The following is a 134,559-nucleotide window of genomic DNA, read 5'->3' on the forward strand; positions in this document are numbered from 1 at the left end:
GACAGAAAAATTAATTCAAAACGAATTTAGTCTGCTACAACTATTGATGAAAGGATTAATTCGTCGTAGAATATAATTCTAACGAACGCCTAAGTGCGGGCTGAGAGTTAGGAAATCGATGATAAATCGGAAACTTATTGAACCGATCCAGCAGAGCAGAAACGTTTCACTGGAAGCGGAACGATGGCCGCCCCGTGGCTCGAACCTCGAGGAGACCTGATTGTTTGGAGTCTTCTATTTGTCGCTTAAAACGAATCATTTGAGAGTCCACCTCTCCTGGAGAAGTGACCCTCGAGAAACTCGCAAAGGATCACCGGGGCGTATCAAATCTTCAGAAAATGCTGAATGAATTGCCACTACAAAGTCACTCGACGGTGTACAGCATTTTACTCTGTTCAAAATGGTCTTCACAGGAACCATTGATACCCATTCCCAGGATTCTGAATGAATTTCGCATTCCTCGAGCTTCACTTTCTGTGACGAGAGACTTGCGAAGATGCCGCAATGGCGGACGACTGACAATTGTGACGGCCAGATGCAGAAGATTTTTTTAAAACTGTGTAGAAACTCGTGAGAAAAGAAATTGAAAGCCTCCACTTCCTAAACCAGATATGGTTACAGAAATGATCTTTGAATTTACTTTAGCCATTTTGTTTCATACTTTACCACTGATGTTGCAGAAAAAAAGTCTTAATTTTATGTAATTTATCTTGTTCACTATGAATTAATGGTGCACCAATTTTATTCCTATGTAGTTTCGAAACGATCAAGATAATATTAACGAAACAGAGGCATGTTTTCACATTTCTGTGGTAAAATTTCGGCACAAAATTGATTCCACAAAATTATGTGGAGAACATGGCGGAAGCTGCACAGAAGGGCCAGCTTCTAGCTCGCCGACGATTTCTAAACGCAGAAGCACTTTCAAAAGAGGGTATCTCGACTTACCAATAGGTTTTTCAAAAGATGTCAATGAAAACAGCAATAACCTTCGCCCATTTCCCGAAAAGCCGCAGAATGGAAGAGGCCAATTCTCCGGCACTGGGCTTGACAATTACTTAGCGTAATAAAAGAACGATGGGAGTCGATTCACTTGGCATCGTTCGACAATATGATCGTCACGGCTAAACGTATTGCTGGTCGCGACGAGGACGCAACAAAGTGACTCGGTGCAGATGGACCATCCGTCAAAAATGAACTTCGAGCATCAATGAACTCGAAAACCGGAGGCAAGTCCGAACCTGAATGACTTTCATTCAGAGTGCGACGAGTATTCTGTCCAAAACGATTCTCAATTTCGCCAGAAACGCAAAGCACCAATGTATTTTGTATAAATAGCAACAATGATTTCGAAACGTTCGCTATTACACGTTAAAGAGAAATGAATATAAAAATGCTCCACAAAAAACATTGAAAGAACATTAGGATATTATTTTTGTGATTCATTCAATTAAATTTAATTTCTATTTTATCCCAGGTCCATGCAGAAAATTGAGTACAATTGTCGAAAGTGTAATGGGAACACTGTTTTTGTAGTGTGTAAGGGTTGTTGCCTTCTGATCATCATTTTCCCAGAGCTTTGTGAATCTGTATTGATCTTTCGTAGTTGTTGGAAACGTCAGCAGTGATTTGCATTTAAATTGGACTTTATGAGGCTCGAAGGAGAACCACTGGTTCTAAAAGGTGTAGGGTGAAGATCGAGGAGCATAATGTCCCATGGAGCGGCGAGCAATTTGAAAGTGCGACAATGGGAGGAACCGGAACGCCTTCTCGACTCCGCTGAAATTCGAGTGCACTCAACTTCAAGCTCCGTGACAATGCGAAGGTTATATGACCCTGCTGAAATCGTCATTTAGTATACAGATAGCGAGGGAGGATTCTTCGAAGATAATCCGCGATTCCGTTACATTTTATGTTCTTTCAAATATAGCTATCGGTGCTGCCTTTTGATCCTCTTACTAGGACGCCGAAATTAGATGCAAATCTTTGAAATATGTTGGCATTCGTTCTAGGCTTCACTCTGCCCTAAGTTGCAGTATATTGGCTAGACTCTCTTATACTTAGCTTCCCAATTTCTTCTTACTTTCTCATACATTTAGAAACATGATCTAGTCTACATACTGTTCCTAATTTTTGCGTGGTTTAATTGTAACTTAACAGTGTGCTCATAATTCTTGAAAGTCTATTGAATGTGCAGCAATTTATTAAACACAATGACTTTTAGTAACGTAAAGATTTGTTTTGAATTATACTGTAGTAATTTTTGGTGATATCTCAGAGGGGAAGTCGAGCGCAAGTTTTTAATTTAATTTAAAATGAATTCCTTTGGAGGGTGACGATTTTTTAAAAATGTGGGAAAGTTTTTGATCACCCAGTATATCCGGGGTCTAGGTACAGAGGCATGTCGGCGAAACTATAAAATTTCTAACTGCGTCCGTAAACCTTCCTTAGGGCAGATGAAAGCGATCTGGAAGGGCGGTTCGCGGCGAAGACAATGGCTCGGATTTCTGCGGGCGAGCGGCGTGGTTCGGCGAGAAAAGGGAAACGACGAAAAAGAGTATTGTATCCCCCCTCGTTCACGGATCTCTCCCCTAGCTAAGATGTTTGGCATATTTGTCACATTCGAGTAATTCCACGGTGGTGTGCACCTGCCGCGGCACGAAAACAAGAGGACACCAAGAGGATTCATGGTGAACGTAGAGAATAGAGGTAGGTAGCCGGGCGCGCACCGTCTTGTTCTTATTTGTTTGTTTCGGCCGCGTATCTTCGGGCCTAATCGCTCGGAACCAAAAACTCGCTGAATCTCGCCGGAATTTTTGGGGCAGAAGCGGATCTTGATAAAAATCGTCCCACCAGAAACATCGTCTCGGTCTCTGCTCTACGGTCTAAAACGGAACGAGAACTGATGAAACCGCTCGACCGAGATGAATGACCGCGATCCCATCACCTGTGGAAAAGTATTCCACAAACACGCTGTATAATTTAACGGTCTGCGATCGGGCGTTCAATGATTAAATCATTTGTACAAATTGCCAACAGTCTGTTAATCATTTATAAAAAATAATTAGTTGGTTGTTGGCCAAACTCGGCAACGGTACGTTTTTTTGACAGCTCCTCAATAAATAGAGTGTACAATTCTTACGCATTCGTAATCACGTTTATTTAATAATCCAGCCCATTTTGGTTCTAATTGTACACGTATCTCCTACTTTGGGAGTAAAAAAGATTTTACTCTTTGGCATTAACAGCAGATATCCATCAGTAACAGGACGTTTCAAAAACAGCGAACAACTCCGCCATTTTGTAACATTGTCTCCTGAAAAAAATGGAGAATGTAGTTAAGAGTTCTGTTAATATCACTGTAAAAACCCGGAATTTTGCACTTATTAATTATGCTTGAAAAAAATTCCCGAAAATATACATTTTTAGATAGTCAAGATGGTCTACCTCCTCTAAGCACTTCATCAAGATTGAAGATTCTTCATTAAGGTTGAACTACGCACTACCAGTTCGAACAAAATCAATTTCAAGCAAACCAAAGAAGGAATACCAGCATCGCAGAGATCCGAAATTCGCATTCCACCCCCGCAGCACGCAAATTCGCAGGGAGACGGTATCTCAGTGCGAAGGGACTTTCTCCTCGGGCTGAATCACGGCACCTCCTCGGCAAAGCAGCCGCATCACGTATGCGTACTATGTTATCGCACAATGCGACTGCAAATGCATTTATCGGGCTGGTCGAACGCGCGGCTCTCGGCGCGGCTCTTGTATATCTTCGCGGGCATCTCCGCCGAGGGAATTCCGAATAATTTGCTTCGGTCGTTGCCGAGAATTTAGGCCCGGTAATACCGGGTGTCTCGGTAGTCATTCGTGGTAATTCGCGATCCAGGTCGGTCGGCGAGTCTCACGAGGCCGTTTTGTCGCGGTAAATCCGGGCCAATCAGGGGTGACAACGTTGAAGACCGGGCGAGGATTCCACGCGGTCGCTTCGCATTCATCAACCGGCAATTATTTTACTTCTGCGCATGTCGGGACCTATTAGGACAACGAGACTAATCGTCCTCCTTAAACGGCCGGCCTGCGGATTCCTGCGGCGCTTCGGAACCGACCGAAGCATCTCGCTGCGAGAAAGAAACCGAGGCGAAATGTCACCGACGACCCGCCGAGCGTGAATTGCGATAAGAAGCGGCGTCGAGTTAGGTCGGGATCGTTCTGGAATAGATTCCTTTCGGTTAATTCCGTTTTTCAGACGCAGGCTTGTTTGTGGCATCGGGGAACCGTGTTGGATTGCTCGGGGAAATTTTGTTTGGAGCATTGTTAGGAGGAAGAATCCTTCTTTCTTAGTATCATTCGTTTTCTGTACTTGTTGCGTTTTTTCTTTGCTGTTGGTATCTGAAAATCTTCTTCTTATTTTCTTCATTGGATCTCCAAGTTAAAAATTTTAAGGAAGAACAGTACTCGCTCCACGCAATGCATCATCAGAACCAGTTCATCAAATTACCATAAGTGCTCGAAACTTTCAAATAATAATAACGTTAACAGCCTCGTTTACGAAGATCCTTTTCTGCTTTCCGTAGCGAAGCCATAAAGTCAGAGCGGACCTATTCACACAGCATCCTCGCAGACGGCGCAACCCTTCCAAGCCATGAATATAAATCTAAAACGGTTTGAAAGCTGAGCGTACAATTACGTCAGCCGAAAGAACAACACACTCTCATCAAGCCAATATATTCCGAAAGCACAATAGGTACGAAGTCCGTGGCACGGACTCCAATTAGACCAGGGGTTATTCGATCCCCGAATAAATTTCTATGGAGTAATTTAACGGAGCCGGGCGTTTCGGGAGGCATTTAAAAGTGTTATTTCATCCCTTTTCTCGGGGAAAGGACGTACGGATTCGTCTCCTTTCGAAATAAAAAAAATGCACCGTTCACCTCCTACGTGGGGGCCGATGGTATGGCTCTCGAGTGTCAAAGGGAGCAAAACGAGAAGAACCCCGAGAGGGTCCGAGTTCGATCTTCGTCGTCCTACCCCCGGTAGGTCCTTAATGACTTGTACAAATGAAGTTTCGGTAAAAAGGAAGACGAACAGTCTTCTGGCGCCCACCGGTGCAAACGGCAGCCACTTATCACGAGGCCCGTGACGGAGCCTCGGGGGAGCCCGGAATGGAAAGAGGACTGAAATCCAACATCGTTTTCATCTACGGGAGACTCCATTTCACGGTATAACGTCGAGCATCCCCGGTAAGATAAAAGCTCCCCGTCGAAACACGGCTAACGAGATACCGGCCTTTGTTTATTTTTCACATGGGTTGTTGTTGCACAGGCGCGTCGGCCATCGCGCCCAACCTGTCCGTATCGATACGGAAAAAATTGGACGAGTCTCGGTGATGAAGACCTTAATGCTGACGAGACGGATAACGTCTCGAGCTGTGAATAAGCCGAAGGTGCTCTCTAAGGGCTCATCAATCTTCACACCGATAAATAGTCGCGCGTGCGACCGCACCATTGGAATTCTTAGGCAATTTTCAGGTCTGGGGGAGTCTAATTGGAAAGTGTACAGGGTGGCCCTCGAAGAAATCATCGGAGTTTCTTGTATGGGGCAAGTCATTGCTGGACTTGCTTTGTTGCAGGGAACAAGAGATGAATTGAAATGTCTACTCTTCGCTGAAAGCCAATATAGTGAAGTAAACGGGTCACTTCGACCTGGGATCAACCTCCAACCACGTCATGAAGATCCACATTACAATCATCGTTTCATGAACTCGAAGCTTCTTTTCATGAGGAACACGACGTCAGAAAGCCATCCTGCTACTTCAAAAACAGGACAACTTCGGTTCGGGAAGAGGAAGATCAAAGGGGAAGATTTTCGGAGCAGCATGGATTGACGTACTGTGACATGTGTCTCTACATGATCCGGACATCTTCATAAACTTCAATCTCTTCTTCGCGACTGGTCTGGTTTGCCGAAAAACTCGCGGCCTCCCTTCGCGCGTTAATCCAATTCTACTTTTTACAGAGAGCCAGCTTCCAGCTACACGGACGGATCCGGCTCATTGTAAATCGATAGATTCCACGTCGATGAGTCCGCGGACCGCGGCAAAAACCGTATTCCGGCCCGTTCCGTCCCGAGAACCAGATCGTCCGACGAATAAATATTTCCCAGGGTTCCGCGGATATTACGGAATCCGGGAGGACATCATCATCGAGCAGCTGCTCGATCGAGGACCGAGGATGCGAACAAATTTTACTCGGGGTTGGGCACAGCGATGGCATCGATTCGATGTTAGAGCTGCTTCGTAGAAGACGTAAAGTATCAGGCGTTTTTATAGAATTCGAATCATTCAGCCTATCAAAGATTCATTAATAGACTGCGAATTTTTGTGCAAGATCAAAATTGCCCGCATTAATTGCGAGATATAGGAGCTACGAAGACAATTTAATTTATTTCCTGAAAAATTTCAATCAGTTGAAAGTAATACAACAGTACGTTTGAATATGTATGTATTCGACCTACCATTTTTGTTGTAAACGCATAACGTCCGCAGTCGGCATTATTTATAAGATTTTTCAGAATAATCGTAACTTAGCTACACCAGTGATTAATTCACAACTCGCAGTCCGCTCGGGCCCATCGCTACGTTCGGAGCCGTGCTTTCCTCTCTCGATTTATAATCGTTCCGCCAAATTTAACGACCGCCATGATGGACGCAACGTCGTGCCTCGATTATTACTGCTAACGATTACGATGGAAGAAGCGTATCCCCGTTATGCGATCCCCGAAAAATTGGAACGATCTGTTTTGCAGAGCTCCGCGACCCTCCCCCGAGTTCTTTCGTTTCCGCTTCTGGTTAAAAACAGCCATGGCTGTTGCGCCCGTTTTCTCCCCCTTTTTCGCATGTCAACCTAAACGACGACATAATGTACTTCGAGCTTGAAGGATACCGAGGCAGGAGGGGAGTACGCAGCCTGATCCAGAACCGCAACCGAGCAATTCGTATACAAATGAGATACTTAAGTGGCGACACTTCATAACAAGGCGATCCGAAAACTGGTCCGGAAGCGAGAGACACCAACAGAGATCCCCTGCCTCGTTTCTTCACCCCAAGTGGCGCATCCACCGTCGAAGAGGGGACAACGAGGTGTCTCTTTGTCATCAACGGCAAGTGTAACGGATTCTGGGGGGTTGGAAAGCGAGTTTTATTGAGAGGTACACACGCAAACTGGTACACTTCAAACCACTCTTTCATCTCACCCCGGAAACCACTGGATACTATGGGAGTACTCCAAAAATTGAAATTTATTTTCTTTGTTGACGTATATAGTACATTTTCCATTGTCCTGTGTGTCGATTTTTATTTTTATATCAACTTCCGTATTCACCCCTCTCTTTCGCGAGGTTTCTTATTTATGAATGACGTAATTTTATTTTTTCTCATCTGACCATAATTTTTATTTAAAGAAGAAATTCACAGATTAAATTCCTTATATGCATTTCTAGCATTGTGTCCACTTGACACAAAAATAATTAAGCTAGCACTACAGTCAGAGGGTTCAATATATTATATTTATTAATTGCGCCAATTTTGTCATTAACTGAGTTACACAATTTTTTACAATAACTCCGCAAAGTGTTTGTGCAATACTCAAAAATCTGTCATTAAACAAAACTCTCCGCGCCGGAGATTTCACCGGAGAATATACGTAAGTCAAAAAAGTTTCAGTCCCCTTTATTCTCGCACACATGCGCGCCATTTATCTTCGAATTTAATAAATTTCAATCTCAAAGCCCGACGAAAGGCATAAACTACGGCATATCCCGTTTCAAAAGGGAACTAACTCCGAGTTTTGTATTTCATTGTGCACTGGTCACAACACGTGTGTGTGTGTGCGTGTGTGTGTCGTGACGGAAGAATATTGTCACGTGCTCGGTGAAAAGAAGATTACCCCACTCGAAGAACGAGTTCCGTCCAGGCAATTTCACGTTTGATAAATGATTCGTGTATTCAAATAATTTCAACCCCAATTGAACCAGCTGGCTGCTGTTTACAGCCACCTTTTCTTTTTACATTTTTTGACAAGTGTAACGGACACGCTGGAGTCGTTCATTATCATCGCGGTGAATGAATAAAAGAATTGCGCCATCGGTTTCACTCCATTTACAGATAACATTATGTCAGCTCTCCACCGCTCCATTGTTTATCATTTCAAAAATTAAAACGATTCCGGACTTTCTAACATTAAAATGCATCGAAGCTTGATGTTCGTAATTTCAACAAAGGCGTTGAAGGAAGAATCGAGTTCCTGTTTCGCTTTTATTTGAAATAAAGATGACTAATCTTTAACATTTTATGAAGAAAGCTGGAAAACTTGAAAGCTCTGTAGAAATTACAAGAATTGAAGTTTCCATTAAAATAAAATAAAATGTAGGCCCATAGAAATTACAGAAGTTGAAGGCACAATTAAAAATTCCATTATAATGAAGGGAATTGAAGATTCGGCAAAAACGAAGGTCCCATATAAAAGTCTAGCAAAAATTCTCGTTCTCATTTTGATTACTAAAAAAGGAGCAGTGTCCGAGGGAAATGATCTGGCCGCCGTTGCATCCGAAACGCATAAGGTGTGCCGGCTGGCCACGCACCGGGAATGCGAATATTAAATACATAAACCTATCCCGTATATTAATCGCGACAGCGCCAGGGCGAGCTCATTCCGACGAGGACACCGTCCCCGGCTTTACGGGCGAATCGCTGAAAAATGACCTTGCGGCGTCGGCATCATTAAGCTTCATTTACAATCCACACCTCATTATAATACAGCGGCACGAACACTGGGTGGGGATACACCCTTCGAGATTAGTTAGGAAAAAGCAGCTAACGACTGGCGGCGTCGACGACACCGAGAAAAAATTGCTTTGCAGCAAGCGCACCGCGGCGAAAGGAGAGACGCGCGGCTGCCGCTCAAGCCCGAGCAATCGGTCATGATTTCGTTGGTTTTTGCTCATCAATTCAAGCCACGCCGCTCCTTTTCCAACCCGTGTCCTCGAAAGATAGTTGGTAGCAACGCTAACCAAGATTCGAAACTCTTCCAGCATTACCACTACAAGCAAATATATCGCAGTACAGCAATGCCCCGATATATGGAGAAGACAGATGGAGATTAGAAAAAATGTTGAAAAACTCCTCTGTTTTTATTTATTTATTTATGAAACTTTGAGCAGCACGTTGGTGACAGTTTTCTGATTAAAATGAGACCCAACATGATATTATTCTCTTTCCTATTGTCTATTCATACATACTCGTTGACTATTTTAGCCCAAGTCACGTGTCCTATACGTTTTTAACCAGGATTGTACATTTAACCGACTTTGAAAAAGGAAGAGGTTACTCAATTCGATCTCTATGTGCCTTTTCTTTATGTATGTTCACCGATTACGCCGAGATGGATGAACCAATCGGAACGAAACCTTCTGCATTTTGTAGGGTGTCTCCCGATTGGTCCTTTGAAAATAAATTTTGCATTTCTTTCATTCTTTACGGTTTTATTGCAAATAACTAATAAAACTGAAAAATCATTCTACGGTGTTCTACAAACTCTGCTCGTCCCACTAAAAAGAGTGAAATAAAAAAAATTTTTTCGAAGTCGGTTTAATTTTTTTCATAAAACTTTTTTGCATCAACTTCTTCCAATAATTTAAACAAAATCGAGCCAATTGTATCGTCCTAAACATTTTGTAATCATCTTCACTATAGAATCATAAGTAGCTTCAGGCATTTATGAACACCTGATCGCACAAACTCCTTGCACCCCAAGGATCTCCACCGAATGCACTGCGTAACGAAGAACGGACAGCAACCCCCCGAAGCCAAAGACTCAGGTTGAAGTCGTCAGTCGCAGCATTCACACCCCGAAGGATCCATCATATTCATAAGTCCTCTCGGACATGTGTCCTTTCTCACGACACTCGCATCCTGATTTCTTATTCAGATTCACCGTTGTCCCTATGCGTGCACCGGTTCAAGCCCCCCGTCGATTCGGATAAACCCGTTTAATTGAGATCATCCTTACGCGTCAAAGAGTCGATGCTGAAGCGGATTGAACGCCGGGTAAAAGGGGTGGAAATAAAATGGCCGACTCGACGCTCTTCCACAGGGAAATGAAAAATCTCTTCGCGCGTGAAGCCATTGATGAACGCTTCCATCGTTGCTGGGAACTTTTATTACACTCTGAACGTGTCTAATGGAGACTTTTATTAAACGCAGCTATGGGGCTCCGATGTATCGATTTTTATGGGGAAGTATTTAGGAATTATTCCGTTCCGTTGAAAGTGGGGGTTGAAAATCTTCCTCCTCCCCTCCCCCTTCCAACTTTTTTAATTTTACTTACTCCTTTTTGGAGCTTGAAAGAGTAAAATTGAACTGATGTGTATTTTGTGGAGAACAGAAATTGAATGAAAATATAGCTTCTCGTTTAATCATTTTATAGACCAGTATTTAAAATAAATTATTTGTGAACTAGTTGATTTTTTTTTAATTTCTTAGATGGACGTAGCCAACTACCAATCAGTCAATTGTCGAACAAGAATATAGATGATTCTATAAGTTGTTAAAGCTTCTAACATGTACCTAGTGCAAGAAACAAAACCAAAGTCTTCGAATAATTGACTCGTGCAACTTGCGAGGACGTTAAACGAGCATGAAAGAGGCTGCACCGTCGAGTGAAATTATTTTAACCGGTGATCAAGAGTTGGAGGGGATCCTGACAGGATCGAATCCGCAATAATTTCTGCGGGTAGATCGGCAGGATCGCGGCAGCTCGATCGTTCGCATCGATCTTCCTCCTTTCACGAGGCTGACACGGTCTCTCCGCAGCGACGAGCCGAAATAAACATATCGGAGCGTATGAACGTCACGTCACGTAGGATCGTATCATCCTTAAACGACGTAGTGAAAGAGTCAGCGAAATTGAAGATGCCAGCCACGTCTAGACGCTGTCTCGTCAAACTACCCGCGTCGACACTTTATCCAATTGACAATAATAAGCGCCATTGCCGCTGTCAGCGACGGAAATGCATATTATCCTACAACAAACCTTTCATACGTTTAACCGGCGAAGGAGGACCACGTGATTCTCGATGGAATTCGCAATCCGTTGCTCAATTGCTGCTCCAAATTGTCAAACATTTTTACTAATTTACTTAAATTTTGGGTAAACTTTACTTTACCGGACTCAAAATTTGTACCTTTCTCCTATAAATTATGATATATTTTGTATGCAATCCCGTCGATTTGTACCCGGATCGGCGACAGATCGAAGTTTCAATTCTGTAGGATCAATGGTTCGGGAGTTATGCTTGCTTAAAGTTGAGCAATCTGCAGCGTTTTTGACAGGTAACGGCGCCGCCATAGAGCAAAACCGCCGGTCCTTGCCCCCCCCCCCCGACCTAATCACCAACCAAATAATTAGATTAGATTAAAACTAGTTAGGTTAAAACACTGCAAATTGCTCAACTTTAAGCAAGCATAACTCCTGAACCACTGGTCCTACAGGATCGAAACTTCGATCTGCAGCCGCCTCGGATACAAATTTAATGGATTACATGCCAAGTACATAATAATTTATAGGAGAAAGGCACAAATTTTGAGTCCGGTAAAGTAAAGAGCAGCCGAAATTCTTGTGAATTGAATAATTTCTAATAGATGATACTTTGTGCAATGTCAACAATTGTAAATTAAGTGTTAAAAACTTACTAGTGTTAAAAATTGATTTAATTGTTAAGTATTAATTTCCCCTACGAGGTATGAACATATTGCAGCTGGTCATAAATTTGCACGTGCATCTTTAGCATCGGAAGAACAATAAACATGATCCTTATTAGCTCCTCGAGCAACCAACAGTGCGGGTTGCACTTCCTCGAGCAACAAAAATTAATTTCCCAGGTAGTTAATTTATCCCCGTCAAAATACTTATTCGAGGTTCGATAAAGCGAGAGTGGAAAGTAACACATGCGCGAGTAGTATGTTGAAAAAAGGGGAAATTAGCGGGGGACACCTTCCGGCTTGAATTACAGGGTTCTAAAGACTCGGGCACCTGTCGTGATTTACAGTCACGAAATTATGGTTACACGATCGGCAACGATACCGCTCGAACGCGCTCGCCGAGTCATTATCTGCTATGGTCCCCCACGAAACCGCGAGATATACGATCGTGATACCGGATCATGAATTACCAGCGTGAATCACGCGGAAGGCGCTTTAACCCTCGCAGCAACAGAAAAGAAAGTTACGTAAAGAATTGAAATACATACTTCATATCTTACATTCATTAAAAATTATCAAGAATCATCATTTCTTTTTGTTTTAGTCCACCCTGAGAATTTTATGTATTTATTTATCACAAAAATGAATAGGTGATATAAAAAGAATTTTTTAAAATTGTGAAGCTATTCTCGACTTATTCAAACTTTTATTTTAAAAAATTGTTATAAGATATTATTTTACATAAAAATCTGATGTCTACCAATTATCTGCGTCACACAATTCCCACCAAGAAACAAATAATTAAAACTATTTGAAAAATTGTTCTGCATGACAAAAGGGTACAACAATAATTACCGTTCTGAAAAAATTCATGAAAATTCTTAAAGTTTGCAGATCACACGAGCAAATGTCGACCAGCATTTGTCAGAAGTGGCAAGAAGAAAGCAGTCGACAAACGGGTAGAAAACGAGCAACCAGTATCGCGCAGGTATCTATTATTATTTGTTTCGCTGTGTCAACAGTTGTCTGAACTTATTACAGGGTCCGTGCGCTAACCGCTAATGTGCTATGAGAATGCAGTTTACTCGACGCTTTCCTAAACCATCAATCCTCCACGCATGAAAAGCGAAGCGACTGCAGAAAAGACAGCGAAAGTTAAGCAAATTTTTTTCGGTGGAGACGTAATGGAAAAATAACGATTGCTGGCGAGACACGTGATCGCGGGCCTAATAAATAATGCCTGTAACAGGCTCGCGAGGCGATCTTCCGCACGCGAGCGGGAATTTAGGAAGGCGAGTGATGCGTCTTGGGTAACGCGATTCTAAAAAATTCTTTTTAGAAGACCTGCGGCTTCTTTAACTCTTTCAGTATTTTGCCACATATGTTTGCGAGTGGAGAACATTTTTTTTTGTTGAAAAAAAGTGAGCTCTATTTTTTATGGATTAACGTTAAAGTGTTAAAAAGTGGTTCGTATGATTTGTAATTTCCTTAGAGTATTTCGTGATGGTTAACTGAAAAAAATCATGAAAAGGTCGCGCAGCTCACTGGCTGACTCGATACTTCCGGTTTCCCCAAAAACAAAAATTCGCTGTTTCCAACCGGTTACACGAATGGCCCCTCTTAACACGCATCGGAACACCGTGTAACCCGTGAAAAAAAAGGACGAATCCTGAAGAGGGATTGCTAAAAAAAAACGAAACCAACAACCATACGAGGAAGATTCTCGCGCAGGGACGAACGGGGGATCGCAGGAGCAGCGTGCGCGCGCGCGAAAGAGCGAAAAGAAACGCAAAAGAGTGACGATTTTATCTGGCCGGTGTTTGGACCGGCTCTCTCGCAAGCGTACGAATACTGACATTTTTTCAATGATATCTTCTTACTCCTCCCAATTTGTAATGCAAGTCTTAATAAATAAAGTCCTCCTGGTGGAGCCGGGGTCCACGGGCTTGTAAGCCGAGAAGATACGCGGGCCGAGATTAACGGAAGCAGAAGAGGGGCGCGCGCTGAAAGAGGAGAAGATACCCTGGGCCCTGGGAGAACGCGAAGAAGAAGACGAAGACGAAGATGCCAACGAGGAAGAGAAGAGTAAGGAGAACGGCCGCGTAATCTATGTTTCCATCTCGTGGCGCGCGCGTGTCCGTCGTGATTCTCATCCTCATCCTCATCGCCGGGGCCCACGGGCCCCGTGAGACGTGGCCACCTGCCGGCTAGGGCCCCCGTCACTTTTCCCCTCCTTTACCCCCCTCCACACACACACGCCTGCCCCCAACTTGATACGGGGCCTTACTGCCTCTACCTTCTTCCGAGGCTCGTTCGGTGGGGGACACTAGGGAACCGCCTCGACCCTCCCCACCCCTCTCTTCACAAGCGAACGCACCGCTACAGCATTCTCGCGTTATGCTTCTAGACCCCGCTGGTGATCCTCGCGAATGATTACGCAGTCTGAATTTTTTCCAAACCGGGGGGAATGCCGGATACGTCTCCCGGGAACGCGTGTCTGACCGTCGAATGGCGATGCGCTGACCGGCAGATCGTGGGAATCGCTGGCGTTTCGGATCGGTTATTTATGGCTCCAGGGTATGGTGATAGCGCCAGCCATTGGGGATAGGTTGGGATTTCATGTGGGAGTTGGCTGGGTGAAGTTTCGGGCTTGTTTTCGGGATTAGTACAAGTCTTTTTTAGATATTCCTAGTTTGTTAACTCCGTCTGGGTACCCATCACTTTTAAGACGATTTGAAGATCAAGAAATTGTAAATGCACAAAATCAGCATTACAATCATTGTCAACATAAACATAAATAGACTGTCTAACTAAGCATAAAAATACAAAAATTCTTATACAAAAATTCATGAACCATATCCACAATGTTTATGCATTACAGGACCTGTAAATTCATGAACCACCAGGAAACATGTGCATTAACAAAAATACTCCACTTGTTCCATGTTCAACAAAAGAAATCTCATCAAGAAAAACATGTGTGCTAACAAAAAATACTCCACTTGTTCCATGTTCACTATAAAAAACCTTCCCCTCGCATAACAAAAGAAATGTTCACCAGAATTCATGTGCACTAACAAAAATACTCTACATGTTCCATGTTCACTTTAAGAAACCTTCCCCTCGCACAACAAAAGAAATGTTCACCAGAATTCATGTGTACTAACAAAAATACTCCACATGTTCCATGTTCAGCATAAGATACCTTCCCCTAGCACACCAAAAGAAATCTCATTTGTACTTTCCCAGCCCAAAAACCCACCCACAGAAATAAAAAGCGAACAAAGGACCGCCGCAGTATAATAAAGTATAACTAAAAAATTACAACCGAGACAGTTCCAGCAGACGAAAGGGAAGATCACCGGGCAGGAATATTCCCCGTTTCATTACAGCGATGTCCCGCCTCTCAAGCACGATATTCCCGTTTCGTTCCGGGTTTCACCGTGCGCCGCGAGGGCGTTTCGCAGAAACGGCGAGATCTCAGCAAATAAAGCGGTCGACTACGAGCAGGTTCGGTAGCATGATTTCACAGGATGCTGTGCCAAGGTGCCGGCCGGTATCCTGCTTTAGATAGGCTCAGGAGTAACGATCAATTTACTAATACCTAACCGGAGAAGACAGGTTGAACGAGGTCGAGGCATTCGTTTCAGTGAATCGATTACAGCCGACGGTAATGCCCCGATAATTTCCCCGAGCAATTTCCTGGCACAGGTGATAATCCAGGGCGATAGTCAGCGGACGTGACAAAGCTTATCATCTTAATTCTTTCAATCTTGGACCCTCTAAACAATTTATACATATTAAGTATAATCTAATAGATTAGAAGTTGATTGACAGAAGACATTGACAAAATCTTCCTGTAAATCCATAGCCACAGGAACATAACAAATCCTGTGTCAAATCTGACGTCATTCTGGCTACGGAGGCTTGCATGGCCAAAATTTGGAATTGCAGATCTGGCACACTGGGTGTTTCTTTCGATGTTGGAGCTTCTAAACAATTTATACATATTAAGTATAATCTAATAGATTAGAAGTTGATTGACAGCAGACATTGACAAGGTCTTCCTGTAAATCCATAGCCACAGGAATAGAACAAATCCTGTGTCAAATCTGACGTCATTCTGGCTACAGAGGCTTGCATGGCCAAAATTTGGAATTGCAGATCTGGCACACTGGGTGTTTCTTTCGATGTTGGATCTTCTAAACAATTTATACATATTAAGTATAATCTAATAGATTAGAAGTTGATTGACAGCAGACATTGACAAGGTCTTCCTGTAAATCCATAGCACAGGAATAGAACAAATCCTGTGTCAAATCTGACGTCATTCTGGCTACAGAGGCTTGCATGGCCAAAATTTGGAATTGCAGATCTGGCACACTGGGTGTTTCTTTCGATGTTGGAGCCTCTCGGTTTCGAATCCCCGCTGAAAATAAAGGGAGTACGAAGGGCGAGGGGCCCATATGGAGCCCCATAAGCAGCAGGGGAACCCCCGCTAGGGTGACCTCAGGCACCCAACGCAGTAAATCCCTGTAGTGGTTCAAGAAACGCGAGACCCGTAAATTACGTACTTTTCTCATGCAGAAAGGATCGCGTTCAGGTGCAGAGGTCAGCAGAAATAATGACGGCATGCCAGCGGAGATGATCTATCCCGTAATATCTTATGGCGGAGCTTGTGGCCATCACGTGGCCGCGACTCGCTGTCTCGCGAGCTCCAAATGAGCTCCCTGTCTTTTCCGAAGCCCCCTATCACTGTCTATTGTGCGATCCTTGAGGAGCTGCTTGATTGGAGTTGGCAGGAATGTGGTAGAAAGGACCTTGTATCGTAGACAGTGTCGGAGATGGTACGGCTTAGGAAATGTCCTAGGAATTTTTTGAAGGATCAGAAACGTGAATTTTGTAAGTCTGATTAACTAATTATTTAATCATTTTGATTGGGGAATATCCAAGGAATTTTTTGAAGCATCAAAAAGATGAATTTAATATTGATTCGTCGACATTTTGACAACTTTTTGAGGATCATAGTAGTCGCCTGATGTATGTGGATCAGCTGCCTGACAAAAATTGTATTTCCAATATTTCAATGCTTTTTCTCACAGTTAAAATGAAGAACGCAGACGGGTTAAACTCGTTTCGCGTTAGGGCGCTAACAACATTGGACCTCCGTTATCCCCTACTCCAAGACGAACCAGAATTTCCGTGCGACGAATACGAAATCAGTCTATTTCTCCAGTTTTTCACGGCGTTCACGGCACACGTCCTTCGCTAAACGACGCTACTTCCCGTCGCGTGGGTCTGCAATACTCTGCAACCGCCGCGATGCACCACGAGGAACCGAGTGCATTCGCATGCGTGTCCCTCTTCGACGCGGCACGAATGAATGAAATCGCGTAAATATTTATAGAACGTCGAGCCACGGCCAGAGAGAGAAAGCGAGAGGAGAGAGAGAGCTGGTAACAGCGGATGCCGTGCGAATTGCTCGTTTTGTCGGCTGTTTACAATTCGATTACAATCGTGTCGGTGTACGCTGAACGGGCGCCATGGATCCGCTAATGAGATTTCGGACGTTTTTCGAGACCGGCGGGTGCATAACAATTTTTCGCGGTAACGCGACAAATCGAATTTATTCGCGCGCACGTGAGCGAATTCCGTTCCAGGTTGTGCAAAATGATTGTGTAGAACGAAAAACGGCGCCGTTTTTAATATTCGTCGCTTGTAAAAATGTTGAAACCGTAAGATTTAATAATAGCAAAAATAATTACAATTTGCTATTTTATATTGGCAGATTTCAGTCATTTTAAAATGTCTTAACTTGTCTTAAAATAAAAGCTTAACTTGAAAAAAACTGTATACAGAGATCGATAAAATATACAATGAAAATATTCGCAAATTTTTGCAATCCAATCACTTTGAAATCGTGTTGCACAGCCGAAAGGTTAATAGTTCCGAAGAGGGTAATTCTGCCGGGGTCTGCCACGAGGGAATTTTTCTACAATTGGAATAATATTAAGGATGGTCTGCGGCTCTGTGGTGCCATGAGAAATGGCCTTTCGTGATCACCAATGGTGCCCTTCTTCCCATGTAATCGCGATGTCACGTCATAGGATGAGGCACGAGGCAGGCACGAGGAAAAAAAATGTTCACGCGAACGAACTCTTAGCCGGCACGGTAACCAGAGAGATACACGCTGAAAGAAACTGGCCTCAAACTGCCAGTTCATTTCTGCCTTATTATTAAACGTCCAGTTTCATAGCTGTGGAAAGCGTGGTTGTCACGCGCTGAGTGATGATACACCTTTCCTTTCGGCGCAAAAACCACGTATGAGATTTCGGGCTTCCTTTTTACGCGGGCAACCTTAATTTAATCCCTTCTCGCCACTTCGAACGCTATTATCGTCCGATCATCGAGATATCGATGTTCCTTTGGCGGTCGTGATGGAAACTATTATAAAAATCCAGAAAATTATCTCTATTACGTTCTATTATGTACAATTAGCAACAAGAAATTTAACTTCTGTTCCGTACAATGGATGTAGGCAATTTTTATGCTCCATAAATAAAGATTTGAATTATCAAATGAAAATATTGTTAAATTAATTTATCCAGCAAAGAAACTCTTTAAAAAAACCTCCAGCACAGTGATAACGACCTGTCCTATGAACAAAGCATCAGGAAAAAAGATTGTTTGCGCCAGGATGAAGAGGATCCTACGTTCGAGTATTTACCCCTTGACACTAGCTATGAAAAGACTGGTGGAGACCGTATGGCAACTTGCCATTGGCAAGGGATACCGTATGTAAATCCTTTTTTCGAAAAAAAAGGCAACCATACAGCCGTCCTAATCCTTACGCCACTGACTGATTGGCGTATGCAAATTTCTTAATGACGGATCAGCTGGAATACCGCTGAGGCGTGTGACGTCATGCTGCGCGGAGTAGGTATCAAAATGATTTTGATAAATTCGAACGTTAGATCCCCCTTTTCCGTGGCGGTGAGGAGGCTGAGGCTCATCTATCAATATTATACGAGCCGTGGGAAGAGGAGACGGTTTGCTCCTTTATTTGTATCCTCTAATCGATTCCAATCGGATGCTGCTTCAGTCGAGAGACAGCGAGCCTGTGGTAGCTGAATGCGAAAAATCGTAAACTATGAATTTGGTTGAATATTTCAAAGATTTCTCGATTCCTCGTGATCCTCCGATTCTTGTAACATTTACGAACACCTTCCTGTGTTTGTTTGTGTTTTTGTCGACCATTTAGGTAAGCTGAGACGATCTCCAATCACTTTGTTACGTGACATAGAAATTCAGTTGAATATTTCAGGCTTTAGACCAAAATAATTTTATGAGATGAAAAAGTTGTAAAGAGACAACCCGTAGTATTTTTCCCAGAATTTTGACCAATTGAAATTTTTACAAAATTACTTTCTCACGTGTTCTAGTAAACTGATGCTTCGAACAAAACAATCCAAGTTGTTTGATTCATTTCTGAAAAAGTCGTTCATAATATAGTGGCCGGATGCAGCTCATTGCATATTAATTCTGAGCAGTTACATAAATCCCGATTTGAGACGAGTGTTCGAGGAGTGCAACAAGAGAAGCAAGCAACGGAGTTGCGTCGTGTCCCAAGCTGCACAATATCAGCGATCTTCGACGAGCACCTAAATCGATCAAAGACAAATTCGAGGAGCTCGGTGTCAGAACGGGATCTACGAAGCCGATCGAGAGGAGATCGGTTAGGAAAGCGAGAGCGTCGGACGTCGCCACGTGGACCGACGATTCGTCTCCCATTTTTATCCCCCCACCCCCCGGAGTAGTATAAATACCGTTCTCGTTTGCATGTGGAGGGAGCGTCGATCGTGAAGGATCGACACGATATTCTAGGGGCCCTCGTAGGTGACAGTGATTTACATTTGAATGAACCGGCTCGACCCGATGGCGAGAGGCTTCCAAAGGAAAACGAGGAGAACGGAACGGGGTAAATAAAGGACTCGCAGGGTGCGCAAGGTAGAGAAAGACCGAAACCCACGGCCACGGGTCCGAGTCATCGCAAACTAATAGACGTCTGATTGCGGGTTACCGCGAGTTTTGACTCGTCAGTTCAAATATTTATCTTCATCCCTGCGAGCATTCACGCACAGCGTGCGCCTCTCTAAGGCGCCGATCGCGCTATCGATGCATATAAATGCATTAATCTTGATCGAGTCGAGGCTCACGTGCTCGGGTCGAGACTAGCACACGCGCGAGTACGCGCCGGGGGTTGAGTCAATATTTAAATTATTGGTATTGATCGGACGTGATTAATGGTCGCGGTCCCATTGCCGCGGAAAATGTAGAGTTCCTATGAATAGCAAGTCGACGATTGTGAAAAAGAACTTGCTCCAAAGGCTTGTTCAAACCTTTTGATGGTTGGAGTGGAATTTTTGGTGGATGTGGATTGTAGGGGTTCTGAATGCTTTGGGCCTGTTGATGACTTACCAGTAGACTGCGGAGTTTTATGGAAAATAAAAATGGTTTGCCTCAATTGTAATGAACAGGAGCAAAACAGAAATTTGCTCCTTAAAAATTGCTGTACCATTATTCATATAATATCGTTTAGATTATTAAATATGTTGGTATCTAATCAATTTCTAAACATTTAAGTATTGTATGAGGTATTGTATCAATTGCATATCCATAAAATGAAAAAATGAAAATTCTAGGTCGGAAGAAATGTTTAATTTTCGAGTTAAAATAGCTCCGAGTGCAAAGCTGGGCCTATCACATTGAAGCTGTTAAACTCTTCTAATTTATCCCCTGTTTTAAATTACACCCGCTCAGTTTTACCATAAATGCATAAAATTCGCAGTCTACTTCTGAGCAGATAAAAATATTTAGTTATAATTAGACTGCTGATTTTATGCATTTATAACAAAAATCGGTACGTACAATTTAAAGCAGTGGAGATATTTAAAAAATTTGACAACATCAACGTTTCAGTTCAATAAAATAATTAAAACAAGAAAAGAATTTTTACGTAACCTCTGTGTCTTGTAATCGACGTAGGCGACGGTTATAATAAAGTTCCTAAAGTTTCCTAATTTTTTGAATTTCTGGATTTCCGCTGTCCGAAAACTACCGCACCTTTTCAAACACATTCTGAACAGTGTAAACGTATCCACGGCACGAGCTTATGGGTCGGACCTAATAATATTCCGGGATAGGGTGCACGGTGACAGGGATCCCGAGCGTTTCGTGCTCGTATATCTGCAACCGTTCCGTACAGAGCTTCTCCATGGTGAACACGGAACTTTATCGTGCCGGTGCAGCGAACCGCCCTCGCCAGTATGCTTATAGATGTATAGCAGTCGCGTTTTTATTTTTCAACGGACCAGCACACCGACCGCATTCGAGAGCCACGTATGCATGCACCGGGCATGTTACGCGGTAGCTACCAAGGGCCATGTCCGGGTCAATGTTGCATACGTACCGGGATGCACGTCGATGCACATGTATGCACCACCGGTTTGCCCTCTCGCGTCTTCTCGCTTGCTGCATAGAAGAGTAGAATCGCCTAGGCGCATGAGAAATTTGCCCATCTAGAGGCTATGGTGGTTTTATTCCGTCTTCGTTTGCCGAAGAATGTCGGAGAGGGATGCGTCTTTTGTGCGCGTACCTCTTTTTATTTTTATCCCCATTGTGCCGGAAGAGATAGTGTCGGCATTGGCTTAATGGCGAAGTATTGTTGGCTTTTTGAACGTGCTCGGATCCTAACGGCTTGGCCATCTTTCTGGGAATATGGCGGTGGGAATCATGGAAGATTGCTGATTCGTCGGTGCCCGTTAGTTTCTACAATTCTGTGCTTCATACTTATTGCTCTGTGCTGTTATTCTCTACGATGGACATCGTGCAACTGAATAAATTAATGTTTAATAAATTCTTATTAATCATTCTACATCATTAATTAAACTGAAATAGGTCCACGAGCTTCTAAGAGATCAAAAGAAGTGCTACTTGTTGACTCCAATTCTAGTATTAAAGACTCGAGAAATACAATTCTAACTATACTGCAAGTAGATAATGCACGCATGATCAAAATTCTACTTTCTCCTACAAACTGGTCCCGACAAAAAGGCTTCCGTCGGAGAGAATCCCCGAGAGGAAACATTTATGCTCAAAGAAAAGACACCGCGTCGGGGCGGACTTGGAATTGGAAACGGGTTGGTTCGATGCAGGGATGCGCGCGTGTGCACCGTGGCATCAGTGCATCAGGTCGGCGTCCCTTGAGGATTCAACGAGATCTTTGAAAATCAGCTCGCGGAGAGGAGACGGCAGGTTCTCTGTCGCTCGGGAGTAGCGTCGACGACGCGACGGCGAAGTGCAGAAAAAGCATGCATTGTCGATGCGCTCGGGACCGTGGACCCTGTCAGCCATAACAAATTGTGAGTCCGGTAGCCGGACGCGGTGTTGCGGCTGCGGCGCGGTCACGTGATTAATTGTAACGTCGTGGACGCACGGCCGGTCGATTTTTTCCAGGAATTATTTGCATGTCAAGGCGGATTGATGGAAACGTGTTCGCGAACGGATGCGATCCGATCCGATCCGATCGCCGATGCAACGGCGATGCGAACCGATGCGTCCGAATGCAACGACCACGGCTCCGTGTACACATCGAACCAGAGAGATTCCCGTTCCGGCTCGGAATTTAACTTTCAAATGTGCCGCCCGATCAAACGCGCCACGACGACGCGCGCCGCCCGGCTCCGACACCGGGCATTTTCGAGAGCGCATAATTTTCGCTTGAAATGCGAATTTCCGCGATGTCGGTGCTCGATAACCGGTGAACTGCCTTGCTCTCCCTCTCTGTCTCTTTCTCTCTCCCTCCTCCCCCTCGGAATTGCGAATTATTCGACAGGAAATGCCGCGAGCATCGAAACCCTTTCTCTCTCTCTACGGATCGTCCCACGGCTTTTACCGTGGCACCGATACCTCCACTCTATTGAAACGATCCCGATAAGGCGATGCTCGAAATCGATCGATCGGCCCAGCAACTTTTAATATCGAGCATTCACGGAATCGGGTTTGTCGGTTTTTAGAAAGGAAACACGCCCAGCTCCTTTTATCAAGAAAGTATTCGAACACTAAATGTCCCAGCCGCTTTCCATTTTTGGACTTCACTTAAACGATTCAATCTTCTGTTTTTTAAAAATATGTTCTTTATACAGCCAACTTTACAGCGACATCAGGTATATCGTGAAGGCTTTACACCACCGAACTTGGTCCTCCCTTTTATTCCATAAAACAGTGGAAATAAATCATAAATTGCAAAATGAAGCCTATTCTAGAGAATGAAACCTTCTTTTTGTAAATCCGTCAATATTCTGACAAAACAAGTATTGTTTTGCAACGGAGATGCTAGGCAAAAATCCTATAAAATCGCACGGAACGAAGGAGTCGCAGAAAACAACGATCCCCGGCGACTCTGGGGCAGAGAAAGAAGCTGCCCTTCGATTTCTTGCGCTATTGGCGCACAGCCGAAGATTCGGGGCCCATAAAGAACGGCCGGAAGACAATGCAACGACACAACTCACAAAGAGACAAAGCCCCCAACTGGCGGTCGACCACGAAGATGATATCACATGCTTTACGATCGTTCCACGGATACTTTATACCCCACTCCAGGAACGGTTCGACGTGTGTGCGTTTTCTTTGGTTTTCGAGTCGCCACTCGGCGCTTGATATAGGAAGAATATGCAGATGTCGTCGTGATGAAATATCTTCGGCGTTGCCTCTTTCTTTCTTCTCTCCTTCGTCGCCGTGACTTCGCCCGTAGAGGACCCGTGTGTGTCCTCTACCCCCATCTTGTTTTTCCCTTGGTTCGGCGATCTCCAGAGAGAGAGAAGTTACGCGGCCGTTTTACTTCGAGCTGCTCCACCAGAACCTGATGATATATCTCTTCATAAAGAACGATCGACGCCGCCTACCGTATATGAAATCTCATTGCATGATATACACCGGCCACGGGAAATACATGTGATCGCTCGCTATCCTCGGAGTTCGCAGAAGAACATAATAGAGGAGACCTGCGCGGTCTGTTGCAGCATCATTGCTGCTTTTTTATGTCGCGTTTAATGTGTACTGGAAATACCGACAGTTATACAATTTTCTAATCTCTTCGGCAAGCTACAATATATGTACTACGTTTCACCATATTCGATATCGGTTTAATAGTCTACCGCAGAAACATTCTCATAATTTCAAAAATTACAAAATATACAATATCTGCAATCGTTTTGACTTGTTCAAACGCTCTAATATTTAATATACCCAATAACCATCTTTTTAGAATTTCTTTTAAAGCGTCTTCAAAGCACCTCTTCATCAAGTCACCCCTTGCACGTAATACACTAACTTTTATCGGAATTATTATATAAAAAACAGGGGTTTTTAAATTTCTTATTTCACACACGATACCACCTAAATATCTCCTTCATTTTTAATGGTACAAAAGATATTTATGACATAATTTAAATGAATAGAAGAACAATTTATTTTGTCCGGTTATTTTTTCATAGTTTTTTCAAGGTCATCGTCATTCTTTTATCGGGAAAACTTATTTTTTTTATTCCATCTTATAGCGGCTGAAAAAATACATTTGAATATGCTTAAGTCATTAACAAGATGGAATAAAAGAAATAAGTTATCCCGATAAAAAATGACCTTGAAACAACTATGAGAAAGTAACCGGACAAAAAATTGTTCTTCTATGATATTCCTCCTTCCGGACCATTTAAATTATGCCATAAATATTTTTTTGTGCCATTAAAAATAAAGGAGATATTTAGGTGGTCTTATTCAGCTGAAACATCCTGCAGTAAACAACCTATCTATTTCTATATCGTCCACAAATTACCATCACAAATTAGAGTCGTCGCGTCGGGCAACAAACAGCCTATTAATGACAGCAGGACAATGAGAATGAAAGAAAGCGGCGATCACGAAGCAGGAAAGGCGGAGCAGCATAAAAAAGAAGAGAACCACTGGTTACGTAGCTCCCACACACCCCTCCATCATTGTTTTACCGATCAAACGTTTCGAACAATGACAGTCGCGATGAATTCCGTCACGAATCTTATTCCCAGCGGTTCGTGTCCGGACAGCTTACAATAGACAGCAGCAGTGGTAGCTGCAGCAGCAGCAGCAGCAGACAGCAACCTCGAAAGGACGTTCGACATCTCGCCATAGTACACGGGATGTATGACAATCACGTAACTCATTTCCTACACGATAACGTCACCGTGGAATTTCATTATTGAAGAATCGATTGAGGGATCGCGGAGCCGCAAATCTTTCTGTCGGGAGAACGTGAACGGCAGCCGTCAAAGGACCGATGATTCATAAACGTACGTACGGATGCGTGCAAATTAATGTGAACGAAACACAGCCATATTAATTCTACTATTCGGTGTATCATGCATATATTAATGTATTAAATTTACAATAATTGCATTCATCGCAAGTTCAATACACGACTCGTTATTGTGAAATTATTTAAATTAGAAAAGGGCTAATTCAATGAATGGAATGTCTAATTTTAGAACCACGACGGGAACACGTGCCACAAAAATGGCTGTTAATATTCTTTTAGAAGGATCATTGGAAAATAATGTTCAATAGAGCTCCAACAACAAAGGCGACAGCTACTTTCTTAAATTAGTCGAAATTTACAGCTGAACACCGGCTGTATTGATCCACGAGGTTCGAAAATAGCTCGCAGCCTTTCCGGACTACCACTATCGAGCAGAATGTTCCGTTTAACCCTAATTACCACCTCGACATCTGTCCTGACATCGTTTCTTCACACATTAATTTCACGTCAGCCCCAGATGTATCGCCGGCCCCGGACAGGATAAATCGAAAAAACAGCGGAACGTTAGCCGATTTTCCGGTTCTGTCAGCGGTGGTCCTATGAATCTATTATAAGACAAGATATGCCCAACAATTTTTCACTAGAGTGCAGAGACAACAAATACATACATATATTTCGTTTTTGACCGTGGCGGTATCCACTTCGGAGGATCCATTTAACGAATATAATCGGGACTGTGCCTCTTTCTCTCAAGTGCAACGAAAGAGGGGGCTCACAAAAGTCTGGTAACAATGGATCCTCATCGGTTCTCCCTTGTGGTTCGATATGCGTTTGATGGACGTGAAGATGGACCAGCCTTTCTTCAACCTTGGCCCCTTGCATGGAGAGCTCTTTTTTACGAACTATCAATATGATATCACCTGCTGGCTGGAAAGCCAGCTCGGAATATCGGGCCACTGTGTCCGATGCAGTCGATGCATCAAGCTGAGGTAACGTTAGATAGTGACTCTTCTTAACTGAGATCGAGATATGACTTAAACAAAATTCTCTATCGTATGTATACTTGTCCTTTTATCTTCCTTGAGAAGAGACAGTCGTCTTTTGTTCTTAACCCCATGCCTTAACATGACGTCTCAGGGACCGTCATGGATTTCGGATGCTAAATGTATTTATATTCAAACCATCGAAAAAAGGACACTAAAAATAATAATGCTCACAGCAAAGTGTTGAAAATAGCTTGAACGTTAAACAACGAACCTCAAGTATGAATAGGGTCACCAAATAACTAGATTAAGGTGGAGTGGGGTAAGTCCGCCCTAGTTTTTGCACAGATGGATTTTAAACTGATGTATTTTCAGTCTGGTATGTAAAAATTTAATGTTCTTGGTATCAAACTCTTGCCACAGTTATTACTGATGAATTAGTAATATGTAGGATTCGAATTTTGCTTCAAAATTATCAATTTGATAGGATATTGTACAAAGTGTCAACTAGGATGCACTTGCCCCGAAAATGGGGCAAGTCCGTCTCCGAGAGTTAAAAATGATTTCGAACCTTGTTTCAAGTGCTACGGGACAAGAAAATAATGATTAACAATCCTGTTTTAAAATGCTTCTTATTGCATTAAATTATATTGTTTAGTTTTATAGTTATCCATATTTAAACAAACATGTACTTTTATGCTGAAATGTGAGAGGAGATACAGTGATATTAAAACAAAGTTTAACAATGCTTTTGAACCTTGTTTCAAGTGCTACGGGGCAAGAAAAGAATGATTAACAAGCCTGCTATAAAATGCTTCTTATTGCATTCAATATATTGTTTAGTTTTATAGTTACCCATACAGTACGGACTTACCCCACCGTGATAGTACGGACTTGCCCCGTGTAGTAATATTTACGGGGCAAGATCATCTTAGTGTTTTTCTCAATAAATTGTAAAAAATACAATAAAAACGGTTTATTTAATGTAAACCTACATCAATATTTGTTGTGCTTACCTAAAATAACAACACAGAATGTATTGATAACTTGTAAACTATTGCACGTTCAGGGTAACCTCAAAATTGTCATGTACCTCGCGCGTGACTATTTGGCATTGGTTGATTTAAGCGAGGAAAACACCTATATTCTTGGGCGACATCTATGTCGAATAGTTCATACTAACTTATACTACATTACTAAATACAAGCTAGAGAAATTTCGTAATAATAATAATAAAAATTTCATAATAAAAATAACCAATTAACGAACTTGCCCCGTAGATGGACTTACCCCACTCCACCTTATAGAGTACCGTGAGAACTGCATTATCAAGTACCTACCAATTGTTACTAATAACTAGAATACGGTTGGAAGAGAGAGTATAAGTTGGAAATATAGTATGTAGATGTTCTCTCCATTTATTTGAATGTTTTCATTGCGTCAGATTGCACCTATTCCGTGATAAATCCGCAGTCCACTAATAACGCTGGCGGCTTCTATGAATGAATTAGACGAGCCTCGTGGGAAGCGCATAAAGCCCGCGAGGCAGCGAACGTGTTAATGGAAGATCATGGAGGAAGGAGCCGAAATCAGCTTATAACTCAGGCGAGGAGCAGCATCGAGCTGTCGCTCGTTGTCCAGCCGTGAATTTATTAAACTACTCTTAATGCAGTGCGCCTAGTAACGCGGAATAAACGACCGTGACCGGCTACTCGATACTCGTTCGTGACGCCCACGCGACTTCGACGCTGCCCGCGCCCCCGGCCAAACGAACAAACTCCGCCGGCTCTGGTGACAAGGCACGCCGGAGTGAGATATCTAAGATAGCTCGAACAAGATCAGAACGATCGACCATTATTCTTTAGACCGTAAAAGCCGGGATGGGACCCGGCCAGGAAATACAGGAGCCGTCGCAGCTAAGTAGTCCGCCCACGCGACGAGACTCTTAATTCAAATCCTTCCGACGCTGTATGACGAAGGCCGAAAACTACACCTCGAAAATCGTAGCCTTATATCTTAAACCCTTGCACTATCGAGTCAGACCAGAATCCGTTCATATCGATATCGAGAACAAAATTAATCTTAATCTCAAAGAAGAGAATTGAAAAATATGTGGAAGAAAATTGCTATGTAAAGATTTCACGTGATTTAGTTAGAGCTGCCATGAAAACCTACTATTTTCTAAATTTGCTATATGGGAACATTGAGTTCATGCAAATTTCTACCTGTTAAAATCTCAAATACTGCTTTACAAACTGTAAAGTACATTGGAGTTGAATAAAGAAAATATTAACTTATTCTCAAGCAATCTATGTATTGTCAGGGAGATTGACAGGGACGTCTGTAATCAACTAGACGTCAAGACTCATTTCGTCATCGAACGGTTCTGAGCCGAGCATCGGTTCAATAGAATGTGAAGAGTTTCCGGGCCGTGTCGAATCCAAAGAATCGAAATCGTCACCGGAGGAACACTTCTGGCAAGAAACAGTAGAGCAGATACCATCTTCCGAATTTAATGGACCCGAACGTTTTCACCGATATTCCCAAGTCGCTTTCGACTCGGTCCCGAGGCTCTTTTAGCCGACCACAGCCCCGGACAAAGGGACACTTTCGATCCTCCGCTTCGCATATTGACGTGGTCTTATCGATCGGTCTCACATTTGGAGCCTCGTGTCTCGATTCTCTCGCTTCCAGAGCACACTTCGTTCGAAACCAATGACAATGGACTCGGATCCTCGGCGGTCTTATCACGCTTTCTATCGCGGAGACAGAGGTCTATAATTTATTTCTTCCTCTGCAACCCTCGTCGCTCGCAAGTCGGTATTACGTGTGCAATTATTTCGCAACCAATTGGAAAGCCACCACCACCCTTTTAAGGGAAGAAAGTACAACGTATAACGCGCTCAGAAAATGGATTAATTGGCTTACCGATGGTTAGTAAAAGTCTGAGGCTTTGAAATGAGACCAGGATTATTACTGGTCTATTAAACATCACTGTTTAAAGCGTGGAAAGAATTTAATCTCGTAGAAAATCTAAAAACAGAAGATTGAATCATTCAGGTCAAGACTAAAACTGAAAAAAGCTTCGAATGAACGAGCTCCAATGTTCTCTGGAAGTCACAGGTCGCAAATGAGCAGGGGTCCGAGCTCGTCAGATGGAGAAACGAGAAAAACACTGGGCGAGAAGGGAACGCGTAAAAGAGCTCCTTGAGTGTCGCCGAAAGGACATAAATCCCCGTTTACAATGCCGGCCTGCGGAGCACACGTGTCCGAGCGAGTGAAGTTCGCCGCGCAGATGAATGAAACTCTTTGACGAACGCGGTCTGCCCGGTTGGCAGGCTCACTGATTCCCAGCTTCCCGTTCTTCGTTATCATCTCTCTGCCAGTTGTCGTCGTTGGTGTTCCCCACCTTCCTGTACAATCAAAAACGACCCTCATCGGGCTTGCCATTAGAAACACTGGTAGAAACATCTACCCCCCAACCCTTAACTTCGAGCGGATCCCTGTCAACGATCAGCTTTCACACCCTTTGAAACTTCGGATCCTGGTCCGTGGCTCGCTCGTTCCTGTCTTACGATTGGTGTGGGTAAGAGTTCGTGGAAATGTGTGGTTTTCAAGTCCTGGGATTTTAGGAGCATGTAATTTGCCAATTATCAAGTTTAGGGAGGTCTGTACACCCTATTGACTCTAAACCATGTTTTAAAATTGATTAGAGGTGGACCATTAGCATCGAGGCTAGCCGACTAAATTCAGGCCAAGGACCCCGGCAGGGACACTATCCACACGCGATCCCCGCGAAATATGGGAAACCGTGGCTTCATTAGACCCCATTACGTTGAAACTGGCGTGCAACTAGACGCGCCGGGAATTATGCATTCGTATTATGTGCCGAAGCATCGAGTCGCCCACGCGTCTCTCCCCCTAACATTCGAGGTCTCTCACGTTACCGCTTAAATTCCAGACCCGGCGAGGCCAGTGCAGCACGAACGTTAATGAGTAAGCGATGCTGCCGGGCGCAGCATCTTTTATTCATTTCACGAGGAGAAGCGAAACATCGGCCGCCGCTTTTACGCTACGACCGCTGCTGCTGCTGTTCGCTGGTTTTGCCTTGCGATGCATCCCCATATAGTATACCTATGTATAATACACACGCGCCACGGCTGCCCACGTGCGCCGGCCATATTGCATTTCCGGTTCGTGAAATGTTATAAAGTTGGCTGCTCACTGGAATCCCCGCGGCCGCTATCGCGATTTCCTGTCTGTGATCTGTTGCTCATACGCGGTGCACGCTCCCCGCCGGAGGCAAAGTGTGCCGCTTACCCTATCGACTTCTAGTATCGTAAATTTTTACGGTTCCCCGCCGACCCCCATGGATATCCTCTCTCTCTCTCTCTCTCTCTCTCTCTCTCTCTCTCTTTGTCTTTGTCCAGCTTTCTCTCTTTGGCCTGACCGATTACCTATCGAGACTGAGATTCAGGAACGGCGACGCCGATAGGGAACGCCGCAGGAATTTCAATCGCCAGATACCTCGGATACCGTAAATATTGGAATTTGATGCCTGTGTCGCCAGACCGGGCACCAAATTAGTGGAATCTTGGATGCTGAACCGACAACCACGGTCTTCAGGGTGTAAACGAACCGCGGGTTCTCTCAGGGAAATTCGATTTGCTTTCTGGTAATCATCTTCCAACCCTACCTAGATTTTTCTATTGTACTTTTAGGTGAATCCGTCTTCTCTATAAGGCTTTTACTAAACAATTTTTCTAATATTGGGTCGTAACATAAATTCGATCGCTTATCTATGATTAGACTGCGGATTTTATACATTTATAACAAATGCGACTGTGCAGGGCTTCGACAGTTGACCACCACCCAACCGAAGCCAGGATCACTACCATCACAGCCCGAGTTTTATCCCGCGAGAGAAACACGGCCATCGAAGACACTGTGTTCGAGGGTTTATTTGACATTTAGGAACAGGTTTAGCCGTCAGGTGAGACAGTGAAGACATACGAAAATCGATTTCTAATGCCCCGGTCCTAAGCTCTTCGCCCCTCGTCGTTTTTTCTTGTTAATTGGAGGTAAACGTTCCGACGGACCAGGCCGTAACTGAATTATGCACAGTGGTCCCGAGCCGACGGTGTCCATTAGCACTGATCAAGCGGGATTATCGATTCCACCGTCTGTTTGTGCTACCGATTTATTCCCGATTTAGATGTGAGAACTTGTGCTACGGTACTCGGATCGTTTTAGCTAAATTGGACACGTCTCACCTCAGTCGGTGTGTTGCTCCGTGTAGCAAACCGATCCACAAATATTTTCAACAGAGGGGAATTTTAATATTATCCCATTTCTTCGTTTTTAAGGATTTCTACAGACAGGGATCTTAAATACTTTGGTAATTGGGCGCGGTTCGGTGTAACGAGCCGATTTTAATGATCTCTGCGAATTTTATCGAGGTCATTACACGAATATTATTTTATGATGCGTATATCTTTTTGATTGTACGTGCTTTAATGTTTGAAAGTTTTAATTCTACTTCTGATTATTTTTCATCTGAAAAATATCATCATTCGGTATATTTTTTGAGATGGTTAAAAGATTCTTTTCTACTTTCTATCAGATCGAACGCGATTCAAAGGATGTGACGAACGCAATTTCTGTAATCTCCCATCGTAGGCGATTCAGCACTGTCGAGAGATCAAGTTTTTTTTCACATTTTTACGACCGAGGGACTTGTTTCGCTATCCCTTTCCGCGATACCGGTCCAGCCTAAACCCCCAATTTTCGCACAATGGAGCGTCTTGAGGATCCTTATAAAAATTCGAGATACAATGAGGCTTTTGTGAGCGGACTTATCCCATCCGTTCGATTGAACCGGACAATTTTTTCTTCCCTTTTCCCGACGGCCGAACACCATGGCGCGGTGCACCGATTTCTCGTAAAACGTCCGAAAATCGGACACACTCGTGAAGAGGTTAAACCTATTGTGCGAGGGGAATTATCGTGCGAGCCATTCAACCAAACCTTTTTCCACCTTTTCCTCGGATCCCGTTTTTATGATACCGACAGAGGGAAAAAATGATGTATCAGAAACGGAACGAGTGAAAGTTACTGTGGAGCGTGGGCTTGCTGTACGTGAAGGGGTATATTTTTTAAATAAACTTTTTAACGAATATTTTTTATCCAATCACAAACAGTCTATCATCGAATCAGACAAATTAAATTCGTAAAGATTTTGGAGAAGACACAAGGGGTTGAAGTTTAAGAAAACGCTTTAAACCTTTTCCAAATTCAGTTTTTAAAAAGAATTCTTTCAGTTTAAGTGAACTATGTTTACAGCATTTGATACAAAATTACTATGTTTAGTTATAGCTGTGCATGTCCTGCCGAAACGAATGTCTGAGGCTGATTACTTTGATAAAAAGCAGATTAATTAAAGCTCTTGCGAAACCCGGAAAATCCGATCAAGGCGAATCAATATTTGGACCGATCAGAATCAAACACAGGATCAATATTTCCAAATAATCGGTTACCCAAGGAAGAGGCTCAGCTTTCAACCCCATTTTCCCGTGGAATCAGATCGAGGAGAGGAAAAATCCTTTCGAAGACACAACAATGGCGTCCCCGCGACCACGCGTGTCACTCCATATCCGACAAAGGGGCATTGACGACTCTCGGTGGATATAGAATTTCCAGAAATCTGGATTCGCCGCGGAATAGGAGGGTTGAGATTGGGGTTTCTTAAGGGTTCGCTGCTTTTCTCGGTGAAATAAAGGGTCGGTTAGCTAGACTTTCGTCCCACGCACCACCTGCGAGATCTTTTCCCTCAAAAGACGTTGCGTGGAGTTTCTCACGCGTTCACGAGGGAACCACCAGCTGCCCTATGAATCAACCCTTATTCAACATTATCAGAAACGCCAGTGCAACTCGAAAATCTCAGAAACGAAACTAAAAATGTACTTGAAATGAACGAGAAAATTTTGTTGTGCCCTGTAATAAATTATAGAGTCGACGCATTTATCGATTCTAGAAATATTAACCACTACTTTTGATGACTCTGCACCAGTAAATATCAAACGAGTATGAAAATAAATTATAAATAGTATGGTTTATCTATGGAAGAAGGTCGCAACGACTGCAGAGAGCGTGCTCCGCACACAAAAGCTGTTTTACGCCTTCAATCCTTTCGCACCAAACATTCACACCATTTACAACCCGCACGCTTTAACAAAAGCGAAATTCCCAAAGCATGCATCCCTTCAACGGACAACCTCCACCATAAATCACAAGTGCTTCCACTCCATAAACCTGGATCGAGGAGCTCCCAATTAGTGCCACCCTCCGCGCGGCTGAATTTGTAACATTTTAACTACAAAAATTGATACTTTGAAAGCCGGTGGTCCTGCAGCTCGGCCTATAACATTATGATTTATGATAACCCGGAGTGAAAGGGAGGAAACACTTAACCACCGGGTATAGCGTATCCGTCTTACGGCAACGGTGCGTGGAAAGCCGCCATGAATCTCGATCTGTCCCGAATGAAATCGATTCAAAGTTGCGACAGTGTCGCAGAAACCCAAGGCCGAAGTCGTTTCGGAGGCCAGGAACTGTTATACAAAGCGTCGCGTCGGAATAATAATACCGCGAGATACATAAACGCGTCGCGAGACGATGAAGGCCTCACACGCGCCATAAACTACCCCCTGCACGACGAATTTGTAACATTTTATTAGCGGACTGTTCGCGGAGAGGGTGCCAAGGCTACATTGTAGAGGCACGATGTGTGTTTTAATGGCCGGACTTTGTTCTCATGGGGGCCCTGTTAGGCGGTTATGCCCTACCGGTTGCATTCATCCGCGGAGATTTATGCTCTTAGCTCCGTACGAGAAGAAGGATACCAGAACGGGTACACTTTTATGATCGGTTCGGTTGCAAAGTTGACTCTTTATGCCGGCATGCCAGCCACAAAGAAACCGGGAACAGGAAGACGCCTTTAAAGGAGCGATCCGCACGAACTTCGCGGTGGATCAGCCATCCTGAGACGCTTTCTCTTCCTGCTTAGATCCTCTGAGGGATCAACGATTTTTCGATCATTCTTCGGCGGAATACGTTGCTTCTAGAAGCCGAGTTCGATGAGAGGACTCTCCACTATGCAAAGCGTATGCCAATACACATCAATGGATTGCGGAGTTTTAATTAAAGTAAATTCCTCCTTCAGCATTGCCACTGTTGTGAATTTGATCTACCCATTTCACATCACTGTCGTTCACGAGTATTTGCATGCTCGAAATTGAACTCAAAAAAAAAAACGGAGCATCTTCGACAAACATTTTCAGACTTCGCATATTTCAGTATCTTTACAACCAAACAAGGTAATCACGTGCAGCCTTCCAGGCAAAACTACTCGATATACCATTTTAATTGACACTTTAGAGCACCGGATACACGCTAATGAGCTTCAATTAGCAAAAAGGACGACTGATTTCGAGCCGGTAATGAAACACAATAAAAAGGCTCGGTGACGTTCTCGAAAGGAGCATACAGCTTTCTTGATGTGCATGCAATTATAAAACACCCCGAGAATTGCAGGAACAAGCGCTGTATATTGATTTTATGTTAAACGACGTCGTGTGTGAAACAGGTGCACTTAATTATACGATGGAAACCTTTATAAATTAAACCAATAATGCAGAGGGATTTTCACTGTTAACAGAAGTTCTCACAGAAACATAATTCTAGGCATGTCTAAGAGAGTACATAGGAATCTACTTTATCGTGTAACCAAAATGAAGCTGTTGATTACGAATTAATGTCTCTGTTGTACATATATGGGGTACACTTTACTTTACCGGACTCAAAATTAGTACCTTTCTCCTACGAATTATGATGTATTTGGTATGTAATCCAGTAGATTTGTACCCGGCGCTCTAGGATCAATAGTTGAAGAGCTATGGACGCTTAAAGTTGAGCATTTTTGATAGGTAAGGGCGTCGCCATATTGAAAATATGCTCAATATTGCTCAACTTTAAGCGACCATATCGAAACTTCGATCCTCGAAGTTGGAGAAAGGAGAAAGGCATAAATTTGGAGTCCGGTAAAGTAAAGAGCAGGCCATACATGTTTAATAAAAATACAACACGAAGAGCCCGGGACAATGACCGTTCTTGTCTCGTGATTTTGTCCACAAGTGTGCTCGTCGTTAAAAATTACAGAGGGCGTGGTGAGCGTGGAGTTATACAAGGTAACGGTCGATTTACGTGCGATAAAATCGTGCACCGTGGAGGGCAACTCAATATATATTAATGCGCAATCCGTTTAGAGGCAATTACGGGCTAATTCGCGCCTTCGTAAATCAGCCCTGTGATCCACGCGGTCCCCGGTTCGTCTTTCGCCGCGGACGGATCGGGTCTTGATGGGATATTACAGAGATACACGTACCGGCTGTTCCCGGACCCTTATCTGATTAATGACACGCTTCCATCTGCGACGATACCAAGACGACGATCGTCAAGATTTTATACCGATCGTGAAAACGGCCCCGTACTTCCTATTATTAAACACCGATTTATTCGACTACGGGCCTCTTAATTGACCAGTTCGGCCAGTGTTTCAATTAACTTCAAACCGGCGCGGCCTTATCGCGTAGAAAATTTCGCAGCTGTAACGCGATACGCTGTTGCTTTACTCGCCGCGACGCCTACTTCCTACAAGTGCAACGAGCTGCGTGTAATTATACTGCCGGCCAGGTCTGCAACGCTTATTTGCCGAAATAACTGTAATCTGCGCACTGCAAATCGCTTATGCTAATTTATGCATCGATAGAGTAATTTATATTAACGGGTATCTCGTTCCTGTTGATGGGGAATCTTTGTTAACTCATCTCAGAAATTCAATCAAATTCCCTTCTTCAACAAGATACAATTATCCACACGGAATATATCCATAATCTTTTTGAACTATGCTCAAAACTTTTGCCCATCAGTGTACTGGAACCTAAGCCTCCCAACCGTTCACCTCCGAAACTCCAAGTCCATCAAATCATTTCAAACCCGGCAACTTGAACGTCCGACCATCCTCCCCATCGTTACTTCGCCTTTGATTCTAATTTACTTCGGCAAAAAGGCTGCTCCAGCTAGCCCAAAGCAGACTCTCTCGCCAGCGACCTCCAAATATATTAAGTCGGCAAAAATTCAACCGCGTTGCATCTCCGCGGGCCGCTTATCACGCAGAAAAGCCCTTAATTAACAGAGCGGCTCATCTCCCATCATGCTCGGACTCGTGGTATACAGAAAAAAGGAGAGTCGAGAGGATTTTACAGCCTGGTATCCTTGTTAAGCCAAGGCAGCGTCTCAATAAGCTCGCATCCTCGATCGTAAAGTTCGATTGCGGAAAGGGATTCTTTTTCCGTGGGCAATAATTTATGATAACCCGGCCCGCCGCGGAGAGGAACGAGCTCGCGTCAAGTCGTAACCGGATATCGTCTTACGAGCGGTGTAATTATTTTTCAGCGGGGCCGAAAGAAGAAGAGAGGAGAGAGAGAAAAAGAGAGGAAGGTTCTCTCCGTCGTGGAGAAGGAGAGGAGAGAACCGGTGAGAGAAATGCGAGTGAGGCCAGTGACGAGAGGGCGAGGCGCGGTTTCGCGCGAGATTTCGCGCTTCACCCCATAATTACGCGATGCTGGGAATTCATTAGCGCGTTAACCAGGTGCGAGCATCGGCCGAGAGCCGATAATCGAGAGGAACGGAGCGAAGAGGAGAGAGTCCCGAGAGGCTAGCCCCAGGGAAAAAATTAATCCCATCAGATTAACCGGCCCATTATAATTACGAAGTACAAAGCGTTAACGCCTCGGCTCCGAGCTTCCACGGCCAAGAGGATGCGCGAGGGAAGGGCTGGCCTAACCGAGGCCGAATATGTTCGCGATACCACCGGATTAATTAGGTTCCTCCTTTCATTACGTGCCTTCTTACCCAAGGGCGAGACAGCATTTACGCACCTCGATGTATGTATATTTCAATCGAACAAATGGCGGAATAATGTTGCCATTAAGCGCATGGATAAATGTGTACATTAATAATGCGAGTTGGAGAGGTGGGATTTATCGTGATGAGGTTCTAAAAAACTTGTGTATTACTATTTGATGAACAAAACGGATGATCTTGCAACGCTAACTGTTATCGATGCATCACCACATGAAACCTATAATATTCATAATCAACTTATTGTAATTGTCTACTTCGTTAAGGAATGAGAGGAAGATATTAAAGATAACAGAGCACAATTTACAGTATGTAAATACGTCAATGCTAAAATTACTATATAATTAACAATACCATTCACAGTATACGTTGCATGTGTTACACAGATAAGGTAGACCTTCATTCGAGGTTTCCATTCAATTTTTAAACACATTTTTGGCGTCCACATGTTGCAGACACATTAGCCCTCCCACGGTCCCTAACATACCAGCAATTCGTTTAATTTAATCGCCAAAAACCAAGTAATTATACAACAATTTAGATACTCTGACTCAAAATAAACTCGAACACCACCATCAACCAGCTCGCTGTTATCTCCCAGAACCAGGCACCGCCACTAAACCATCCCAGTCTCCGACTTGAATATTTCGAATTGAATAGGTGCCTGAACCGTCGTCCCGGGAGCTCGTAAAACTTTTCATATCGTAAAACGCAGCATCTTATCAAGGATAATTATCCTCGCGAATCCAATAAAAATCCCATGGAAACCAGACGAGAAGCGAGAGCTGTGTGGTACAACGCGTTAATGGTCCTCGGATGGACCTCGGCGAGATAGTCCTTCACCTTCACCCGAGGGCATTATTTAATAGAATCGATCGATCGTACAGAACATCGATCGCTATTTCAACTCCGAGAGCAAGAAACTACAGGGTGTGTCCGAGATCGTGATACAAGCAAAAGGGACTTTTCGAAGTATTTTAGAATCACTAAGTCACAAGAGTGGGGAGAAAGTATAATTGAAACTATCTGTACACCTAATAGATTGGAATCGGCTGATGCGTCTGGTCATGACCGTCTAGTTCTACTTAATGCAAATACTGGAGTACAGATTCGCCGCGCATTTTCAAATTCGTTTTTTCTCGAACAAGAGGGGCCGAACGAGAAAACGTTATTCCTTCGTTTCTAGTTGTTTCTGTATGCAGAATCCCCACCGTGTACCAGGACTTCGGAAACACCCTGTGTATCGGCTAGAGCATGCTCGACTCGTAAATTCGAAACTCCCGGGTCGGCCACCCGTCTGTTCGCTCTTAACCGGGGTGCTTTCAGAGCGGCGGAATAAAGAGTTTAGCGATCGATTGGCTTTTTATCGTGCGGATTGGGTAGAGGCCTCTTCGGTGCTCGTGCGATCGAGAAGGCCACGAGGAGAGGGCCGACCGAGAACGATTTATGCCCGGCGACTTATTTGGCAGCATTGTTTACGGGCCAGGAAGCAGTTTGTCCCGGACACTCAGCTCCTTTTTTGCGATATAATTGCAGATTCTGCGCGTCCGCGCAGCCAGGGCGGTCCTTTTTTGCGGCGGATCTTTCTGTCCCAGCGCGCCATAAGAAACTCGCACCGGCGCGACCATGCTCTCATGGTCCCCCTTCGTCACCCCATACGCGCCGTTCCTCTACCCTGTGTCTTCTTTGCCCTGTACTTTATCACAACGCCCTCCTTTTCGACCAGCCGCGAGATTTCCCTCTCCTCGCCTGCCTCCGGTCGCTTTTACGGTAGCTCGAACACCGACGTGTCCTGATTTTTTCCCTTTTTGCTTTCCTACCCAGCCTCCGCCCGGCTTCCTACCAGACTCGTTCTGCTCTCTGATCCTCTGCTGATGCTAACCTCCTTCGTCTTTAACCCCCTCGTCACCTCCGGTCACTCGGGGACTCGATCATTCAGATCCCCGGGTCCGGGACAAAGGTGGAGAAAGTATATGGACGGAATTGCGAGCGTTCCGAAACTTAATAGCCCGCTCCCAAGGACGCGGTAATAAAGAAACCGGACCGACCGACCATTGATTGCGGGCTTTAAGGCTCGAATCTCGGTACCTTGGACCAGGACCCACGCGATTCATTAACTCCTCGATTCCTTGAATCAAGCTGTTCCGTTTTTTGCTGACGGATCCGCGCGCTTCGACTCTGTGCACCACCTTTGAAACGAGCGCCGTTCCCTTTCGTTCAAGCGTCGACGAGGATCCAATCGTGGTCTGAAATGAGTACAGTAATGTCCCGATGGATGTGAAAGAGCTGTGCAGGATGTTCGTAAAGAATTTGCCCCAAATTCTCCTGAAGCCATGCATGTACAACACGATTCATTGTAGAAATCGGTACGGGTTTAATCTAGCATTATAGCTAGGTAACTTTTCTATTAGTTAGGATTAGTCAAGGTTCTACTATATCATTTCAAGACGTGGCGATTCCTTTTTTAGGCTTTATGCAATCGTAAACACTAAACTCGTGCTCAAACGATCATTGCGTTCAGGTGAATTTATATGATCGGTTGTTGTCATTAACGAGGGCTATCTTGGTCGGTAAGCATGCCAAATTGACGTTATCTGATATACAACTCGACTTCAAATCACGGCGGTCTAATATTACGCTAATTAAGGTCTGTATTCAACGAAGATGACATATCTTGCCCGGTGTAATTGGAGCAAGATGTATTTACGCGATGGAACCTATCATCTTCTCGCCGTTCACCAGGTCTGATCCACTCGATGATAATTGATGCGTGCTTAATAACGAACGATGCACAAAGTAATTAAGAACAAGCCCGCAGAATTTATCAAGATCGTTTTGGGACATGCTATTAATGTCGGGACGTCTAACGCGCGGGACATGTAAAATATTAAGCTGTTTCCAATGTCCGAGATGCAGACATACCGAAACTACTAGCGATCTTGATTTTAACTGCTGGGACGAGAACAAAATTAAATTGATTTCTATTAAAAAATTCAATATAGAATTAAGATTCAATATTTAATAATACATACACTACAGAGTGGGATCAATAGTCACTAGTCCTTGTAAAAGAATAAATATGAAGTTTTATATTTTTTACCATTTTTATCTACGTTAATTGTTTCTCTCCCAGCATTCCATTTTTAGGGTCGGTTAATACCAACTTTGTTTAAAAGAACATAAAATGGCTCGCACAAAAGCGTGATGAAATGGAGAGATAAACGATGTAAGGAACAGTGTCATGACCATAGAGAGGAATTGACACACAACGCGTGATGCTAAAGGGAATTCACCGAGAGAGATCGTGCGCCCCGGAGAAGCGAAGCCATAAATTCGCGTACACGTCGCCGACAAAAGGATCTGATAGCGGCAAAACTTGTATAAAACCCTTTTTATCGCCAGCCACCAAGTATGGAAACGAAAGACCCTTCGTTAAAACGATGTGACTCCGACCTAGACGCCAATGATTTCGTCGGACATTGAAAAGATATAGAAAAACTGCATTTCTGGTGAACTTCATTGAAAGATTGTTGGATTAGAATTCTACAGATTCTTGTCTGATCTACTGAATTGAACTACAACGAATGTCAATTAGTGGAATTTCAATGAATAATTATTTGAAGGATGACTAGAAAAGCTAAGTGTACAGCGACACCAAGTAGGAATGGACTCAAGGTTGTAATGATTGAATTTAGGGGTAAACTTCCAAAAATCGGTCAAATCGGATTCAGCTAAAATTTTGCACATAGGTTCATTTTGCATTAAAAACATGTTTCCCAAAGTGAATTTTGGCGACTCGAAACAAAAATTTCCTATCATTTCAGTGTCGATTTCTACCTTACCGACAAACCATTTCCTATCTTGGTCTGAGCACAGACTTGTTAGTTCTCAGTTACTTCTGCGTGGATTCTGGATTAGATTTAGATATGATTAATAATGATTATGTTTAATTTTTCTTAAACGTAAATCCGGTAAGGTAGAAAATGACACCAAAATGATAAGAAATATTTTTTCGAGTCGCCATAAATCCCCGTTCAAACTGGTTGACTAACCAACGAAATTTTTATGGATCCATGATCGTAAATAAATATTTTTACACGATCGTGTCACTCAAATAATTCGGTGTTTTCTTACGCCCTCTAGGATATATTCTGGCTGCAGTAAGAAACAGAAGGCCACCGACGTGATCTCGTCGGTAAAAAAGACCACGGAGGAGATTCTCGTCGGTACAAAAGACCACTGAAGTTGGCGAGCCCGAATATGTCGGTATTTCTTACGCCCTCTAGGATATATTCTGGCTCCATCCAGAGAAACAGAAGGCCAACGACGACATTTTGTCGGTGAAAAAGACCACTGAGGAGATTCTCGTCGCGATGCATCGGTGAGAATGCGAATTATCACGAAACTATATCGATTATTATTAAATGTTACATTCTTCGCCATATTTCAGACGATGTTTTGGCCAAAGAGGATTGGTTTTGGCATTATTATGGCACTATTTAGAACTTTTAGCGATGTGGTATATCAGATCACTGTAACTTTCACCACCGACGAGATCTCGTCGGTGGCCTTTTGTTTCTTACTCCTGGCACAATATATCATAAAGGGCGTAGGAAAACGGCAAATTTTTGGAGGTCACGATGTCTTATAAGGCTGGCAGTCTTTTACAGTATCTTGACATACGTTTGTGTAAATTGTATTTCATACGTTATCCTAAACGTACAATGAATGAATGAAATTTAGTTACAATTTCACAAGATTAGAGAAAGAAGAAAGAAAAGAAAATCCACAAGCTTCTAGCTGAATGACGAAGACACCTGACGGCGTTATGTAGAACTTGACTTCGATACTGCTCCATGATTGGTCGAATTTAAATCGCTGAAGAAGCGGTTGTTACGTTTTCAACGTGCAATGTCAACGGTTTTATGGCGCGATACTTGGGCAGTTCGTTGGGATCGAATTTTTAGTGGATAGAGTAGTAATTTGAGATGGATATGATCTTCGCGAGTTGCGCCACCGAGTTCGCGTACGATACGAATGAATGAATTGACGTTGGAGACAGTGTAATTGGTGTAGGGGTGAATTAATCGTCGGAAGATTGCCGCAGACCTGTTGCGTGGTCTTCCTTACATGACAAGATACTGTAAGTTTGTTTGAATAACATTACACCGATTCGAAGATGACCACATCATTGTCATTGCTGGCGAGTCACGATGAAGTGGTGCGATGCACGGACGTGCTCATCAATGGAGCCTGCGACGAAGGTTCGAATTTAATATTTCCCTCTGTAATCGCTCATAAGCACATAGCTGTACAAACATGCTTGAACAAGATGTGTGCATGAATTGTATCATAGAAATGCTAGTACTTTACTTGTACTTAACATTTTTTAAGACTGCTTATTTTGTATTTTATCACGTATATTATATTATGTAGCTGAGAAAATGCAGATTTTAAATACAAACTACGTCAGAACTCATATTTAATAAAGTACTCAGCACTTGTTTCATGTTAGCATTACAATTTAAATGGGAAACTAACATGCATTGCATACATCTTTTTAGACTTTTTACAATTTGCGATAAATCAAGAAGAGATGAGACAAAAATGGCTGGCGTCCATACAAGAATGTCAGCGTCTCCATTCAGCTTTGGAGAAAGCTCACCAAGAAGCAGCAGATTTAGATCGCAAATTAAGTCATGCCAGGAGACTTCTAGACGAAGAGAAACGAAAGAGACGGGGTGTTGAGGAGCAGAGAAACTCATTGGTAGATAACATACTCCGATGAAAGTTATGATTAGACTGTGGATTTTATGCATTTAAAATATAAAATTATTAGAGGAAGAATTTAATATTTACTTGGCCACAGTACCTTGCCATTGACACAAACAATTATTTTGCATACAAGTCTGCAGTCTAGTTATGATTGTTTAGTGGTATGATTTAATTATTCATTTACCTATAGGAAAAACAAATTGCTATGGCTAGGGATCTTTTATTCAATGATGGTGGAAGAAATATAAACGATGAAACCAGAGAGAAGTTACAATTCCTAAATAATACCACATTGAATGGGCGTCATAGTAACATGCATATCAAAGATTTACAGCAAAATGATAAGTAAGTTTATATTGTTTAAGCACAGATTCATTTATCTTTGGATACTGAACAACTGGTATTTCAGATTGAATACTATAGCAGAGCTGGACTCCACTGGCTCCATATTAAGTGACTTAAGTTGCTTTTCAAAGTCAGAAGATGACTTAGATAATAGTGTACTTATTCAACAAGGTCAAAAGAAACGTGAATGGAAAGAGCATAGACCTAGTGGTGAATATTCTGCAAAGAAACGCCGTAGTGCTTTGCAGAAAGTTGCAGAACTAAACTCGTCTGATAGAATAGTAGCTACAACTACTGTAGTTATGCCCAAGGAAGGTGCTATCACTGCATCTTCTGTAATCGAGGCTATACCAGGGAACGAAAATGCAGATCCACAGGGTTCACTACACAGTTCATCTAAAAGGCGCAAGAGCGGTGATCGCAGTAAATCAAAATTAACGCCTGTTAACACAAATAATGTACAGATAAATGCTATGGTGAGTCAAAATTCTTCGCACAGGATACTCGTGAATTTTTGTATATACAATACATATATTTCTTATTTAAAATATTCTATTACAGCCATCTGCGCCGAAAGCTGATATCCTTACATCGGGTTCGGACTCTGAAAGTCATTTTAAACCTAGTCCGAATATAGGAGGATATACTCTAAATACGAAATGTGCTAGGGGTCATAGTTTTATAGCTAAAACAGTAATTAAGCCAGAAATTTGCATACCCTGTGATAAAAGGTACCAATATCTAATAAAAACCACCGTAATTCAATTTAAATAAATAACTCGGACATTTCTAACAAACAACATTTCAGAATTCGTTTCGGTAAAGTTGCTCTAAAGTGCAGAGACTGTAAAGCAACAGCTCACACAGAATGTAAAGATTTGGTACCATTACCATGTATACCTACTGGAAATACACCTACTTTACGTGGCACTTCAGTGAGTTCTTTGCTTACAAAAGATTAATTTATATAATGATATACGAAATACTATGATCATTACCATTTTTACTAGGGAACAATAGCAGATTATACTCCTATGATTCCACCAATGGTACCGTCATTGGTTGTTCATTGTATCAATGAAGTGGAACTAAGAGGGATGGGTGAACAAGGACTGTACAGAGTAAATGGTGGTTCGACAGAAGTAAAATGTCTGAAAGAGAAGTTCCTCAAAGGCAAAGGTGCTCCAAACGTTTCTGAAGTCGATATAGCCACCATATGCTCTACCCTTAAAGATTTTCTCAGGTATGTTGTCAGAAGTTAATAAACATAAGGGGAAGCATTTATCGTCACACCTCTTATTACCAGGTCTTTACGGGAGCCGTTAATTACTGTAGGATTATGGGCTGACTTTGTTCGAGCCACTACTATTACTGATAAACAGGACGCTGACGCTGCTTTGTATCAGGCGATTTCGGAATTACCTCAGCCTAACAGAGATACACTTGCTTTCCTAGTATTACATTTACAAAGAGTATCGAGCAGTCCGGAATGCAAAATGCCTATAAGTAATCTTGCCAAAGTTTTCGGACCCACTCTGGTTGGTTATAGTTGTCAGAACCCGTCGCCAAATTCTTTACTCACAGAGACCAGAAATCAAGTTGCGGTAGGTTTCTCAGCGTGATAGAAGGTTCGAAATGAAAGTTAAAACGTATTAACATTTTTACAGATAGTTGAAAATCTGTTGAAAATCCCCTCAGATTATTGGGCAAATTTCGTGAATCCTGAAAATTTACATAACGTTGCTACTCACAAAAACGGCGAATTAAGGCATACACCATCCACGGAGTCTTTACTCAAACGTAGTACATCTCGCGGCTTCTTTAATACTCCTCTTGCTTCTAGGTACGTGTTTTGTTTTATTTCCTATTTAAGCAATTGCTTGATATATATTTTATGTTTTTTTTTTGTAACTGTTGCAGTCGAACATTTATGAGGAGAAATAAAAAATATTTCGCAACACCACCCTCTAGAGCAGGTTTTTAAAGAGAATAGGTACGTATACGTCACTTAAAACCAAGGTACAAATATTTGCATTAATTGTCGATTATTTAAATATAATTACACTTTAGTATTTACAAATGTGCAACACAATAATTCTACGTTTTATTTGAAAACCTGCAAATAACATGTTGCATAATTTCACGTTAAAAATAAGTTCCATTAGGTTACAATTACTAGTGTGTTGGAATTCAAAGAAATTAAAATATTAGTAATATAATGCATTAATATATAATTATTTTGTACATGTGAATTAATATATTATCAATTGATAATTTCAATGTTCTTTTTTTAAATTGAGACTAAAATGTAGTTATATCTGAATTTCGTACAACACGTTACATCCGTGGAGATATGTAAATGTTGCGATATTTCTTTTCATTTATTAACACTGAGGCGTGTAAAAATTTTTATTACTACCATATATGACGTGTAAAAAAATTTCTCTTACTACAATATAACCGTGTTCGAAATATAAATACATGGATGAGTAACAAAAATTATAAATTTATTATTACTAGTTTCGTAAAAACAACATGTGCCTTACGCAAACTAAAGTAAACTCGCAAATGTATATTACAAACAACGCTTTTTTAAATTCATTTACAACTGCTCCTTCAAATATTACCAAATATTTTCGATTTGTACATACTTTCTTTATCATCTTAATAATAATGATCACCATTAATTGTATCACAAATATATGTTACAATTTAAAAGAATTCTTCAATAATTTATAAGAGAGACACACAATCGATTATGGCAAAAATAAATTCTTTCATTGCTGTAACAAAAGTGTAAGCCCATGAGATAGTACCTATTTAATACTCCATGTTTTAAAACGTTCGTGTGCCTGACTTTTCTTTGATTTCCCAACAACATTCCCAGAAGTGCTTCAGTCTATTATCTCCATTCGAACAAAAATGTCTAAAATCTTGAATGAGTTTCTTCTGAAATAATTCATCGCCGGCTAGCGTCGATGACGACTTCCATTTTCGACTGACCATGTGATTCCATGACCAAAGAAATCCAATCTATAAAAGACGAAACTGTTTCCTCCATTTCTTTCCAAAACATACAACTTACTTACCCTTCTGTCCATGCTGTAATCATTTTTATTTTTCCCACTAACATGTCTCGTAATATAAGCCTCGTGCGGACTAGGCTGATCAGGATGAACTGGATACCCTTTTTGTCCTGTATTTCGTCTCACGACGTTCGTAGACGTTCTAGGACGAAACCTTGTGTTCGTTGTGGAAGGAATAAGTATAAATGCGTTGCCAGTCATGTGCACGTATTGGTGATCATTTTCTGTACTCTCTATGAGACATGGAATAAAGCCGAATCTCTGTACAATCGTTTCTTGGAACAGAAATAGTCGTTGTGCGTAGGTCTCTTCTCCAAATTCTGCAATCAACATCTTAATCTATTTAGTATCGTGATACATAATCTTCTGTAAATATTATATATTATAATAACAAACCTTCGAAAAGAGGTTGTTTATTTGTCACAAGACATTCTGTGTTGAGCGGTATAAATATAGGCCCTCTCAAAGGATCGCTTTTCAAAGTGAATGGCAGCGCTAGTAGATCACTGGGAATAGGGACCATTTGAATCCCACACGTTTGAGCCTTTCGTTGCCATACGAAAATCTTTTCAAAATCAAATTTGTTATCAGTGCCACATGAAGCTTCACTTCGTATAGTGTGTAGACAGGGTCGAATTAAGACACTTAGATGCCTTAAGCATTTAAAATATAAGCAATGATAATTATTTTGCTTAGCATTAGGTTTACGGAACACTAATTTTACACACACATTACTTTATGAAAATAACGATAATCTCAATAATTGTAAATTAGAAATATTAGAACGCGCCCCGTAAACCTAGTGTTAATGATTAATTCAGCCCAGTACATACGTAGAATATGATTAATTATATTATTACAAGGTCAGCAACTATGCTGCCAGACGATGCTACCCATTGTACTACAAGCTCATAAGAATGGTCCACTTTGTAGACGGACTGGTACCTCAAATGACCCCATTCGATTCTGTCGCTCTTATTATTTATATCGATATCTAAATGAGTGTGCTTGTACGGTGGAGCTACAAGACAGTAGACAACGTGTAAGAAACCAGAAATAAAATAATGGTGTATTATAAAGTATTACTTCAACTTACCTCGCCATTCTGTGTCCTGCACACAGTCTATCAAATCCAAATCGTCTTTGAGGAACGGTGGCACATTTGACTCGTCGACTGTATCACAACTGGGTATATTTATCGGCGAAGATATCGTTGGGAAGGTTCCCATGGAAGTAGGTTCACACCAACTCTTTGGTGCCTTTATTTCTACTTCCACCCATTCGTTCTCGAAGCTTTGCAAATCACCGGTAGGTGAAAAATAATCTGTTGCTTCAAAATGAAAATGTTGTACACATGATTATCTGTAAGCTTTTATACAATGTTCGAAAAGTAGTTCTTCTTACCCCTTTGATTTTCCTTATCTTGCACCACGTGGTACAGATAAAATCCTAAAATGAACGGTTTGGAAAAATCACCAGAAGCGTGGCAGATCAACTTGTCTTGAATCATGCCCTGGACCAGAAGATGCAATTAGAACTAGTTCGATCATAAACGACCTTCGGCCAGGTAAACTGGTGCAAGGAGAATTTTCTTACATTCATAATGTTAATTGCGCCTTCCACTGTCACTCCACCTTCTATACGATTATTCAACCACTGCACAGCGTCCGCGCTAACAAATGTTTGACTTGGTAGCGATGGATGTTGCGTGAGGAATCCTACTCCGGATTGCGGATGTTTCATTGCTTCAAGAATTTCATTATTCGGCGCGGTATTCTTTATCTTCATCAGCTCCATATTTACACTATCAATAATATTAATATATTAATCACGAGGGGGTAATTACGTATGTAAATAGTTAGACAGGTTCATCATTCATTCTACCTATCTTCGTTAGACTCAAAATGGTCTTGCTGTTGTTCAAGCGAAAGAGGTAATACAGCTTCACTAGCTGGTGAGATTCGACCTCTGTCCATTACTTTAGAGCCTGACCTGATAACGATAGGAAAATAAGGTTACAAAATATTCCCATGGTTCAAAAGGTGCAAGAAGGATAAGAGATAGAGTGACTGAAAAATTAAGCCATATGAAAAGCCACAAAATTTCTTTGCTTGTGCACATCGTTGCATTGATTTCAAACCATCATTGTAACAGAATCTTGTATCAATGATTGTATGACACAGTATTAAAACAATTCTTTTTCTTTCTCTACAATTTATAGCTTTTGAGATAAATAATCATACATGATGCTACTTCAACTGTGAGGGATACTTTCACTCACAGGATATAAATGATGATTGTCGAAAAAATTAGATGTTATCTAACAATTAAAAATTGAGAATAATCATTTTTATTGTACTATATTTTCTTTTAAATTATTGATAGATTTTGTAAGAGTCTGTTATAGTCATAAATAAAATAGAAAAAAATGCAGTAGACACGCGTGATGTGTACATACATATCCAGCCGTTCATAGCGTATATTCAGTTTTATAGTTGAAATTAAAAAAGTAAAACCAACCTGTTTGGCACGTGGCGAGGAGTGTCGAGGCACGTGCGGGCAGTCGCAGCGGTATTCACTACATGCCTCTCCTGTACAGAGAACCCCGTCACTCCCTCACTCACTACCAATATTCTCTACTCTACAGAGCATTCGTATCTTGCAAAACTTTATTCATTTATTTTGAACATTCACCACAACGATACCTTTCTCCAAGTTTGAAACAAACCGTTACAAATACTCTGTATCTTATATTAACTAAATGATGAAAAGAAAGATAGAAGCAGCTGAAAGATACAGAAAGGGTACTATGTATGTACAAAGATTTTTCAAACATTTACAAGTACAGCCTTTTCTCTGTCCCGATCACATCCCTTTCAGAAATAGTGTGTCTTACAAGTACCATTATCACCATAATGTAAGCATGTGTCATTCTTAAGCACAGTGTATGGTATCATACTTAACACTGCATGACAAGTGTACTAAAACTGCATATAAACAGATCCTCTTATCCCCCATCTCTCGATAAAACATGCAGATGTGCAAATTGTAAAAAGATGTGTGTCTGTGTGTATGCATATATTAAAAAAAGGTACACTTATAATAGTTTGTATACGCAAAATTGCATTGTTCAATTTACTATGAACTCAACTGACACTGTATTGTCGAAGATGCTATATAATATAGCTTTCTAGAAGTATAAAAAACGATGTCTGGTCGAAGATGAATCGATAGCTACGTACCTATTAAAAAAGGAATTCTGTTTAACAGTCGAATGCATGTAGCACCAAGCAAAACAAGCAAAATGAAAAAAACCATCAAACATTAAAGAATTGCAATGGTCCACCATCACAAAAAAATAGATATACTGCAGGCTATACCATAACATCTGCACAAAGCAACAAATGCTGAAATCGTCAATTTAAGCTTGTTCAAACCTTGGTCTTGGTTTCTCTGGTAGACGATTGCTTCCGAGTCGCTCCCTGAAGGGAGAGCTGCCAACTAGACTGGTCTGAAAAGCATGATGAAGAGTACGGGTAACTGTAAATGTATGAGAAAGCTTTGTGATCATGAAGATGTATATCTGGTTTGTTTAACTGTAATGATATAATCGTTAATATTATATTAAGAGAGGAGTATTAAATTATGAAAAATAAAAGAAATAAATTATACAACAATTTGCATTACATAAAAGCTTGCTAAATCATGTGCGCATTCGAGGCATATAACAGGCATGGTTGCATTCGTTCGTGAGATTATGTTGTGTAAGCTGTCTGAAATATCTTGTATTGTACAGTTTGTTTATGGTATTACTAACTAGCGTTTTTCTTGCAATTAACAAATATCAAATAGTAAATAAACTTATTATTTGCAAGAAAAACGCTGGCTCGTAATAATGTGAACACCTGTAAAATTCTATAAAATGAAGTGTTTCGATTTAGTTATAGTTGAATGCTTTTCCGAAGAACAGATTGAATGGTGTTGACGCAGAGAATAAAAGACACTAAGAATTCGAAATTATTCCTAAATTGCCAAGAAGGCAGAGTGTAGCTTGAAGCCTAAAATAGAGTGATGTCATTGACACCTGGTTCAGCATATTGAGGCTACAGGATGCGAGGATATACCTGGTTAGTGAGGACTATCAGGCTCGTGCTGTGCCTGCGTCTGGTCAAATGGGAGGCAGGATCTCTTGGGGGAACACCACCTAGAGTCGAAGGGTTCTGAAACATATCATGCTAAATACCCCTCCCTATACTAAACATTCCACTAGCCTATTTGAGCCTACTGTTATGTGTATATATTTCGTGTAATCGTGTAATTTCGGCATTGGCAACTCACTCTATGGTAATATTATTCCAAACAAAGTTATACCAAATAAAAATAGTTAATTTCAAATAAAAATTCATTTATCTCGAGAGTGTTATCTCTAGTATTACTTGAATACCACCAAAGCTGAACAAAATGAAAATCGTGCTCTTCTCGTCTCATACTTATAGTAGACGGCGTGTTACTATTTGTTATGTGTCCTACTTATCTAGTGCACCATGTAGGACCACACTAAATATCAAAAAGTGACACTGTGACGATACTTTTGCACACGTACTTGTGAGATAACAAGTTTTTGATATCAATTCAAAATAATACATACTAAATAACAAATACGGTACTCAAAAATAAAACGAAAGCATTTAAATAAATTGCATTAATTAGGCGTTGTACATCAGGCATGCGACATCCAATTTCAGAGTGCGATAATGTAGCGTGATATGATGATAGTAATAATAATATTGTCGAACAAAATCATTTCATCATTTAAATAGAAAATAATGTCAAGGCACCTTTTATCGGACACTAAAAAAGGATTATCCATTTAAAATCTTGTTTACCTACATAAAAACCCAATAATTTGTAATAATTTACCAGTTCCTACGAGTGGAACAGTTAGACTATATTATCAAATAGTTATTCCAAAACAATTACCCAGTTTTTGTTGGGATTTTGACGTCGTATTTTGTTGGGCCACAATTCAATAAACCGCAGAAACCCATCCATTAGGGAAACTTGATCTGTAGTGGTGAGAGGTGTGTATATATCACATCTCGACGATCCTTCTAAAAATTTTCGGGTCACCGTATTATGCAAAGGCAATAGAAATACACGAAATCTCCAGTATTTAAGAGCCTGTAAATTTTCAATTGCAATACTTAATAACTTTATTTTAATTTTTATGTGTTTCACTGACAATGAGATCAATTATACATACCTCCACTAAAGCAAAATCGGTGTGACCCCTTGTACAAATATAATGATCCAGATAATTCCAATTATAATTTTCTAATTTTTCTGTCGTAAAAGACACCCACGATACTTCGTATGTATCGTGATGCGGTGCATGAAATCGATAACGATAATGAATATTAAACGGTGGATATGGATGCCTGCGAATGCAAATGATAAAAATATGTTCTGTTAATTTCGTACTAATTCTTATAATAAAATTTGTATTGTCAACTTAAGGGGATTATTTACCTTGGCCGATATCTCGTAACAGTTATACTGTTATCAAATAAAGATATCTTATGAAAAATTCTACCAATACTTAACAAATACTCTTCCTTGGGCTCTGATTCGGTTTGCCGACCGCGCATTACAGTACTTATTGCTGGGACTGCACTACCAGGTGTATTACTTTGATTTTTGTTATTTGTGGGTAGGATAATCAATTGGAAACCCTTAAAAAAAAATGTTTGCCCACATTGGTAAATACAATTGAAATGTGTGCAAAAGAGTTTACGTTTGAAGTCATGATCAAATTATTGTAACGAGTACCTGCGCTAACCGTTGCGACACAAGCTCTTTAAACACCTCTGCAGTTGTTAAAGGCTTTTTATATATCGCCCGCTGCTGTGCAAAATCGGTATTAACATCATCTGGCAGGAGATTGTAATCTGAGACAACATAATCATTTTGCAAACTCCTTTTGTCTGGGAAATAATCTGTGGTAATAGGTAAACATGCTGGAATTGTCAGTGATTTCCAATCGACACCTAAAATTCAATTTATAAGGTAGAAATACATACGTTAGTTTTGAATTAGTAGAAAATAGTAGATATTATAAATGTCCGTATATAACATTGAATAGGGACGTATGTGTGTGTCAAAGTAATTCCATTAGTGCATTATTAAAAGTGCTACTAATATTACTTAAACATGCAATGCAAAATATATTAATTGTAATATAATCCGATAGATCTTCAACATAATGAACAACACAGGTTCATACTATGAAGCATAAAAAAAAACTGTATGGAACTTACAAAATACAGTATTAAATTAAGTATATTGTATATACAGATTTATGCATAGTTGGTGCAACCAAATTACAGTCTACATAGAGAGGAGCATGTGCTAAGCTAATACAGAAGTCAATTACTATCTAATTATTAGTTTTTAATGCTACGAGATAATACATACTACAGAGACACATTATTCATAACAAAGAAAATGTAAGGATTAAAGCTGTATGATAAAGTGAAAGGAGTATAAAGCAGATGAAAGAATATTTGAAGTATGTGCAAGATCTAGAATAGAAACGACTTCGTGAAAAACAAATGGAAATCTCAAACAGTGTGAAGGTACAAAATAAACAGAAATGAAAAGTAATCAAAATCTTTCAAGTAGGTGTACACATAATAATAATGACAATAATAATATGTACACAGAACGAATCGCTAAAAACAAAACACCTAAGCATCCCTAAAGTAAAAGTTATATTGTTCAAAGGAACTAACAAATTTTTTGTTTGACAACATTTTTGAGGTCATTTGTAGATCATCGATATTAAATCGTCATAACTATAAAATAAAAAATACAGATCTTATTTTAACAAATATATCAATGACCTTCAAGTGACCTTGAAAGTAAACTAACAAAAAATCATTCACATTATAATAAACATCATTTTATATATTGTTCTTCCATCTTCATTTCCGAGCAGAGATATTTATGCATTTTGTTTCTCGTGATTCACCCTGTATATTTGTAATGTCCAACAGACTACGTAAACAAACTACTTTGAAACTAGAACTTTTTGGTGTCTGGTGGAGAATACATGCACAGAAGACTGATAAGAACTTCAGCAAATAAAGAACAAAACACCTATAATTTCAAGGCCCTAAAAATAAATGTGTACCATAACCGAATCAACCCCCAATAACGTATGGACGCTAACCTATGATTGCTGTATAATGTGACATCATAGTTGTACATCACACACGCGTCAATGCGTCCAGTGTTGCATCCCAATAAGACGTACCATAGCATGGAAATAAATTTAACATTATTCATATAAATGATCAATGATATCGAAAAATAAACATGATTACATCTAAGAATGAAAATACTTCTTATGCATGATGATTACATGATCGTGTACCAAACATATATTCAATATACATACATGACAAGAATAACTTCCTTTTAAAGTATACACCAACTATTTTCATTCTTTAAAATATAGTTCATCACAATACATTAGTCAGTTTTTTTAAAGTATTAATCGTCAGTAGGAAACTTAATTTTTAAGAGCTGGTATTTTTCGCATTTGCTAATACGATAATAGCTCAACCAAAATATAAATAATATTATGCATTGCAAAATTTCAGTGCTTATGTGATCGAAAACTGTTTCAAAATTCTTTCCTCAAACTGTAAACTCGTTCCATGATAACTTGTGAATAATAACATGGCTAGTATTGTTATTTTGGATGAATTATATAATATTGTTTGCTAATCTATCCGCCTTATAATATTCTTATCGAATGAACATATGCAAACCTGTAGTTAATGCTGGTGTCCACTCCTGTTCACCAGTGGCACCCCATAACAATGTCAAAGATTTATTTCCTGTGGAAGATATTGGGTTTCCACCCTTATCATTGCTCGACAAAGACAGATTTAATTTTTGTGGTTTACTTTTAGCATCTATAAAAAGATAGTGTAATCACTTTCTAATGATTTACGATATATGTAACCAAAATAAAATACTAACGATCGTGGAATTGATTTGCATTGGGGATCTCAGTATGTTCCATTGGTGATCCACTTACAGTAGAAAAGGCATCACACTGAGGTTGTGAACACATTTGTGCTGGCACAGCTTGATAATGATGTTGTTGTATTAGCACACCCGTTGGTCCTATGACATTAGTTTAATTTATTTAAATAGCTACAGTCACAGTTCACCCACTTATCTGTTTTCTACCTTTTGGAAAAATATGTGTCCACCTCCTTCTGTTACTAGTAAGTTTTATCGTAACATGGGAAGGGTCGAAAGGGTTGATAAGTGCCCTACTGGGTCTAATGATACTTGTTGGTTGAGATATTGCGTTTGTTGGACTCCCTGCACTACCAACAACTGGTCTAAAGGGTGGCGATATTTCTGAATCTGTTAAATCGCTTTTAATCGATATTCTTGATTCTATAGAATTTAAAGTAAATTCATATTTAATAGAAAGTAAACATTATTTTCGGAAGTTGTATGTCCATGAATAAATATTTCGAACGCATACCATTAACTTCTCCATTCGATTCGCTACTGGTGATGTCGTCGGTTCTATGGGGTATTGAAATCGCTGCACTTCTTGTTGCAACTATTGGAGTAGAATGCAATTCAGGCGGTGGATGATGAATGTCAGGATCAGACATTTTTCTTTTTAAAAGTTTCAATATATGTGCATTATTATGCGTTTCCATACTAGCAACACTAGTCTTCTTGGTTCTGGTCGTAACTCGTTGCAGGCTACTCACATAAAATGTTAATCTTCAGTATTTCATTAGTAAACGTTGAACAATGTTAACATGTACTTATATTGTACCTGGAAGTGTGTACAGAGGGTAATTGAAACACTTGTGCGTCATATGCATCATAGTCGAATAAACTATTGTGTAAACATTCTCTGGGATCTTCTTGTAGAAGCTTATTTTTACATTGCAATTTTCCATTTTCTAGCGATGATTGTTTCGACACCCTTTGAGGAAGTTTTATGCGAGGTATGAACGTTGAGTAAGGAATCTTTTTATTTGTTGAGTAGAAGCTGAGATTAATCCAGTGTGGCATGCTGTAGTCGTCTGGTGCATTTACAGACGTATCCTTATTATGAAACTAAAAGTATATGTAGTGTAATATTATTATTATGCCAATAATAATGTTCCAATATATCGGATATACCTTTAATAAAGGAACTGCGTGTAATGGTTGTTCTCCAACGCACACCAGGTCGCTACCGACTCCGTTATCGATAATTCTTTGTTTTGTAACGTTTGTCAACTCTCTATCAACTTCGAAAACACCTACACCAGGTGTGATTACCACTGACAATTGACCAGTTCTATCGAAACTACGATCTAAGTAATGTTTCTCAAACACTGCAAGAGAATCAGATTATGAATGATATATGGAAACTTAATATCATAATTACACGATTATATTACCATTTAATGACATATTTAAGACTTCTAAAAAATTTCCTTGTGCTGCCGTTGAATTCACTGCTTTTGGTATAACATCACCTGGCTTTTGATGGTACTCTAAAACAATTTTTTGATAATCTGTAAACAGCTTCCGCAATTGCACTAATACATTGCTCCAATCTTCGAATCGTTCGTTTTGTACAACCACCCTATAGAAATCCTCATAAAATCTTCCTCTATAATCGTGTTGTAAACATTCGCGCATATGATTTGGAAATTCCTCCAAACTAGTGGCATTATAAAATGTTCTTGAAAATAGAACTATTGTTACTTCGTGATTGCTGCCATTTTTCTTCCATTTTTGAAATAAATCAGCTAAGAAACCATTAACTGCTTTTTCAAAGTACAGATCACCGTGGATATCAAAGTCCCACATTTCAGAACTCATTTGGATGAAGAGGTATACCATGCTTGTTGAAGAACGAAATACCACCTAAAAGCACAGTTTCTTGAACCTACTGCTTTATACATATTTAAAGTTTTTTATGTGAAGATAAAAACCTTAGTATCATTATTTATAACACCACAGGCAACCCGGTCTCCTTGCGACCACATCTCGTACACTTGACATCTTATGCTACCTCCGCAGAATTCGATTTTCTTGTTCATGTACACGCAAGTATTGACCTAATGAAAGTTTCTATGAATTATTAACACATCTATACCTATATCTGGAAGTAAGTAAAATGATCTACCAAGCTATTTTTCAGCCTCCACATTTCACTACGCCCCAAATATTGATCTTTGAAAGTAAGTTCGATAGAATCTAAAGCTACATCATCTGGATTTACAACGTTCATATAGACATCTCCGAATGTTCTTAATTGGAACATTGTTGCTATAATATTCTCCACGCTAATCGCCTCACGTCCTTGTAGGTCTTCTTTAAAACATGTGACTTGCAGCAGCAGACGACTGAATTCAACCTCTGGTTGATAAATTTCGACCACATCTCCAAATTTTATACCAGGATGATCTTTCGGATTAATTATCAGGTCTTCTTCGCTAAAGGTTTTTTGATGTACCATTAACTTATAAAGCTTCATTTTTAGCCCATTACTCTGTTGATAATAAGTTTAACTGTAATATATCAGAAAAGTAAATTATACGTGAAAACTTTGAGATTAGTTAACATTGAATTTATGAAATTAAAATCCAATGCTCTGCATATATAGCATTGAAAAGCTATAAACTTACTATCAATATTTACCCAACATAAAATATTTCTTCAAGATGTCCAAAGTATTGCTTTCTCTACAATACATTCGTGCGTTTGTCAACAATACATTGTTAAAAGATGTCAATATGTAGTAATTGTCAAAAAATAAACAAATGTGTGTTGTTATGATTTACATGGACTTCCAACAGCTTTTCCACCTCTGACTTATTTTCGTATGCATTCTACTGCATCGAAATAACGATAATTGTTGTTTATTTACCCTAATATATTAGCACTGTGCACAGGGGAGAAGAATTAACATCAAAGTCAACATCGAAATTTGCAGTGTACTTTATTCTTCAAAATAAAGTTTGGTGACACGCATCTGTTTTTTTAGAAAAATTTAACTAAATAGTCACCACGCTTCTCTTATGCGATCGATATAATTTACTTGATAACCGTGTGCAGTTGAATTGGTTACATATATGAAGATACAATGTGATCACGCTATCACAGACTTGAAAGATCCATAGCTTAGTAAAAACAACACAAACTTGATAAACGTGGAAAGAACCTTGCACCAAACATTATTTGAAATCAAATTTCAGATGATAAACAAATAAGTTTTATGTTATCACAAACTGGTAATCCATATACGATTGACACATAATCAACAAATTATGTTATGAATACCGAAGCTTGCCATTACGTAAAGTCTATGTCTATTACTATTCACTATGCTTCCGTGTCAGTAGAAAATTTACATTATGTTTTGACTTCGTTTTATTACATCGTGTTCTCAGTACAGTTTAGAATGCAGAATATGGCTGATTTTGTTTTGTTATGCTGAATTTGAATACGAATGCAGTGTACATTTAGTTATTTACAGATTGGATTTATTGAAATACACGTTCAACGTTTATTAAAAATAGAAAAATCACTAAAAGAATATTTAAAGTTTCATATTCCTGTAATATATCTATATTAAATATTTATGTATTTTTACATTATGGGAACAACTTTGACGAATAGTGATTCAGTATTCAAAGCTGTCTTATATTTCATATATAAACGTAGGAAAAATATTCCTTTTTGTTAAAGAAATTTTTCCTTTTTTCTCTAATAACGAAAAATATTTTTTATTTTTTTGGGAGATTGTTTATGGAAATAAACATTTCCAGTAACTGTAGGCAGTAGGGATAATAAATTAGCCATAGAATGTAGCCCCTATAAGAATTATATGCTTGTGCAATCTAGCGGTAGACAGCATGTACTAATTGGCTAGCAACTTGGACATTTTATCGTAGATGGCACTATCATTTTTTTGTTTTGTTTGTTTCAATCATTTCAATTCGTATTATTTGTTTCTCAATATCATTTAAATTAGTAGTTGTTTTATGAAGTAATTCTATCAATCACGAAATTTATTCTTCATTCATAATAATTTCGATTTTCCATATCAACATAAATTATTTTCGCAATTTATTTGTATATGTTCTAATTTTATATAACTTCATTGTATTTTTTATTTAAAAATCGTGCAGTATACATAATTAGATGTTTTATAATAATTTCTATATATTTCTTACGAGAATCTTATTTCGATTTATCCTAAAGTTTCTATAATGAATTTTCAAAAATTCTTATAATTAAGTCATACTAATGTTACACAACATAGTCGCTGTTGCGTAATTTATTCTATACATATGTACTTACTCTTAGTGATGGGCACTATCGACTAAATTCAACTATCGACTAGTTACTATTTAGTAACTACATACTATCGACTATTTAGTCGATAGTTTTCAGTCGACTGAATTGGCTTATTTGACTGAATTGCGTTATTGGTTCATGTTCATTGCTCTCCATATTCGATGGTTTTCATGACGCTCAGCTTTATTAGAGAGAGAGAGAGGTTCCTAAAATTAAAAATATTTAATGTTATTTTATATTTTACATTTGTCGTAGTAGAAATTAGTAATAAAATTAAATTAAGGTAAAAATTCCAAAATTATAATTAATCTAACCTTAAATGATTATGGTCTCCACTATGAAGTTGACCCAAATTTATATATATATATACATATATTTTAAATGTTGACATTTAAAAAGATCAATTGGTCTAAGTTTTTCGCTGAAAGTCTGTTTCTTCTTTCAGACATAATCTGTCCAGCCTTTGAAAATATTCTCTCCGAGGGTACAGAGGTTGCAGGAATACAAAGATATTTATCTGCTATCTCGAAAAGCTGTGGCATTGTGCAATTATATTTGTTCCAAAATGCGACTGGACAACTCTTAATGTTTTCATATGGTAAATCTATGTATTGACGGATGATGGTTGTTACATTTTCAATATGCGTAGATTGGTTATTTAACTGTGACACTTTTGATACAAAAAAGTTCCAAAATTCATTGTTTTGAGATGGTTCTTCTGCTATGGCTCTATTTGCATTCGTTTCATGACTACTGGCTGTTCTTGCCAAGGAACTTATTTCTTCTTTTAATATATTCTGTGCTGTCTGTGCAATCCTATTGTCTTCAAATACAGCTATTTTAAACCTTGGATCTAATAGTGTGGCTATTAAAGTAATATTATTCTGTTCGATGTAGTTAAATCTTATTTCAATATTATTTAAAATATTATTTTTTAAACGTAGTCCTGCTGTGGTTTCTGGTGTAATCATGTTTATAGCATTTTGAATTCCTCTTATTAAAGGAACAATTTTGGATGCTGTGGGATATTTTTCTGCTGATAAATCAGTTGTAACATATTCTAGTGGTTTCAATAACGGTATGATATCTTCTATGATTTCCCAGTGTTCAGCTGTAAGTGATGTGGGACTTCTGCTTAATGAAACTATGACAGCAGACAAAGGCACTTTTATTGCAAACAGTCTCTCCAGCATCACGAGGCAAGAATTCCAGCGTGTTGCTACATCTTTTTTTATCTTCAGTTCTGGTAAGCCCATTTGCTTTTGCATACTTCTTAATTTCTCTGCTGCTACAACACTTGTTTTAAAGTGCCCAACTAATGAACGGCAGATTTTTAATAAATTTATTATTTCAGTCACACCACTTATGGAATCGTTTACCACTAAATTTAACGTGTGTGCTGTACATGGCAAATGCATATAGCCTAAGTTACGTACAGCTCCTTTAATATTTGCACCATTATCTGTCACGACAGCACAAATTTTATTTGAGATTTGCCATTCCGATAAAATATCTTGAATACAGTGCGCAATATATTGACTTGTGTGGCTATTTGTTAAAAGATTAGTGGCTAATACGTTTGAGCGTAATTTATTTTCAATAAAATAATGTGCAGTGATCGTTAAAAAGGATTGCATATTTAAATTGGTCCAGATATCTGTCGTAATAGAAACATGACTTGTTTTTTTCAAGTTTTCTAAAATTATATTTTTAGTGTCAATGTATAATTGTGGTAAGATGGTCCGTCCCAGTGTTCTTCGACTGGGAAGTTTATATCGTGGTTCAAGCTCCTTAATTAACTCATTAAAGCCTTCGTCTTCTACAATAGTTAGCGGTTGCAAATCTTTACAAATCATGGCTGCCACCAGATTATTTAATTTTGTAATTTTTGTTTGTGATAGATCATTTGAAGTTGTCCTCAATGTTAGCTGCCTTAAATGAACCCGAGACCTCTGCACCATACCTGGTAAGTCTTCATTTTGGATTGCCAAATTTGCATTTGAAGTGAAAGCCACCGATGTAATTCCTTGTGCTTGCGTTGATGTTCCAGGTGTAGCACTTGCAAGTTGATCATCCACGTCTATCGACTCTGCTTCTTCGTGCACGCGACGATCGGCTTCCAGCACTGTGAAATGTTTGCGCTTCAAATGGTCACTTAAATTGGATGTGTTTTTTGCACTTTTGTATTCTCTTTTACATAAGCGACACACGGCACTCGTTGGTGTCTTTTGTTCAAAATATTGCCACACTATTGAGCGCTTTTGTTTATACATATTGTATTATATATACACTATGAAAACTTATGTATACTACTAAACACTATTTTAGAACTCAGAATGTTTCCTCAACACGAGTTTATTTAAGAGAAAACTTGGTGTACGACGCGAGACCAGAGACCAACGACTTGTGACTAAGTGACTCGTCAACGTATAGAAACTCCCGAGGAAAAGGAAAAAATGGAAGAGAGGTGGAAACCCGAATAGTGGGAGGAAAGTAAGGAGAAGAAATTAAGGATAGGAAAGTAAGGAAAATCTAGGAGAAGAGGAAAGACAGGTAAAGACACGTGGAAAGAAGCAATCGCGGAAGGATGCTATAAAAAACGGAAAGAGCAGAGGAAGGCAAGCAGGAGAGGATGTCGTAAAGAAAGGAAACGTTCGCCAGGGCCTGACCGTAAATCTCGAATAGGTTCGAGAGATACCTGGAAGAGACACAGGAGAGGCCGTGGATCTGGTCGCCACATGTATATCAGGACTGACCAGACCCGCGCAGAATGGACAACAATAGGAAAGGAATATGGCAAGGAAATAAGAAGTTTTCTAAAACAGCAGCGTAGGGCAGCGCCAAAAAAGCAGCCACAGTTCATTAAAATTATTCAGGGAGCAGTTTTAAAATTAAAAATGGTTTAAACTATTTGATTTCATAGAAAACCAAGCGTTCGCTTCCTTGCTTGCAAAAGTGTTCGCTGTTGCAGACGCGTTCAAATCTATTTCGTTACTGAACTCGAGTGGTTGAGAAAAATCTCAATCCTTAGCTAGAAAGCCGGTTTATATTGTCAAAGTTATAAGTATATTCACAGTGGTTTCACATCCAAGAAAAGTCGCACGTGAAGATTCTTTCGTTCCACAATATCATATTTCATACCATATAAGTTTTCCTATTTATTATAATTTGGAGAGACTATCTAAAAATATAGTACTTTACAATTTTATATTATTTATAAGTTTATAATTAAACATTAGTGAAACTAATGACTTGGTCGTCTGTGTTACACCTACATTAAATTTCTCAAAGCACTGTAATAATATTGTAAACGCTGGTCTAAAAATATTAGGTTTTATTAAATTTATTGATATGATTGATTTCTTCAATGGATCTATTGATTACTTTAAGAAATTCTTATGTAGGGCACTAAGAAATGTTTAATTTTAAGTTAATGTTTATCTATAATTTCCTCTATTGCGATTAATTTGTTAATACATGCTATGTTACTGTAATTTTTTTATATTTTTATTTGATTTAAGTCTATATATACATATTGGGTTTGTAGCGGCCACCGGCACGTACAATAAAACATTTGGCGTGCAAATGGTCGGGTCGGTTTACGAAGCAAGCGACAATGAAGCTATTTTTAGCGCGTGCAATTTAGATGTTTTATGATATGCATGTCTCGTTACTTAGAATCTTTCGTTGCCGGCCTAAAGGCCTCAATAGCACATAATAAACCCCCGAGTTTCCGAAGGGTCGCGCCGACCAAGATCCGATGGGCCCACACAAGGCCACGGTAAGTATGTATCTCGCGGGCCTGGAAGAAAAATCCGCTATACCTGATCTGTCGAATAAAGTTCCATTCCCACGAACTTGTACTATCATTATTTAGAATACAACAATCCTAGCTTCTTCAGATTTATACATGTATAATAAATAAATAAATAAATAATCCTTTTGGTGTTATCGATATTACATATAATATATAGGATAGGATAAATATAATAATAAAATATCAATTTTGTATTGAATGTAATAAATATTTTATTAACATAAATGAAATGCATAAATCATTCATATTTTCGGAGAATATTTGTAATAATTAATATTTAGTAGTACATACAACAATTGAATTCCGTCAATCTGGCAGTTTTCTCGAAATATCGAATTGTTTATAGGTATAAATTTGCCCGAGACTTCGTGACTTTTATCTTTTTCATGCGAAACACATAACCGAAATTTTAACTCATCAATTTGACTAAAAATCATCGAAAAATAACTAATCACCTGCTTGTTATTTTATCGGTTTTTTACCACTGTGTCAATTTGACACCGAGGGACGGATGGGGTTAATGAATTAATTAATTAATTTGATAATTCAATCAGAGAGGTAACCTCTGGTTTAGTTGGGTTTAGTAAAGCAGTATATATATATATATATATATCAGTGAAAGCAGTCGACTGAAAATAGTAACCTCTACCACTGCGAAATTCAGTCGTTCAGTAAAACAGTCGACTGAAAATAGTAACCCCTACCACTGCGAAATTACTAAAACTAGTCGACTGAAAATAGTAACCCCCACCACTGCGAAATTACTAAAACTAGTCGACTGAAAATAGTAACCCCCACCACTGCGAAATTCAGTCGTTTTACTAAAACTAGTCGACTGAAAATAGTAACCCCCACCACTGCGAAATTCAGTCGATAGTTCAGTAAAACTAGTCGACTGAAAATAGTAACAGCTACTATCGACTAAATCGATAGTTTTTAGTCGATTGCGCCCATCACTACTTACTCTACGTGCATTTTGAAAGTTATTGCGGTTTGGAAATGCAGTTGTGTAATGCAGCTATCGCAGCTATGCAGTTTTTGTTGCGCAAATGCAGGGCTACCATTTGGTCGGGAAGTTCCTAGGAATGCGGCGTCTGCTAGAGCACTGACAGTGCGTTGTTATCGGAAAGAGTGTCATTTTAATCGGAATCTAATCAGTTATAATAACTGAAGTATTATATCTGTAATGTGATATTGATAATTAAAACGTAAATAATGTATATTGTCGGTGTTTCGCTGTCAGTAGCTTACTCTAACTATAGTGTTAACCGTAGTACGATTAGTCATACCATGGAAGATGTCTAACCTATGTACGATGTTTCTAATGTAAAGCATCAGTGTGATTGTCATCTAAAACCTGAAAAACCATCTGATTAAATGATGAGAGATGCGTACCAGGGGCCTGCTATTGTTCCTTATCTGCATAGCAGGGAGCAGTATTATCTTCATTGCTTTCAGCAGCCAACGACCCTCCATTCAGACTCTGGTTACAGAGACTCACAAGCAACTACGTAACTTCCAAGTTAGTAATCATTGCTCCGATAATGCCAAATTATTCTAGCAACTTTTCTAACAATGTCTATGTTCTATTTTGTCAGGAAAATCTAAAAGATGTTGAGGAGAAACGCTTGGTAACAGACTCTAAGTATCTGGCGATGCTTGGTTTAGATGGGCAAACAAGCACAACACCGTATAGTCTTAAATCACAAAATGTGACTGTTATCTCTCTGATAAGGCCAGGAAACGAGCAGCACATTTACGGCTTTGTTAGAAATGTCAGTCACTTTTTGCCAAATAATAGTATTGTCATTTATAGCGTTGGATTAAATGATGATTCTTTGCAAAACATTAGAGCAACTTGCAACTCCACAAAGTGTAACGTGACTCAGTTTGACACGAGCCTGTTTCCTACACATGTCGAAGACGATAGACTGCATGTTTATAGACCTTTAGTTATTCAGGTAACGAATGTGCCTTGTTGAGGTGTCTACCAGCACAACGGTAATTAACACGATCGATAAAAAATAGTGAAATACTCTCTTTATGTATCACAGACAGCTTTAAACACATTAGGAAACATATTGTACATGGATTCGAATGTGCGTTTGAATTCATCAGACATTTCAAAGTACCTTTCACCGAAATCTGGGATTTTAACTTGGCCTACGAGGCACGCCATTAGCTCTTTGACGCATCCAAAGATGTATGAATATTTTCACGTTTCTGCAGAAAGTTTTTTCTTTCTCCCTTTAATAAGAGCATCACAGTTAGTTATTTGGAATGTTAAAGAAATTAGAGAGAAAGTAATGTTGCCATGGGTTCAGTGCGCCCTAACAAGAGATTGCATTTGTCCCATTGGTACGTATGTTAGAAATAAATTCATTCAGTTCAAAAAACATAAAATAGACAAATTGTTATAAAACAATTTATGTATGCTGTTATAGGAGCCCAATCGGCAGGCTGTCGATTTAACAAAAAACCACAATACCGGTACTCTGGTTGCCACGCATACGACACTTCTGCACTGAATATCGTGCTCGGAATGCACTTTAATTTCGACGACACGTATTACGTCCATCAGGAGCGAGAAACATATTTCAATAAGGTTGAACCCGATGAAATCACAGAGGAGTATCTGATGACCGCCAGACAGAACAATACTACCGAATCGAACTTAAAAAACTTCATATCAACTGAACGCTAATTCCTGTACGATCTCAATTCATTTTGGGTCGAGAATCAAGTGATACGTCGAACAAGCACAAGTTAATATAAGGGTACAGAATAAGTTAAAAGAAATAAAAAACAAATAAAGACTTAAGCTTAAATAAACTATCAGTACTTACTACCTGCAAGAAATAAAAACATTTTTCTCTGAAACGGTGTTTCATAGATTAGAGTACATTCTTATTGCAAGCTTCATTTACAATGCTCTAATTCGTTGGACACTGCTCATTCATGAAATATAGTAAAATTGTAAATCATTTTTTAGCTCGGCACTATTATATTTTCATATTTCATTTTTCATTTGTACGATGTTTTTCAATACTCTTGCCATGCATTCTGATTACAACAATTGGTACCATTCGTTGAGCCAGTTCGTGCAGTCAAGATTTAAGAAAAATTATCCTAACGATCCTTGTTAAAAATGATGAAATCATTATAAGCGGTGTTATAATTTGTCATCGGCTGCACGGGTGACCTAAGAAAAGAGGGACGTTTGGACGGAGTATTATTTTTATAATGTTCGAACGCAGCAAACGGAAAACCCGCCGCGTTCGAAATATCGAACATCGCCGAGCGTGATCTATTTTCGTTGCGAAAATTGTCCATGGTGAATCAACTAAACCACTGTCGAGTCTTGGTTGTGTAGCGTGACCAGAAGTCGCTTAACGGAGGGTGTTCCTTCCGGCTGAAGGCGACACCCTCGCAATTATCAAAATCTGCGCGCGAATCGTGCGGCGAAACAGCTCCGTGGCAACATTGACCGAATAACTCACTAAATCGCAAAGCGAAACCAATTAAACGTCGCCGTTTAAGAGGGGATTCGTCATTGTTTGTGAGCGAAAAGTGCAACATCGCGTGGATGATGGACGAATGCGCATCCACGAGTTCTATCCGAACTCTTCGGAGCTAACTGGAAAACGCGATCCGCAAGCCAACGATATGTGACGTGCCCCTAGAAAAATTCGACACACTTTTGTCTGATTATCAATCCACATCGTATATTACTGAGTCAAGGTTAAGTGCACTTGACACAATGGTTGACAGCGACGCTGACAGATGGTACGATTGGAAACGAGATAACTTTAATCAAATGCTAAACGGAGGGGACGTTAACGTCTCGAGTGATATGCGTCTGGCTGCATCCGATCGGTCGAATCCGTTGACTTACAACGACAGTCACAAAGACATCAGCAACGGTCTGATTCCTTCGAGCTCTAGGTCCGGCGCAGAAGTTCGATTCATTAATCCAGCGATTTACGCCGAGACCTTGAACAACGAAGACGAGGAACGCGAGATTCAGATTCGCGTGAAGGTCAGCTCCAAAGATCATGGGGCCACGATGGAAGGTAATTGCGGCGATTCTTCGGAAATGAGCGACATAATGTCCACGTTGTCTATCAAGAATGATTTAGCGACCTCGTTCGAAGACCACGTCGGCGACCTTTCAGCCCAGGACACGTATCGTTGTTACTCGCTAAATTCGCCGGTTGCTTCCTTGGAGAACGGACCGTTGCGCTCAAAGTCTGTCATCTCGTGCAGACCTTCCAACAGGGTTGAAAGAAGGTGCAGGATTGTTGGCAGAGCTGACGGAAATGATGAACTTTGCTCCGCCAGATTACTCGATCCGGAAGTGCAGAGGTACACGGTGAATTTGTGTGCAAATATTCGCGATTGTTTGTTGTCTTCAGTATTTTTTCATTAATCCGATGGCCGAATCAATTTATCTTTCGCGCGGCAGTATTGGGTAGCTAAATAGATAGTTGGCTAAGCTAAATACTTTTAGCTTAACTAGCAAGCTAGGTAGCTAAAACCAGCGGTTTCTTCTCATCGTTACTAGAATTGCTTCAATGATCTTTAAACAATACTAGGACATTAATTAATTGGTGTTAATTTATTGGGAAAATGATATGTCAAATAAAATGAAGCTAAAGAGAACAGAGTATAGTATGTTTCGTTATTCAAACCCTGACACATAGGTACACTCTGAACGGACATCGTGTCGTGCAAGTTTCTACAGCCTCGTTGTCCAGCATCAGTATCTCGGAGGCAAGGTCGACAAACGATGACCTCTTGAAGAAGATCCCCTATAGTGAATGGATGCGGAGGAAGCAGCAGGCGGCACGTCAAAAGAAAGATGAAGAGGACCAAGTCGAGAGGAAAAAGCAAATGGAGATAGATCAGCTAGCTCGCGAGAAGGAAGAAAGAGAATCTCGTGAACGCGAGAATTTTCTGAGGTGGACCGAGAGGAAGAGGAAAGAAGAAGAGAGGAAGAAGCAGATGGTAGCGAAGGAGATGGATATGCAGAGGAAATTGAAAGAGTTCGAGGATAAAAGTGTTGTGATGAAGACTCTGTGTCTTCGACAGTGGGAGCATAAGAAGAAGGAAGAGGAGAAAGGTATAGAAGCCAATATAGCATTGTTTTAGTTAAATTGATGTGTCCGATGTTCGCATAGCTCGTCAGAAGAGAGAGGCGATGAAACAGAAGCAGATTGACGAGGAAAAGAAGAAGAGGTTAGACGAGAGCACAAAGGCTTACGAATTATGGAGGAAGAACGCGCGGAACAAGCCTAAACCTGCTACGCAGGGACTTTTGCGTTAGTTTCGCTGCTTTACTTTATATTCTGACTATGTATACTACTATCGAGAACTGCTATGTCAATGAAAGTGACTTCGTCATTTATGCAGAGTTAAATGATCATGAACACAGATGGAGGGATCGTTGCTTATATTTTTTATTAAATTAGTTATGTTCTTCTGGTGGGATTTCAAGGTAACCGATCAGCTTTTACTTTTTAAAAAGCAGTAAAGCCTTGGGGCTTTTTCTTTCATAGACAAATATTAAAAAAAATTTTAATATTTTAAAAATTTCTATGATATGTATTGCATTTGCAGAACTTTTCTCTGGCAAATGTTCGAATACTTTCGTGAGTGAGTGCATAGATTTGGTCTGAAAGAAAATTTAGAAAATGATTTTAACCAACCAGCTCATCAGAAGGCGAAGCCATCGTACGTGAATCCGACGCCTTGGCAGGGAATCGTTGACGACCCTGAAGAGGACGATGCGAGTACATCGACCGGCAGGAGAACTCATAACCAGCCAGCAATGATGAACAGTCAAAAGAGTACCACGTATTACCAATGATGCGCGGACGTCAAGAGAAGAGAAATGAGAATTCGAGGACTCGAAGGCTAGTCACGTTTGTCCGATCGATCGACGCCGGGGCAAGGTAGAATCCCGGAAAAATGGCGACACATTGGCGAACGATTAAATGTTCCCTTCCCGGATTGCAGACTCATGTATCGTGGCTGTGTCTTGGGGGTCGGAACGATCCTTGCACGGGTTGCGTCACTAGTATAATGTTCAGCCTCTCCGACTGTAGTAGATGTCCTGATAAATAATCTTATTTCGTAGCAGATATACTTTGTACGCTTTACAACCTTCGCCTCAATCTCCTTTTTTCTCTTTCGCCGTGAATCAACGAGCACTCAATATACAAAGATAATGATCGAGGATCTACGGTCGTTAACGCGGACGAGTTAAGAGACTAAAAAGGCAAGGATAGCAACCGTGAAGCTGACTAGTCGAAGAAACGTGTGTACGCAGGAAACTAGTCCCTTTTCTTTTTTTTTGTTTGTTTATTTATTATTTCTATATCGCTAACACTGTATTATATATATACATTATGCGACGTGGGTACGTTATACAAAACCATCGTCTCTTTATTTTACTTAATTTTTTTTTTCGTTTTTTACATGGGGTTGCGGAGAGTAGTTTCTAACCGTTCGTTTGTATGCCCAGACGTATTTCGAGAAACGACATCCGATGATATAGTCATAATACAGAGAATAAAGTGGCACACTGTCGTATTACGTCTGTTTCTCAATGTATGTCGATCTAGAATATTCATTCGATTGGAATTGTATGTTTAAACAATATGACCGACAAGCGAGTTAGCATTTCGGTCGCATTCTACTTGACCAGGCTTTCTTCTTCTTCTTGAAGCCTTTCGATTTCGGACTTGTTCATGAAGTAGTAAGAAGGTTGCCGCGATTTCTGAAACGTAAATTATAGTGGTTATTTAAAGAATTGTTTCATAGATTAAAGAAATCGATCAAATTAGCTACCAGATCTTTGACGATGCGTTTTGCACCCGACTTGGTCAGAATGTTGCTCAACTGTTCGACCGTTTCCAGGCCCATCGCGTAATGCAAGGCTGTTCTCTCCAACTGAAATGCGGAGAATTTTTCCTTTAACTGGGTTTATAATAAATGATGGTAAATTTTTTTATAAAACGTGTGATCTTTATTGACTTGCTCTTCGCTGGTAATAGGTAGACGCGAGTAAGTGCAAAGGAAAAGAAGAATTGTGCGTGTACTAACGTTTAACGCGGAAAGTGGGTGCAAATAAAAGAAAAGTATTTCGAGCCGAGACGAAGCTTACGAATAGTATTGTAAGTATGCATTTTATTAGAAGTTTTTATTATTGTTTTCTAATAATTATGAAATCTGTAATACTTACGTTATCTCCGATTCGTAGAGTTTCTGGATAAGTTTTGGCAATGAATTCGACCAGTTCCTCGTTTTCGCGAAGAACAGCAATATGAAGGGCGCATCTGCTCATTGGATTTTTCCCCATTGCTAACAGCTTTCCGGCCCCATTATTTTTCTGCAGTAATTCTCTCACTCTCTCGATATTGCCCGTTCGAATTTCGTGATGCACGTCTTCGCGTTGCGCCTACAAACAACATATTGTTTAACTCGTTTCGCTGAAAACTTTCATTGAAAAATTTTGTGCATAATGCTTTTATTGAAGCTCTTGTATTTTACCACGTAATTTGGTATGGACTGCAAAAATTGCACTGTTGCATCTCGTCCTCGTTCAGCTGCAATTTCCACTATATTCACACCTGCGTCTTCAACATCTAAAATATGGTCGTATCCTTCCAATAAGAGCTCCACCAATTTTTCTGTCTCGCCTAAACATAACAGCAGTAATAAAAACAAACGAAACAAGAACGTTGAAGTTACTGTCGCTACGAGAAATTGATCAAAGCAAAATCCTCATCTGTGAACCATAAGTTCGTAAGAACCGTGACCGAACAATCGCCAGTTGGTAGTGTTAATTAATTTCTAATTTTTCACCTCTCGCTGCCAAGAAAGCCACATAACGGTCAATTTCGTCAACATTCTCACGAATGTTTGCCAATTCAGCAACGTCTCTGGCAGTTCTGTACAGTTCATCTCTGAATCCAATATTGACTTGGCTTTCCTGAAGAAGATGGAACAAGCCATCCTTCGAATAAGAGCGAATGGCCGCGAAATGAATTACGCTTTGTCCGTGCTCATCCTGGAGGAAGAAAACAATTTTCATAAATAATTCTTTTCATTCAATGATTCCTTTAATCGTTCATGGTAAAATTACTCTGTTAGGGTTGCTAAAAGCTGATTCTGGCACATCGGAACCTGGACTCTGTGGATAACCAGCATCATCATCGGGGTTTTCATTCTCTCCATCGTCTACGTGCCCTTCTTCGCGATCGGGGATGATCAAAACATTAGGTTCCTGCATAATTATTGAGACAAAATTCATTAAAATTCGTTCAATCATTTCCAAAAGTCGACAATAGATTTTTTTAAATTATTCGAATAGATTAGCACGAATTACCTGGTCTTGTGCAGAGTCCTTGCTCTTATTAGCAAAATTGTATAAATACGTCGCTAGATAAGTGACTGGATCTTTCGGCCTTGCATTAGCAACTTCCGTTAATCCTTTCAGCAGTGGATCGCCGAGAGCTATTAACATAATCCGTGCAAAACATCGTCATTCTCCCATCAGTTCGTTTAAAAAGCGGAATTTCAAAATCAAATTTATTTTTACGTACATGACGCCAAATATCGACCTTCCTCTTCTCTAAATATCGGTATCTCGAGCTGGTCCTCTGGAAACAACAATAAAATCTATACTAAACTAAATTCATACTGATTTATACAATAAGTAACAACTTATACGTCATACTTTAATTAATTAATTTAATTAATATCCACTCGAATTCCGATATCAAAGCATTTTAGTGATTCTTAGCTGTCGGCATGGAAGCATCCACAATAAACAAAATCAAACGAACTTAAAACGCATGCAGAAGGAGACAGTGCAAACTTTCCCATTCTGAAAACAGTGTACATACACACATACATAAAATGCTTCACTCGACACAAGATGATACACAATTTGTACGAGCACATATACACACGCCGATGTGACATGTTAACAAACCGGTTTTGAAAAGGGTACACGAGACACACATTAAACAATTCTTTTTCCATGTATATATTATACGGTATCCTGTAACTGATGATCGAAATCGAAAGATCATGATGTTGTATGATTAAAAAATATACAAACACATAACAATAAAGTTTATCATGGAAAGTGGCCTTCATTTTCACTAAGGAACAATTTCTTCAAAAATGGAGAACATCTTCTCCAATTATAATCTTCCTGCATTCGATTTTGTACAGAATTCGATTTCTTCTTTCTAATTCGAATTGCGATTCTTAAATTTTCGTAGGCAATATCATCAGTTACAGAACAGCCCGTACACGTAGAAGGAAGTACACAAAATAGTCATCGGTAAAAATATTCATTGTAAGATTTGGTACATGGAGTTGGAAAGACATGTGCTACGCTATCTCTTTTTCTGTGAACATCGAACTCGTGCGTGACACATAAAGAAGCTCTGATAGGAACTCTCTGCCGAAGCTTAGCGACAGTGGAACAATCAATTTGAAACGGACTCTGACCCCGGATGCGTACATACAATCAATTCACGTAAGCGGTATATGGTGTCGTTGACGAATTGTTCGTGGACCAATGATGCTCACTTTTTTTACTAACCTAATTAATATTCCGGCGTTCCACTCAGACGTTATAATTCGGATTCGACTACATCGTGACACGATGCACGAGAAATAGAGAGAGAGAAAGAGAGAGAGTAACGTTCACGCACATCTTTCCAACGCCTCCTCCCCCCAATCATGTTTTGGCTAATGATCTAGGTCAATTGGCAGTCAAACGTATGTATATTGGCTCAAGATTTATCACAGACGGTTCCCTCCTGTAAGCGTATTATACCAATATCAAAAAAGAAAATATATATCGTATTAAAAAAACGTTCGTTTCCCCCCTTCTCGACGATCATTAACGATCCAGTCAATTATGAAAACGTTTCGCGCTGCTGCGTTTCCGAAATATTCCCGCGAGTAGGTTCGCGATTTTCATCGAGTTGTTTATCGCCACTTCCTTCTCCAACGCCAGGATATTCGACACGGCCCTGGAGAAGTCCTGGAGAGTCTGGATCTCCGTGATGCTCAAAGACTGCTGGTTAGTGACCTTGACAGTATCGTGTCTTGCTGTTTCCCGAACAGTAAGTCCTCGCACCACGCACAAATGCTTCAGGTTATCGTACTCTTTCGACAGTTCCGGGAATCTTATGATCATAGTGAACCTCAGAGTGTTCCCTACAGCGTAAGGTCTCGAGCTGAGGAACCCCAACTTCCTGTCTGTTCGAAACGTCAGAGCTTCCTCGAGTATCACCATAATCTTTGCTAGCCTCGCATAGGCTCTTCCTATCAGACCTGGTCTGTTATCCCCGGTTCGACAGATAATCCTCAAATGATCCTGCACGTTCACCCAGGCGGCTAAATCGCCCGCCGAAGCTACGTAAACTCCTCTACCATAAGGCCAGTGTCTGCCATGTAATCGTTTCTCGTCGTGTAAATTAAAATCGGTAATTGGTAGCAATAATCCAGCGGCTGCTAATTGGGCTCTAATGGGGCTGGGTTGGTCTAGGATTTCGTTCAGAGTGAAATAGGTGCCAGGTTCGTCTTCGCTGCTACCTTCAGCCATAATCCCCGAAATGTCCGGACTCATTAGTTCAGACGTAATCACACGTTCTACGTCTTCTAATTGATTCACGGTTAGAGTCAATGGGAATGGATACTTTTCTAAGTTTCTGCAGCACTCTATCGTCGCAGCCTGAATGTATTTCGCCTGGACATCAAGATCATAGGTCTCTATCGCGGCTATGGTTGCATCGTCGATGTTGTCTATCGTCTCTATCCTATCGTCGTCCTCTGGCAGGAAGAATCTCGGTGAAGGATGATCGGGTAGTTCGCCACTTGCTGTCACGCAGTGGATGTCTCTGATCAAAGGGTCGAAGAACTCCATGAAGACGGTGTAGCTCTCGAAGTCCGGCGCCACGACGGATACAGCGTCGTTGTCTTCGGAGCCGGTGCTGACAGTCGAGTACGAGGTACTCACAATGCTGCTGCCGTTCGAGGTGCCATGCTTCTTTAAAGCGGGCCAGATCACATCAAACAGGTTGTGGTCCATGCGAGTCACACGGTGCTTGATACGATCGAACACGGGCCGTTTCAGGCAACGGTTGATCAGTGTACCAGAGTTCCCCGCTGATTTCAGACCAGGATAGTACTTGTTGCCTGCCAGCAATCGGAAACACCTCTCCAGAGTAGCTATGGTCTCCGGCTCGCTTATGTCCCGGCGAGCTGACACCGTATCGCCTCCGGGAACTGTTCGTCTCGAGCAACAGGACCACGGGATGTCCGGGAGCGAGACGATCAGCGAAACGTGAAAGGCCGAGGATTTGTTAATCAGGTTTTTATGGCGTTGATGGTGCTGATCGGGACTGATCAGGGTGGTTCAATGATTCATTACGGGGCGTGGGAGCCTAGTGACATTTTGGGTCTAACGGTGTCTTAGTTTCTGCCAGCGGATGTAGGCATAGCTAGCACTGGACTATGTTTTTGAGGACGATCTAGCTTTGAAGTAATGTTGGTACTTTCTTAGGGCTGTTAGGCACAGAATGTGCATAATTGGCAGTGAATCACTTCTTTGACAAGTAATAAATGTGTTTGACCACTTCGTAAATAATTCTTTAATATCTACGGTTCAATTGTAAATGTTTAAAATCGAAGGTGACCACTTCTGCACTGTTTGCACAGACACGATGGTGAAAATATAAAAGGTCGTGAATACTCGAAGACGCCCACATAATAGTTTGCAGTTGATGGAAAGTGACAGAGATGTGACAATCCGATGTATTAGTGAAGTGGGGATGGCGGCTATACAATTTTATGTGCCAGTTCGTCACTTTTGGTGCAAGTGATTATATATTTCATGTGTCCTCAAGTTGTCTAACATTTCTGGAAACGACACCTTTAGCTGAAACTGTCACCAAACTCCTTTCAACATCTACTTATGATAAAACATGCGTTAGTGTATGAAGAATTTGTGGATCTCAAGAAATGACAAGGTAGCACAAACTCTTCACAATTGCTAAATGTTTGCAATGTTCTTCAATAAATTGACGTATCTATCATAACTATTTTCATACATTTCTGTCTGTATGCTCGTTGGAAGAGTGAGCTATATAATGTGATGTTAATCCGTGACTGTGTGGCAATGTCACATCAGGATCAAAGTGAAGAAGCAACGTGATTGTACTAGAAATATCATTTGAATTTGAGTACACGGTTTCAAAAGAAAGTAATGCAGTGATTGTCTCGATAGTGCTCTGAACGATGATCGCACAGTTTCATCTGATGTGATCGATGGTGCTCGCAGGTGTCACGTTTGAATGAAGTACCTTTGTCAGTCAACATTTCGTCGGCGAGACTCTCGTCCGCTCCAAAAGCACGGAGCAATGATTTATGCGAGAATTCTGATTGATCTTGCTTGTAATAGTCAGCCTTGTGTCCGAACTACGCGAGCACAAAAAATAAATTCGCAAACATTGGCACAGGATTCAACAATATTTCCGGTTTAACCCTTTGAGGTTCCCGAACACACATTTTAACATTTAATAATAGTTTCATCCTTTAAGTGTCTAGTTACTATATTATTTTTTTAAAATCTACGTTATAAAATTAGGACTTGATGAAAAAACCTTAAAGGGTTAAAATGAAGTCTCTGCTATAAATATAGCGATAATTAGATAGTTAATTTGAAAAAATCGAATACGATAAAGTGTGAGTTGTTAGAAACTGAAGGTGGTAAATTTGCATTTAAAATTTTTTTAATTTGCATTTTGGATGATTGTAAATGTTAATTGATGGTGTCTTGTGTCACAGATAATTGAGTATTGGAAATATTGTACTCACATTGTCTTGGATCTGAGGATTGGCACCTAAGTGAAGCAGAAGGTTGTAGTAATGGCCGTTGTCTGCGAGCGTTGCCGCATAGTGTAAGGGTGTTCGGCCATCTAGATCGATCGCGTTTGTGGTTTCTGGAAACCTGCCTGCCAGATACCTAAAGGAAACGTGAAACATTAATAGAATAAACGTGAATCGATGGAACTTGATTGGAACTTGTCAAGGTAACGTGGTTTCCCCCCTCCCCCACAACGTTCACGCTTGCTAGCTCTATTAAAAGAAACTTATAAAACTAAACGGGGGCAGGTAGAACATAAATTTCCCATGAATGGCGAAATCCAATACTGGATGGCCAATCCAGAGAGAAGAATCTAAAAGAGATTGTCCCTCTAAACTCTAACAAACAACTGCATATCATTATTAATAAAATTATATTATTAAAAATTACGTTTTCTGTCCATCGTTACAGCATTTATTTTAGATTCAGTGAAAAACATTTTTCATAGGTGATATTTGTAATTTGATTTTGATACCTGATGATAGTAGTGTTTCCGAAAACAGCAGCAACGTGAAGCGGCGTGGAACCTCGCGGAGACGAGCCATCTCTTGCAACTGCGAACTTGCGACGATCCAATGCACTTTGTAGATCCCTCAGATTCCCTTCTCTTGCCGCCATGTGCACTGCGTGAATTTTTCCCTGAAAGAATCGGAAGATCTCTAACATTTCGTTTTTATTTATGGAATGAATTCGTATAGAATTGTCCTTCGTCAAAGTACATAAATAATTTGCAAACAACGTTACAGTTTGACGAAATAGGTCCGATAGACGGACAGATAACCTATCTGAATTATTCATAGCATTTCATAATATATGAACCACGATAAACATTTCAAACGTAATGATACAACGTCCATGATAATTAATTTTACAAAGATTGTGGAAACCAGTGAAACAAATATAACAACTTGACAACAACCAGTCGTCCCTGAATTACTCGGTACCATTCGAATCAACCATTGTAATCTATTAATCGCATAAACCTTCCAATCAAGAATGATGGAGACTCTTGTTCACTCGGTATGACGCAGTGCGTGCTCATTAAAATGGCGTAAAAACTGAAAGCCACGAGTTATAACTATGCATATAGATCATCCAATAATCACCGCGTCGTCGGTAAAAACAGTAATTTGCCTCCGATTTGCATGCTAAAACGGATTGCAATGCTCAGTCAAAGGTGAAGGTAGAAAAAAAAGATATTTTTACAAGACGAATAATGGGAAATACCATGTAGGAAGGAACTCGATCAATGAAAGCCTGAAGTTCAGGGTTCCCGGAGTGTCGTCCGACCAGTCTTCTGCCTTCCCCGTTGAGTACCAACGTTGCTAATTGCTCCATGTTGCCGTTCTCCAGCAGCTTCTCGATTTCCGGGTCCGCCGACATGCTTGCGTCGTTCAGCTCTGTCTCCGGAAGCTCCTCGTGTTCTCCAGCGATCACCTGCCGATCATGTACAGGTGGAAAACCATGCGCACGTGCCGATCAATAGTGAAAATACTAATCGCACGTGGGAATCTACTAAATCGATCGCCCGTTGTCGTCTCTGTGTCTCTACATTGCGTGCCGATGCGTGCACACGATCGATCGTGCCACGTGACGGATCTAACGAGTTTCTCTAATTGATTCGAGAATCTCATGTTTGACATGTGGCAATTTAATTTTGTTTTCGTCGACGACCGCGCGCAAACGTCGAAGTTATTGTACCTTGTGCAAACGAATTTTCGCGCTGCAAAATGTCCCACGGTTGGTCATGGCGCGTCGAATTTAACATGTTTCTGTAAACTTGTACGTTGAGAGAATACGTTGGTAAAAGAAAAGCGAATAAGAATGTGTATAAAATAATGTTGAATGTGTGGTTACTTTACAAAGAAATTGTTGTAGAAAGAAAAACGAAAGAATGAGTGTAACCTTCCGAAAATTCGAATGCGAATTCATGGGACTGTTCAAAAGTCACATAACAGAGGTCTCTTCTGTTCAGTCATTTATTTATTGATATATTTGTGCGTCACAAAGAACATACTGCATAATATTTGTTAAGTTCACAACGACATCCTGACACTGTTGTTACCACTGTCGATCACTCATCGGACTAGAATCGTCGGTTAGTTTGTTGAGTTTCCTACTACTTTCACAGTTTCGTTAAGGAGGAACAGCACTACTCTAACAATTGGTTTTCATTATTAAATCAAATATACGACTGTCAACTAATTATTTACATCCAAGTTCTGTACAGTCCTTGAATCCTTGGACGTTTCAAATCATTTCCTGTAAATAGAGCTGAACTGGTCGAATAAAAACTCATACTTAAAAAATACTTAATATGCATCTACTAAATTAAAATTTATAATAATATTGTCTATCAAACATTTTTAGACGTCAAGAAATTAAAAAGTTTAGACGTGTTATCCCACTTTAGTAACGAACGAAACAATTTGCAGAAGTGTTAACGAAGAGTCGAATAATTTCAGAAAATTCACTGTTGCTGTCACAGTTGTGTTCCCTCTTAACTTACATACACCGACAACATAACGTACCTATTTGCTTCACAGTTCGCGTTTCCCTGTATATTTGTAAGTGTGCGTGCCAGCAGATTAGATTCCTGAAACTGGACTCGTTTTAAGTGTTATGACGACTGTACCTGGTCTTCGTCGTTTGCTGGATCATCGACCCCAGAATCACCGGTGCTCGGCTCGTTTCTCTCTTCTTGTTCCTTATTCTCGTCTTCTTGTTCCGCATCCTCTGGTTTTGCATCTGCATCATCTGCTTTGGTTTCTTCTTCTTCAGCCTCGGGTTCTGCATTTTCTTCTTCTTCTTCTTTGGCCTCTTCCGCTTCTTCAGCTGGTACACCTGTCACCACGTCATCGTCCGAGGACTTCTCCTCTCCTTCTTCGGGATTCGCTGTTTCCCCTTCCGGTTGTTCTTCGTTGTTCTCTTCAGCCTCTACCTCGTTTGCTTCTTCGGCTTCTTCTGTAGCCTCTGCATCTTCCGCAGCCTCTGCAGCCTCTGCATCTTCCACAGCCTCTGCATCTTCCACAGCCTCTGTAGCCTCTGCATCTTCTGCAGTCTCTGCAGGCTCTGCATCTTCTGCAGCCTCTGCATCTTCCACAGCCTCTGTATCTTCTGCAGCCTCTGCGTTTTCTGTGTCTTCTGCAGCTTCTGCAGTTTCTGCATCTTCTGCAGCTTCCTCTGCTTTCTCTGCACCTTCTTCAGCGTCAGCTTCTTCCGCGTTTCCGGAATCTTCCTGGTCTTTTTGCTCGCCTTCTGCTCGCTTTATCTGTTCGAAAACGATTCGTTAATTTTGTATTGCAAAAGACATTTTAGTTTGGGAGCCTTTCAACGAAATCTGTGTATGTTATTCTACAAAGATGCCTAATGCCTATATGTCTCCCGTTACTCTTCTTGTTCATGTGTTATTTTTAACGAAAAACTGATCATTTTACAATATTCCGATAAGAGAAAATGTTTTAGCATTTTATCAAGCTATTGCAGAGGCTTTTTCTTAAAATGTTTAATGTAATTAATTCGTCAATACCTGTTCCATAGATCTACTGTATTTCTTCGACGCAGAGTCAGCGCTGCCGAAAGCACTATCAATGTCTGCACTAGCTGCCTTTTTCATTCCTCTGGGAACTTCGGCTTCCAAAATCCTCCAATCCCAGTGTTTAGGGTACGAAACCCCGGAAACACGAGGCGCTTCCGGTATAACTGTTAAGAGCCCCTGGTCTATATCCGAAGGTCGGTTCTTGTAGAAAGCTGCAGCCTTTGATCTCTGATTGGAAAAGATATTAATTAATAAAATCCCACAATCGACTGAACGGGTGTCGAAAATAGAAATATTAAAATCAGGAACACCAAGCAAATATAATTGCAGTATATACATCACTTACATTGTCTAATTTACTTTCGTCAGCCCCATATTCTGTTAACAAATTGTACAATTCGTCATCTTTTACCGAAGCTGCATAATGCAGCGCTGTTTTGCCGTCGTTATCCTGTGCTTCCACGACTGAAGGATACGTCGACAGGATTTCTCGCGTCATTTCTGTAAGACCCAATCCAGCAGCCTGTTGTGTCGATAACATTTTATTAATTCATATTCATTTAACAATATTTAAAGCAATTTTTAACGTCGTCATTTTTTAGATTAGTACCTTATGCAGGACATTTAAACCATTCGAGTCCTTACTACAAAGGACAATGGGCGAAGTGGAGTCGATTTTCTTCCTGAGATCCTCCAAATCGTTATTTACTGCTGCTGTATGAATTTCTTTTACGGTGCCCTATGAAAGAACAATACCGAAATTATTTTATTTGTTCAGGTTGCTCTTCGAAAGGGATTAGTGTTGCTCATATTCTAATAATAATCGAGTTATTATTAACGTGCTGATTTCTTACAAAATTAAAACAGTCTTTAGGGAGTGATATAAAATTTGGAGGAAAGTACAAACCATGATAAAGGGTACAGCTTCCAGAAACCTTTTCACGCGTGGGTTGTTGCTGGTCTCCCTGCGCAATTTGTTTCCATGTCCTTCCCATAAAACCTGTTGTAGTTTGCCGATATCTCGGTTGTGGATCCATATTCTAATATTAGAAGGCTTCACGTCCAGGGCTGTAACAGAAACATTTCCCTTCGAATTAATAGCTATTACAACGATTCTGCATGAATCAATGTCCTTCTATGTTCTTTTAATAAAAGTTAGGAGCTTGAAAGTGTATTGATTAAGCACGGAGTCATTACGATTTAACCGAATCAGACGTCTATATAATTCGACTCATAAATTAAATATAAAGATGTGGCCTCCATGTCTTGCGGTATGATTGGTTCTGTTAAGAATTTACCAGCGGATGCATTTGCAACCGTACATCGCGTGTTAAAGCAGTGCAATAAATATTTTAGATACCCGGAGGAATCCTCCGAGCAGTGAGCATCGATTTCATACTGAATACTCCCATTGTTCCAGGGCTGGCAGAGCGAAAACATATCGAACGGCTTGGAAAATCGAATTTTCGAAAACATCTCACCGGAAACAACAATCCAAAGCAGTACAAAGAAACTCTCCAACAAAAAAGAATCACATAACTTTTAACTAATTTCCTAATACTACATATTATTATTATCAGGCTTGTATAATAAGATTTTATACATATATACATATATGAAGCTACAAGTTACAGTCTTATACCCAGATTCGCCAAATGAGGGGAAACAATTACCCCCTCTCTGCCAGTGCGGCGGAAGTGTGGGGAATAGCGTGGTAGAAGGGGAAGGTAGAGTGGGGACACAAGTCTTAATATTGTACCTCATAAAATATGACAATTTTTCATTCAGTCATGCTTAGGGGTGGTTTTCTCCCGCTAGAACATCGTCATTTCTTTTTAATCGAATATCAATCAAAAGAGATTGACGTGATCCGATGTCACAGTGATGTTCACTGTAGGAAACACGCGTTCGATCACATTGTCACAGCGTGACTCAGTGACGAATTATTTACAGTAGGAAATATGCAGATATTGCACGAATAGCTGGTTTCGAGTCCCGGGGAATGTGCGAGTTAAAGTGGGTAACGTTTTATTTATTGCGCCGCGGATTGCGTGATCGACGGTGGGTTAATAAATTTTTTAGAAGCAGGCCGGGTGCACGGACCTCGTCACATCACTGACACGTTTCGAACCGGTGCGGCGCGGCGCGGCGTTTACATCGTCGTGCTTTCTTGGTAAATAGATCAATCAATGTAGGCGGAAATGCCGGTGTGGATTATAGGCGGCGAACATCGACTTCGTGCACCACGTAAAACGCCGCGCCGGCCGCTTATGACAATTTCATGCCACTTCGAGGTCTATCAATTTAACGAAACTCCCAACTTTCAATAATTCGATGGTCGCTCATGCGACCCAATGACGGCACACTTTTCATCGTGCCTGCTATTCTAAGACCAACGTACCGAGAAAGAGAAGAGTCATGTCAGTCATTTCGTTAATCAATGTTGGCGTAAACGTTTCCTGTCATTAAACCGCCTGTTTAGGCACAACTGGAAATCATGTCTGCGTTTAAAAAAGGACTTCTAATGAGTGTCTATAAATTTTTAAATCATAGACATTCGTGCAAGGAATTAAATTTTGTGTAATTGTATAACCTCTTTATTATAAAATAAATTATGAGACATCATTTTTATATGATTACGAAATTTTGAAAATAGAAAAATAAGTAGGAGTACTTGGTTAAACATATTGTTAAATACATTTAAAGAACAGAATATCTGCATCGAGCATCGATAAAACAATGAATCTGCTTTTATTACAATCGAAGGGATAGATTCGAATTTTTAACTACGTATAACGATACGTAGTATAACCATCATTGATTTACCAAGTAAACTTGTCTACAGCTTTGCTGGTATTCGCAATTTTCCTCGAATGACTAAGCATTCACCTTTAAATTGTAAACTGCGGAATATACTATAAGAGCGCAGGTAGATCGTGCAAGAGAACGCAAATGTTTATGACCAAGAGAACATTCCGATTTTCGTTGGAGAATTGCGATGTTCTGCTTTGACCATACCTAACCCAGACCATAAAGACTGTGCTATTTTTGTAATGATGATCGGAAAGCCATAATCGCTTCCGATAATTTTCCTCAATTTCCTAGTACGAGAAAGGAACCTAAACATGGAAGTGTTAGATCAACATTGAACCTACAAACACGCGATGGTGGAAATGATTTTGCACGATTCGTTTATCACTTAATCTACTCATCCTAATTCTGTTGGAATCGTTACTCGAGTTACTTTATAAAATTAATAATTTGTCTACTACTTTTTAATTGTTTTCAGGAGCAGAAAAAATCCTTCAAAATCTGATATATGTTTTCTTGCAGTGTATGAAATTGTTTAAACTCACAAGAATTTTATTAGTTTCGTTGCACACTTAGTATAAAAATTTGATTAGAGTAATTGCATTGTTCAGTACACGTACGACACTAAGGAAGTATGTTCAGCAAAGTTCCTTGCGAGTTTTATTAAAGTTATCTTCTAAGCAAATTACAAGCGTAATTGAGGAACTTGTTTGAAGTAAACGAACGTGGAGATTTCTGGTACGTCGTTCTATAGTTAGAGGGAGTTTGGAAAATTATAGAGTTTCCGAATGTTCCTCCATAATTCCTCAGTTGATCGGCCATCACATGACATCCTATCGATCCCCGGCAATTTTCCTTGCCTTACAAACTTAAGTTCTTATTGATTTCGAGCGGTTATTACAGGTGGAATCCGTAGGGTATAAGTCAAGGAATCTACATCCCTACGAGGTGGGGAATGAACGAAACGCAGCTTTCTGCAAGGTTGCCGGGAATCCATTTATCGAGTCGCCCCTAATCGATTCAACCACCTGATTAATACGTGGCAGTGATCGAGCTCGATTAAATCTTGAATCATTAATCACATTCAGCTGAAGCGAAACTCAGTCAGACATCTTCGACTAGTTTCAAATTGTGACAATGTTGCATCCACTGGACTGCTGAATAATAAATCTCGGGGTGCCTATTCTTGGTACACTTGGCCTTATAAAGAGCAGTCGTGAAAGTTTTCAAGAATAGTCGACATTTCCAGATTTGAATGATAAGGTCGCAAAATCATGAACTATTTTCTGACATAAATTGTTAAAGAAATATCAATTTTCTGGTGGTTATTTTATGCAATAATTAATTCCCATGTGTCTGTCTACTTGTGCTTGGGAGATCGCTGACACTCCTTGTCTGATCACATACAGTCCTTATCTCCTAGCATGGTTCTACTGCACAACAAAGTGACTCTCAAATCTGAGAATGCTATATCATTATTAGACTGCGGATCTTTATGCAAAATAAAAGATGTTTGCATTGATTGCAGGACACGGGAGCTAAATAAAAATTCTATTCTTCTTTTAATTATCCTACTCAGCTGAAACTAACACATTGATGTCCTTAAATATTTTTTACATGTCCACTGCTTTAAGTTGTACATTCCCATTTTTGTCATAAATGTATAAAATCCGAATCATTATATAGGTAAATAGCTCATTGAAAATTCAATACTATATTTCTTTGTCAATATGATGAATATGATTCATATAAAAATTCCCATAGCTCCTGAACAAAACGAAGATGACAGCCATTTCATAAATGAAATGAATAATTTCCGCGAGGCAACAAACGACGTCTGTTAATTTTATTGAAGAAGCTTTGCTAATTCGTGCATAGTGATTTGGTACAGATAGGTGAGGATACTCACGCTCTTTGGCACTACTGGATTTTCGACGATGCATGCTCTCCGTGTCCGGCAGTTCTATCTCCGAGCTATTTTCCAGATAATAAGCTGCTGGATGGCCTTTTTTGTCGCTGATACTCGCGTCACAACCGGCTTCTACGAGGACATCCCAAATTGCTTCTGGATCCTTGCAGGCTGCACAGTAATGTAGTGCTGTTCTGCCTTCCTGAAGACATGATAGACAAGAATGAAAAATTCATTACTCACATAATTCAAATAATTTTTTCCTAAATTTCTTCTGCTCTCTCTAATAAATGAAGGATTATTGAAGAACATTATAGTCCAATAAGCTGGAGGGATGGGAGCTGGACCGTCAGAAACAAAACTATCATCCCCTAGTATCAAATTGTAAGAAACAACCCCTCTCGAACAATTTCCAACTCCCAAAATTAAACAATCGCGAATAAAAATAATAGCATAGCTACGTGCCGCGATTTATTGAGTAGTCCCTACCAATACCTCACCGCTCACAGGGGTTGCAAAAATTACGTCGGCCGTGGAATGAATGTTTCGATGTAACAGCCGAGTGAACGATATCGACGACAGTTGAATGGCGAATGTATAGAAGGCGAATCGAGATCACGGGTAGGGGATAAGGGGTGAGAAGCACCCTTTAACGTATCCGAGGCGCTGCTACCTGCGTGCGTCCGGACACGAACTCGGATGACTGCAGGGAAGGAAGAACAGGTGGTTTACACTTTGTTATTAGCCTGGTCACGCGATGCGGGCTTAGGCGACCGTCGTCGTCGTCGGGAAAAATGGCTTTTCGATTATTCAGGAACCTTAGGGTATCTCGCGAGAAGCGCAAACGCCCTCGTCACGATATCCCCGTCACGGCCCCAACGATCGTGCGTTACGGAAGTAGGCGAAACTCTATTAACTGATCGCGATTGGTTTATTGTAACGTCTTCCTTTCTCCTATTTTTTCTCTTTCTCTTTCTCTGTGTTTTTTTTTTAGGTTAATTGTGTCACGTGCAATGGGGTTAACCGATCGCGTGGAGTTAAATGGGGACGCAGTTCGTTTAACTCTGCTGCGGCTTCGATCCGATCTGTCTGACCCGAAACCGCCTGTGACTGCTCGATCATTTCTTCTGTTTATACTGAATACTTTATGTATTATATTATACGTGCAATATGATTTATGTTATTATATTTATTAGATTAAATTATTTTATATTTTTGTTGAATATTAGATGTTCATATTTCATTTTCGATGGTTCTGTTAATTGTTACGTTAAATGGTTCTTCAGATTAATACATTTGTCGTAACAAGTGGTCTTTTTACATGAATACTTTTGTTATATTAAATTGTCGCTTGTAATTTTATTCACATTACGTGTGTCGAGTATGGTCAATGAAAATGCCTTCAGCGAGTTTGTTGATGTTACTACTTATCGCGATCACCGGTATGATAAACACGTGGTCGATATATTGTAGTTTTATTTCTTCATACCGTACGACATTTTATCACTGTTTGGATATAATTAGGGAAATTCCGCAATGCTTTGAAAACACTATTTTACTACCTATGATCAGAGTTGAGCAAAAATTTAATCAACGATTGACGATTAAATTTCCACTTCAATCATTAATCGTAATTAACAATTAATCTCCGAGTTTAGTCGTTAAAATTGCGCTTAACGATTAAATACTTATTAATCGTTAATTGCGGTTAACGATTAAATTTTTACTTTAGTTGTTAATTGCGATTACCGATTACATACCTTTCAATTGTAATCGTTCAATCAGATAATTGATTAATGATTAACGGCTAAAATTTCGAAATGAAATACGGAATCAAAACTATATATGAATACTGAAAAAAATGTAAACTGAGTTTAGGTGTATTGTCATTTGGTCTATAATATAAACTCTGTTTACGTGCTTTTATGTTTTTCCGATGATTTCTTTTTTAATCGACGATTGACGATTAACTTCATCAATCGATTGAATCAATCGTCGATTTTTCGATGATCTCTTTTTTTAATCAACGATTGACGATTAACTTCATCGATCGATTGAATCAATCGTCGATTTTTCGATGATCTCTTTTTTTAATCGTACACATTAATCAATCAATCATGATTAAAATTTTTATCGATTAATGCCCAAGTCTGTCTATGATTTGTTCCTTGCGTTCACGAATACGTGCAGTGATTAAACTACAATTGCTAATGAAGATTAATTGTGCACCCTATTAGGTGGGTAGGTGCCGAATAAATTTTGAACAAAAAATTTCCACTGGATCATTTTGACGATTTATTTAAACAATTGAATTTAGAACTTACCCTGTCTCTCTGCTGCACAGTGTCTGGATAATTCTGCACGAGCCACTCGACGATGTCCTGTTGATCGTGGTATACCGCTTTGTGGATCAAAGGCCTCCCAGCTGGATCCTTGGCGATTGCTAACTTCTTCTTTGGCTCCTCCGCGATGATCCTTTGCGTCTCTGTTAGGGAACCACGTGCGACCGCCCCGTGCACTTGAGAGATTTTTGTCTAGCCACAGAAACGTTTTTTATCGAATTAAATAAAGTTCATTTTGCCGATTATCAATGATATTGTGACTTTATACTAACCAAGTAATTTGGGAGTCCCTTCAGGAAGACACGAGTTCTGAGATCCGGCGACTGTTCACCTAACAGACGAGCCCCGCGTCCATCGAGTACAACATTCTCTAACTTCTCGAATTCACCGCGTTGCAGCCACGATTTTATTAGTGTCGGGTTCATCTGCGCCTGTATGGTGTCAAACCGACGGAGAGTTAATTCGATTCAATTTTTTGAAACCACAAATGCATCGACTCGTGGCGTAGAATAATAAATCAAGATGTAGATAAATTCTACAACCAATTTTACTAATCAACGGTGACTTCTTATTTAGAACAAACGTCTCTATTTACAATTTTAATGTGCACGCGACGATTGATTAGAAATCCTCACGACTAGTGTGTACTCCGATGCAGCTAAAAAGTGTCAACAGATCATGCGATCAGTTAAGGCACGCATAATCGACAATGATTCATCGTGGCGACAGCCGGTGCTATTTTACTGGGGCTTCACTTTTCCTATTGCAAAAACAACCGGTGAATTCCCTAGGTTGTGGGTCGCGTGTGAAGCCAAATGTAATACAAATAACGTCATACGCAGAAGCGATGCTAAGCCGCGAAGGTCCTCGTGCTTCATTTGCGTCGCGAAATTTATATGAGGAAATAAACTGAACAGTTGGGTCATTCACAAGGAAATAGATAAATTTTTTCCTAAAATTTATCGAGTTCGATGTTTATTTCAAGCGTCTTGCGAACTAGTTTGCATACCCGATATACATACCGGGAACCGTTGTGTTAATGTTTCAGTGTAAGCAATTTTTTAAAGCACGTCAATAGTCATTTTTCAAGAATATTTACTGTTATCTACGAGAAAAATGATAGTCACTAAATTAATTAAGGTGTCTCAGTTTTGCTACAGTTTTCTATTATGTTGGCGGTACCATTGGAGCGCTAACATTTATTTCTAACTTCTTCAAAAAAATGTAAGATTAGGATTTAATGTCTACCGTTCATATTAATTTAACTTTATATACTTCATTATTAATTGTAAAGTGTTATACTAATGTTTGCAATATATAAACTAAACATGGTTTACTTATAAGCTTCAAATAGGTATCATTTTTACAGTATTCATTTTACCAATCATCACTATAAATTTTTATTTTAAATATTGAAGAGTAGACTTCGTTTTCATAATTTTTTCGAAACTGTATGCGTTAATATTTCCGTTTGGATAATTATGTATATTACCAAATGGTCATTTACAATATTAAGTACATTTGTAAATAACGATAGCCATTTCATGGTTATTTTCTGGCTACTCATACTAGATTCTTGAACAAATATATATTTTAAATATATAAATGACAAAATCATTTGAACATAAATAGCTAGATTTTCCAATTCCACCTCCCGAGGAATGCAAGAAAATTGGCGTTACACATAATTCACATCAGACACGATAAAGCCGCCATCGAGATCAGTGTGCATATACTCAACGTTACAAGCGTTACACGTCGAGTGTTAAATAAAAAATGAGATCGATACACAGCGGTTGCGTGAATTTCAAAATCGTGGCAGTGCTGGAAGCGTAAGTGCATGTAAAACTTCGAACAATGAAGAACACCATGAGCGTCGTGCGTCCGATCTAATTTGACCGGTGGTTTCGCCGGTTGCAATTTTTCCGCCGGGGTGCAAAATTACCTGATCGGTTTTTGGTTCACGGTGCTGTTATCATAGCGATCTGACGACTCGCGTGATACAATGGGGAGAACGCATCGCTGCGAAACAATACGTGGGGCGGAGAACGAACGAAACGCGGCGGTGTCTGTGTTGCGCGACGAGGAAGTGTCCCGCGTCGAATGAAGTCGATGCCGAGCGTCGCGACGCCACCTATGCTCTCTATTTTTTCCATAGACCTCGCACCGGGTCATCGGAACTGGACATCGGACAAGAATGAGGAAGCAAGAAACGAGTACTTTCCCCTGGGCCCGCGCAAACAAACATAATCGATCGCCAGTTCCAGAGACTGGAACGGGGAAGGGCGAGAGAAAAGATCAACGTGATCGATCCGAAGCCTCTGAAAGTTCAAACGCTCGTGACGATGTCCTTTGCACAATTTTTCCACTGAATGAAATTATTAAGCAACAATAATCGTAGAAGATTTCCAGATTCTAAAGATTCCAGCTATATCTGGTGTGATGCAACGAGCATTACTTTTATTTGGGCTAGATTACTGTGGATCTTGATAGGTTTATCAGATCGATTATCATCGACAAGATTAAAATCTTCATCGTGAAATTGTTCCAACTATCTTACACGACTAGTCTTTCATTCATAACATTCACAAGACGCATATTTGTAGTCTCCGTAAACTATTTTTTAAATATATTAATTATATTCGCCAGATGAAGGCAGAGAGCACGAATTGAGGGGGAGAAGTTACCCGTCTCTTTTTGCCAGTACCGGACACATACGTGACAGAAACGAAACGCGTCACGTGAGCGGACCGCGTGGAGAATAGTGTCGTAGAAGGGGAAGGTAGAGTGGGGACACAAGTCTTAATCTGGCAACTCTGCTCACAAGGCCAGAGTGGCGCACAAAGATAAAACAATGATTGGAGAGGAATCATAGAAAGGCAATGAAAACATGGTGGATCCTTGAGTATCGTCATCACTCGGACCGGATAACAAGCGCGAGGCCGGCCACGTGAACCTTCTCTTGGTGAACCCCCCGTAGATCGGATTAGTCGCGCAATGAAGAAATTAATTGCATGTTAATACGAAAGAACACGAGCCGAGGAAGTATTTGCGCACGATTTAAGCAAAGTCGTCCGACGAGGATGTTATTGCGAATTCGAGTAAAAATAAAATTTTATCAAGTGGAATTTGTCGTATCTATTCACGAATTTGTTAATATACCTTTTGATAATTTTTATCTCCTAGAAATATATTAATATATTTTTTCCTGGTCGAATCTTCACAAAAATGGTGCACCAAAAAGTTAATCCTGCTGCATAAACATTAATATTCACGTCAAGGAAAGAGATTTCAAATAAGAAATGAAATGAAAATCCAGTTCCAAATTTTTAACTGAATAAACATGAGAATTGTGATTTTGCAAGGCTAAAATAAACCGCATACTATATAAAAAGAACTATTTCCTCTTAAATGAGTAGCCACGTATCAGAACGATCGATCGAATAATTCTTTAAACACCAGGAAGCTCATATTACATTATGTGTTATGCAAGTAAAAAATAGTATGCAGCTCTGACATAATAGAAAAATCACGGCTTCTTAGAAGTTGAGTAATTGTTCGAATTGGTTTATATTGAAATATTTAGAGTATATTTAACGATGATGAATATGTATATTGAATAAACTTAGTTTACGATGCCAGTGTAAATGTTCAGCGCGCACGTTCACTGATACGCGTTTCTGTGTGTGTTGCTGACGAAGGGGAATCCTGAACAGTTTTTTCGGTTCCAGATGCCTGCAGGCGATTACTTCGCTAGTCATTTACCTCTTTTACGTATTTAACCTGCCAACTTGTTCACCGCTGACATAGCAACCGCAAAAATTACGTTGAATCAAAGCAAATTATTTAACTCAATAATAGCCTTAATTAATCGAGGCTGAGTACAATTTTAAACACAAGGTCTCCATATGTATGGATTTCTAAAATTATTTATTAGTAGTCTAATTTTAATTGCATCATTTTTTCCACTCACAACAATCTCTCTCAAACAATTTCATCGTTTAATCCATTCATCAATTAATATTGATGAACACGTCTCTAAAAGAATTTTTAAGAAAATTTCTTTCCAGGAAATATTAAATTAGTGGTTTTCAACGTCAATTATGAAAAGGATTAAGCTTATAATGAATGGACATGTACAATCATGTAACAGTCCGTCACATCATGTTCAAAATATTCATACTCCAACAATAATAAATAGTCGCGAAGGATGTGTATAAGAGGTTGGAAATTACTTCCGCCGGCTTTTACCATAAATCATGATCATCCTAAGCAAATATTCCAATGAATGCGATTGCTTAGACATCATAATTAGTTATGTACACAATAGTGCACTGTACACGGTTGCCTTTTAAATTTTATTATTATTTGCAACTTGTAGGACAGCGATTACATAAATCTACAACAGTGCAATGCTCAAAATGAATCATACATTATAATCATTTACATACCTAGTCGCTTTCTGTCGTCAGCATTTCATTATTCACGAATATAATAATGAAAAAGCAGGAATAAATTTGGCCCGAACAATTAGCGAAAACTATTTATTGTGCTCACATTTTTAGGACAACTATCACAGAGATCTACAAGAGCGCTGCGTTCCAAATTAATTAGCATTCCCTCTCAGGTGAAATTGGCTGATCCAAAAGCCTGATAAACCTAATAAATATTGCAGGTAAACAAACCATTTTTAGATTGTCCATGTTACGTCGCCCTTCTCGCAAAACCCATGATCGCAGGCCCGTTAATGGATTCCCCGCGTTCTACAATTAATATTGGCGCTTGTGACGAAAACGTTCACGGTTAAGCAGAAATGGCTACGACTTTCGGTCGACTGAGGACGCGTACTTTTCCACGTGTCTCGGACACACACGTGGTTTCTATTATTCAGGAAGAGTATGGTACGGCCAGTCCTCACTGTGTTACGGTCGAAATGAAGGAGCTAATGAAATGTTACAATCAATGAATGACGGATTTAAGTACGTCTTGTTTGACTCGGGGAAACGCTGTGATTTTCCAATCGATACTGCTCAAACCTGTATAAATATTTCTTTCCGCTTGACCAGAATGTTTCGATTACGTTCCGGGAATTTTTCGCACATGCAATTGCTTTCACATTCGTGCTTATTAATGCAACCGAGAGTTTTGTTTACACTTTCGAACGAGTGCACCGTCGATATGCAGTCGCAATCAAAATAAGGAGACACTCGGAACGAGAAAAACAATAAGAATTCTTTGAAAATGTAATGAAAGACTGCGGAAAATTTAAAAAATTGAAGATGTCAACATACGATTTCTCCTCCATTAAAATCACTAAGGGAAGAAATAAAATTCAATTTAGTCTCTATTTGTTGCAATCGATGCAGGCAATTTTTATTTTGCATAAAAGTAATGATAATGCATGTATATCTTCAATTCTTAAATACATTTACAAGATGGAGATATCAAGAATGATAAATTGATTAAAAACAGAAAATGGATGAAATATAAGTGACAGTATTTTAATTACGCATATTGTGAAATCAATTCTTTTAATTTTCGTGTAACATTCACGTGTTCAAACCTTTCATGAAAAGTATAACAAAGGTAGTTTTTCATCATGATGTCCTATATTTGTCTTCGAAATGCTGATCGAATCATTCAACAAGCTGAGGTCAGCAGTCTTGTTGCACCTAAGAAATTGCAACAGCAATCAGTATTTCGAAGACCCTCAGTGTTCAATACAGTGTTGAACTGCGCAGTGTTGGTACAGTGTTGATCGAGAAAATGGAGAAAAAGTTGATAATCCTGTCGCTAGTGACATTCATCTCAACTTCCCTCGCAAGTGGTAAGATATCTGCCGTATCTCGTGTCTGTTCTTCAATTTAATTCGAGTATGATGTTCATTAATTTTAGAAACAAGTCTGAACAGATCAGACCTGAATTGCAGCGGTCGTGTTCACAAGAATGTGACAATGACCGCCTATTTTCCTGATTTTAGCAGTGACGACGAGTACGATCACGTGGATGTTAATATGAAGAAACTGAGGACCCTACAGGTTCGACAACAATTTTACGTTGCTACTGTTGTTGATGTATGCAACCTTAATGGAATTGAGAGAATTCATTTTTCCTGATCTTTTTCATGTACGGAAAAGGAATGTTGAATTCCCTGAATTTTATTAGGCTTTCAGCATTGAGCACGTCCGCAAAGCGATGAGTACTACTTGTAGAGTGGTAGTACTTAGTTGTTTCAGAATGAAATATGTTTAATGAACCTCTTTGGCCGCTTTAAGTATGCAAATGGTGTAACGTGAATATTACATGCGTGAATTATAGGATTTCCTTGACGGCCGCGCTGAGTTTGTGACGGTTTCTATGGATTTAGATTCAGGCATACCGTATGGGACAAAAGTATGCATACCTGACCTTAATGCAAAATTTGGGCGCCAAATTCCCCTCCAGGTACAATTATCAATATTCAAAAAATGCTTGTTTCTCATGGAGTCTATCTTGAAATATCGAATATACTTTTCTTCAAACAATAACGTGTTTTCTAATAATTAATTTGATTAATTTTGACCACCAGGCCAGAGACACAACTCACTACAGCGACGGTAACTCAAAATCACCGGACTTTTCGCATATAGACATTTGTGTAAGAACTGAGGAGGACACTTACGATAATGCTGTGAACGGTGTCGTGACACTTTACGTATGAGTATATGTGAAAAATGAAATATAATAATGTATAGTGTTACACGGTAGAAAAGATACATTTATTAAATGAATAATATGGTAATACATGACAAGGATGCGTCTTCACGCGGTTGCTGACCAATGTGGCCAGGTTTGGATCAATTCGTATAGTTTGTCTCCTGGACAGGTTGTGCTCGCAGTTTGCCGATGACCCAACAATGTGTAATCCTCTTTTATTTTGCCGATGGACACTCCGTATTCGATTAATTTCATAGTTGCATTAATCGCTGCCGCATGTGGCTCGTGATCTGCAACAATTTTTATAAAAATAAACTAAAAGTTTAGGGACATCAAAATCAATTTAAATGGCCAGGACTATGTTAAAATGCTATTCAACTCAAATTAACTAACATGTGCTAGCGCTTACCGACAAAATTGCCAATTAGGCAGATTCCAATACTCTTTGAGTTGTAAAGTTGCGAATGGGCGCCATGTTTGCCCCATCCCCTTCCCTCGTACACGTTACCATCTCCTCCAACAACGAATTGATAGCCTATGTCCAACCAGCCTTTCACATCCATGTGATAATTCTGAAATTATGCACAACAATCCATAAATCAACATAAAAGTGGACAGTCATCATTGTGAATGTCATTTCTTCTATGTTCAAAATTATACATATATGAATACCTTAAAAACTATTCAAGCATGCTGCTATGTCTCGTAAAAATATCATAAATGAATTTCTATTTAGTTACAGTAATCATGACTTTTAAGTTTCATTAAGGTGATTACCTGGAAGCTTCGTAGTTTGGCTTGACAAATCGCTTGGGTCGTACAGGAATCGGTCGCACTATGATGGATTACTACATACGGTGGTGGATCTACTCGCAGATTTTTTATTGTTCCTTTAGGTGCTCTGGCTCCCCATTGTGACCTCGTGATTATGTTTGGACGAGCTACGCACAATATAATTCTGGACTAGTAAATAAAATATATCAAAAGTTTATTTACGATTAACGATGTATGACAATTTCCGCCACGACATCTCCACACGTCAACTAAAATAATTATTTCCGTAGTGCCGTAGAGAGATTGAATCTTGTAGACAATTCATGGCCGACACAAATTATCTGCTTGAATGTTAACAATGTCACGGCACTGGCGTGACCAGTAACTATCAAGTTTTCGCGATGTGCTAACACTTTGCCGGTTCTGTCGCCGAGCAGTCTTTAATAACAAATTTGAGTTGTTCTAAATATAAACATGAGCGAGACAAAGTGCCAATTTTAATTACAAATACAGCAGGTTCTCCACTTTTATCTACGAACTTGGAGAATATCGAATATAATGCTTAGTTGGTGGAGGCAGAAGGTCGTCTCAATACTAATTGCATGCTTGTATACGTTTCAGTGGCCTTGACGCCTCCACGCAACAAAATTTCGACCACTTTTCGAATCCTAAATGAGAATACGACAATAAAACGATAAAACAATAAAATGTACATAAATTTTAGTCAACAAGTTTTATGTCAGCTTCAATCTATTGCAATCACTGATGCAAATAAATAAAATATTTAAAAACAACGTAAACTCGCATACATGTTCTTAGGTTGTTTATTAATGAAGAACATCATTCACAAAGTGAATAAACGACGTTTGGGGGAAAAAATAAAATAGTACAGCGAGATGAACGTTGTATCAACAATTAAACTACAAGATGACATTAACTACTTGAAGTACAATGTTATATTGAAAATTAAAATGAGAAATATAAACAAATTCCTACCAGGAGTTTCGTGTATTACGCCTCCAAGCGTTACTTGGAGAGTCGTCAGTGTGAGCAACACAACAATTGAACCGTTCATTTCCGTCGATTATGATAGACTGCCATTGAAACTGTTACGTAGCAGATATTTATAAGTGGCATATAGCTACTTTGACACCGTGAACTTTGGTAATGAGAGCAATCAAATGTATTCAAGATATATTACTATAGTATGTAGTATCAGCTCGGTTTTCCCCGGACAACAGTATGATAAGAACCACCAACAAGGCAGATTATGTTAGCGACAATATTTATATACAGTAGGCAACTTGTGCACAATAATCTTTTTATGTTTAAAAGATGTAGATACGACTATTCCCGTGATTCTCCGCGTCAGTTTAATTGCGCGCTCCAATCACACAGTGTCGATTTTCTTGATCACTTTTATTGATTAACTATTACGTAATACTTCTGTCCGCATAATCTGCATTTACTAAAAATTATTTCGATTTATCTGACACATGATGAAATTTTGGACATTTATTAGTTACCCTTAGATTCGAATTTAAATACTTCTGGCTGTAATGCAGGATAATTTTTTTTATTTATAATAATTTATTTATTTACGAAATATTTACACAATAATATTACAGTAGATTCGTAAAATTTTGTGTTTACTGGTTTATTTTCAGTACGTATGATTATTGTCGTCTCACATACTCGTGTATAACTATTTGTATGTATTAGAAAGAAACAAGTTTCTCAGGAACATTAGTTACTATTGATAATTACAAGCTAATTTTAGCGCAATTGTTGAACCACTCGTTTCACGTTATCCTCCTCTAATAACGACAAATAAGTTGCAATCCTGGTGAAACATTCATTCATTAATGTTTCAAAAATACTGTAAAAGGTATTTCAACCACAGAAGTCTTCGTCATTTTTCGTCATCATTCTTCAAAATTATGTTAAATATGAATAAAGAATAAATAGCCGTTTAAAACAGAACACTTCGGAAAAACGGACGCCATCTTGTCGCCATCTGGCCTGATAAAACGCATGAGACCGTAACGCTCCAAGAAGATAAATGCAAATGTTCACTTATGCTGGCAATAAAGCAGTTGTATTTAACTAGATATTGACTAAGACTGGCTGGCAATTATTCTAAGAGTATAATCCTAGACATTAAGAATTTTTAATTGTGTTCAAGTTGGTTTCATTCGCGGGAACGGCAGGCGACGCGTTTGTCGTTCCATTTTTTGGTACAGGACTCTTGGTCCATCGTGGATTCGTTTGCACGTACGAGTACAATGTGTTACCAGGGCATAGTGTGTCTCTGACTTGACGATGACCTATCACGCGGTAATTGTTGCTGATTTTACCCAGAGACACTCCGTAGTCGATGAGACCGCTCAGAGCCTTCAGAGCTGCTTCGTTCGGGAGGAAATCTATGCAAAAAGATGAACATTTTTAACGATTCAGGGCAATTGAACAGTTAAATTTATTCTGCATTGATTCTACATCCTCAAATGTTTAATTCGATCAAAATCCGGAGAACTCATCACAAATCACAAGAATTGGTACACACCACTGAAATCGCCGATTATGCATATTCCAATGCTTTGGGAGTTGTAGCCAGGTGCATGAGCGCCGACATAATCCCATCCACGGCCCTGGTACGCATTCCCATCCTCGCCAATAAGAAAACTATAGCCGATATCGAACCATCCTCGATCGTCAAGGTGGAGATCCTGATAATGCCTGACGATCGCGGAACACGTGTTTTGATTATGGCAGTATTTGGCGATTCCTCCGTGATGGATCACGACGTAAGGTACTGGTGTGTCCATTAAAACGCGTTCGACAGGTGGTCTGGCCTTCCATTCTTCTCTGGTTATTATTTTAACGTGGCCTGGAAACAATAGAATATCAAGTGACGTGAAGAGTTTAATACGAATGAAGAAATAAAATTTACGATTGGACTGCGAATTGTATGCATTCAGGACAAGATTGAGTACGTTAAACGCAAGGCAGTGAAGGTATTTAAATAATTTAAAAATGCTGTCGAAATAACTCCAATTCATTAAAATTATTGATGAAAGAAGCGGTTATCTAGCTCGTATATCTTAGAAATATTGCAGTATTTATTTTGCATCGAATTCCGCGATCTATTCGACAAGATTGGATGGACTATCGAAGGAGGAAGGTTTATTAATTTTGCAAATCACTTACCTGTGTCGTTTTTGAAAGTCTCCCACCTGATGGGCAACGATAAAACGATGAAGCCGCAAGTCACGAGGAAGATGAATGCACAGGCGATGTATTCGAATGTAGTTGATAATCGATGCATGATTAGAAGCACCGTAGCAGCTTGTGTTAAATGTGTAACTGTACGTGAATCGTGAAACGACGTCGGCTTTTAAACGAAAAATTGAACGTAGCCGGGAAGTCCCTCGAAGGAGCACGTTGGGTCTTTTAACCCTCTCCCCTCCACCAGGTCGTTGTATCGCGAAAAAAGTACGATCCACGAGAATTTCGTTTCTCGTGCAAAATGGGGACTGTTGGACCACACCGATATCGCGTCGGCAACGTCCAAAAGAAAATAATCGTCTCGTAATCTGTATCGGATTGGAAATCGAAAAGATAATGGGTATAATGAGAAATAGCACACGATAAGATACACATTCGATAATTATACCGGCCCGTTAATGGCCACTATGAACTTGCATTCGGTAATTGATACATTACACAACTATCCGCGTGGACAATTATTCGACCGTTTCGTTACGGAATTTATTATTCTTCTTTTTTTTTGTTGTTTTGTTCTTCCTTCCGGAAAGAAAAACTTTCGAGTTCCATGAAGCGTTATCGCGCGATCTGATCGGAGCTCATGATACGGTAGTATGCCTCGTGGCTCGCGTACGAATTCGTTAGATGAATTTTTGTTGTTGTTATTAATCCACGCAGCGTTTACCGTGTTAACGATCGGCTGATAGCGATTTCGAGTTAATATTGTTTACGCTTTATCTCGCTCTAACACACGACGCACGTTTCCTCGAATTCTGACTAATTTTTGCATACGATTTCTGTGCTAGTTGTTTTGCAAATGGTATCGTCTCGTAGCGCTTTGTTTCCTTAACATTTAAATAGATGTTTTGGTAAAATTAATCGTAATTGTGAAAATTTTTTATTTTCTTCCATTGGTTATATAGATTATTTATTAAAGAGTACAATATAGTATGAATTTAGGAAATTAAATGGTATCATTTTTTAATAGCTTTATAGTGATATTACGTAGTTCTATACCGTTAAAGATAGCAACAATGGAACTCAATGGTATTGTTATCAAATTGATTTTAAAATGACTAGTTGTTTCTTCACGTTGCTTATTCCAGGATGAGATTAGATTATAAACACAAAAGACAACAAATGATAAATATTCTACTTCGTTGTATCGCTAAATCGTCATGCGATGATGAAACGTTTGAAAATTGTTCTCTTCTTCGTTGCAATAATCATTTGCAAAGTCATTATACTATTATTGGCAAATTCAATCATTTTAGTATTGCCAATAAAACAATTTTAAAAAATTTAGTTTTATTAACAAAAAAGCAATCAAATTATTAATTAATAATAATTCTGTTTTAATTTTGAATGGACTACAAAAATTATCATCGAAGAAACCGTTCGCACCGACGAGGGTGCTGTTCGTGGGTTTTTAATTTCGTTCAGCAAAAAAGCTTCAGATGTCGCTGTGGACCAGAAATCAGTTTTAGCAGAATTCTGACTTATCGTGAATCATGGTGTTTATCGCTACAATATTTTAATCAATCTCCTGCTGTTTCTACGTCGTGAATATACGAACAAATAACAAAATCAAGATGTTCAAATTTGGATTTTCAAAAAACAATGACGCGAAAGGTAATCCTGAATTTATTCAATTTATTTAAACATGTATATGAAAATGTTTTTAAAGGTTATGTGTCTACTTTGTGCTTTATACTTTATACGCATGTGCGATTTTCAAATATGTTCTGTGAGGATGTTAATAAATAAAATCAATATTTCAAATGTTGCATACAATGAAAAATGAATACCTAGAATACTAATTTCAGAAAGTGATATTCGCACGAAAAAGGTAATTAATTGGGTTCCTGCTTCAAAGGTTTGTGTGACGGAATCGAATATTACAAAAGAATTTGAATCGAATGATTACGTAGAAAGCACAGTATTCCCGGGATGCAAATTAAAATTAATTCGATCTGAAAAGGCTTTGCAAGATCTGAAAGAGGAAAACTGTGCAAATATTATAGAAGCAGAGTCGCAACACTCTGATCTTGTTCCTGCCAAATACGAAGGTACATGGCGGTTAATTTAAAATAATTTAGTGTCAAACGATATAAAGAATTGTAGAATTTAATGAGAAATTCTTGTATCAAGGTGGTTTAAAAATCTGGGAGTGTAGTTACGATCTAGGTTGCTACATTTTCGAAAACAATGTAGATTTTCAAGACAAAACTGTGCTGGATTTGGGATGTGGTGCTGGTATCATTGGTCTCATAGCTCTTTCGAAAAATTCCGTCGTCCATTTCCAAGACTACGTTCGTTTCTTTCGTATTCTAATTTTTCAATAAATTTTTTACGAACCTGTGGTTTATGTAAACCATTTTGCAGAACGTCGAGGTAATAAAAACTGTCACAATTCCGAATGTTTTACTCAATTCAGAGAATCGGGAGAATGTTTTACAAAGATGTGATTTCTTTTGTGGGGACTGGGAATCGTTTACAAAATTAAATGTGCCTGATCGAAAAAATGAAAGTACAAAGTACGATCTAATTTTCACAAGCGAAACAATTTACAATCCCGACAATCACAGGAAATTGTACGAAGTTTTCACAGAGAAACTGAAACAAGATGGCATGGGGCAAGTATAATCGCTAAACTTAATTTCGGTTTATTTTTCAATTATTAGTTTCATACAGTAAAAATTGCTAGAATCGGTTTCTCGAACAATAGTAAATAATTTCTTTTTTCTTGCTATTAAATAGATTCATTGCCGCTAAAAGTTATTATTTCGGGGTCGGAGGAGGGATGAGACAATTTCAAAGTCTCATAGAGGATGATGGTATCTTCGATGTTGAAATAGTGTGGAAAAGTCAACAGGGTAACAATAAATTATGGCTAGCACGCACTCAATTAACCATTGAATCAGATTTCTTGTACTATGAATCACAGTAATTCTCTAATCAGGATTAATCTATAGTAATCTCAATACTGAAAGCACTTTAATCAATTTGATATTTCCAGTGATAAATGGTCAATTGATTTCGCTATAATTATAGCACCGATGTGTTACGAATATATAGTTATAGTTAGTTACGGTTATATATTTATATTTCAGGATTGCAAAGAGAAATTCTGAAAATTTCGAGGAAACAACGATCGTGAATTTAACAGGCGGAAGTCCGTATTTTTATACATACATAAAATAAGAATCAATTATATTTTTAATTTTGATAGAGATAACTCAATAATTCAGATTACTTTGTTATTGCAACAACCCTCCACAAACCCTTCCATGTTTAAATATTGGTGCGCAATTTTTATACAATTACAGACAAGCTACATATTTTTTTGCTTCATGCTTGTGAAGCACAGGCCTCAGTCTACGCTAGGTATGCTTTGTGTTTAGGCTAGGTTTTATTTCGTAAGTTATATACAGAATTCATTACAGAAACAAACGTATACAATTGACTATGTTGTGTCCAGTATGTAGGAAAGAGTATTCAATAGAAGACATAGGAAATCATATTGATTTATGTCTTTCTGCAATCGTGGGACCTTCAGAAAAGTCGTTTCGAAGTCCAAAGAGACCTTTGTCGCCGGACGAAACGGCCGAGTCATCTCTAGCAAAGAAGTCGAAAGAAGACTCTGTAACAATTACGTCAAATATGAATCAACAAAGAGCAACTTCGAGCACAGATCATATTCCTCTTGCTGAAAGAATGAGACCTGAATGCTTTGCAGATTATGTTGGCCAAGAACAAGTTATTGGTTCTGATATGGTTTTACAAAAATTGTTGACGAATGGACATGTTCCCAGCATGATATTCTGGGGTCCACCTGGATGTGGGAAGGTAAGATACATACCAAGTATCCGTTTTTAATGATATTTACCGCTTCTAACTACTTTTAGTCGTCTTTGGCCAATGTTATATCACGATTGAGCAAAGAACTATGTGGCGATAAAGTGCATACCGTAAGGCTCTGTGCCACATCGTGTGGCATTAATGATGTCAAAGAAGTTGTTAAAAAAGCTAAGAATGGCTCGAAATTTAGTAAACAAACTATTATATTTATGGACGAAATACATCGTTTCAATAAGCTTCAGCAAGATGTTTTCTTACCTCATGTAGAAGCAGGAACACTTACATTAATTGGCACTACTACTGAGAATCCATCTTATAGTTTAAATTCTGCCTTGTTAAGTAGATGTCGTGTATTTCCATTGAGTAAATTGTCAGTGTCGAACATAGTAGAAATTCTTTGTAAAGCGGTTGCATCCATTAATGGAGAAATAAACGGCCTCCAAAATAAAAATGTAAATAATTCAATAGATAGATCAAGCTCACATTCAAAGTCAGATTTCATTATTAACAAAGCAGCAATTGAATGGCTAGCAGAAGTATGTGATGGAGATGCACGTGTTGCATTAAACGGTTTAGACTTAGCAGTTAAAACTAAAGCATCGCATTCTTCTCGTGTTGCATCGATAACCCTTGATGACATTAAAGAAAGTCTTAAGCAAGCGCATATGCTGTCAGGTAGACAAAATAATAATATTCAGCATTTATATTCTGCATTGCATAAATCAATAAAAGGTGGTCATGAAAGTGCAGCTTTATATTGGCTAGCAAGGATTATGGCAATCAAAGAAGATCCTGTAGATATAGCAAGACGTTTGGTCAGGATATCAAGCGAAGATATTGGTTTGGAAGATCCTGATGCGCTAGGTATACGCATTATGTTACTAGGTGCTTCGTTATTCTTAATTTTAAAAGTACTTTGCTACAGGGATAGCAGTTCACACTATGCATGGGTGCGCAATGATTGGAATGCCAGAGAGCGATGTAATTTTAGGGCAATGTGTGGTTTATTTAACAAGAGCAAAAAAATCTAATCTTATTTATAATGCATTGAACCATGCCAAAAATGTTATTATGAACCATAAAGGCCCACAACCTGCTGTACCCTTATTCATCCGAGATAGATCAGGACAGAGAAAACTTCAATCTATTTTTGGTGTGTTAGTCTATGCACTCTGATTCTTTACTAATCAATTTTCATTTATTTTAACTTTCCCTTGCGATTTTTAAAAAAATCTTCTTTCTAGGACGACGTGAGGGGGATTTAATTCGAAAAGAGGAAAACGTTAAAACACATTTACCATTTGGTCTTCAGAATGTAAATTTCTTTCCAGCAAATTTTTGAGGTTTTTAGGCATATACCTGAAATATTTCTATCATGAATTTTGCGAAAGATAATCATTGAACCAATCGAGAAATGGTTCTATATGATGCTATATTAATTTATACATAATATAATTTTTATTCATAATTTATAATATAATGAAATTTCTTACGAAATTTTAAAACTAAAATAAAAAATATTATGCATCTAACCAGATTTTTTGGATCGAACATTATGCAAATTTACTGAATATACAAATAGCTGTATATTAAAATAATAACTTCTACAAAGCTGAAAATACTTTAGTTCATTTTAAAAGTTCTGGTACTTTCCCGCCAATATCACTGCCCCACCTTTTCCTCATAATATAGATACGTTACTGTTTTGTGCGCGCATGCGCGAATTAACGGTACAGTGATCATGGCGTGTATTCAGAGAGAAACACGCGGCATAAGCGTTAGTGATGCACCCAGCGGACTAAACCCAAATTAATTTCCCGATAGTATCGACTGAAGCGCAGTTGTCCAGTTAACAATTGGACTCTTCTCCGTTTGGTACAGCACTATCGCTCGAGCAAAAGGTAGTGTCTCCGAAACCCTGAACGCAAGCATTCCCTCTCTGATAAAGTTCATTGGATTTCTTTTGTGCGGTCCTTAGGTTTCAATGGTTTCGTAGGCAGTAGACGGGCTTTGCTGTGCTGGGGTTGTGTTATTTTTTCATGTCCAACGTTTGTAAAATTTTAGTGGTGTCTTTGTGTCAAACAGAAAGAGGATATTAACAGATATGAAGATTTGGACGTCGTATCATACTTTCGAGTGAGTGCATGTGCAGAAATTGATTCGTACCCAATCTTCAAGGCTAGGATGTGGAAATATTTTGCAATGTTTCATTCTTTATGTGAAAGCACCGCCGTTTAGGTGTCATAGCGTGTCTAGAGATACAAATTTATCTGAAATTTCCAGGCACCCGTGGGAGACGGTGGTGAAGGCTGCATGCAGAAAGTATCCAAATCCAGTAAACCCGTGCGTTTTGGGTACGGACGTAATCGACAGACATGTCAAAGGGGGTATCCTGTATTCGCACAGGCTCGTCACCAGCGAATGGCGATTCCCAACCTGGATATTACCGGTAAGTTCCCGAAAATCATTTAGGTTATTTACCCTATACAGTGTCGAACATAACCTCTCCAATCGAAATAGATCACCAAGAATTTACAATTAAAAGTCGTTCAGCATAATTAATTTAGCCAAATTAGATCCGAACAATCTAATTACACATATATACACACATTGCGTCAACTGTCATTCATTTATAAAAATATTTTCTGTATAATAGAGTGGTATAGGGCAGCATTGGTCATATGTTAGCATAACTACAAATTTAACACAGTTATTTATAATTCATACTGCTCTAGCTTGAACATGCCACGTGAATTGTACTTAACAATTTCAATATTTGATCTGTATAGAGGCTGTTTTAATCTGATTACTCTATGATATCTTATTATATCCTATAGTCGGTACTTTTCCAATATTCTTGACCTATAGACTTTTATGTTATCGTTAGTATCGATGTTGCTGCTAATTAGTGAAGAATGCAGCTAGGAAAGTGTAAATTATGAATAATTGAACTCATTTCGGAGTTGGAGTTCTAACAGTGGCTCCAAAGCGAAATGGTTGACAGAGTCTCTTCGTGACTAATTGCCCTTTGTCCGGTAGCGGTAGGCTTACGCATAATTAAGCAGCGATTACGTGGGAAAAGTTCCATTATTACGGTCAGAGTAACAAATCTTCCAGCAAGTTCGCTGTAGTGCATGTAATGGCCGCATCAGCGCTGCCATCATGGCAAGGTCGCTAACACACTTGATTTCAATGGTCGATCAGAGCAGAGACTCGCATTATTAACCTTGCGGAACCTTATCCATGGCACGGCTTATCGATTATTGCACGCGCTCTCGTGGATAGGTCACAAAGTTGTTCATTCACAATCTGCTTTATCGGGATGACCTTTTTGTCCTTGCCTCAAACCGTGACCTTGACGAAACTTTTCCAAGCATTTCCCGATCGAAATTACTGCTGACATATCGCTATCGTTTTTCATATTTGTCGCTAGATCATGAAAGTTTCTCATTTTTAATTGTATTTACAAGATACGCGGGTCGCAAGAAAATGCGGTTAAAATGTTATCAACATTTATTCGGAGCATCACGTGCATTTACGTCTGTTGGACGCGAAAGACTATTGGCGATCTGCCGCTATCTACAAGTCCGGAAGACGAGTTTAGGCTTACGCAATACGATTCATTTTTGAGCACATAACTACATATGTCACTCGCTGCTCTTGACTTATCGCATTTGTTTTAAACAATGGCGAGGCAGAACCGTCTGTGACGCTGTGAAGCCACACAGTCGTCATTTCCTAACTATAGAATTAATTTATTACGATTTTGTAATGCTTATATATCAGAATGACATTAGAATACTTTGCAATACTTCGAACGAAGCCCTTCCTTAAATTAATCTCAATATTTTCGTTATTGATTTGCCTTTATTGTTAATGAAAACATATTTTCCAATAACACTTTCAATGATCGACGCTTAACCTATTCGATCGACTACGTTTTGCCAGACCAGTATACATACTTGCTGTCTCACTAAGTTAAGACTATTTATGTTATTCACCGTCGAGGTTTCTCTTGTTCCGCTCATAATCCTGAAACAGTATATATCTGTCTATGACTAGACCATATGTTAGTTAATCATTAATCCCCGTCCAGTGGGGTATCTTATATAACTTGCACGGCCGGTTCACTCGACCTCGAAGGAATGGTTTCCACTTACCCTAATACCTGTACTTAATTTATGAAACCGCAAGCTAGGAGGCTCCGGAAAATAATTTATTAAAATCCATTACGGGGTGCAAAGAATCACGTCTTCTGCACTCGCTGACGTAATTACCTTTCATTAAACATAACGCTAGATCAGACGTCGAAAACGAGGCGTTGAAAAAATGTTATTCCTTTTTCTCGTCTCATTTTTAAAAGGGTATGAAAGCTCGACAGATTCTAACGATGTAAGAAAGTTGCACAACGTTGCAGATGGTTTCGTATCGCGGTAGAATCGATTCACCCCATTATTTTCAACATAATCCGGCCGGGCTATTAAAACAAGTGTTGCGTTGCGGTCGGTCGCTCAATCCGAGTCCGAAACGGAACTTCCCCGTTTCATAACTCTCGGGGCGAGGGTTGAAGTTCGCTATCAAAGCATAGATGGGGGTAGGCGAGCATCGGTCCGCCGTTGTAATCAATCAGGCGGGACAATGGGCGAACAACTTTCGTTTTAAGCGTGCGTCGTCGCACCAGCAAAAGCAGAGCTCCCGTTCGGGTTTATTTACTCGAAAGTTGGACCGGTCGTAAGAAATCAATCCACACATACACGGGCGCGCGGAGCTTTGCATCCCTTTCTTTGCCCGGGCGCCAGTTTACAGACAAAACAGTTCCCTGCCCGTTTGACCGAGCAATCTATACAAACACCGGCATGGCACTGGTGCAGCAGGAAATTCGAAACTTTCGACAACGCCGAGCAAGAAGAAGACGGGGTGCAATAGAGGGAGAGAGAGAGAGAGAGAGTGTGAGGAAGTGAGGGGATGGGCAAGCTCGAGGCAGAGAATTACAAAACAACGACATCGACAGTATCAACTTTCATAATGAGCGAAGACCCCCTCTTCTTCCTCTCGGTGTTACGCTCTTTGGCAATCATCCAGCTAGACGGCTGCGTTTTGGAATACACATCGGGCTCTCTTAGAGCCTCCTTTCCCTCCTCCTCCTTTTCCTCCAACCCCACCTGCTCCTTCCGAATCCAACGCCAGTGGGCGGAGAGGATCCCGGCTTCGAATCCTTTTTGGCTCGGCGAATTGCTTCCTTTCGCAGGATTTTCTATAAGCTTGGCCATTTCGCAAAGCCGTTCCCGTTGTGCCGGCTCGCTCGCCCGAATGCCTCGAATCACAGTCCCGTATATAACGAATGCACAGCAAACTGGAACGCCGAGGGGAGATCGGCTGCGCGTTTAGGCACTCTTGAAATTACTTGACAGGAAGGGAAAGTGCGGAGGCTCGTTTCGATTTCAGTTAGTTGCTCCGTGTTCCCCTTTTTTTTCTACCTCTTTCTCTTTCTATCTCTTTGTAGAGGCTTGCGTTGGGCGGCGTTTTATGGCAGGGACATCGCTATTGTGCATTGGGCCCGGTACTTGACCTTTTGTAGTTTGACTACTGCGTGTTTGGGCCTGTCATCGCCACTTAGTTTTGTGGCATTGTCGTCCGTACCTGGGTACCTTCCATTCAGTTCTTTGTTACAAAGCCACAAACCATCTATAATTGTTGTCTCTCTGCCTTTAATAGTAGTTCATACTCTACGTCTTTAATAGTACTCCTTGCTTTGTTTTCGTTTCCTTTCAAGTTGGAAGGTGATTCTTTGACATGAAAATTGTCATTAGTCGGCACACCTCGTACAAAAGCATATATGATCCCCCTCAGCCGCTCTTTCTTTCTTCGACTGCTAACTGCTTTCCGAGTAATTGCCCGATTCGACGGAACAAGGGTGTCCCGGATTCACACTTTGCCTGACGGACCTTCAAGGCTGATTCACACTCGATTTATTTGACAACTTGCTCGTTAATTATCACTAGACTGCGGATATTTATGCAAAATAAAAATTGTCTAAATCGATTGCAAGAAATAGAAACTAAGTTGAGTGTTAGTTCTTTCCTTAATGATTTTAATACAGGAGAAATCATACATTGACATCTTCGATTAAAAAAATTTTTCAACAAGTTTGAATTTCATCTACTCAATTTTGCTATAAATCCATACAGATCCGCAGTCTAATTATATCACAGTTCGAAACGAAAGATTAGCTACCTGCCCGAAGGGCCCGACAATCAATAATTACTATATTCGCTGCGCTATTGTCACTCATCCCTCAGTAATTATTTACTGCCTTCTGTGATTATATTCAGTTAATGCAAACACATTATGCAGAATCATATTTGTCAACGTAATTTACAGAGGCGACCATTCACATGAATATATTATTACCGCGTAAGATTTTATCGAGTTAAAAGCGTGTTAAAAACTTGATTTGATACTTCGCCCCCTCCCCGCCACCCTTAAACTTCTTATAAACTTTCCTCGATGTTCTTGAAAGGAGGAGATCGTTTTTATGAAATCCTGTCGAGCACAGCCTCGAGAAAAAGCAAGCCACGCTCGGTAACGTTAATAAAAACCGACGAAATATTTATTTTAAATTCGCTGCTCGCCGCGGTACACGCATTTTGTCACGTTCCGTAAATGTTTATTTTTTTTTTACCGCGCCGGTGGCGGTGTGTCGCAAAAATTAATGGCCGGCTCGTGGCGGGAGGTGTTTAATTCATTACTTGCGAAACACATGTGTATCGTCCGGCTATTGTGGCGATTCTCACGGTCCGTTAATTGAGGCGTTATTAATCACAGAAACATATAATCAATTATTGGGAAACACAGATGCGGCGACACTTCGCTCGAGTTAATTATTCGGGCCGATCCATTAATTTTTAAAAACTGTCGGATCGCGCGAATCGCTGCGCCGCGTTAATTGCATTGTTGCGTTTGTCGCGCGCGTCGGGATGCGCGGTGTACCGGCTCGGGGAAAACTAGTTCGCTTTTAAGAACGATTCCCTTGTAATTTATATGGCCTCTTAAAAGATTCTTCGTTGTTTCAGTTGTTCGGCCATCGAGGACCGTGCTATGCCAGCGAATGGAGCGAGGTGAACCCGCAGTCCAGAGAGATGGTGGTCAAAACAGTAAACGTAAGTACGCTCGACGATTTAAAGAAGCGTGGTATATTTGATGGCCCGTGAAACATTTTATACAGCCACTTCATTATGAAAACGTTAAAACGGTTAATTATTCTCCAAACCAATTTTTCACACCGCACGTCCACCGTGCGGCGATATTTAATCGATCGAGACCGATAAATTCGTTTATCCCCTCGTTCGTTCGCCGCGGTAACAAGTTGACCAGAAGTAGTCTCGCTATCGATCCACACTTTATTCGCAGCCTCGAACCAAATATTACGTATGACGTTTAATCAGCCGAATGCGCCGAGCCATCGAGCGTCGGCGCTTATTTCATTACATTCGCACTTTATTACACACATATTACCGGACAAAGTACTTCGACCGCATTCGCAATTTATCTTCCTGCTGCGTGATAAATTGAAGACCGATACTCGGCGTGCAAATGTTGCTTTGCACCGGATCGTTGAATTGCGCTGCGAGCTGCTAGAACGGTGCGAACGAAAGAAGATAATCTCTCGGCCACGTACGGGGTGTCCCATCGAAAATTGCACACTTTAAAAAAAGTGTTACGAGCGAAAGTTATTCAGTCTAGTCAGAACTAAATGTATAAATATACGATAGTTTTGTGGGGGATCAAAATATGGAAGAGAGGAGGAAAAAGGAAGGAGCGTTTCGTCCTAGGCCCGCTGGAGGACTCATCAGTAAGGCTATCTAGCGGGCCCTGCCTTAGACGGTTGGGATGTCGGAAAGCGGTTGAGGACTGTATATATACAAATCATTGAGGAACCGAGTACTTGCGGGAAAGGTCTTTCGACTCCTGTCCCTCTTGTTGCGCATGTAGGAAGTTGCCGCTACAGTTTCTTTCACATTCATTTAAAAACTAATAGATGATCTAGTTGGGACTTATTCTAAGAAACCCTCTTCAAGAATTATTAGAAAAATGATCTCGGACTTATTCGTGGGTTCCTAAACTGTTCGCTGTTCAAAAAAAGAAGCTTTCTATCCGTGATCCGCGAAAATAATGAAGGAATTCGTGGCTGGTCGCGCAGCGGCGTAATGAAACACGCGCGGCCGGAAGGATTGCGCCTTCCCACGTTTGCATTAGCAATTCATTTGCCGGGTGAAAATAAATTTGATGAGCGAAGGGTGGCACACACGTGTACACGTTGTAATCGAACAATCAATATACACCCAATCCCATTCGAATTGAGATCAGCAAGGGTAATTGGAAAACCGGCCGATGCAATTTCACCTGTGGAATTACTCGCGACCCTTTCGGCCGGTGTTTGTAGTTTTCGTGACTGATAATAGCGAACCCACGGGGATGGCTTTTTATTCTTCTCGGGTGGTATCCGCCGGAAAGATTGCGGGCCGGTTCAACGTTCCAGCTCGCGGAGCAGATACATTTACTCGAGTCTACAGGCTAGACGAGGATATCGACGCGCCTTGCCTTGCCGAGAGTGTGAGAGGCGTAACATCGAACCGCATCTGGAAAGTTGGATATGATAGGTTATTGATGCGCGCATTACCGGGGGGTTGCATAGCTTCGTGGTCTCCTCGGAGGGATTCGCCTGGAGGCACTCGGGAAGACAGGCCCGAGAACGCCGCAGGAGAGCACGAGGAGCGCACAGGTCCTGGCTCCTTGTAAGCGTCAAAGATCGTTCTCTAGCTATCAGCCCGATCCTCGGCCAAAGGGGAACAGGGATGCTCGATGCATTACCGGTATGATGAACGATCCGCAAGTGGCTCCCTGGAAAAACCGTGGCTCCTCCATCCGCCAGCCTCCGCTTCGTCGATCGTTTTTACTTATCGAGTCGAGACGTGCCGAATGCCCGCACTATCCGTCGCTCGGGTCATGCTTTTATAGTGGATGAGTCGCCAGAAACAGGACATCAAAATCACTGCTGGTACTCGATGCGCGGAAATTAACGAATTTTCTTGACGTTGGTGGCACAGCTCGGAAATTTCGGGCTCCAAATGTCACGTGTATAGATACAATTATTGTACTATAAACATTTTTCTGAATAAAATGATTCCAAACACGACGCAATTTGGATCACATTCGTGGAAGAGTCAATTACTGAGAGAAATTGGTAATGGTATACCTCCACCTCACCTGACAGACAGTTTCGGCAGCCAGGCGAATCTACTCCAAATAGAATTTGAAGCGACATCGAGCCTAGTCGTCTGTCTACAATGTCACGCAGCCTATAATTTTTGCAATTCCTGTGTGTCGCGAGTGTCTGATGCGCGGTGGCAGCCGTAGGTCCGGCTATAGGTACTGCAAGCCCATTACGTTCAACTTGTACTCGATGCATACACGCCGGATGCGTTTAGGTTCAACGATACGATACCGCATTACGTTCCAGCAGCGGCACGATACGTATGCATCCCGCGTAACGTATGCAACACGGCCAGGTATACGAGGGTTGTTGGGGGGAGGTAAATTGCTAAAAGATATCTCCCCCTTGGGATTCGACGGGGATGGGTTATAACCTGGTCCTGACTCCGTCGGGCTTATGCAGAATACATTGCCCACGGTACCGGGGTTCTCGGCTGCGTTGTTCCCCTGTATTCGTTTGTCCGCGTGCGTGGCTCGCGTGCGTACATACATTTGAACGGAGGCGTAGGTAGAGGAATAGTAAGTGGAACAGGAACAGCCGTACATCGGCATCCTCATCGCGCTCGCGCTCAGCCCTTCTCCCATCCTCGCCGAACAGACAGCTATAGGCAGGAGAAAGCGTCGACGTCCCGCTGGGAATTGTTCAATTTTAGTTGGAGCTCATCTCCAGCCCACGGCGTGCAGGAAACGCGGAAACGCGTCCCCGTAGATTACGCAACCGTGGTGCGATCAGCGGGGAAATATCGCGCGGCGTTTCCCGCTGCCGTCTGACCTTAATTGGAAAGACGACAACAGGAAAGAGGGCGTCGAGGATCTTCAGCGACGACGACGGGGACTTCCGTCACGGCCGAAGGATGAACGAGCTGTGTTCTAATAAGACTCCACCACGCCTGTTCTTCTCCTCGCCGGATTTTTATCTTCTCCCGCCGATCTATCAATTAGGTGTCGCGTCGTCGCTACTAGCTGCTCACTAGAGGTGTCTCAATATCTTTACGGGCGCTGCAGAAGCGTTAGAGGTCCGCAAGAACACGAAAATAATTAGATGGTTAGGTTGGGTTCTCGAATATATCAGGATTCCCGAGAATTTTTGGGATTCTCGAAAATATTCAGGCTCTTCATTGTATCGGGATTCCTACTATTTTCGAGATCATTCCCGAAAATCTGAAAATGACCCGACACCTCTAGTTCTAGAGATTATTTGAGAATGGTCCGGTTAGGGCAAGCAAATTATCGGACGACTAAAAAAGATTTGTTTTTGTTTTCATGGGACGCGGAGTTCGAACGTCTCGGATGCGTCCAAGATAAAGAACAACTTCGAGGACGTAACGGCGTGTAACGCCAAGAGGAAAAATAGGATACAATGCGATGCAATCAAACACGCTATTCGAGGAATGAGCACGTATTTCGGAATGCCTGTTGTATCTCGTTTGGCTGCACCCACACCGAGCACCGAGCGTAAACGCTCGCTCCTTGATGCATGGAGGCAAACAGCGAAGTTACACACAAAACAGCTGATAAATGGGCAAGTGGTGTTCTCAGGGACTGTAGCTACGACTGGTTCACCTGGCGAAAATAAAAATGTTCGCGACGACGCTGCTCGCGGAATTCTGCATTTTCCAAAGTCTCGCGCTCCGTAAATAATCTCCTAACGCGATGAACGTTTCGTCCGAAAAATTAACCCGGCACCGAAATTGCTGCGCGGAAAGTGTGCGGAATTTAAATTGCATGTACAGGCGGAATCAAGAAAAATGGGATACTTACAAGAAGGCCGCATACTCTACATAATACTTTCTTAAACTATGAGCTGAATCGACGAAAAACAAATTCGATCTTTACGTGTCCTCTACGCACCCTCATACAAAAAAATTAATGGTAGCCTTATGGTAGAGTGTTGTGCATGGGATGAAATGGTGGATCCTCTTTCGGTTACCGTTCCCAGGACTTTCACGCTAGGAAAATCACGACGTCGGGAATGGTGATCGGTTAATTTAAAACAATGCCGGCGCTAGCGCACAGTGAATCGAGTTTCAGCGGATACACGTGCTGCCAGAAAAACGATGGAACGTTCTCCCTGCGCGGCGATACGTCCATGCCGGCGGATGGATATTATCGGATTATCAAACGGACATATTGCAACGTTGCCACACACGTGACGCCCGATCGCGTTAAGTTAATCGCGTTATTATTTAAAACTTGCTGTAACCCGTGCCTCCCCCAGAATTCGATGATTTGTAGTCGAGTGTTCCGCGATCGATACACCGGTCGGTCCATTAGGATTTATGTTGCGTTGATGTCGCGAAAAAAATTGCCCCTACGGATTGGGAATAGATGGTTTTAGGAAGCGGTGGGGGGGATATGCACATTGTTCTCGGACCTTTTTTTCAGTTATCTATGTACCGTTCTACGTGTTGACTCTTCTCTTTGGGAAAAAGGACAGTGGAGTGTCAGCGCAGCTTAACTAATGCTCGTGTCGTGTTTTTTTAAAATGAAACCGTTTCACGCGGAAAGTCTGTGGATTAAACTGCATCGTGGCACTAGTTCGTTAGAAAATTACTTCGTAACCGTTGGCAACATTTTCACATTCGTTCAGTTACTTGGACGTGTCCGCCAGCTTTACGGGATACTTGTCGTTTCAGGATTGAACTTGTCCCATAAAAGTTTGATAGAATTACGAGCCGTTAAGTCAGATTCCGAGTATACGCAATTACGACTCGAAAATTAACTATGTAACCGAGTAGTTCAACGCGCGGATCGGCCATATTGCAACGGTAAAACCGAAAGTTCGACACTTCATCAGCTCGAACTTTTTTTATTCCCTTTCTAATTTTATTCTCTCTCTTGTTTCGAGAGTTTCCCTCGGAGACCGAGGACCCATAGGAACGAAAGTCAACGAGCTCGTTTCCCACACGGGTAGAATAAACATTTCCGACGGAAATAAAAGGACGTTCAATTTCCCAATCCCCCGTAGACGATCGTGATTTTTTCTTTTCTTCGTTCGAAGCTATTCTCGGTGTTCCGGAACCAGCTGGATGCAAACTACTTACGAAATTGAACGGCTTTCTTGAGATTTCGTCCATTGCAGCTAAATACGACTCGAAAAAGGATCGAATTTAATCGTACAGCTGATATAATTAACAGAGATATGAATTTCGTGCAGTTTTCCCGGCTGTGGGTGCGCCGGCAGGACGCCGGCCTCTTTGCAAATGAAAAGTCCCGGCGTTTGATGCACAGTTTTCCGAAATCGTTTGCAACTGGACGCCAATAGATCAATCAAGTCCGGGGTACGTGGAAACGGGTGCCGGTTCAGGCTCGCCGCAATACGTTGCCGCGCACGAAGCAAACCGGAACGATATTTTAGCCCCGCGACGACCCGTGTATTCCCTCTAACAATCCCTCCTTCGTCCTGGCACGAATTTCCGTGCGTGCAGGCGCGAAAACCCGAGACACACGGGATAGATAGAAGGATGGGGTAGGTGGCGGCTGGGACCTCGGGGGTGAGAAAGGGGACGAGAGGGGGTTGCCTGGTGCCATCGGACGAGAATTAATAACGGACGCGTGTATCGGTGATGTATCCTGGCCGTGTTCGGGGACTCCCCGTGGACTTTGCTGATGGAGAACTCGAGAGGGTTGCGTTCGGGTTGGGCGCAGAGCTGGCTGACTGGATGTGCCGGCGACTGAATTATTGTGCGGCAAGCCCGGTAAATCATAAAAACAACAAATTGCACGCGCACACAGAGGGTTGGTGCACGAGCGCGCGCGCGCGTATAACCCCGCGCCGTGCATTTTGCGGGTGCATTTTTATACATCGTGCAGCGAGCGGCGCCCTCCGCGCCAGCTCAGCGCCAGCACTTTTTGAACCGATTGAAATATGGAGTCGCGGGGCCTACGTACGTCGGCTTAATGAAAAATGGTAACTTCCGGTTACCTCGGGGAGGGTGTCAGGATCCACCCAGCTCCAGGGGACGTCCGCGCTTACGAGTCCCCTCTCACCTTTTGAACCTCTTGATCCGCGGGAATCCTCGACCCGGTTGTCGCCCGCGCGACGCCCCATCGAGAACGTGATCCGGTCCGCTCGCCGGGAAAAGTTTCGCTGAATGGATATTAATGATCACTGGCCAGCGACACGGAAGGAAATCCGGTTTTTCGGCGGTACGTGGATTCCGGTAGTCAGAGAGCGAGATAGAGAGCGATCCAACGCTCCCTAATATTTCATATGGACGTCGAGGGTATCGATTCGGGCTTACGCGGGCTCTCTGTTTGCTCAGAAGTGTACACAGACGTGGAAACAAGTAATTGAATCGAACGCTCAAGGAAACCGCGCGTATCCATTCAGCCAGGACCGGATGACTGGGAGCATACCCTCCCTCTCTCTCTCTCTCTCTTCGTCGCTCCCACACCCCCTTTCCTCCCCCCGTTTACACGATCTAATACGGATTTGTCAGCACACGATTCCCAATCTCCCCGAAATCCGCTGAAATCGCCGATTACCCCGGGCTCGGCAAGAGAAAGCCCAAGGACCGAACTCTATCGAGGTCGATCCAGCTTCCGACGTTACGTCGTGGTAGATTTTGGGCTTCCGGCCACGGCACCCTCTCCAGGGCGTCGAATCGTACGACTGAATCGACTGCATACCCGCACCCGAACAATGCCGCCCCCGCCAACCCCCGTCCCCCCAGAACCCGAGATCGGTAAAGTCCTCTCAATTATGCGGCGATGCTAATTACTCGCGAGTGCACACTGAAGAAGGCTCTTTAGCCTCGCACAATGACCCTTCACGGGGCGCGGTCTACCCTTCCGTTTCCAGCCCCCCTCTCTCACCCCCTTCTACACCCTGCTTTCCATCCCTCTTCCACCATCGTTATATTGGCGAAGGATGAAACGGAATCACGAGAATTCTTGATTGGAGAACGCCGCGCTCGGTGTTTGCGCGATAGTTTACCTTCCTTTCCTAACAATGCCATTAGTGCCTTCGGCCAGGCCTCGAGTTCTTTCGATGCTCCAAATTCTCCGCGGTAATGCAGTAATCCACCTTGCATTCCCATTTTTTCCTTAAAAATCCACCGGTGCTGTCTCGGGCCATCCTAACTCCAAGTGGAATACAAATGGCACTTTTTTTGAGATGCATTCTATCAACCACGCGACAGCGCTGGCAGCGAACATGCTAATTACCAAGGGTTATGAGAACGTATGCCAACGCATGAAATACGTGCCAAATAATTCTGACACGTGTCAATCAGCCTGGTGTCTGCTGACTGATTGAAATCAAAACTCTCACTGATCCCATACAAGAAAATCAATACTTCCGTTCATATTTTACACAACGACCCATTAACTTCATCCTTTACAGGATCAACCTTTAGATTGGCCAGACCGGCTCTCTAAAGTTTAATTTAATGTTTTAATTATGAAGGCTATTGCTAACATAATTTCTGGCAATGGATATATTAATGATCAGGGGATATGGACGTATGCCAACGCATGAAACGACGTGCCAAATATTTCTAACACGTATCGATCAGCCTGGTGTCTGCTGACTGATTGAAATCAAGACTCTCACTGACCCTATACAAGAAAATCAATAGTTTCGTTCGTATTTTACACAACGATCGATTGACTTCATCCTTTGCTGGACCAATCTTTAAATTGTGGTTAGTCTGGCTCTCTAAAGTTTAATTTAATATTGTAATTATGAAGGCTATTGTTCACATAATTTCTCGCAATGGACATATTAATGATCAGGGGTTATGGACGTATGCCAACGTGTGAAACATGTACCAAATATTTCTAACACGTGTCGATCAGCTAGGTGTCCGCTGACTCACTGAAAGCGAGACTTAATTCCAAACAAGGAAATCAGTATTCCGAAGACTCCGCCGCGGCATAATAATCTCTCGGGCCGCATTCTTCGTGTTTTACATCGCGGTTCGGATCGCCGTTAACGACGTTCTGCCTAACTGCGCTACTAAACGTGACCGTGCCGCAATGCCGCGGCAAATGAAAAGCAAACGCCGTGCTTGCTACAGGGACCGAGGGATTGGCAAACATCGGTTCCGACGCGGGGCTGACGAGAAAAATTTCAATTAACCGATGCGCTAGAATCGCGTGGCGCCCTGAGTAGGGACAGGATCGACGATGTACACTTTTCGTACTCGTCGGCTTGGCCCCCGTAAAAAGACCGAGAAGAAAGCGAAAATTAATTACTTCGTCGTTGACGCCAGGACCGGCTCGGCCGGGCCCGGCGAGGGATCGATCGTTCTCCTGATAGGATTAAATCGCGTGCCGGCCGTTTACCTTTTTCACGTTCCCTTTACACATTCGTGTCGCTCTGGTACCGACGCATCGCTCTTGTTTTTTTTCGAAGATGAGTACGTCGCCCTGAAACAATCGTCCGACGAGAAGTACGACTGATGAAGCACGTCGGATGTTTTCCAATCATCCATGTGGTTATCCTGTAAGACGATTGGGACAAGAGGTTGATCTTTGAACTGTAGGAACTCCGTGAAAAAAAATCGTAGAACGATGTAACTAGTCTAATTTTGAAGGGCGAAATCTCTACTTTAGATACCACCAAGTTGTATTTTCGAAGGAATTGTAGCCCCGAACAACAAACGACAAAGTGAAAAATGGTAACTTTTCGAAATTAAGTTTCAAAAACTGTTCATGAGGCAGAATACATTTTTTTTTTGAAACGGTGTTACAATGGATTTGAAGATTGAAGTCTTCGCTTTTCAACGAGACCAAACATTTTGGTCTACGATTTGTTGTTGCCGTTTTATCGCACTTTGAATGGAAAGTGTGCTAGTAGCATTAAATTGTTACTCAATTCATCTCGACTAAAAAAAAGGTTGAACTTTGAACTGTTGGAACTTCGTGAAAAAAAATCGTAGAATGATGTAACTAGGCTCGTTTTGTAGGGAAAAATCTCTACTTTCGACCTCACTAAGTCGCATTTTCGAATAAAATTTTTTAGATCAACGTCACCTAAATTATTACAGCGAAACGTTCTTATATTACATTCGTGATACGATTTCGCAGAAGTTCGAAAGATGTTTCCGAATTTGCCGCGTTTATTCTTCAGCAGTCGCGGACAATTTGTAAATTGAAGAGCGAATCTAGGAGAGCGCGCTTTGACCCTTGTAATTGTAGAATCGCGACAAGCGAGCAGTCTCCGTTAGCACATTTAAAAATTCGACCTTATCGCGTTCGCCGTGACTCGTTACGAAAGCTACAATGAGACCTTTCGTCTTGCCAATTATAGTCTATGCCGTGTCGGCTCCTCTCTCTCTTTTTCTCTTCGCGTTCGCCCTTTCATCTGTTTTCTGTACATCCTCGAGCCGACCGATCCAGTGTTCCCGGGACGCTTAAATGATAAGGGCTCCCGGACGGGGCGCGCAAAGTGCTAATTACTTCCACTGAAAAGAACGCGGCGTTTACCCGCCCCATAGTTTTCACGGTGAAATTACTTCTAACTTCGCACCGGGAAGGGCGTAAATCGTGGAGGACCCGCGTAAAACTGCCGACCAGCCCCGTACGCCTCCCTAAATAAGTCACAGTCATCTGCGGGGGCGGTGGTATAATAAATTAAAGAAACCGGAGAAAAAATACGCGGGTGAAAGAGAGAAAGAGAAAGAGAGAGACAGTGTGGCGCGTAATACCATTGAAGTGCTTTCAAACGAATGAAACGGGAATGAAACAAACAGAAGTTCTTGCACCAGTGATGGATGCGCGCCACGCGGTCCCGTCAATACCCGAATAACAAAGAACTGCGTTCGTCCGCGTTGCACGGTGTCGCGGCGATCGGGGCCGACGAATTAAACCATTTTCCCTAATCCGCGGTCCGCGTAATTGATGAAACGCCACTCGAACCGAGGCGTTAATTTTTCGGGCTGCCACGATTGTGTCGGGGTACAGCTCTCGCAAGATTTCGGGGATGTCGGTGCACGAGGGTGGAAGCGCGGTGCGCGGGGAGGGCGGGAACGGGCTTTTAGTTGGTCGCGGTGTAACACAGTCGACTTCACTGATTGCCAATATGGCGGAGAGGACCGCGGCGTCCCTATATCTCGGCCAGGGTGGATCCACAATGCGCCCCGGGCGTTAATTCCCCCGTGAAACGTATTGCACCCCCGCGATTCAATTGTTCCAGCTCCGCGGACACAGCGCTTCATACTGCCTGCATCGTGGCGAGGGCCGACGAGTCGCGCGCAGCTCATAATGATGCAATTTTCGGAGTGGCGAGCGTCGCGTCATCGTCATTATCCGGGACACAGCCGCCCCTCCTCGACTCATCAGCATCGGTGAAACCGAACTTGAGACGGACGCGATTGTTGCGAACCACTCGTCACCCTTTGAGTTTCGTCGGATCTCTTTTTTTCTCTCTCTCTCGCTCTTGTCTTTGTCTGCTCGTTTCTTTTGCACCGCGCGTCATTCTAATTATCCCCTTTGTCAGTTCACACTCGGGGATCGCGCACCGCTCGCGAAACAGCTAATTTACTTAGTTTTTAATTATCGCTTTTTATTCGCGTTACCGAGACACCCTGTGTTTAATTGTATCGTACAGTTTGTACCGGGTCGCGTTAGCTAACCTTTGCGACCGAAATGTTTAAATGAGTACGCGAAGCTGCGGATTTTTCCATTTTTCGTGTAAATTTTGGTTTTGAAAACATGCCAGTGGAAAGGTTCCACGAGGTTCCCGCTAACATGGGAAAAATTGTTAAGAGAAATGTAGAACAATGAAATGCAAATGTAGAATTAACTGGTTACGCGACAGTACACGCTAGGGGAACGAGGCGACCTCGGTCAGACAATTTACAGAGACATTTTGTTTAGTTCCAGGTAATGGAAAAAGGTAGAATGCTGACGCTTTGTTCATACTTTTATGCATCTGTTGACAGTCTGAAATCAATCACAAAAGTTTGTTTGTAACATCCGGAGTTATAAAATTTCACCTGCAATCTCATTTGAATAGCCTCGAAATGCATTTCAGTCAGACAATCCTCCCAACGTCCTACTATTAGAAAGTCACGGAGTGTTCTTATTGTTTCGTGCCAGACGGAAGAATTTTTCGCGATCGACGCGAGTCCATGCGACCGGTTTTATGTTTTCATGGAAGCGGAAGTAACTGCCGGGGTTTTTTGACTGGTAGCAAAACGGAAGGTTTTATTTCGCAATCGATGGCTGAGGTAACGAGGCTCGACAATGCTAGAGAAGCGGTCAGCAAGCAGCGATTTAGTTCCGTCACGAGGACCACTGCGAGCTCGGTGCCGAGCTTATTTCGTTGCATCGATTATTCAAGGCTCTACGTCACTTTCGTGGAAACGTTTTATCTCGATAATGGCAGCTAACCATCTATCTGAAGGTTGCTAACCCCGTGTGTTGCACAACACGGTCGATACAAGAACACGTAACTGAAATAATAAGGGACCGTCGGCATCCAATGGCGAGGATCGTTCGACAATTCTTCTAACAGGGACTCCCATTATCTTGTATGATTGCAGGTGAGCCTGGGCAAGCATGTTTCCGTTGGAGAGGAAGTCCGGTATAAACCGGACCCCGAGGATTCCGGGAAAACGCTGTTAACGCAGCAGGCTGTCATTTCCATCTCTGGAGTGCCGCTCATCGACCAGCTAGAGAGGCTACTCACGATGACGATTGAACAGAACGCGAAGAAGGTCAGTGAACTTCATTATTCTTTTAATATTCTTGATCCTCGGTTTTGCTTAAATTATAATTTATAGAATCTTGGCAAAAATTGGAGAATAAAAGGTTTTCCTAGTGTGAAAGAACCTAAGAGTGCAAGGATTTTTGTAATTTTCATTGTGAATGGATGTTTAAGAGTGCAAGGATTTGTGAGATGTTCATTTCGAGAATGTCTGATTCATGAATGGAGCATGAACGAGAAAAAAAGAGATCAAGAAAGTCTGGATCCAAGAGCGAGTGCAGAGTGTCAGTTTCGCCCCGTGTCGCGTTCATATATTTTCCGAAACACTTGCTGTTAAGAGAGCGGAATGATTGATCACGGTGGATTCGGTTTTGCGAGCCTGGAAGCGTATTTCCGCGTTGCGGAATTTCATAAAAGCTTGTGAATTACCGTGAAGTCGCGGCATCCACAGGTGTCGGGGAAAGTTCGCGAGAGTAACAAAGTGTTTCTGCGCGATTGGCTTTCAGGGGCGGCAAGCGATGGAATGGGTGATCGAGAGAATCCAGTCGGACGTGAAAGACATCGCGACCTCGGCGGTGAAGTCGACGGACGACCTGCTGCACTCGACGCGCCGGCAGATCGACGACATCACGAACATCACGAAAAAGGGGATGGACGACCTGCAGAACGCCGCGAAGAAATCATTGGACGACCTTCAGAACCTGACAGTACCACCGCCGCCGCAGTCTATACCGAAATTATAGCTGATGTTCCACGTTAGCTTCGATCTCTTTACCTAAACGCCGCGTAGAACCCTTCGATGGAACGATTGAACATCCAGACAGAAAGGATTCGCTGGAAGATCCTCGACAAAAAAAGAAAATGAAACGGAAGGAATCGAGTACCACGCTTGCAACATTCATTGTATCAGCCATTCATATGTTACTTTACGAAACATTCCCATCGGAATTGTTCGGGCCATTTCGTGGACGGAGCTGTTTGATCTTTCGTTCAAACATTCGATGCATCTCCACTCTGAGTGCAATCGAATATCCTTGAGATGCGTCACGGCAACGAGCGGACCGGCGAAAATACAAATGTCTCTGCGCGTGTACTCAATCACCGTTCACGATGGATAGAAACGGAATACTCGGAGAGCGGTCAATCGTTTCGCAGGAGTTGCTTTAGCGAAAGAGATGTGTAGCTGCAGGCGAGAAATTAACCTGATTTAGCTGATTTTCGAAAACGTATAATCGTTCACCCAGCGCATGGGCGAACGTTTTGATAAGAGAACCACGAATCTGCGCCAGTACAGTATTTGTATGATGACGCGTGTATATGGTACCCTCGTCTGCTGGATTCAACAACTCGGCGTACTCGGTTTCCCGAGCCCTTGCACTTCGAGACTATTCTCCCATCCTGCACCTGCCGCATAAATGAACGCGATACGCAACCGAAAGGAAACCAAAGCGTCTTTCGATCGCACCACGCTCAATGTTCACCTTGCTACCACCTTCGTATTATTCGAAGCTTACGTTCTACGATTGTGTGTAACTGTGCTAGGAGCGTCGGGTTACCTGCCTCCCCTACAGTTGTTGAACAGAAGCCGACACACATTGTACCCTTCGATCATTCTCACGCGCGGCTTCTAGCGTTAGTAATCTTAGCGAATTTAAATGTGACAATATTTATGAAAGAAACAAAAAAAAAACCGAAAAACGAGAATTTCACAAAAATATGGAGGTATATCTAAAGTCACATGATCACATGTTCAGCGCACCTTTTGTAACGTCGATTAGCATATACAGACCTAGCCTCCGGCTTAGTTCGTCTACTTGGACACCTTTGAGAGCTGTAAATAAACGCCAAATCACAGGATCAAATATATGTAAATATATATATATATATTACTGACGTGTTCATTTCGGGGATTACACAACCTATCATCGTATGTTCCTATCGAAGTAAGGTTTTAGAGCGATGCTAACACTAGAAAGTAGAAGGTTCAATCTTTAAAGTGAGATCAGAACGAATATCCTACGATGTTTCTTCGTAAAGTTATAACACATTGAATTTCTGAAGGAAAATTTAGTGATCCTTGAATTTTGCCTGCCAGTGTAATACGTGTTGCGGACAGATCGATCTGCCCTGTCCCGAAAGTTCCCCAATTTTCTGAATTTCCCCGTTCTCTGTCCGAGACCGAGCAGATGTTCGTGAAGAGCTGTTCGGACGCGTTTAAAACTCGTCCGGAGGCGGTCACTCGCGCGGGACAAGAAAATCCCCGGCTAAGTCTTGGGGCAACGTAGTCCCAGGTGGCCGGCCGATACTCGTATCATTCGAAATCGTTGCGTCACGAAATATCCCGCTGCTTCCTTCCAGTCATCCCGCGACTCCCCGTGGAGTAGGATATTCGCGCGAGTCAGCGGGTGCTTGTACGCGTCGAGCAGAGACTAGCCGACGTTCGTAGGATAGGGGCGTGGGTATCGATTCGAGGATGGAGGACCACCGGTCTCAACATTCCGGCCGAGCAATTTCCAGGCGGAGCGGAATTTCGACCGGATCATTATTGTTCTCGGCGGTCCAGAGACAATTTCCATCGGTTTACTCAAATCTGGCCGGGCCGACACTCCCGAGGTAAGTAGAAAGAGAGAGGACAGGGTCTGCTTTGGAATTGGTAGTTGGTCGCTTCTGGTCGACCAAGTCGACTCGGTTGATTTCGGGTGGGGGAAACGGACGAAATTTGACATCGGGCTCGACCAGTGGTATGTAAGAGATAATTGATGACGTTACGGTTCATCGCTTGCTACTCGGTTACCGGACACGGACAAATATTGACAGCTTCCGATCACAGAGCCGGCCGAGTATCCTTTGTAGGTAGCTCACGCGCGCACACCGCCCTCGATGTCTGGTCGGTTTTCCTGTCGAATCGGTGCGCTTAGTCCCCCCCGTACGTTAGTAAATCAACGTTCACCGGTTGGACGTGCATGTCGAGCAAGTTTCGTAAATTAAAGTGGCCTCGTTCGCCCCTATAAAGCCTCGGCCCGACCTGGCCCGTGCTCGCTATTGGTTGCACGTGACGTGCCGCTCTGCTTTGAGGACAAAGCGACAGTTTTACCCACCCCGCAACACTTTTATTACCGACCATCCCTCGCATCTTTGGACGAATTACGCTTCCCAAGGAAAGTTAAGTCGCTAACCCCCTAGTAACTCCGAAGGACTTTCGACCTCAAACCCGGAACGCTACACGGATGACCAGGCTTCCGCTTAAGCATAGTTTCAGGGGACATCGATATTCCTGCTGCATTGTTCATCTTTAATTGTCTGTGCGGTTCTCACTTCGGTATTTCGAAGATGCCTTCAAAGACGGGACCACTCCTGCAAATCGGTTCGTAACAAGCTTCGCAAAATTCGATTCGGTAGCTTCTCTACCTTGCGGCGGGGCGCCCGACCGTTTGCGGTCGAACAAAGGAACGACCGCCATTGGTCTGTTAATTTTACTCGGCGGAAGTTACAGCTGCGGTCGGCCTGTACTATCGGGAATTAATTTGGTCGTCTTAAAAATCCACCTCTGCCGATTTGAGTCTCGATATTCATTTCATTAGGTTGCCGCGTGTCAAATGTCAGTTTGTCTCTGTATGATTGGACTTTTTAGCGAACAATTGTGTTCATATTTATTCTGACTACAAGAAGACCTGGCTTTGTCAACTAGGCGTTCTTTGAAATTCGAGGATGGCGGATCGAAATTGTGGGTGTCGTCCGATGGCGGGGCGATTCGGTGTCGTGAAAGAGATACGATTTTCAAGGCCGTTCCCGCCTACTCTATTTTCCATCCCCTTGGCTCCGGTTCCGGAAGAAAAGGAGAGTTTCAAAGGCCCGGGTGTAGCCGTCGAAGAGGCTCATGGTTTACACATCGCGGCGGTATTCTCTCGTCAAGACCGTAAAAGCTCTCGGGACGATCGACTCTAAAAGTCGGCGACACGGTCAAGTAGATTCTTCTCGGTCTTCCGGTTCTCAATTCACGACCTCGTGAAAAGACCACCCTCCACGCTCGTGGCTACTGTCTTGTTTCCACCACCCCCTCCGCACCTCCTCCTTTCGGCGAGGTTGGAACCGTGGCCGTCCTTCGAATTCAGGAGAGGATCGCAAACTCCGCTCGCGGATATCTAAATGTTTTGTTCGGGGCAATAAATTCCGCCGCTTAGCTTTTTCGGAAACCCGGGACGACTCGAGCGTCTGCTTGGAAATCTAAGTGGCCCTTTCACTTCGGAGTACGTTACCAGTCCTCCTCGAATTTTTCCGAGTTTTCCCTCGGCAGCGCCGCCGACCAAATTAATTGTTCGAATGAACAAAACGCGTTCCCCGCGCGCAAACGAACAAATATTTTAGGGTTAATTAATGTTCAAGCGGCCGCGCGCCGATTTCGCCCGCTCGACTCGCCATGGAAATCCGCGCTCGTATTGTTGCGCCAAAGTTTGTTGGATATTTCCCTCTTGTATTTTTTAAACAACCCATTTAAACTTCATTTATTCGGCACAAAAGCAATTCGCCGATAATCTGAAACTCGGCTGCACAATTAAAAAATATTAGCTCGGAGTGCTTACGCGTGCGTTTCCCGCTCCAATAACGAGGCCAATATTTTCTGCGAACTTTGATAATTCACGGAGGTAAATACGTCAGGTTTGAGGAAGGTGAAAATGGAACTTCTCAGTTTCCGTTGCTGTGCCAATACATCCGATTGGAATTGACCCAGTGGACCGGTGCACAGTGGGACGAAACAACATATTTTCTCGACATGGGCCTAAATATAAAACTTCGAAATTGACATTTCTAACACCAGTAAATCGTTCATCTAGTTTTGGAGTACAGGAAGAAAAATCAGGAATTGATGATCCTATCATGTTTTCTTTCCTTTATATTTTTTACTACATAGGGCGAGTGTACCACGAAGTAGGACCGTGGGATGCAAGGAGATGAAAATGGCATGAAACGATCATAAATCCGGACTTCTGTTTCATTAACCAAACTAATTAATTTTTCCAGTGTGCTTAAGGATGATGCCGGTTGATGAATGCGGGAAGAGTGCGTAAAGACGGAACGACGAACCTCAAGGTGTTATAAAAGAAAGATGAGGTATGGAAGGTTATGCACTTTCGCTGGGCGAAGGGTGCTCGCAGCAGAGTTGATCATACAGAATTAGATCGTGTCAACGTCGTATCACGGAAACTTTACGGCGGAGAAACAGTGAACGTGCACAGGGTATACGTGCTGTAACGCAGCTACGTAGGTAATAACGGTGGATGTTGAGCTGTTTGGGGCGACGTGGCGCATACGCTCCGCCTATTAGCATACAATTATCTTTATGCTTCTTTTATGATTCATATTTAGTGCCAGTTTCGCCCGGTTTTCGCTTCGTCGGCCGGCGCAGCTTCAAGTTTGCAACTTTTACGATCGCACTTGTTTCTAAACTTAACGCTCGCCCTGTTCGCCCCTTATCATCGTTTGCCCCCGCGCAGCTCGGCCACGTATTCCCGCTAAACGTGCTTTTGCAAATACCCCTGGCACAGCTCAGAACGCTGCCCGAAAATTTGCTGTCGTACGTGCTGAAAATCAGCAATCTTCCATCGATTCACCTGCTCTTCTTTTTCCGCGGCGGCGGCATCTGGAAATCGTCGTGCAGTGGGACGAATGTATCGGAATGCTGGACATCGCGTTTAGCACCCGTTTCAGTTTTTGTATCGCCTTGAGATTTTAAATATCCATGTCTTCAGTAGTACAGAATACGAATCTGATGTCAAAAAATTTTTTGACCACCCAAAAATTTCCTTTTCCAAATATTGGAAAAAGGAAAATATCACTTTTAACAGTCAAAACAGTTTAAAAAACAGTACTTTTAATATCCTATAATTTTTCCGACATGTTCTGTTGACAATTCATACTATAGAATCTCAGAAAATAATTTTTAAGTTAGAGTTATTTAAATTGAAATATCTCCTGAACTACTAACTTTACGACATACATGGGTTAGTACCTTTTTAAAGAACAATTCAATATCTTTTATAATAACATCACAATATTTGTTTAAACTTGAAAAATATGTTTTTTTTTCAAAGCCATGTTTTTCAAAAACTGTGCGTATAGGAGAAAAATTAAGGACAGATTCGGAATCAGCGCAAAAAACTCTATAAGAAGGACCCAACAGTATATTGAAATCAAATTTGGTGTTGGACAGTGATATCGAGCTTCAGACCAAGATTCATTGGATTCAGATAAAAAAGCTTTCAGTAACGTAAAATTCCGAAGAAGCTTCAGTCTATATTTTCAAAGACAATAGAGCAAGCAGTTCGCAGACCCTTGTGGACTCTTTCCGGAAGCCATCTCCGGCCGCAGCGCTCTGAGAGGGGAGCAGAGCAAAGTTCGTTCGCCCTGTTTGAGTTCGAAGAGTAAATAAAATAATTAAGGAGCCTGACGGGAACTTTCTATTTGACGGCAGAGTAAACGGAAGAGACGAGTCGTCCCGTTGTGCCGCCTAACAATGAGTTGCGTGCCGCGTATCGCCGAAAAATCAAACGGACACGGGTCGATATTGTAGCCGAGTATCGCGCCGTATAGGTGCTGTACCATTTTGTACGGTCTATGGGTACGATCGCGGCACCAATGACCGGCCATTCCTACCGGCTACGGCTGACCATTAATTTAATTAATGCAGATCCATTTGCAGCTGCACGCGAGCCGCCCATTCCCGGCCTTTATTTCGCGCCATTCGGACTTTATTTTTGACGGAACACGAACGTTCCCGCGCTCTCTCTCTCTCTCTCTCTCTCTCTCTCTCTCTCTCTCTATCTTTCTCTCCGATTTCTGTCAATTTTTCTTTATTTCGGTGGCGCGGGTGTTACGCGCAACGCGACTGCTTGCTTGAATTCGAATCAGGCGGATTCGCTTTATCGTCCGGTCGCATTAGTTTCGCGTCTCGTTGGATTTGCCAACGAGAATCTACGACTTGCTCGTGGCGTACCGCGGCGAAAGAGGATTCTCCAAGTGTATTCTCTCTACGAATAAGTTCCATATAGTTTTCTGTACTCTTGCGGGGTCGTGTGTTTTATAGCGGGCCACCGCGCCACCGCGATTCGCATTAATTAACATTTCTGTTTGAGTTGCAACGCGCTAATTGCGAAAGTTCCCCGTAAATTTGTAGAATCTTGCGGCTCCGCGCTTATCAAAACTCCCGGGGAAAATTAATTGAATGTGATTCGCGTGAGAAATGACCGAAGAAAATTAATCTGCTAATTACTGTTTGCCGACGGTAACGAAGAACCCCACGGTCTCCGGTAATGCTTTCGAGTGTATCGCTCGTCGCGCTGTAAAAGAAAAACCGAGCTTCCGGGAAAACGTATTTCCCGGCATGAATCGCGCCACAAATCAGCTGCAAGGAGGGATCGGTTTCGCTGCGCGCAAGTTTGATTTTGCTAGTTTTAGACCACATCCGGCCGAATGGCTAATAACGGACGTGCTCCGACTACTAATCGGCTTTACGGAGGTTCCTGGGCGAGGCGCAGGAAGGGTCGCATATAGGTTAAACACCGGGGGGAGAACGGTCAAAGGGTAAGATTAGATGCTTGCGACGGACTTCTGCATAATGGATGTCGTTCGATAGCTCGTCGATTTATAATAACGTTCATCCTCATCGGATATGCATCTACATGAATTTGCAAGGCCTCGGTTTGGGCCCTCCCTTCCGCGCGCCGACCGATAAAATCATTTTTACGAGCCTCATCGTGGAACCTTCCCGGCCAGACGTTTATGCAAATACCAGCTGTTATCGGCTAATTTATAGAAATTGAAATCAAATAGACGTGCCCGCCTCTGTGCAAGCCCTATCAGATCTCCCGAAAAATCTAAACCCCATTTGACTTTTCATTTAGATAATCTCGCCCTATAAATACACAACACCCGCTATCTGTTTTGAATAATCCCACGAGGAAACCTTTTCCCTTATATACAAATTTGGCCCGGGAATAGTCTCACACAGACATTCCGGAGGGGGTGCAAATAGACTGAGAATGTGGTCGAGTATCTTACAAACTATTACAGATTACAGAAACCCTAATTCGTTCATGCAGGAGTATTGTATACTTCGAAAGGACAGAAACAACCCTCGAAGTTCGGGGTGAGGACACACGTAACCGAACATCTTACAATCCACTGCAGATTTAAAAATATAATAGTGCATTTGTATGCAGTTGTACAATGATATTCCGCAAACCCAGATTCGTTCTCGCAACACACGGAAAGAATAAGAAAGAAGTGCCATTAGTTCCGAGTCGGAACGCCTTTCGAAAAGTTGATTAAACGGAGAACTAACAAAAGGCAAGTGGGACAGGCCATTAGTAGCGTTCTCGAAGGTCAAGCAGCTTGAACCGGGCGAATTAAGAGCCGAGGAAGATGGCCGAGGAAACAACTAATGAGATTATAAAATCGAACGAAACCAGCATCTGGTGCCCGTTTTTTTCTTTTTTTTCTCTTTTAATTAGATCGCCTGGAGGGGGATCCGAGTTCCGTCGAGAACTCATTTACACGTAATCCGGGGAACGGCAGATTGTATCTCTAATTGCTTCGCGGCTGGCACTGGAATCGATGCACGTGAACTTTGTTTTAATATTAATTTCTTATCGTTGATCTTGCCTGGGCGGCGCTATTCCCCGAGTATCGCCCGGTCTCACCTTCCACGCCGTGCAAACATACTCCGGTGAACTAGTTGGTTGAATATCTTGCGATCTCTACGAAGCAGGAAGGTGTAAGTACCGTGTTAGTCTTTGGGGTTACGTCGCTGCTCGCAGAGCTAACTAATAGCCTCTTAGCCTCGGCTTAGGGAGGATCATGCTACAGACAGCCGCACCCTCCTTTGCTGGGAGACTCGAACCAACCCTCCCTTGGCCCTTAGCGCGATCCTTAAGCCACGCGAGGCCCGCGTACACCGCTCCTTTGCCCCAAACGATAGATTAACAATCATGATTGATCGATCGTTCATTTAAAACGTCTGCTAAATTGTTTCTCTCGCCGTCGTCACCGGCGTCTGCGTTTCTCACCATAGCATTGACATTGATTAGTTCCATTATTAACGGCTTAATGGCCTGCTTTGAATACGGCCACAAATTAGAAATTAAAAGATTAACATTGTGGGTTAATGAAGATCTGCATGCATTTATGATAAAAAGTTGGCTTCACCATTAATTCGCGAGTACTGAAGTTATAATCCTATATTTCTCTAGCATCGACTCGGCTGTTTGCATATTCGTGTTCCATTGTCGTGTTTTCTAATTGGAATTCCTACACGTGTTCACCGGATGGTAATTTCTTGTAGGATTTTGCAAGTGAGAAAAAGATCGGGAAACATGAAGCCGTTAAAGTTTATGACTAAATTTACGACGCATATTAATTTCATAGACCATAGAATACAAGTATGTTAACTTTGATCAGTTTCATGGCGCACATTGTTACACATTTTTATGTATATTTTAGTGGAGATACGTGTAGATTGAGTCCCGTGATTTTCAAACACAGACTATACTAATATTTCAATCTTATTTTAATCGTGGGAAGTCTCATAAAAATCTGTGGAAGTGGTAATATGCACAAATAATGAACAATGATTGATAAGACTTTATAAATTCAAGTAAAATTATCAAATCTAACATCAATCTAATCCTAATCTGAAATACAAAATTGAGGGGGTCAAGGTAACGCAGCAAAAATGATCAAGTCACCTGAAGTTCTAAAGTTCTCATCCGCTTAGAACTCCAAATGATAAATTACGCTAAAGAATATGACATACTACTTTCGTGGGTCGTGAATCATTCTAGACACAAATACCTTCCAGAGGAGTGTCGTCCAGAGCCATTACTTGGAAGGAGTCGCATCGGAAAGCATAGTTTACAGACTAAACAAAAAGTCACAGATAATTCTGTTAGCACAGCCGACGTAAGATACTCGGCGCGGTAGGATCGTGCAAATATTTATCAGTACACACGGCACATTCCACGGAAGAGTTATTTCCCAATGAGCGGGTTTCGGGTTTGCTTGAAAAATTGGGCGCCGGTGCCCCTGTGTTTCTCGCAGCATATTGAACCTGCGCATTCAAGGAGTCTCTTCGTTCCGTCGGATTAAGGTATCATGGACTTGATTAAATCCGTCCGAGGTCTCATTTTCATTCTCGTAAACAAATAGATTGAACGTAATAAATTCTCGTCGCGACTCCGCAGAGGATTTTCATTCCGGCGTTCGTTTATTTTTAGTCGAGCCGCGCGGAGCAGAGAGCTGCGCGTAAATGAAGCTGCGGCCAGAGGAGGACTTTGCCTCGAAAATTTACATTTGCCGTGGCGGCCACGGCGAAACAAACCGGAAGAAGATTTTTCCCTCGTACGATTCAACGGAGGAAGGCCAACCCCCTCGCTATACATAGTTTCGCGCCATAAGCGGTCTCTCAGCGGCGGCTCGATCGGTGGATTTGCGGTAACCGCTCGCTCTGTATGCGCTCGCGTATTTTGTCAAATCCCCCGCGGATAGCCCGGCCCGTTTCCTTTCGCCGCCTAGGATATCGAGGTGCTTTTCCCGTAAATAGATCGAGAACTCATAAATACGTAAACCAGGTGACCCGAACTTTAATGTTACAATCGAGTCAGAAAAATTTGTTCCTTCAGCTATGTGACTTGAAACTGATACACGTGGCAGACTGGTAGACAAGATGCACTTATGCATTTATGACGAAAATGTGTAGGTGGTATAACCTATTAAATATATTTCAATTTGTTGCACTTCAGGTAGAACATTTATATTCCGCATGAAGATCCGCTGCCTGATCATTGCTAATGTTTTGGAAGGGTAAACTTTACTTTATCCGACTCAAAAGTGTCTTTCTCCTATAAATTATGATGTATTTGGTATGTAATCCAGTAGATGTGCACCCGGGGCGGCTGCAGATCGAAGTTTCGATCCTGTAGGATCAATGGTTCAGGAGTTATGCTTGCTTAAAGTTGTGTATTTTTCAGTGTTTTGTTTGTAGTGATGATCGCGCGCCGCTTACCGAGCAGAACCGCTAGATGGCAGCACGGACACACAGTAATATCGCTAACATAGAGAAAATATCTCAGAAAATGTTTCAGAAGAAATATCGTGGAAAATATTTACAAAAACCTAACCCAGACCAGTTAAAACGCAACATCGTGGCCATGTCATCCAAAATTCAAACAACAATCGCAATACCCGCTCTATATTATCAGCATTAACGCATGCCCGTGTTGCCATCTAGCGGTTCTGCTCGGTAAGCGGCGCGCGATCGTCAGTACAAACCAATATGGCGGCGCCCTAACCTGTCAAAATCACTGAAAAATGCTCAACTTTAAGCAAGCATAACTCCTGAACCATTGATCCTACAGGATCGAAACTTCGATCTGCAACCGCCCCGGGTACAAATCTACTGGATTACATACCAAATACATCATAATTTATAGGAGAAAGACACAAATTTTGAGTCGGGTAAAGTAAAGAGCAGCCCTTTGGAATTATCTTGTCAAATATCACTCCGTGCGTCGCCTAAGATATTGAGGTGGCTCGTGCTTCGCCCTCGGGGTAAATAGATCGAAAACTCATAAATACGGGAAAGCAGCCCCGGTGATCCTGCATTATCCGATATAGTCGTCGCGCGTGCATGCACACACAATTATGTAAACCTGCCGGGCGAGCGCCCAGCATGTTAGATCGCCGCCGGTGCAGAACATGTGCGCCGGTAAAAAATGCAAAAACTTGGCCAACCGGTTGATGTATACGCGTGGCGTGCGCCGTTTTCTGCGGTCGGACCGCAACGCTTCTGTGAAAAACCGCTCACGGAATCCCGATTGGGCGTGACTCGGTCTAATTTATTTAGTTGACCGAAGAAGGGACAGGAGGGACCCCCGCGCTGCCATTGTATCGGCAGGTTTTCAGCCCTTTGAAATATCGCCGACCCGCGGACAAGTTCGATTTTACGTCGCGATCGTGCCACCCGGAGTTAATTCACCAAGGAACGATATATCCTCCTGTGCTCGGCGTTTTGCTCTGCATTTGTTCCAGATTATCTTGGCTATCGGGAATTTCCTCCATTCTCCGAAGGGCTTCACCCTAGCCCTACCCACCCCTTCTCCGAGCATTCGGACTTTTAGCCCTTAAAGCAGCAGTTTCCCTTAAAGCTACTTTGTACTTTTTTAATAGATATAATGATATAGACGCGTTCTAAATAATAAAAATTTTATTACAACAAAACTGAAAACTGCAAATTAATGTTTTATTGAAACATTTTCGCGCCTCCCAGGTTGGAAACTGCTGCCTTAAAGGTACAGACAAAAATGTTACGAACCTAATTAATAAAATGCATCTAATTAAGTTTTAATCTTGACTCGCCTTAGGTCAGAGCTCGTCGACCGAAGGTGATCAAGACTTGCTGTTCACCCCGTATGCAAGCTATTATTAATATAGTGGATTATTTATTGATACGGCTAATAGAATCCCCGCTAATTACTTCAGCTAATTAGACGCTTAAAACTCCTGCGAGCCATGAATAATGTGTGCCGAGCCAGAGGAGCCGGGTAAATTAAGGTCGCTACGTATTTTTATTTTGTTCCGCTGTCGAGTTTCACGGGGAATTTTCGTACAGCCAGGGGCGTGAAGACAGAACCTACGTTTCTTTGTGTTTCCATATGACGTCGGAGCAGAATCTACATTTTTTGAACTAACCTTCCTTGAAAATTTACATTTTTCAGTTTCTTCAACTGGACTAAATGAACAGAAACAGTGTAGAGAGATGTATGTACGAGATATTTCCTTTGTGTTATCTAAAAGTTAATCAAATTAATAATCTGACCAATCTTTTTGTCCCCGACTGTACGAAAGAAAGGCGGGGGCTGGTTGACACGATTATTTACCATTCCGCGAGGGCAATTGCGATGCATCAAGTTGCAAGTTTCGGTATTGAGAGTATTTCGACGAGGGTGGCGAGAGGGAGGTTGCGGCAGGGCTGTATAGCGCGGTGTGCACGAGACGGTATCTGAATACAAAGTGCGAATCTCGCATACAGTCGGTCACTGAATCCGCTCAAGGGAGGTTTACAGGACAAGAAGGCAATAATCCAAGAATGGGAATGGTCCGACCAATATTGCGAAAGTTTCCAAGCCTGCTCCCTGGTCCGTTAAAGTTCAGTCGACCCTCCTTTCCCACGACGGCTGACATATGAATGGAAGGGAAGACGGAATGGCACTCGATACTCGATAGAGTCCGGACTTATTTCGACGTTGACCGATTCTTAGCACGTTCGAGGCGCATGGCCCATATATGGGCTACAGATCAGATTAAAGGAAAAGTTAATAAGTCGCTTAATCGCACCGACCTGAGCCGACTCGTACAAAAACTTCATAAATCATTTATTCGAGCTAAGCCACTAAATCATTTTACCTAAAAGGTTGCAAGCTCCACGAAAAATATTACAGGATAATTAATGTGGCTGCAATTTTGAGACTCGCTTGACAGATTGTACTTCTTAACTGTGGCCAGAATTGTGTCACTTTTTGCTTCTCGGTCTTCGACATTGTTTTAAGTTACATTAAATACATGCACGGTCGAGAAAGTAAGTCATGCTTCACGTGGGCAGAAATACATTAACCAATACCTACGTTTTACACTAATGTTGCTTCCAATTCGCAGAAAAATTTGTCAAGTCTCTTTTATCCACTTTGATGCAATTTAATTTACAAGATCTTAAAGTAACGTACTCAACCGGTGATTCTGAGGCACTACTAAAAATTGCTGTAACATTATTCGAAATACAGTGTTCCCGCGATTGTTGTGCGAACCTCGGGGGTATCGAGTCTCAGGAAACGAAATGGTACTACGTTTCTTTACGTGTGCCGAACATAGTTTTCTTGGATAACTTTTCCAAGTATAAACGACGATCCTGGGTACACAACGGTGCTAAGCGGGAAATTGTTGTATTGTACTAATGCTATTCCATTCCTGAGAATGATACATCGAGTATCATAAAACCCCAATTTAAACACCCTAATACCTTAATTTCTTTGTAGCGCGATCGACCGCCCAAGGGGGAACCGCCTAGTAGTGGGGATAAAAAAGTCACATCATCCGCATACCCGAAAGTCACATCAATCGCGGGACCACTGTATGAACACATTGTTTACAACTTATTAAAAGCGTAAAGCAGGAGAATATACTCTATGTTCCCCGTATTCTACAATTTAATGAATACATTTCTATCTTGCATAAATATTGCAATAAATATTGCAATCGTTAGGGGATAAATGCATATACAGTATCATTTTAAGTTCAATAAAAACAAATGCATTTCTTTTAGAAGGCATTCGTGGTTCCTTATATTCTTATTCTAAATGTTTCAAGATAGTTCTAATAGCTGTAATAATTACAATATAATAAACATTTATTAGCATCAGTAGAACATGAATGAACATATACATAGTAACATTTTAAATTAAGTGGGATAAATAATGTAGTGGGGATAAAAAAGTCACATCATCCGCATACCCGAAAGTCACATCAATCGCGGGAACACTGTATTGGTTACATTATAAAATATGTTGGTATCTAACCAGCTACTAAACATTTAAATATTGTACGAGTTATTATATCAATTTCATTTCGATAAAATGAATAAAATTATATAGAATGGAATTATTCTAGTTAGGAAGAAATGTTTAATTTTCGAGTTAAAACAGATTCGACTGCCAATGGTTGAACAGAACACATGCACAAAAGAGGCTGCGGCAAATTAGGACAATATCTGAGCACACTTGACACTTGTCTGAGCTTTTAGAAGAACCACGATTTTTCTGTAATTTTGACTCGAATAAAAGAGTAACTTGTTTTCGAAGAACGAGCAAGCGCGAAACGCCACCGCAGAAATTTGTACATCACTTGGCGCACTCGCCGAAAATTTACGAAACGTGTTTCCA

General features: G+C 41.1%; 11 protein-coding genes and 1 long non-coding RNA gene across 28 annotated transcripts; 7 read left to right on the top strand and 5 right to left on the bottom strand.

Annotated features, from left to right (window-relative positions):
• Window positions 1–41,367: 41,367 nt before the first annotated feature.
• Window positions 41,368–46,194, top strand: Tum (Rac GTPase activating protein tumbleweed). The gene is made up of 11 exons (XM_076429586.1): window positions 41,368–41,450; window positions 41,520–42,333; window positions 42,634–42,836; window positions 43,035–43,189; window positions 43,254–43,665; window positions 43,751–43,920; window positions 43,998–44,124; window positions 44,200–44,432; window positions 44,496–44,793; window positions 44,857–45,032; window positions 45,110–46,194. The coding sequence occupies exons 2-11, from the start codon at window positions 42,249–42,251 to the stop codon at window positions 45,171–45,173; spliced, it is 1,923 nt and encodes a 640-aa protein (XP_076285701.1). The 5' UTR covers window positions 41,368–41,450; window positions 41,520–42,248; the 3' UTR covers window positions 45,174–46,194.
• On the bottom strand, window positions 44,493–57,859 carry Iml1 (GATOR complex protein Iml1). 14 transcript variants are annotated; one of them, XM_076429572.1, is made up of 26 exons: window positions 57,658–57,859; window positions 57,003–57,259; window positions 56,501–56,885; window positions 56,307–56,432; window positions 55,767–56,238; window positions 55,504–55,700; window positions 55,151–55,437; window positions 54,845–55,074; window positions 54,538–54,753; window positions 54,325–54,471; window positions 54,111–54,257; window positions 53,507–53,515; window positions 52,105–52,322; window positions 51,805–52,007; window positions 51,539–51,713; window positions 51,256–51,456; window positions 50,400–50,495; window positions 49,713–49,786; window positions 48,160–48,267; window positions 47,872–48,079; window positions 47,680–47,788; window positions 47,372–47,605; window positions 47,136–47,296; window positions 46,672–46,840; window positions 46,279–46,595; window positions 44,493–46,222 (listed from the first exon to the last, which is right to left on the bottom strand). In XM_076429572.1, the coding sequence occupies exons 3-26, from the start codon at window positions 56,849–56,851 to the stop codon at window positions 46,025–46,027; spliced, it is 4,653 nt and encodes a 1,550-aa protein (XP_076285687.1). In that variant the 5' UTR covers window positions 56,852–56,885; window positions 57,003–57,259; window positions 57,658–57,859; the 3' UTR covers window positions 44,493–46,024. The 14 variants fall into 14 exon arrangements, with proteins under 14 accessions (XP_076285687.1, XP_076285688.1, XP_076285698.1 ...); XM_076429573.1 differs by having other exon boundaries at window positions 57,694–57,858; XM_076429583.1 differs by having other exon boundaries at window positions 56,501–56,810; window positions 57,016–57,059; window positions 57,729–57,750.
• Window positions 57,860–58,742: 883 nt separating this feature from the next.
• LOC143211694 (uncharacterized) lies at window positions 58,743–62,616 on the top strand. 2 transcript variants are annotated; one of them, XR_013009503.1, is made up of 5 exons: window positions 58,777–58,960; window positions 59,123–59,275; window positions 59,782–59,923; window positions 60,579–60,643; window positions 60,728–62,616. It is a non-coding gene; the product is annotated as an uncharacterized LOC143211694 (long non-coding RNA). The 2 variants fall into 2 exon arrangements; XR_013009502.1 differs by having other exon boundaries at window positions 58,743–58,960; window positions 59,123–59,923.
• A 924-nt stretch (window positions 62,617–63,540) lies between these two features.
• Window positions 63,541–65,326, top strand: LOC143211693 (uncharacterized). The gene is made up of 4 exons (XM_076429589.1): window positions 63,541–64,016; window positions 64,093–64,455; window positions 64,549–64,852; window positions 64,939–65,326. The coding sequence occupies exons 1-4, from the start codon at window positions 63,882–63,884 to the stop codon at window positions 65,196–65,198; spliced, it is 1,062 nt and encodes a 353-aa protein (XP_076285704.1). The 5' UTR covers window positions 63,541–63,881; the 3' UTR covers window positions 65,199–65,326.
• A 134-nt stretch (window positions 65,327–65,460) lies between these two features.
• Window positions 65,461–70,230, top strand: LOC143211692 (uncharacterized). Its single transcript, XM_076429587.1, has 4 exons — window positions 65,461–66,859; window positions 67,198–67,616; window positions 67,675–67,815; window positions 68,206–70,230. Exons 1-4 carry the CDS (start codon window positions 66,255–66,257, stop codon window positions 68,361–68,363), a joined length of 1,323 nt encoding a protein of 440 aa, XP_076285702.1. The 5' UTR covers window positions 65,461–66,254; the 3' UTR covers window positions 68,364–70,230.
• Window positions 68,841–88,140, bottom strand: LOC143211690 (uncharacterized). The gene is made up of 21 exons (XM_076429585.1): window positions 87,995–88,140; window positions 86,322–86,480; window positions 86,032–86,241; window positions 83,708–83,909; window positions 79,895–80,055; window positions 79,598–79,726; window positions 79,334–79,510; window positions 78,979–79,215; window positions 78,085–78,720; window positions 76,677–76,886; window positions 75,925–76,088; window positions 75,401–75,548; window positions 74,887–75,001; window positions 71,104–71,160; window positions 70,887–71,014; window positions 70,644–70,784; window positions 70,364–70,568; window positions 70,049–70,197; window positions 69,741–69,956; window positions 69,347–69,448; window positions 68,841–69,275 (listed from the first exon to the last, which is right to left on the bottom strand). The coding sequence occupies exons 2-21, from the start codon at window positions 86,472–86,474 to the stop codon at window positions 69,192–69,194; spliced, it is 3,624 nt and encodes a 1,207-aa protein (XP_076285700.1). The 5' UTR covers window positions 86,475–86,480; window positions 87,995–88,140; the 3' UTR covers window positions 68,841–69,191.
• On the bottom strand, window positions 70,937–73,940 carry LOC143211555 (arginine kinase-like; the record flags this gene model as incomplete). Its single annotated transcript, XM_076429336.1, has 3 exons — window positions 70,937–71,014; window positions 71,104–71,160; window positions 72,117–73,940. A coding segment is annotated over one exon (1,509 nt), but the record flags the coding sequence as incomplete, so codon positions are not given.
• A 3,433-nt stretch (window positions 88,141–91,573) lies between the features above and the next one.
• Window positions 91,574–92,791, top strand: LOC143211206 (uncharacterized). The gene is made up of 4 exons (XM_076428669.1): window positions 91,574–91,876; window positions 91,945–92,087; window positions 92,368–92,493; window positions 92,618–92,791. Exons 1-4 carry the CDS (start codon window positions 91,816–91,818, stop codon window positions 92,747–92,749), a joined length of 462 nt encoding a protein of 153 aa, XP_076284784.1. The 5' UTR covers window positions 91,574–91,815; the 3' UTR covers window positions 92,750–92,791.
• Pgrp-s2 (peptidoglycan recognition protein S2) lies at window positions 92,786–94,674 on the bottom strand. The gene is made up of 4 exons (XM_076428668.1): window positions 94,516–94,674; window positions 93,523–93,686; window positions 93,155–93,317; window positions 92,786–93,035 (listed from the first exon to the last, which is right to left on the bottom strand). The coding sequence occupies exons 1-4, from the start codon at window positions 94,592–94,594 to the stop codon at window positions 92,851–92,853; spliced, it is 591 nt and encodes a 196-aa protein (XP_076284783.1). The 5' UTR covers window positions 94,595–94,674; the 3' UTR covers window positions 92,786–92,850.
• A 309-nt stretch (window positions 94,675–94,983) lies between these two features.
• On the bottom strand, window positions 94,984–97,625 carry LOC143211204 (peptidoglycan-recognition protein SC2). Its single transcript, XM_076428667.1, has 3 exons — window positions 96,727–97,625; window positions 96,083–96,406; window positions 94,984–95,942 (listed from the first exon to the last, which is right to left on the bottom strand). The coding sequence occupies exons 1-3, from the start codon at window positions 96,842–96,844 to the stop codon at window positions 95,680–95,682; spliced, it is 705 nt and encodes a 234-aa protein (XP_076284782.1). The 5' UTR covers window positions 96,845–97,625; the 3' UTR covers window positions 94,984–95,679.
• A 627-nt stretch (window positions 97,626–98,252) lies between these two features.
• LOC143211326 (ATPase WRNIP1) lies at window positions 98,253–102,272 on the top strand. Of its 3 annotated transcripts, XR_013009435.1 has the most exons (7): window positions 98,253–98,415; window positions 98,610–98,852; window positions 98,935–99,095; window positions 99,169–99,419; window positions 99,544–99,659; window positions 99,897–100,202; window positions 100,265–100,405. XR_013009435.1 is itself a non-coding variant. In XM_076428859.1 (5 exons), exons 1-5 carry the CDS (start codon window positions 100,074–100,076, stop codon window positions 101,984–101,986), a joined length of 1,608 nt encoding a protein of 535 aa, XP_076284974.1. In that variant the 5' UTR covers window positions 99,939–100,073; the 3' UTR covers window positions 101,987–102,272. The 3 variants fall into 3 exon arrangements, 2 of the variants coding, with proteins under 2 accessions (XP_076284974.1, XP_076284975.1); XM_076428859.1 differs by lacking the exons at window positions 98,253–98,415; window positions 98,610–98,852; window positions 98,935–99,095; window positions 99,169–99,419; window positions 99,544–99,659 and adding exons at window positions 100,692–101,508; window positions 101,570–101,797; window positions 101,889–102,272 and having other exon boundaries at window positions 99,939–100,170; window positions 100,265–100,632; XM_076428860.1 differs by lacking the exons at window positions 98,253–98,415; window positions 98,610–98,852; window positions 98,935–99,095; window positions 99,169–99,419; window positions 99,544–99,659 and adding exons at window positions 100,692–101,508; window positions 101,570–101,797; window positions 101,889–102,271 and having other exon boundaries at window positions 99,939–100,202; window positions 100,265–100,632.
• Window positions 102,273–102,605: 333 nt separating this feature from the next.
• Window positions 102,606–121,459, top strand: Slmo (PRELI domain containing slowmo). The gene is made up of 5 exons (XM_076428868.1): window positions 102,606–102,780; window positions 102,928–103,093; window positions 107,718–107,804; window positions 119,412–119,585; window positions 120,082–121,459. Exons 1-5 carry the CDS (start codon window positions 102,749–102,751, stop codon window positions 120,316–120,318), a joined length of 696 nt encoding a protein of 231 aa, XP_076284983.1. The 5' UTR covers window positions 102,606–102,748; the 3' UTR covers window positions 120,319–121,459.
• The last annotated feature ends 13,100 nt before the right edge of the window (window positions 121,460–134,559 follow it).

The sequence above is a fragment of the Lasioglossum baleicum genome, chromosome 8 (assembly GCF_051020765.1).
Source record: "Lasioglossum baleicum chromosome 8, iyLasBale1, whole genome shotgun sequence".
Lineage (NCBI taxonomy): Eukaryota > Metazoa > Arthropoda > Insecta > Hymenoptera > Halictidae > Lasioglossum > Lasioglossum baleicum.

Excerpts from the sequence above, each read along its gene's own strand:
- LOC143211693 (XM_076429589.1), top strand. The coding sequence starts at position 63,882 with ATGCGTACCAGGGGCCTGCTATTGTTCCTTATCTGCATAGCAGGGAGC. Across the intron at positions 64,017-64,092 it reads AGCAACTACGTAACTTCCAA|GAAAATCTAAAAGATGTTGA; the intron begins GTTAGTAATCAT and ends CTATTTTGTCAG. Across the intron at positions 64,853-64,938 it reads AGATTGCATTTGTCCCATTG|GAGCCCAATCGGCAGGCTGT; the intron begins GTACGTATGTTA and ends ATGCTGTTATAG.
- LOC143211690 (XM_076429585.1), bottom strand. The coding sequence starts at position 86,474 with ATGAACCCGACACTAATAAAATCGTGGCTGCAACGCGGTGAATTCGAG. Across the intron at positions 75,549-75,924 it reads GGAAACACTACTATCATCAG|GTATCTGGCAGGCAGGTTTC; the intron begins GTATCAAAATCA and ends CGTTTCCTTTAG. Across the intron at positions 70,569-70,643 it reads CTTTTAGCAACCCTAACAGA|GATGAGCACGGACAAAGCGT; the intron begins GTAATTTTACCA and ends TTCTTCCTCCAG.
- LOC143211692 (XM_076429587.1), top strand. The coding sequence starts at position 66,255 with ATGGTTGACAGCGACGCTGACAGATGGTACGATTGGAAACGAGATAAC. Across the intron at positions 66,860-67,197 it reads CTCGATCCGGAAGTGCAGAG|GTACACTCTGAACGGACATC; the intron begins GTACACGGTGAA and ends CCTGACACATAG. Across the intron at positions 67,617-67,674 it reads GAAGAAGGAAGAGGAGAAAG|CTCGTCAGAAGAGAGAGGCG; the intron begins GTATAGAAGCCA and ends ATGTTCGCATAG.
- Tum (XM_076429586.1), top strand. The coding sequence starts at position 42,249 with ATGACCACATCATTGTCATTGCTGGCGAGTCACGATGAAGTGGTGCGA. Across the intron at positions 43,190-43,253 it reads GATTTACAGCAAAATGATAA|ATTGAATACTATAGCAGAGC; the intron begins GTAAGTTTATAT and ends CTGGTATTTCAG. Across the intron at positions 44,794-44,856 it reads AGACCAGAAATCAAGTTGCG|ATAGTTGAAAATCTGTTGAA; the intron begins GTAGGTTTCTCA and ends ACATTTTTACAG.
- LOC143211326 (XM_076428859.1), top strand. The coding sequence starts at position 100,074 with ATGTTTAAATATTGGTGCGCAATTTTTATACAATTACAGACAAGCTAC. Across the intron at positions 100,171-100,264 it reads CAGGCCTCAGTCTACGCTAG|TATGTAGGAAAGAGTATTCA; the intron begins GTATGCTTTGTG and ends TGTTGTGTCCAG. Across the intron at positions 100,633-100,691 it reads GTCCACCTGGATGTGGGAAG|TCGTCTTTGGCCAATGTTAT; the intron begins GTAAGATACATA and ends AACTACTTTTAG.
- LOC143211204 (XM_076428667.1), bottom strand. The coding sequence starts at position 96,844 with ATGCATCGATTATCAACTACATTCGAATACATCGCCTGTGCATTCATC. Across the intron at positions 96,407-96,726 it reads GACTTTCAAAAACGACACAG|GCCACGTTAAAATAATAACC; the intron begins GTAAGTGATTTG and ends TATTGTTTCCAG. Across the intron at positions 95,943-96,082 it reads CATAATCGGCGATTTCAGTG|ATTTCCTCCCGAACGAAGCA; the intron begins GTGTGTACCAAT and ends CTTTTTGCATAG.
- Slmo (XM_076428868.1), top strand. The coding sequence starts at position 102,749 with ATGAAGATTTGGACGTCGTATCATACTTTCGA. Across the intron at positions 102,781-102,927 it reads ACGTCGTATCATACTTTCGA|GCACCCGTGGGAGACGGTGG; the intron begins GTGAGTGCATGT and ends TGAAATTTCCAG. Across the intron at positions 107,805-119,411 it reads TGGTGGTCAAAACAGTAAAC|GTGAGCCTGGGCAAGCATGT; the intron begins GTAAGTACGCTC and ends GTATGATTGCAG.
- Iml1 (XM_076429572.1), bottom strand. The coding sequence starts at position 56,851 with ATGAAGCTTTATAAGTTAATGGTACATCAAAAAACCTTTAGCGAAGAA. Across the intron at positions 54,754-54,844 it reads ATCGAATGGAGAAGTTAATG|AATCAAGAATATCGATTAAA; the intron begins GTATGCGTTCGA and ends TAAATTCTATAG. Across the intron at positions 52,008-52,104 it reads TGTCGCAACGGTTAGCGCAG|GGTTTCCAATTGATTATCCT; the intron begins GTACTCGTTACA and ends TTTTTTTTTAAG.
- LOC143211206 (XM_076428669.1), top strand. The coding sequence starts at position 91,816 with ATGGAGAAAAAGTTGATAATCCTGTCGCTAGTGACATTCATCTCAACT. Across the intron at positions 92,088-92,367 it reads AGAAACTGAGGACCCTACAG|GATTTCCTTGACGGCCGCGC; the intron begins GTTCGACAACAA and ends CGTGAATTATAG. Across the intron at positions 92,494-92,617 it reads GGCGCCAAATTCCCCTCCAG|GCCAGAGACACAACTCACTA; the intron begins GTACAATTATCA and ends TTTGACCACCAG.
- Pgrp-s2 (XM_076428668.1), bottom strand. The coding sequence starts at position 94,594 with ATGAACGGTTCAATTGTTGTGTTGCTCACACTGACGACTCTCCAAGTA. Across the intron at positions 93,687-94,515 it reads CGTAATACACGAAACTCCTG|CTCGTCCAAACATAATCACG; the intron begins GTAGGAATTTGT and ends TATTGTGCGTAG. Across the intron at positions 93,318-93,522 it reads CCAAACTACGAAGCTTCCAG|AATTATCACATGGATGTGAA; the intron begins GTAATCACCTTA and ends GCATAATTTCAG.